Below are 144,179 nucleotides of genomic sequence, written 5' to 3' on the forward strand. Positions count from 1 at the left end.
AAAGGAGCAATGTAGGTACAGGCTCTGGAATCCTGGTGTTTTGACTCTGGCCCAGCCCTGTGCTGGCTGTATGATTTGGGAAAGTTATTTAACCTCTATATGCTGTGGTCTCCCCACCTGTAGAATGCGGATAATTGTAACATCTACCTTCCAGGATAGATATTTCATATACTGTGATATTTCAGTGAGATCATGCATATGAAATGGAGCACATAGCACAATGCCCACCACATAGGAAACCCTCAATAAATTGTCTGTTGTTTTTATTAGCAGCACAGGTTTCCAAAGAGGTCAATTTGTTGCAAGAGAACAATCACAGATCAGATCATTAGGCCAAACAGATAATGGTGTTTGGCTCATTTGCTGCTTTGGATTTCCCATGTTGAAGTGCTCCTTTATTTACATGTCTAATTGTGTTTGATTATTTATTATCAGTTGTTTACCTTTTCTGATTTTTCGCTCTCCATTCCTGGGATTGACCCTATGCTGATAGGTGGCTAATGAGCTCCTTCATCACTGCTAATTAATTAATAAGAATTCATTACACAAAAATTCTTATGCCCTCCAGAAAATCTTTTGGGCTAATTCTACCCATCACCTGGCTTAGTGAATGCTCCTACAGTACTGTCTCCTTAGACCCCCCTGCAAAAGGAAGATGTGACTTGAAAACCATGGGGGTAAGGGGTGAGGGTCCTTCCTGAAGCTTCAGAGAGGCAGGATGTCTGTAACTGGGGCTGATGGAGGACAGCATGAGGACTGAACAGCAGTGTCCTGATCCTGCAGTTCATAGAGATTGCTCATGAATGACATCAAGCCCTCCCACTTTATACCTACATTGCATCAGGTAGGGGTGAACAGCCCACTCTTAGATATGGTCTTTTTTTTGCCCTGGTAGTACAGGTCTATGCCCCAGCACCTCCCTATTACACCAGCAACTGGTTGGGCCACCTGAGCCTCATTCTGGAGATAGCTGCTTGATTAGGATGTTTTGTCAATTTGAGGTGGTCCAACTCCCAAGCTGGGGGTGGGGGTGGGATGGATAAGCTCAATTAAATGGAGTAGGAAGTTCAGGATGCGTGGATCTGATCTGTAACTGGGTATCTTTGAGACCTGCTCTTGCTTCTATGTATGTTTCTCTATCTCTTGTCCTCATAGCTCAAGATGGTCATCTCTCTGATGATCCAAGAGTGAAAGATGAGCACCTCGATGAGAGGGGTCACAAGGAAGAAAGTATACAACTCAGTGGAAGAATGATTGAATACTAACTCAAATAAAGGTGATCTAACAATATTGACACTGCCTGAACTTTGTAAGGCATGGTGGTAGGAAGATACAAAAGTGATTAAGATATAGTGCCTAACCTCATGGAACTTGATATTCTAAGAGGGGAATAAGAGAACCGAAGTTATTCTAGGTACAATGCCAGAGAAATATATACGAATTGATATGGCAATTCAATTGAGAAGAGAAAGATGGGTGTGGGTGTGAGTGTGGAATAGGGAATGATGGGGGTGGGGTATCTGGAAAATTTCATCCAAGATGGTTCTGATTACGAGATGACATTAAAGAATAAGAAGTAGCTTGGAAGATGCTTTTGAGGAGGGGTCAAAAGAGGTGTATTTGGTAAAGAGTACAGTTTGGTCAGAATGTGAGGTATGTGCAGGAGGTATGAAAAAAAGAAAAAGTTAAAAGACAGATTGGAGGCAGAGCACAGAAGGACTTCAATGCCAGCCTAAGGAGTTTAGACTGAATTTGGCAGGTTGCAAAACAAGCCTGAATTGTAAGAGAGGAATGAGGGATATAAGGAAAAGAGACAAAGACCAAAGGAGAGGTTGCTTGGCTGCCACTGACAGTTCCTTGGAGAGACAGGCCCAACCTGTCCCCATTCAACCCCATTTGTATGAAGAGTCCCATCGCTGTCTCACCTTCCTACTGCCTGGGGTGGAATGTGAATTGAGAAATCTGAGGTAAGTGGGGAACAGTCCGCATTTCCCCCTCCCAGGCCTCGGGGGTGGGCGACAGGATCGGGGGTGAGTCAGTGGGGTGGGGACCCTGTTTTTGCTCACATCCGTCTCCCTGGAGATATATAGGGCAAGTGGTAAGGCCGGGCCTCAGAGCACTTGACACCATGCAGATCCCAGTTCTTCCAGCTGTGGTTCTCCTCTCTCTTCTGGCGCTCCACTCTGCCCAGGGGGCTTCCCTGGGTAGTCCTGAGGTGAGCACATCACCTGGGTTCCCTTTTTCTTCTCTTCTCCACCCTACCCCCCAATTTCTTTATAATCTCTCTGTTATTGGATAAGTGGCTCTTAGTTTTGGATATTGTCAGGGGCTGACTGAGAAGTTGTGGCTCTGAGAAAGGGAGGAAAAGAACAAAGCATTCCTGGGAATACAATTAAGATGCTTATATTCCTGGAAGGGATGATCAGATGTTGAGTGGAAACTGGATTTCTGAATCCAAGGAAGGTATGGGGGGTTGAAGGCTGATTGATCCCTGTCAATCAGCCTAACCTCTGCTTCACATGTACTCCTTTGAATGGCTCCAAGGTATCTGGAAGTTCCCTACTATCTCTAGAATCTGGTCCACGGCAGGAATCCTTATGATCCAGTCCTTAAGCAAAGAGGAAATCTAACCACCTCCCTCCCCATCTTACCCCACAGTGGGGGAAGAATGTCCATCTGGATGTAATAGTCTAAGATAGGGTTCACAAACTCAACTGCCTAGGATCCATGCAGGTGGTAGCAATGAGCCGGAGGACTGGTGGGGCCTTGGGTAGAGTGGAAAGCACTTGCCCAATCTAAAAGGAGGCAGTATCTATCCTATTTTGATTGCTTTGAAGTGGGAAAATGGGGCAAGCATAGCCAGAGGTCGAAAATTTCAGAAGAGAATCTTGATTTATTCATGAATTCTTCCTAATAAAAATGACTAATTCAAATTTAAAAAAAAACACCAAATCAAATCACTATATGGTCTAAGCAATTGGATATGCTTTGCATGGTCCACCTATTTGGGATCTCTTTTGTCAGGAGGAAGGAATAACGAGGTTGGACAACTAAGCTTAGGGGAGTGACAAGATGGGATGCCTTGAGGTCTGGGTGAAGTAATCAAATGGAGGAAGGAAATGAAGATTCTGACTTTGGTGGCAATAAATGGCAGGCAGGTCACCTCAGTACTTGGCTCTTTTGTGCAAGCTAATCTTCTCCACCCAGTGGTATGGGCTAAGTGTAGGCATCTCAGAACCATCCCAAGTCAGCTGCTCTTAGAATTAAGTCAACCGCAGAACAACACTAGCTAGTTTTTCTTGGGAGGAGTCCTCTTTTCTCCACCCTTTCCACTGTTGTGTATAATGGATGCAGGCCTGGGCTTTCAACTTCTTTGCCACTCTCCAATCCCTCAACTTCACCTTGCACATTTGCCGACCATCTGCGTTAATGGAACCAAGTGGGCTATTTGAGGCCCCATGGTGGAGAATTGGCTATATTCTCAGGGACTGACCTATGGATGAAGGCAGAAGCTAGTGACAGGGATCTGGGAGGGGACTTGGCATCATGTGATCGCCTGACTCTGTTTTCGCCTCACTTTTCAGGAAGAAACCACCATTGATAACTATGCAGCAGGACCTGAGGTAAAGAATACACTTTGCCACAGCCAGCCATGAGTTTGTCCCCTATCTCTTTTTGCCTTCTAGCAACTTTGCTGACACTCTGCTTTTTTTTGCCTAGGGCTCTAACACTGAGTTCCTGAACATTGACAAGTTGAAATCAGTAAGTACAATTCTCTAGGGCTGACCACATGAATATCCACATTATAGAAGAGAGAAACACCTTGGTAGAGAGCTTGAAAAGCTGCCACAGTTCCTTTAGCTTTTCCAAAGGGCTAGGGCCGAGCTTTATTCTCCCCTGGAATGATCCACTTACAGTTTCTCTCTCTCCAAAGGTTTTTAATGCTGACACTTTCCTGAACCGGCATGCCCTCATAGAGGTAAGTGTTGGCAACCCCTTACTCTCCTTGATTGTTTATAGCCTTTCCAGGGTAGTGGCAACATTCTGGTTCTGGGCCTTTTGGTTCTTTCCTGAGTTCTAACAGGGTGTAATTGCCCCGCCTGGATCCTTCCCAATGTGTTGATGATAGAAGAAAGTATCCCCAAGAGGCCGTTATGGTTATACCTCATGTTTCTAACATGGCAGTGGGGAGCAAGACCACAAAGACAACTGATTCCAGAAGAGGAAGAATTTATTTGAATCCCTTCATTCTCCACGAAGAAACTGAGGTCCCAGGTTGGGTGGCACACCTAAATTTAGAAGGCTAAATCAGTGAGAAAGCTAAAACCAGATCTTGCATCTCATGACTATACTTACTTACTATGTGACCTCATGCAAGTGCCTTCCAGGTCTATGAGCCTCAGTTTCTTAATTTGTGATGTGGGAATGATGGCAGTACTTACCTCAAAAATGTGCTGCGAAGACCACATGAAATTGTGCCTGTAAAGCAGTTAGTTCAAGGTGGACACAGAATAAGGCCTCAGGAATATTAGGTCTTACTGTAATAATAAAACAATAACACAATCATCACTACGGGACACCCCTTGCATGAATGTTTACTGACCAAGTTCACTCTACCTGCAATACAACATTCTTACTCTCGTTCTCTCTTTTAGTCTATCAAAAGGAAACTTCCGTTCCTCAACTGGGATGCCTTCCCTAAGGTAAGAGGTGTGGATATTAGGATGGCAAGGAGTTTGGGGGTAAAGGACAAGCAGAGTAGCTGGGAGGAAGAGAGAGGTAGATGAAAGGAGGATAAATCTCCTTCTCACAAAAGCTAAGGGAAAACTCAGTAACTGTATTTTAGAGTAGAATGGGAACTTAGACTTGGGCTGAAATTCCTTTCCAACAGTGTCACTAACCTGTTCTGGGCTTCCTTGTGGAAGACTCCAGCTCTCCTCATCCAGGGAAGGTTGTCTGACCATAACCTCTTTACTACCAGGTAAAAGAATGGAGTGCAGCTCCTGATGCTCAGTGACCACTCCTTTCAAGACCAGCATTTTACTCATTGGCAGAGGGGGATAGTGTGGGACCTGATCAGCATCCTACAACCACCCTTTTCTGGTTCAGCAACTCCAATAAAATGTTTTCCATCTAAATAGCTCCTGTGTCTGTGTCCTCATCCAACTGGGTATTAGAAAGGAATTAAGATAGAGTATGTTCCAAGAAAGAGTCCAAGGCTGGTAGGCAGAAATCTTGAACTCTGAGAGGGGAGTAAGAAGGAAGATGGAAAGCAGTGGGAAGGGTATACCAAGATAGCAAGAGACCATGTGTGTCTTAGCTCCTTAATGATGCTCTTCAAAGATGAAAAATCCTTAGCTCCTCATCTTAAAGACCATGAAGCTACGGGTTACTTGGTGAGTGCTCAAGCAGTCGATTCTGCTCTTTGATCTTCTGGCACCATCCCTGACCTGCTTTCTGAGAATTTGATTTCTTTTGTGGTGACAATTTGGTATGATAGATATATGTGGAATCCAAGATTCAAGACCAGCTTAAATCATGTGAGCTCAATTGAAATTCTGGAATTAGGCAAGTTATAGATAAACAAAACTAATGATATGACCCTGAACTTTTCTAAGCCTCCGTTTCTTAATATGAGTGTGGAACTAAATGAAAATAATAGTAACCACCTGTAATGTTGTTATGAAGGTCAAATGAGATAAGGCATGTAGAGCCCACATATAGTAGATCCTCAACAATTTCTTTCTCCTTCCATTCTCCCTCAGTTTTAACTAGAAAGCTGCCACAATGACCCAGATTCATTACTCACCCATCCATCTGTCCGTCCATCCATCTTGAAACATGGTCTTGAAACAAAAGTTCTTAAAATATGGACTGGATTCAGTTCCTTCATGGCTTTTCTGTATGGCTCACTCAGTATACTTAAAGCACTGAATGAGAATGATCTTTGGTTCCTTTTGGAAAACGGGAAAAGCAGAGAACAAAGGACCTGTGATTGGCTTAAAACAAAGTAGCAATAGTCTCACTGATAGGAACTGACATTAGTGAATAAACTTGGAGAATGTCATTGGTAACAGAGACCATCAGGAGATAGAAATAGGTAAGATATGGGTAATTGGAGATGAAGGGATACAGATTGTGCAACAGGACTGATTGTAAAACCTCAGAAATGGATAGTACAATACTACCTAACTGTAATACAATCATGTTAAAACACTGAATGAAGCTGAATGTGAGAATGATAGAAGGAGGAGGGCTGGGAGCACAATGAAATCAGAAAGAAAGATGAGAAAGACTGAGATGGTATAATCTAGGAATGCCTAGAGTGAATAATGATAGTGACTAAATGTACAAATTAAAAAAATGCTTTTGCATGAGGAAGAACAAAGGAATGTCATTACTGCAGGGTGTTGAAAACAGATGGTAATTAATATTTTAAAACTTTAACTTACGTGTGAGACAAAAGCAAAAAATGTTTATTTAGTACAAAATTTATATTTTGACTAGTGCATTTCCTAATATAACTTATGTAGACAGCTTAATTGAACACCATAAATATGTGGAATCTTGAGCAGGGCATGAGATTTTGTTGGTTTGTCCAGAGTGATGCCCTGATAAATCCCAGAGTGATTTAAACAGTGAATAAAAAAGTACTTGCAAAGTCTGTTTGCAAATGGTGAGAAAGGGGGAAAATTCAAATTCCCCAAGTTGAATTCTTGATATTCTCACAAGCAGAGCGGACAACCAAAGCGATAGGCTGAGCCCCCAGTCTTAGAGTTTGTTCATATGAAACTTAACCTCACAAAGGATAGGTCAAGCCTACTTAAAATTAGGCCTAAGAGTCACCCCCAAGAGAACCTCTTTTGTTGCTCAGATGTGACCTCTCTCTCCAGCCAACACAACAAGCAAACTTACTGCCCTTCCCTTTTCTACATGGGACATGACTCCCAGGGGTGTGGACCTTCCTGGTAATGTGGGATAGAAATCCTAGAATGAGCTGAGACTCAGTATCAAGGGATTGAGAAAACCTTCTCGACCAAAAGGGGGAAGAGAGAAATGAGACAAAATAAAGTGTCAATGGCTGAGAGATTCCAAACAGAGTTGAGAGGTTATCCTGGAAGTTATTCTTACGCATTAAATAGTTATCACCTTGTTAGTCAAGATGTAATGGAGAGGCTGGAGAGAACTGACTGAAAATGTAGAGCTGTGTTCTAGTAGCCACGTTTCTTGAAGATGATTGTATAATGATATAGCTTTCACAATGTGACTGTGTGATTATGAAAACCTGTGTCTGATGCTTCTTTTATCTACCTTATCAGCAGGTGAGTAAAACATATGGAATAAAAATAAATAATAGTGGCAACAAATGAAATGCTAATGATCAATGAAAGGGAGGGGTAAGGGATATGGTATGTATGAATTTTTTTCTGTTGTTTTTTTATTTTTTTTCTGAATTGATGCAAATGTTCTAAGAAATGATCATGATGATGAATATGCAATTATGTGATGATATTGTGAATTACTGATTATGTATGTAGAACAGAATGATCAAAAGTTAAGAATATTTGCGTTCGTTATATTTTTTTAAAAAATAAAAACAAAAAACAAAGTAGCAGCTGCTCTTTTTACAAAGACATGGCCTCCAGATCAGTAAAGTTTCCACCTGGCAAGTACTCTTATTTATATTGCCTTTTGGCCTCTATAAGTAACTAAATTTGCAAACCATGACCCATAGCTTGCTTAAAAAAGTAAACTATAACAGGAAATTAAACTTGGTTTCTGCTCTTAAGGAGCTTACACCCAGAATAAGACATGTAAATTTGCTTACACCCTGCCATCTGGTTAAGGAACAATAATACACACACACACACACACACACACACACACACACGCATGCATTTACACACACACACAAAGGAGAAGAAACTTCTAAATGGAATGATAACAGAGGAGAAAAACATGGACAGGGGTCAAATGCCAAAATCAATTAAAACATTTAAAAAAGTCTGAGCACTCACAATTTGGGTGATAGGAAACAGAATAGAGGAAGAAGAGTGGCTCCTTAAGATACATTTATTGAGTGATTAGATTTTAGGGAAGGACAAGAGTCATCATATAAATGTCAAGAGTATATCTGAGATAAAGTAGTAATTCTCAAAGTGTGGATTAGCATGCTGAGCACCAACTGCAAACTTAAAAGAAATGCAAATTCTTGGGTCCCACTTCAAATCTATAAATCAGAAACTGAGGGTGGGGCCCAACAGTTTGTGTTTTAACTAGCTCTCTATGTGATTCTGGTGCACCAAAGCTTAAGAACCACTGAGAAAAGGGAAGCCAAAGAATTATTAACACAAAATTCAGGATAGTAGTTACTTCTTAGGAGGAGAGACCATGATGTGATAGGGGATGAGTGCCAGGGGGAAGAGGAAAAGGATTCTATGATATAATGTTTTATTTATTCCTCAAATAGAAACATTTTATGCAATAATATACTCATAATAATATATTATTAAAACAAAAGAATGTTTTTGAGCAACTTTTAAGTGTTGAGGGTATACAGAGTAAAGAAATATTTTGAGTCTAGGGAGGCAGGAATTTGAAGAAAAAAATATAGACCTGTTCATGTAAACGAGGGATATACTCTAGATCAAATGAAATTGACAAAAATGTACCAACCTGAGGCCAGAAAATTCGGAGGATTCAGAGAGTAGAAGACAGGACATCTGTTCTCTTTGGGGGATAGCCTGTGTAGGCTGAGGAAGAAGCCAAGTAATTGTCACATAGCTCTGTATACTTAATAAAACCAACAACATTTTATGTGGACACTGTGCCACTTGTTAAACAGGATGAGGCAGCTTTATATGTAGAGATATGGAACAATATCTAAAATACAGGAACTGAGAAAAGAAATTGGCAGAGTTAGTGTGTATACTATGTTGCCATGTTGATACTGATCAGATGCGGAATTCCGTGCATGATGTGCATAGCAGCCAATCTATGACACCCGGGTTTCGGAAAGGTGAATGAGTTTATTGCCATGTGAAGCAAGGAGAACAGATGGCTTACTGACCTAAAATCTGTCTCCCCGAACTGCAGTAACTGATATCAAAAGGGGGACAAGTTTTACGGTAATGAGTATAATGGCTCAATATGATCTAATTATTGAACTTTTGCAGATTGATTATATGCTTAATCACAGAATGTATGTAAGAAATACATAGTGCCTTTAATATGATGGGCATGATTTTTAGCATTACAATGAAGTATAGGCCACTTATAAAGTTTAAGCTATTGTGCATGTCAGGCCAATTTTGGTTGGATATAGCTTTGTCTAGTAGGACAGTCTAGAAACTGGGGTGGGTTAGTTTTGGGCTGACTCAAGTTCCCTCACTAATAATTATTTGGGGCTGTCTTTGTGATCATAAGATTCCAAAACAGGATAAGGCGGTGCAAGTGGGGTTAATCACCAGGTTTTTATGATTGCAAGATGGAAGTTATATCGTTATACAATCATTATTAAAGATCAAGACATATGGGTTGCAGTTCAGTAAGTTTCAGTAATTTCAGGTATTTCTTTTTGACTTATTCTACAGTATACTAAAAAGTAAGGAAAAAGGCATCTATATAATGATTCAGAAATCATAATTATTTAATAACTTAATTTCTTAGTTATAATGTGGTTAAAACAAAAGATATGGTGCAAATGTGTGTTCTTATATGCAGAAGTGACACTGATCACCCCTGGGGAGAAAAGCTGGGCCAGGAGAGAGTGATGTACTTTTACTGAGTATCCTTTGGATTTTTTGAAAATTTTTTTTCTACTCATATTCGAAAGTATAAATTAAATGCTAAAACCCCAAAATATAACAAACTAGTGAAAAACAAAAACCCTTTACATTTTAAGGAGGCAGGGCTTAGCCGGTGGATTGCCCCTGGAACAAGAAGTAGGCACTTCTTATTGAATGAATTAAATAGATTTCTCTTACATTTACCACACACCCTTTTGTTTTTGAAAGTGTGGTCTTTGGACAAGGGGTGTCAGCATCACCTAGTTCTTGTTAGATATGCAGACTCTCAGCCCGCCCCAGAGCCACTGAATCAGGAATAATGTGTATTTTAATAAGACTCCTTGATAATTTCTAAGCATGATGATGTTTGAGAAGTGTTCTAAGTTTTATGCAGACTGCCTACAGGGAGCTTTTGATCCAGGTGAAGACAAAAGAAGAGAAGAGGTATTTATAATTCGAGGTAGAAAGCAATGGATAACACTAGAAAGATGTGTGTAAATCCAACAGAACAGAGAGGTAACTTTTTTTTTTTGCTGCATGGGCAGGCACTGGGAACCCGGGTCTCCGAGTTCATGGCAGGCGAGAACTCTGCCTGCTGAGCCACTGTGGCCCACCTGAGAGGTTACTTTTGAATCAGGGTAAGACTAGGGGAAGTAACTTTTGAGCTGAGCACTGAAGAATTCATAATGAGGCTAAAAAAACAAAGACAAATTCATTGGTGACCTCTGGAGGTCACTGGGAACCAATTCATTATTCTGAAAACTGGCGACTAAAAGGAAAAAAGTCAACATTTATCTTATCCCTGTATGAGTTGTACCTCAGGGTAACAAATCATTTTTCTTCATACAAGAATTTGTAGCTAAGAAATGCAGAAGCAATAACAGAATTATTATAATACCATTTTACAACCCTTAATAAAATAATGAGTCTAGGCTATCATCAATGACTGTTAAAATCATGTGAAATGCTGATGGGATCAAGGCTGACAACCCTGATCCAATGGATCCATCCAACATTCAAAGCAAGATACAGACACATCATGCCACCGCAGATCTGATGCAATGGAAAGCACAAAGAACTACCTAGGAAGTAATCTTGCCAAAAGTCAAGCCCAAATCTGAAAAGGCCCCCAGAAACTAAATCAATTTACTGGTTTGCAGGGAAAAAGTATAGTGGAACATGGTACAGGACAGCGTGGGGAAGAAATTAGAAAACCCCCTCAGCATTTCCCATGGGAAATTCTACTAACAACCTAGTGGCTACAATAAAAATGTTGCAGGGAAAAATGGGAAGGGGAGAAAGGAACTTCAACATAAAAACAGATTTAAGGGGCATATCAATTAAATGCAGCATATAGAGCTTGCATCCTCATTTGAACAAATCAACTGTAAAAAAAAAAGCTTTGGAGATGATGAAGGAAATTTGATAGGTAAATTGATCTAAAAAATTATTGTTGAGTTTTGTTCTGGATGTGAAAATAGTATTGTAATTATGTTTCTTTAAAATAAAATATTCCTTAGCTTAGAGATACATGATGAAGAATTTATAGATGAAGTAAAATGCTGTTTGGTATTTGTTTCACAATAATCCAGTGGGCTGAGTAATGAGTAGGTTGGAGAAATAGAAAATAAGGTTGTTGGTAATTATTAAAAGGGGTGACAGATACATGAGTACTCAGTATACCGGTCTTTTGACATTTTATATTTTGAAAATTTTCATAATATAAGTATAAAAATATTTTTTAAAATTAAAAAGCATACTTTTTGGAACAAGAGAGAAAAGGGAGGGAGGAGGGCTACCCATTTGGCAGAGTATAAACACAGAGTGGTGGTGCAGGATACTGAATTGGGATGTTGTAATTCAACTTGGTTACAGTGTAGGCATTAAAGGCTGGAAATGCAGGTTAGGTCAGATGGTGAAGGACCATGAATATAAGGCTGGGAAATTTCCATCTTGTGGTCAATAAGATTCCTGCAGGTGGTAACAACCACAGCCACGCCTGCAACAACAGCCCTTCTTATTTTGTTCTTATCACGGACAAGGCTTTATGCTAAGTGCATTGCATATATCATCTCAGCTGATTCACATAATCTTATTAGGTTGGCATCATTATCTTCATTTTACAAACGAAGAAACTGAATCTCAGAGAGATGAAGTTAATATGTCCAAGCTCACACAGCCAGAACCTGGCAGAGCCCCCGGATTAAACCTGAGCCTATGACATTACTTCTGCTTTAACCAGAGTAATTCTGCCTTCATTTGCTTGATAAACTGGTATTCCATATAAGATTTTGCTTGACATAATGCCTCCATTTCTTGAAATAAAGTTTGGAAATCACTGCTGAGGATGTTGGGAAGATGTTGAAGAACATGAGTTTTAAAATCAGTGAGACCGGGTTTCAAACCCTGAGCCAACCACTCACTAGCCATGTGACTTCTGCTGGCCATTTCTGTGGACGCCTCAGTTTTATCTTTTTAAAAATGGGAATAATATTGATACTCTACAGGAGTTAAGAAACACTAAATGTTAACCTAATTTTACTCATGGTAAGAAACAATAGCTATTATTATTATGCTATATACTTGCAGTCAGCCCGTGACCCAGATAGACTGATATTCAGAGAACATTCGCACTTGTACTCATTTGCTGTTTTTTAATAGATGAGAAAACTGAAGCTGAAGTAACTTTCCCAAGGGCTCCCAGTGAGGAAGTAGCAGCCAGGCTTTGAACCCTGGTGCCCTTGTACTTCCAAACCCCAGAACTTTTAACCACTTCAATTTCCTGTCCCCTACAGACATAAAAACCTACAGTTTTGAGAACCTATCTTGTGTAAGGTGTTGTGTTAAGTACTTTACATTTATTATGTCACTTAATTCTTAAAAATTTGTGAAGTAGGGACTATTATCACGTCTGTCTTAAAGAAAAGAAAATAAGACCCAAAGGGATAAAGCATAGCTGGGTTTAACTTTCTGTCACTTAAGATTTTCATTCGAATCCTGAATGATAAAACCAAGATTGAAGTACAAAGTCAAGAATGTGTACACTCCAGAAACTACCACCCTGGAGATCTACTCCAGTGAAATTCTTGCATATATATGCAAAGAGGTAGGTACAGGAATTTTTTTTCACCACAGAAACGTTTGCAATAGTTCAAAGTTGGAAGCTACCTAAAAGTTATTCAATAAGAAAATGGATAAATAAAATGTGATAAATCCATACAATGGAATGGCAGGTATCCAGCCGTGAAAATGAGACAGTTATGTGTATCGACATGGCTAAGTCTCAAAATAATAATTTTAAGTGAAAAAAAAGTTGCAAAATGATACCTACAGTGTGATATCATTTATGCAAAGCTTAAGAACATGAAAAGCAACACTATATGTTTAGGGATACATTCATTTGCAGAAGTCTAAGAACATGGATGGAAAAGATATCCACTAATTTGAGGGTTGTGTCACCTCTGGGAAGGGAAGAAAGAAATGGGATCAAGAAAAGCCCAACCAGAACTTCACTCTACAATGTTTTTGTTCTTAAAACAAATCTGAAGCAAACAGTCCAGAATATTAAGATGGGTTAAAGCTAAGGGATTTAAACCTAAAACCAGGTTTTGTTAGAATGATTTCTCATATTTTTCTGCATGTTTGAAGTGCTTCATAATAAAACATTTTAAAACAACAACAAAGAAGCGTTAAGTTCAACCGCTAAAGCCATGAGTGGCTCTTCATGCTTCCTCTTAAACAGAGTCCCCTCTCCATAGCTTGGTTTACTGAATTGTAAAGCCCTACAACACAGGCACTCAGGGTGAAATGTCTTCAGACATTCCTGAGATGGGAACACAATACACTGCTCTTGATAACTATCTTTCTATTGAGAGACCTTCTGCTGCACTTCCTTACATCCAACAGATGAACTGAAATAATGTTCTTGGATGCTCCTCCCCCAAACGAAAGACAATTCTATTCCTCTCACTTTCCTGGCATGAACCTGACCCTCCCATCCAACGTACCTCAGTGCTCTCTATCACAAATGATCTCCCTCACACCTACCCTCCCTGCAGAACCCGCCATCATCCCTGGGAGACTCAGTCACTTCCCAGTACCTAATATGCTACACTCCTGTTTGGATATGTGGCCACAGGAACTTGTAACGCTCTCGATCAGAGACTCTCCCCCACTATGACAAACTCCACTCCTCCATCACAGCACCCTTCAGAGCTCATTTCCAGAGCATCATGAGGGATCCACTGGATGTCCCACCAGCACTGGGGACCTGCCACCAGCATTCCTCAGGACCTCCAATGATCACAGATTCCCCTTACAGCCCATTCTCAGGACAGCTCTCCTCATGAATTTCTAAGGGAACATCTGAACTCTTCCCCCTTAGGGGGGCAAGAGCCAAGGAGCCTTTACCTTTTGACTCCTTAAGTTATCTCCAAATGAGATTATTCAGAGTCCCAGAGTGGCCTGAGAGAGGGGGTCTTACCATACAGCCAAAGAACTGTATCCCATCCCATTCCCAGACCGGCTCATTATTTCTTAAAAGTCAAATTGTCTGCATAACCACATTGCCTTGATGTATTTTTTTCTTTTTCTTTTTTTTAAACTGTATGATATAACATAAATACAAAGCAAAAAAAGAAAAATGCAGGAGTTTTCAAAGCACCCTTCAACAAGTAGTTGCAGGACAGATCCCAGAGTCTGTCATGGGCTACGATACCATCATCTCATATTTTTCCTTCTAGCTGCTCCAGAACATTAGAAGTTAGAAGGAATATATATACTTTTATCATCCCTTTTTTCCCCCTTGTTTTGTGAAAAATAACATATACAAAAAACAACACATAGCACAACAGTTAGCTCTAGAACAGATTTCAGAGTTTGGTATGGGTTACAATTCCACAATTTTAGGTTATCACTTCAAGCTGCTCTAAGACACTGGAGACTAAAAGAAATATCAGTATAATGATTCAGGACTCATACAGTTTAAAAAAAAGAAAAAGAAAAAAATACATCAAGGCAATGTGGTTATGCAGACAATTTGACTTTTAAGAAATAATGAGCCGGTCTGGGAATGGGATGGGATACAGTTCTTTGGCTGTATGGTAAGACCCCCTCTCTCAGGCCACTCTGGGACTCTGAATAATCTCATTTGGAGATAACTTAAGGAGTCAAAAGGTAAAGGCTCCTTGGCTCTTGCCCCCCTAAGGGGGAAGAGTTCAGATGTTCCCTTAGAAATTCATGAGGAGAGCTGTCCTACCTCTGTACCTACCTCTTTGCATATATATGCAAGAATTTCAGTGGAGTAGATCTCCAGGATGGTAGTTTCTGGAGTGTACACATTCTTGACTTTGTACTTCAATCTTGGTTTTATCATTCAGGATTCGAATGAAACCCTACCTTCTCTGTATAACTCTACCATCACTTTTGATCTTTCTCCCACTTTTCAGGTGTATTTGGGCTATGCCCATTCTAGCTTTTTCATGGTAGAAGGGCTGTCAATAATAAGGGGTAGGTAGCTGATGTTCTGGAGAGGCTGGCCCCTCTAGGTTTCTGGACTTATCTTGTCCAGGGACCCATTTGGAGGTTGTAAGTTTCTGGACAGTTACTCTAGTGCATGGAATCTTTGTAGAATCTTATATATTGCCCTAGATGTTCTTTAGGATAGGCTGGAACGGTGTTGGTTGGGGGTTGGCAGGTTATGATAGGTAGCAATGTCTAATTGAAGTTTTCATGAGTTACCTCCAGAGTGGCCTCTAGACTCTACTTGAATTCTCTCAGCCACTTATACCTTATTTGTTACACTTATTTCCCCCTTTTTGCTCAGGATGACATTGTTGATTCTATGGTACCAGGGCCAGACATCCCTGGGAGTCATCTCCCACACCACCAGACTTTCACTCCTGGATGTCATGTCCCATGACATGTGGGACATGATACATGTGGGGAGGGCAATGATTTCACTTGCAGAATTAGGTTTAGAGAGAGTAAGGCTGCATTTAAGCAACAAAAGAGGTTCTCTGGAGGTGACTCTTAGGCACACCTATAGGTAGGATAAGCTTTTCCACCACCTGCATAATCTTCATGAGTAAGCCTCAAGATCAAGGGCTTGGCCTATTGATTTGGATGTCCCTAATGTTTGACACAGTATCAAGGGTTTCATAGTTTATCATAGTTCATATTTTTTTTCCTCAAGGAACTCTGCCAATACTTTTTGATTATCTGCTTAATATATTCTGGGATGTGTCCATTCATTATACTAAGCTATACAGGATTAAAGACCCTCATTCTTATTCTAGGCTCCCTGTGTTTCAATTGTTCAAATGAGCTACCTAGACAGGTTGAATTAGACTATGTGCTACAGAAAATTTAGGTTCTGTTAAAAATAAACCTTTCCTCCTTTGGTCTCAAAGAGTAGATAAGGTTCTAAAATATAGACAACCTTAATCCCGACCTGACTGCCTTTGTTCTTATCTCTGAATACCAGGGTACATATAAAACAACCTCTCAAAATCCAGAAATAATAATTACCACTCCTGACAAAATGTGACTGCTCTAAGAGCGTACAAACTAGGCCCCTGTTTCCTTATAAGCATTTTGTAAATGAGACTACACAATAATTACTCTTTTGTTTCTGGCTTATTTTGCCTCACGAAATGTCCCACAAGTTTATTCACAATGTTGCATCCCTCACAACTTCGTTCCTTTTTGTAACAGCACAATATTTGCTCATATGTACACACCATCATTTGCCAATCTACTTCTCAGTGCATCCTTCAGCCATCTGCATTCATTAGGCATCATGTTTAATGTACGAAGTCCATAGTCTATCAACACTCAATTTTAGATAATTTCACTGATTCCAAGAGAAAGATAACCAATAAACACACCCTTATCAAATAGGAAATCTAAACCTCCCCTTAATTCTTGCCCCTCCCCCCATTATTTACTCCTGGTGTTGCTGTGGTATTACTGATGTTAAACATATCCCATGGTATGCAATAGCAGTTTCCCCCATACCCTGAACTTAAACAGTCTTTGTACAAGAATCGTACCTTTGAAGTAGTTCATGCAAGAACTTATTTATATTTGTAGTGTTTATCACTGGGACCCATAAGTCTATACAACCCCTTGCAATTATGCTCACCTTCAATATGGTAATATTACTTATAGACCTGGTGAACCGTCTTCACTTCTATGCTTCGGATGTATTTTTGTATAATTTATTCCATGTAAACCTGTAAACCCTGCCACAGTTTTCAGCACAATTTTTGCATTGGTATTTATTTCTCCATGCATCTGAAAGAAACTTCCCCAAAACCTCTCCCCATCTCAGGGAAGCGCTATTCAGCACCCTCCCCGCCCCAGACCTTGCCCCAACCCTCTCCCTGAGGCCTGAACTTGCCATTTCTCACTATCCTCAAGAAAGATGTCAATTTTCAGTTCCAAATCAGCTTCCAATTGCAACGCTAACTTTTCCTCTGGCTCTCTGGGCTTGCTGGAGAGGGCGGACCTGCCAGCTTTGCGCTCTGGGTTCCTTGGTTCCTTCTCAGGCTGCACACCTCAGCCCCCAATTCTTACACTGGGCCCTGCCCTTTTCTCCTCCAGACTCTTCCCGACACAGCAGGTTTGCGCATGCTCCCTGACTCTGGGGGCGGGGGGGCGCTGCTTTTCCCGCTCTTTTGACTCACTTCCGGTTCCGGCCATCTGTGCTCGGTTGTGGGCGGTGCCTCTGGTTTCTGGTAGGTTTTATTTGAGAACCGCATCCCTTCCCTTCTATTTTGACCCAGAAGGGTGTATGCATGCTGGGCAGGATGCAAAAAAGCCAGGAAAGCCGAGGCTTAGTGAGGGGGACGTTGAGGTTGGGTCCAGAAGTCTGAGCCCCGGGTCTTTGAACTTTGAGGTTGCCACTGAGCTGATTCCTCAGGACCCCGAAGGCTGAGAGAAAATGAAAAAGAAACCTTGGCTGGAGCTGGTGGGACTTCACTCTGTCTCAAGGCTTGGGCAGGGGTGTGGCCTAATCTGGAGGGTGAATTTGGAGAGGACCCTTTGCCGGAGGACACAGGGCTTCAGGAGTCTCATCTGTGGGTGGAGGTGGTGTCATCACACCCTAAGGGTTTGCATTTCTGTTTCCAAATTCAATGCATCTTTCTGGCTGGAGGGTTTTGAAGAGGGCAGGTAAAAATGAATTCCATCCTTGGTTCTTATACTTTTTCACTTTGTTACTCTGGGCAAGTGACTGTCCCCTCTTTGAGCCTCAGTTTCCCCATCTGCAACTTGCAGTCAGTGTCAGGTTGCTGTGAAGCAGGACCATCGTGATGCATGTAGAGGCCTGGCCCTTCCTCAGTACCCACATATTACGATGATGATTTGTCGGCGAAGCCAGGTGTGAGACTCAGTTCTGTCACTTGGGGGCTGTGTGATCTATGGCAAGGTAGACCTTTTCTGAACTTTTAAGTTCTTCCTCTAGAGTTGCACTGTCCAATGTGGTTACCAGCCACATGTGGCTGTTGAATTCTTGAAATATGATGGGTGTGAATTGAGATGTGCTGTAAGTGTAAAAATGAATGTAAGGTCTGTCTCATACTCTCTTATCAGTTACATATGGATATGTTAATAATTTGAACATGGGAATTAAATAAAATACATTATTAATACTAATTTCACCTGTTTCTGTTTTACTTCTTATAATCTGGCTATCAGAAAATTTAAATTACATATGTGGCATATTTCTACTGAACAGCTCTTGGGTTGATAGAAGGATACATTGCAAAGCTCTCTTATATGGCTGGCACGTAATGGGTGATAAATTCTCTGAATACATTTTTACAGATTGCTTCCCTGTGAAAAGCTTTCATCTGGGTATTGAGCATTCAGCCATGAATAAACAGAACTGCCATGGAGCTCAGCTCTAACTATGGAGACACACAATAGGTAAGTGATCCCAGAAAGAAGACATGCTCAGATCTGGATAAATACGTGCTGTAAAAGAAATAAAACAGGGGCAATGGGACAGCAGGAATTGGCAGCGTCTCTTTAGTTAAGGTGTTGGAGCGGTCCTCTCTGAGCAGGTAGCATTTGAGCTGAGTCCTGATTGAATGCCTGATAGAAGGAGCTGTTCCAGCAAGGAACAGCCCTGCAAAAGCCCTGAGGCAGAAACGAGGCTCTTAAACGGTGGTGGAAGGTGTTCCTGTGCTCCAGTAAAAGGTGATAGGAAATAAGCCTGCAGAAGTGGTGGTGTGGTGGACAGCGGGGAAGAGATCTGAAAAGATCATTCTGGCTGTGGTATAGAAAGTGGATGGGAGTTGAGGATGAGGGTGGGGGCAGAAATGGAAGCAGGAAGATCAGTAAGGAATACTTCATTGTGGTGCAGATGAGAGATGGTGGTAATGTCCACTGGGGTGAAGTGAGCCTGTATTTGGGAAGCTGAAACAACCGGTCTCTCAATGGATTAGATTTGGAGAGAAAAAAGGAAAGAGAGAGGAGTCAAAGATGACTACTGAGTTTTTAATCTGAGCAACTGGGTGGATGCCAGTGCTGACTATGGTGATTGAATTCCATTGGAGTTCTGCTCAATATCCCTGGGCAAATAAGTCAGCTATGTTTGGGGTCTTCCTCTCTCTAAACTTTAGTTTCCTCCTCTGTAAAATGGAGATTACCATTTATACATGGAAATTTAATGAGAGCATGCATGAAAAAACCATTAGCACCGGTCTGGCCCATGGTAAGCCCTTAAATTGCTATCATCGTCATCGTTATCCTCCTCCCTTTCCTCCTCCTCCTCATCTGCCTCCCTAGCATGTTGAAGTAGATAAAAGCACAGGCTCTGAAACCAGTCAGACTTGAGTTGAGTTCTGTGTTATTTGACTTTGGGGAAGTCATTTCACATCCCTGAGCCTCAGGTTCCTGCTCTGAAAAGGAGGTTAATGATAATACCCTCCCTCAAAACATAGCTGTGAGAATTCAATGAGGTCTTAAAGGTAAAGTGCTTAGCAGTTGGCCTAGTACAGAGCAGCTGCTCGGTAAACAGGGCCCAAATGCTACAGTGATGTGTGTTTTCATTCTGTACATGCATGTGTAGCAGAATAATTTAAAATGTCCATTTCATTGTGAAATAATATATGCTCACACTGGAAAAATGTCTATAATACAGAATTATGTGGAGAATCAAAATTGACTCCTCATCCACCTCCCCCTAAACCCTGAGTAGCATTGTTGATTGTTGCACAGCCTTTCAGAATTTTACACACACATATGTGCGTGCTCTCCTTGGAGACAAAATACAGGATAATGCCTGAGAGGTCACAGCGACCCAGGTTCTAGTCTCATCTCTGCTCCTAATTTGCTGTGCAACATTGGGCAAGTTACTTAACAATCATACTAAATCTTAATTTCCCTTTGTGTAAAAAAGGAAAGATTGTACCTCCTTCACCATGCTTTGGGAAGGTATCACTGAAATAGTGCATGTAAAAGGATTAATTAGCAGTATGTTTGCATAGGAAAGTCTCAAAAATCACTTGGCTTCTATTATTATATATTATGTAATTAAGATTATGGACAATGCCATTTTCTTTATGTTCTTCTGCAATTTTCTTTTGTAGTTTAATAAGATATCTTGAATCTGTTTCCATACAAAGACTCAACTTGATTTGATTCAGAGTTAAGGAGGTGGACCCCTTGCCAACTCATCCTACATTTTTGCTTCTGAGAGAGTCCTTGCTGGATGTGACTAGCAGAGGCCACAGTCTTCATAGTGCCTGGGCCTCCTGGGCTTTTGAGTCAGGTAATAACTTTATATGCCCAGGAGGTGGCAGGCAGAATCCAAGGAAGGACAGCAAGTAGCTTAAAGAAAGTGCCCTTTACAGCCTTTTTTCTCTGTGATCTGTGCCGGTCCGTTGGACCTGGGTGTGACTTCTGAGATCTTATATACATATATTTTTTAATATTTATATTGACATATCTTCACACACATACATTCCATATATGGTGTATAATCAGTGGCTCACAATATCATCACATAGTTGTATATTCATCGCCATAATCATTTTTTAGAACATTTGCATCACTCCAGAGAAAGAAATAACAAGGAAAAAGAAAAAAATTCATACATGCCATACCTTACCCCTCCCTCTCATTGACACTAGTATTTCCTTCTACCCAATTTATTTTACCCTTTGTTCCCCCTATTATTTATTTATTTTTACCGATATTTTTTTACTATCTGTCTATATCCTGGATAAATCAGCAACCGACACAAGGTTTTCACAATCACACAGTCACATTGTGAAAGCTTTATCATCATTCAAGCATCCTCAAGAAACATGGCTACAGGAACACAGCTCTGCATTTTCTGGGGGTGACTTTTAGGCATTATTTTAAGTAGTCTTATCCTGTTCTTTACAGGAATAAGTTTCATAAGGGTGAACACCAAGATCGAGGGCTTGGCCAATTGATTTAGTTGATCCCACTGCTTGTGAGAATATCAGAAATTCTTCAAATGGGGAAGTTGAATATTTTCTTCTTTCTCCCCAGTCTCCCAGGGGGATTTTGCAAATACTTTTTTGTTCACTGCCCAAATTACTCTGGGATATATCTGGACAAAACAAAATGTCACGCCCTATTCAAGATTTTCTGTACTTATGGTGTTCACCTAAACTGACCGTAAAAGTTAAATTAAGAAATGCGCTACCCAAAATATAACTTCTGCACCAAATAAACATCTCTCCCTTTGTTCTCGCACAGAAGTTGAAGTTTTAAAATATGGACGATATCATCCTTTACCCTATATTCTAATTTGAATTTATATTTTATATTATAGTTAGTCCATATGATTGAGGCATGATAATATTTGTCTTTTTGTTTTTGACATTTCATTCAACATAGACTTAGTTTGCATGCCTCACAACTTCATTCTTTTGTGGCAGATCAATAGTAGTCTATTGTACATAAATACAGTAGTTCCCCCTTCCATTCCTCAGTTGTTATACCCTTAGGCCACCTCCATCTATTATGAATTGTAAACACTGCCCCCATAAACACCTATGTGCAAATGTCCATTTTCTCCACGTTCAGTTTCTCCAGGTATATTCTGAGCAATATGGTTTCAGGATCATATGGCAACCCACCTCTAGCCTCCTGTGGCACCACCACACTACCCTCCAAGAAGTTTCATCTCGCAGCTTCTCTACCCATGTGAATAGGTACATCTCTTTCTCCAGATTTTTTTAGACTTTGTTTCTTTCTGTTCATTTTTGAACAGTTTAATCACATATCATATAATTCAACCTAAGTGTATAGACATGACTTTGCTACCATAATCTATATGAAGACATTTCCTTTTTGTCCACAAGGAATCCATACTCCTCCCCCATGCCCCCCACCTGTTGACATTTAGTTTTGGCATAATGCCTCTGTTACATTCAGTGGAAGCATATTATAATGTTACTGTTTTCTATAGACCTGAGCTTGCATTAACTGTACTTTTTCCTGTATACCATCTATTTTCAACACCCTGCAGTGTTGTTGACAGTCATTTGTTCTCCCTCATGCAAAATTTTTTTTTTAATTTGCACATTTAATCACCATCATTGTCCACTCTAGGCATTCCAAAATTATACTGTCTCAGTCTTTATCCTCTGTCTCTCCTTTTGGTTTCAATCAAGCCCCCAGCCCTTCTCCCTCAATCATATTCGCATTCAGCTTCATTCAGTGCACTTATATTATTGTGCTACAATTAGATAGTATTGTGCTATCCATTTTTGAATTTTTACAATCAGTGCTGTTGCACAATCTGAATTTCTTCAGCACCAATTGCCCAATCTCTACCCTATTTCTCTCTTCTGATAACCGGTGTTCTTAAGTTCAACTTTCAAAGTTCGCTCATTAATGTTAGTTCTTATTAGTGAGACCACACAGTATTTGTCCTTTTGTTTCTGGCTAATTTTACTCAACACAATGTCCTCAAGGTTCATCCATGCTGTTACATGCTTCATGACTTTATTCTATCTTACAGCTGCATAATATTCCATTGTATGTATATACCACAGCTTGTTTAGCCACTCATCCATTGATGGATATTTGGGCTGTTTTCATGTTTTGACAACCATAAATAATGCTGCTATAAACATTGATGTACAAATGTCCGTTTGGGTCCTTGCTCTCAGGGTCTCTGAATATATACTTAGCAATGGTATTGCCGGATCATATGGCAGTTCTATACTTAGCTTCCTGAGGAACTGCCAAACTGCCTTCTACAGCGGTTGTACCATTTTACATTCCCACCAACAGTGGATAAGTGCCCCTCTTTCTTCATATGCTCTCCAGCACTTGTTGTATTCTGTTTCTTTTAAAAATTATTTATTTATTTTTAATTCATATTTTTTACTCATTTGTCCATATCATAGATAAAAGGAACATCAGAACAAGGTTTTCACAATCACACAGTCACTTGTGATCACTTATACAATCATCTTAAAGAAACATGGCTACTGGAACACAGCTATACAGTTTGAGGCACTTCCCTCTAGCCTCTCTAATACACCTTAAACTAAAAAGGTATTATCTATATCATGTTTAAAAATAACCTCCAGGATAACCTCTCAATTCTATTGGAAACTCTCAGCCACTGACACTTTTTTTGGTCTCATTTCTCTCTTCCTCCTTTCAGTTGAGAAGGTTTTCTCAATCCCTTGATGCTGAGTCCCAGTTTCTTCTAGGATTTCTGTTCCACGCTGCCAGGGAGGTTTTCACCTCTGGGAGTCATGTCCCATGTAGAAAGGGGAAAGGCAGTGAGTTTGCTTGCCTTGTTGGCTGAGAGATAGGCTACATCTGAGCAACAAAAGAGGTTCTCTGGGGTCACTTTTAGGCCTAATTTTAAGTAGGCTTATCCTATCCTTTGTGGAGATATGTTTCATATGAACAAACCCCAAGATTGGGGGCTCAGCCTGTTGGTTTTGTTGTCTTCACTGCCTGCAAGAATACAGGCTTTCTCCATATGGGGAAGTTGAATTTTCCCTCTTCTCATCATTTCCCCAAGGGGACTTTGCAAATGCTTTTTTATTCACTGTTCAAATCACTCTGGAATTTATCAGGGCATCACTCTGGGCAAACCTACAAAATCTCATGTCCCACTCAAGGTTCCACATACTTATGATATTCAATTAAACTGTCCATATAAGTTATATTAGGAGATATACTATTCAAAATATAAATTTTGCACCAAATAAACTTTTTTGCTTTAATCTCACACATAAGTTAAAGTTTTAAAACAAGAATTACCATCTATTTCATCACCCTGCAATATTGACATTCCTTTGCTCTTCCTCATATGAAAACATTTTTTAATTTCTACATTTAGTCAGTGTCCTTGTACACTCTAGGCATTCCTAGATTATGCCATCTCAGTCTTTATTGTCTATCTTTCCTTCTGATTTCATTTGTGCCCCCAGCCCTCCTCCCTCTATTATTCTCACATTCAGCTTCATTTAGTGTACTAACATTATTGTATTACAGTTAGATAATATTGTGCTATCCATTTCTGAATTTTTACAGTCAGTCCTGCTGCACAATCAGTATCCCTTCAACTCCAATTACCCACCATCTACCCTATTTCTATCTCCTGATGGTGTCTGTTCTTAACTGAAATTCTCCAAGTTCATTCACTAATGTTAGTTCATATCAGTGAGATCATACAGCATTTGTCTTTTTGTTTCTGGCTAATCTCACTGAGCATAATGTCCTCAAGGCCCACCCATGTTGTTACATACTTCATGACTTTATTCTGTCTTACAGCTACATAATATTCCATCGTATATATATATATATATATATATACCACAGCTTATTTAGCCACTTATCTGTTGATGGACATTTTGGCTGTTTCCATCTCTTTGCAATTGTAAATAATGCTGCTATAAATATTGGCGTGCAAATGTCCGTTTGTGTCCTTGCCCTCATGTCCTCTGAGTAGATACCTAGCAATGGTATTGCTGGATCATATAGCAATTCTATAGTTAGCTTCCTGAGGAACTGTCAAATTGCCTTCCACAGCGGTTGTACCATTTGACATTCCCACCAACAGTGGATAAGTGTACCTCTTTCTCCACATCCTCTCCAGCACTTTTTTTTTTTTGATAATGGCCATTCTAGTGAGTGTCAGATGATGTATCATTATGATTTTGATATGCATTTCCCTAATAGCCAGTGAAGTTGAGCTTCTTTTCATGAGCCTTTTAACCATTTGTATTTTTTTTTCTGCGAAGTGCCTGTTCATGTCTTTTGCCCGTTTTTAAAATGAGTTGAATAATTTCTTTATATATTCTGGATACTAAACTGTTATTTGATATGTGGTTGCCAAGTATCATCTCCCACTCATAGGCTGCCTGTTTACTTTCTTCATGAAGTTCTTTGATGCACAAAAGTGTTTAATTTTGAGGCATTCCCATTTGTCTATTTCTTTTTTCAATGCTCAGACTTTAGGTATAAGGTATAGGAAACCACCTCCTATTACAAGATTTGTAAGATATTTCCCTACATTTTCTTCTAAAAGCCTTATGGCATTAGCTCTGATGTTTAAGTCTTTGATCCATTTTGAGTTAATTTTTGTATAAGGTGTGAGATATGGATCTTCTTTCATTCTTTTGCTATGGATATCCAGTTCTCCAAGCACCATTTATCGAAGAGGCTGCTGTGTTCCAGGTGAATTGGCTTGACCGCCTTATCAAAGGTGCTGTCCATAGATGAGAGGGCCTATTTCTGAACATTCAATTTGATTGCATTGGTCAGTGTATGTCAGTATCATGCTGTTTTGGTCACTGTAGCTTTGTAATATGCTTTAGAGTCAGGTAGTATGAGACCTTCCACTTCATTTTTCTTTTTCAACAATTTTTTTTTTTAGCTATCCAGGGCATCCTTCCCTTCCAAATAAATTTGGTTATTGGTTTTTCTATTTCTGCAAAGTAGGTTTTTGGGATTTTAATTGGTATTGCATTGAATTTATAAATCAGTTTGGGTAGAATAGACATCTTAAATATATTTACCCTTCCAGTCCATGAACATGATATGCCCTTCTATTTATTTAGGTCTTCCATGATTTATTTTAGCAATTTTTGTAGTTTTCCGTGTATAGATCTTTTGTATCCTTAGTTAAATTTATTGCTAAATATTTGATTCTTTTCGTTGCTATTGTAAATGGAATTTTTTCTTGATTTCTTCCTTAGATTGCTCATTACTAGTGTATAGAAACATTACTGATTTTTGGGTGTTGATCTTATACCCTGCCATTTTGCTGCACTCATTTATTAGCTCTAGTAGCTTTGCTGTAGATTTTTCAGGATTTTTGACATATAGTATGTCATCTGCAAACAGTGTGTTTTACTTCTTCCTTTCCAATTTGGATGCCTTTTCATTCTTTTTCTTGTCTAATTGCTCTGGCTAGAACTTCCAGCACAATGTTGAAGAACAATGGTAATAGTAGGCTTCCTTGTCTTGTTCCGGATCTTAGAGGAAAAGCTTTCAGTCTTTCACCATTGAGGATGATGTTTACTGTGGATTTTCATATATTCCCTTTATCATATTGAGGAAGTTCCCTTCTATTCCTATCCTTTGAAGTGTTTTTGTCAAGAAAGGATGTTAATTTTTGTCAAATGCCTTTTTCTGCATCAATCGAGATGATCATGTGTTTTTTCTGCTTTGATTTGTTGATATGGTGTATTATATTAACTGATTTTCTGATGTTGAACCAGCCTTACATGACTGGAATAACTCCCACTTGGTTATGGTGGATGATTCTTTTAATGTGCTACTGGATTCAATTTGCAAGTATTTTGCTGAGGATTTTTGCATCTATATTCATTAGAGAGGTTGGTCTGTAATTTTAATTTCTTGCAGTATCTTTGTTTGGCTTTGGTATTAGGGTGATGTTGGCTTCATAGAATGAATTAGGTAGCTTTCTCTCTCATTCAATTTTTTTGAAGAGTTTAAACAGATTTGATACTAATTCTTTCTTGCCTGCTTGGTAGACTTCACCTGTGAAGCCATCTGGTCCTGGACTTTTCTTTTTTGGGAGCTTCTTGATGACTGATTCAATCTGTTTACTTTTGATTGGTTTGTTGGGGTCATCTATTTCTTCTTGAGTCAATATTGGTTGTTCATGCCTTCCTAGGAAGTTTTCCATTTCATCTACATTGTCTAGTTTATTAACATATAGTTGCTCACAGTATCCTCTCATTACCTCGTTTATTTCTGCAAGGTCGGTGGTTATGTCTCCTCTCCCATATTTACCTTCTCTCCCCACCTCCCCCCTCCTTTTTTTGTCAGCTTAGTAAGGGTCCTTCAATTTTATTGATTTTCTCAAAGAACCAACTTCTGCTTATCTTTATTTTCTCTCTTGTTTTCATGTTCTCAGTTTCATTTATTTCTGCTCTAATCTTCATTATTTGTTTCCTTTTGTTTGCTTTAGGGTTAGTTTGCTATTCTTTCTCTAGTTCTTTGAAGTGAACAGTTAATTCCTCAATTTTTGCTCTTTCTTCTTTTTTAAAACTTTTTTTTAATTGTATAATATAACATATATGCAAAGCAAAGACTGATAAAAGCAATAGTTTTCAAAGCACACTTCAGTAGTTTTAGGACAGATCCTAGAGTTTGTCATGGGCTACTATACCATTCTCTCAGATGTTTCCTTTTAGCTGCTCCAGAATATAGGAGGCTAAAAGGAATAAATATTTTAAAAAATTTTTTATTGTTATTTTATTTATTGTTCACAATTGACTTTTTTTCTTTTTTGTGCAAAATAACATATATACAAAAAAGTAATAAATTTCAAAGCACAGCACAACAATTAGTTGTAGAACAGATTTCAGAGTTTGATATGGGTTACAATCCCACAATTTTAGGTTTTTACTTCTGGGTGCTTTAAGATACTGCAACAGTCTGGCTTGGTGCATAAGTTCTTCAAAGTCAATAGTTAATCTGTAAATTTTTGCTCTTTCTTTGTTTTTAATGTAGACATTTAAGGCAATAGATTTCCCTGTTAACACTGCCTTTGCTGCATCCCATGAATTTTTAAAAAAAATTTTAAGCTTTTTTTATTGTTTAATATAACATATATACAAAACAAAGAAATAACAAGAAGTTTTCAAAGCACTCTTCAACAAGTGGTTACAGGACAGATCCTAGAGTTTGTCATGGGCTCTCTGTCATGGTTTGTCATAGGATCCTCTCGTATTTTTCTTTCTTGCTGCTCCAGAATATAGGAGGCTAGAGGGCTTAAATATATTTTTGCATAACAATCGACTTTTTTTCCTTCTTTTTTTTGTGAAAAATAACATATATACAAAAAAGCTACAAATTTCAATGCTTAGCACCACAATTAGTTGTAGAACATATTTCAGAGTTTGACATGGGTTACAATTCCACAATTTTCAATTTACTTCTAGCTGCCCTAAAATACTGGAGATTAAAAGAGATATCAATTTAGTGATTCAGCATTCACATTCATTTGTTAAATCCTATCTTCTCCATATAACTATACCATCACCTTTGATCTTTTCATCCCTCTCTTTAGGGGTGTATGGGCTATGGCAATTCTAAATTTTTCGTATTGGAAGGGTCTGTCACTAATATGGGGTACGGAGATGGAGCTATCTGATGTTCTGGAGAGGCTAAGCTAGGTTTCAGGATTTATCGGGACCAGGGATCCATCTGGAAGTTGTAGGTTTCTGGAAAGTTACTCTAGTGCCTGGAACCCTTGTGGAATTTTAGATATTGGCCTAGGTGTTTTTTAGGATTGGCTGGAATGGTCGTGGTTAGGAGTTGGCAGATTATGATAGCAAGCAAGGTCTAACTGAAGCTTGTGTAAGAGCAACCTACAGAGTAGCCTCTCGACTCCTACTACCTGCCACTCTCTCTCTGCCACTGATACTTTATTAACTATACTTCTTTTCTGCCTTTTGGTCAGGATGGAATTGTTGATCCCAAGGTGTCAGGTCTGGATTAATCCCTGGGAGTCATCCTCCACGTCAGCAAGGAGACTTTCACCCCTGGATGTTATGTCCCACGTAAAGGGGAAGGCAATGATTTAACTTGCAGAGCTGGGATTAGAGAGACTGAGGTCACATCTGAGCAACAAAAGAGGTCCTCCAGAAATACTCTTAGGCATGCCTACAGGTAGTCTAAGCTTCTCCAATACCTAAATAAGCTTCACAAGAGTAAGCCTCTTGATCTAGGGTATGGTATATTGATTTGGGTGTTCCTAAAGTTTGACACAGTATCAGGGGATTCCCTGATGGTAAGGTTTAATAGTTCCATATTTTCTTCCATCCCTCAGGGGACATTGCCAATACTTTTTGATTATCTACTTAATATACTCTAGGATGTATCCAGGCATTACAATAGTCTATTCAGGATTAAAGGACCTTTTTATTATTCTGTGCTCCCTGTGTTTCAAGTGTTCAAATGAGCTATACAGATAGGTTGAATTAGATTATGCACTACAGAAAATTTCAGTTCCAGACCAAATAAACCTTTCTTCCATTGGTCTCAAGGAGTATGTGTGGTTCTAAAATATAGACACTGTCTTCCTTACCCCTATGTTCTGAATTACTTTAACCCCAACTTGTTTGGCTTCATTCTTGTCTCTGAATATCAGGTTATATATATAAAATAGCCTCTCAAAATCCAGAAATAATAATCAACACTCTGGACTTAATGTGTCTGCTATAAAAGTTTACAATCTAGGCCCCTGTTTTCTTATAAGCATTTTCTAAAGGTGACCATACCATTCTTGTTCTTTTGTTTCTGGCTTATTTGTCTCACCAAATGTCCCACATGTTCTTTGACATCACTGCTTGCCTCACGACTTTGTTTCTTTTTATAGCAGCATAACCTTTGTTCATAAGTATACACCATCATTCGCCAATCTACTTCTCTGTCAGTGCATCCTTCAGCCACCTGCATTCATTGGGCATCATGTAGAGGGCCCAAAGTCCACAGTCCATCAACATTCTCAATTGTAGATAATTTCATTGTTCCCAAGAGACAGAAAACCAATAAACACACCCTCACCAAAAAGGAAATCTAAATCTCCTCTTAACTCTTGTCCCTCCCCCCATTATTTACCTCTGCTGTTGCTGTGGTAGAGCTGATGGTTTCCTTTTGAATATAGCTCATAGCATGCAATAACAGTTTTCCCCTGTCCTCTGGGCTTAAACAGTCTTTATACAAAAAGTTATATCTTTGAAGTAATTCTTGCAAGAGCTAATTCATATTTCTAGTGTTAATCAATGGGACACATAGGTCTATATGACCCTTTTCAATCTTGTTCATCTTCAATATGGTAATATTACTTATAGACCCACGAGAGAACCACCTTTACTACTATCTTTACCCTTACATTGGCGTTCAACCTCATTAGCTAATGGTTCACCCATCTCTAGCTTCTATGTATGTCTAAGTCCCATATATTCTGTATTATAAGCCTCTGATTATACTTTTATGCTGGTTGTAAAAGTGGAATCATACAGTGTCTGTCCCTTTGTTTCTGGCTAACTTCACTCAGCATTATGTCCTCAAAGCTCATCCATCTTGTCATGTAGTTCAGAAGGTCATTTTGTCTTAGTGCTTCATAATATTCCATCACATGTATTTACCACATTTTGTTGGTTCACTCATCTGTTGATGGACATTTGGTTTGTTCCCATCTTTTGGCGATCAGAAATGGATTGACTTTTACATTGTGGATTTATTGAATTATAAGTTATAGTATATTATATTAATACTAATAATATACTAATATATTATAGTATATTATATTGTGAAAATGTCCAAATTAAGGCACTATCAAGAGGATACTTTCTTAGAGGAAAGGCTGTTGGGTATCCAGGGTTCAGCTGTCATAGGGGAAGTCACATGGTAATGTTTGCTGGGCCTTCTCTCCAAAATGTCTCTTTGGGCATTTTCTTTCTGTCTTAGCTTTTCTCAGTTCTGAGCTGTCTCCAAAATGTCTCTCCCTTAAAGGATTCCAAGTGAATTAAGACCCACCTTGAATGGTGGGTGGGTTAACATCTCCATGAAAACAACCTAATCAAAAGGTCCCACCCAACAACAGATCTGTCCCCACAGGATTGGATTTAAAAAATAGGCTTTTCTGATTCAACCATGCACAAAAGGAATAACAAACAGTGCTTGGAAATTTAAAGTGATAGCAAAAACAAAACTTCAGTAGAAAGGCTAGAAGATAAACTTGAGGAAATCACCCAGAATATAGAGCAAAATGTTGGAGAGATGGAAGTTGGAAGAGAAGAGAAAATTCAAGGGCCAGTCAAGGAGGGCCAGTATCCCTCAAATAATAGGAGCTACAAAAGAAAGGAGGAAAATAAGGGCACAGAAATCATCGCAAAATGTTTCAAGAGAAAGTCCCCAAACCAAGGGTATTATTTTGCAGATTGAAAGAGTCCATTGAGTGCTTAGCATGGTGGACAAAATTTTAGAATACTTGGGAGAAAGGTAAGGACCCTATAAGCTTCCAGAGAGGGAAAAAGCCATGAATGAAGAATTGGGAATCAGAATGTCTTGGGAATTTTCAACAAGACTGGAATCTAGAAGGCAATATATAAATGCTTTTAAAATTCTGAAGGAAAGTGATTTCCAATTTGGATTTCCACACAAAGCAAGTATCAATTAAGTGTGAGAGTAGAATAAAAATATTTTCTGATATGCAGAGTCTCAAAACATATACTTCCTGAAGAAGTTGCTAGAGGATTAAAAGTAGGAAGAGAAAGACAAGAGCAAAGAAGGATTGGGGCTCCTGAGAGCTCCCAGGGCCAGCTGTTCACCTGGCATCAACTACCACCAGTCCGGAATGGAGCAGGTCAGAGAACTCCAGGAGAGATTTCTTCAGAAAAATGCAATCTGTGTCCACCTAACACCTCTGAAAGTCTTTAGAGGAAATTATACAAATAGCAAAGAGTTGGTGTTGAGTTAGTGATAAGTGCGTAGAAAAGTAAGCAAATGACAAAATAAGGCAATTATTAATTCCAGGTGGTGGGGGAAAAGTTGTGCAAGATAGGAAAAGTTATCGTGATTTACTGTAGAGCTGGACTGTGAATAACCTTTACATAGTCACAATAATGTAAACACTGAATATTATTCTAACATAATTATGATGTAAGTATGTCAGGAAGATACATGGTAGAAGGCTGCTGTATGCTATATGCATTGGGAAAGGAAAGAGAGCTATTTTCTCATCTGCATGGGAGATGTTAATAGATAAAATCCAATATTGAACAATGAACCGTAGTAAAATAAGCAAATTCCTTGAAGACGTGAAAGTATAAATATTTAGTTGAAAAGAGATAAAAGTATTTGTCCACTGGGGAGGGGTGACTATGGTAGGGGGATAGGATGAGGGACACTATTTTTCACAGTAAACAATTTAACTTATTAAACTATGTGCATGTGTAACTTTTATAAAAATAATAAAACAGGGCGGGCCACGGTGGCTCAGCAGGCAGAGTTCTCACCTGTCACGCCAGAGACCCAGGTTCGATTCCCAGTGCCTGCCCATGCAATAATAATAATAGTAGTAAAACAAAAAAAGATTATATCAGAGAGTAATAAATGCAATGAGATCAGTAACTCAGGATAATGCGGGTGAGAGGGTCAGACTGGGCCACTTTAGATGGAGTTGAGGGGAAAGGCCTCTGAGCAGATGAAATTAGAAAGATGAGGAAACAGTCAGCGAGAATCTGGAGGAAGAGGTTTCAGGGAAAGAGAATAGCAAGTGCAAAAGTCCTGAGCCAAGAACGAACTTAGAAAGTTGTTTGTACAAAGAGGCAGAATGAAGTGAGTAGGTGGGGTGGAGGTGGGGAGACCTGGGAGGGAAGCTGTAAGTAAAAGATGAGCTTGTGCAGATGGTTAGGTGCCAGGTCATGCAGGGCCTTGTTGGCTATAGGGAGAGCTTGAGATTTTATTCTGAGGGCCATGAGAAGCCTTCCTTTAAGTGGAAGAGTGACATAAATCTGATTATATTTTTTTAAAAATTTCAATTGAACAAATACTTATTTAGTATCTTTAGGATATACACTTTGCTTTGAGTGCCTCATATGTATTAATTCTCATAATAACCAGATGATGTAGATACCATTATCCACATTTTTCAGTGAGAAAACTAAAGCACCAAAAGCTTGAGTTATACTGAACTGAGCCAGGACGCTATGCTCCCTCCCTGAAGGCCTCTTGGGCTGGTCCTGTGGAGAACCAGGACTAGATACAGTGATTCTCCATCCTCACTGTCCTTCGCAAGCACCTAGAGAACTTGTAAAAAATAAAATGCCCAAGCACTGGCATTTTTAGAAGCTCCCCAGGTGAGTCAGAAGTGCAGCCAGGGAGAATCATTGGGTGGAGGCTTTCTAAAGATTCCCCCTACTCCACAAATTGTCCTTACAAAACCTCCGTTTCTGTTCCAGGCTAGGGAACCTTGGGGCAGCATGGGACGGCTCTTGGCTCCCTCCTTGGCCTTCATTTCTTAGGACCTAGGTATCCTGCCTCTCCCCAGCCATGACTCCTCCCCAGAATCCAAGGCTCCTTGATGGTTTCCACTCTTCTCTCAGGACTCAGGTGCCTCGTCCTGCATTCTTTCTTTTCTCAGAACCTTAGTGTTCACTCTCCAACCTCTGTACTGAACAGTCACACATCACATGAATCACATTTCCTGTCCTCTTTTCTGTTCCTCAATGTGGAGAGAGAGAGAGAGAGAGAGAGAGAGAGAGAGAGAGAGAGAGAGAGGATGAGAAGGAAAAAGTGAAAGAGGGAAAAAAGGAGAGAGGGAGATGGTCAGGAGACCATCTTGATCTGGGCTGTGTGCATCACTTCACATCTCTGAGCCTCAGTTTTCTTGCTGTTAAATAGGGAGAGGATATCTCTTGTGCTTTTTGCATATTTGAGCCTTATTATGATTTGCCACTTGCCTACTCCAGCTGTCACTGAGCCCCAGCCATCTTGGCCTTCTTTCTGTTCCTTGTACAAACTCAGTTTGTTCGAGCCTTGCACTTAGCTTGAAATCTTTTCCTGAAACATTCTTCCCCAGTTCTTGGCGTGCATGATTTCTTGTCATTCTGTTGCAGCTCAAATGTCACTTGAGAGAGGCCTTCCCAAGCCACTCTTTTAAATCCACCCTCCTTCCCACATTCATAAGCTCTCCCTTGATTCAGTTTTTTTTTTTTTTTTGTCTTCATAGTACTTAGCACTGTCCCACAAAGTCTCGTTCATTGGTCTCCCTGTCTGCCTCTCCCACTGGTATGTGAGCTGCTGGAAAACAGGGGTCTAGTCCTTTTGTTCGCTCCTGGATCTTCAGTAGCTAGAATACTGCCTGACACAGAAGACTTCAGTAAACGTGTGTGGATGAACAAATGCCTACACCTGTGGAAAGTCTCATGCCATAGTGTTTGCTAGGGCACTTTAGACAACTCTGGATTGCTATCCACATGTGTGGGTTTTTTTATTGAAATCGTCTAGATTTTGGAGCAGTCTATTTACCTTCCTGTTTCCTTCAGGCTGATTATAGCTTGGACTGACAGATGGCAGGGAACAATGTCTGGGAAGAAGGAATCTGAGATTATCAGAAGCTGCGACTCACCCCTCCCTGGGTCAGCTGCAGGTATCCAGGTGATGGTGACCTGCATTTACAGAAGTGGCTCCCCACCCCCACCACTTATTCACACATCTTCCAGCTTACCAGACCGTCAAATCTTTTGCCAAGTGGGTTACTGGACTATTGCTTCTGAGGACTTAGAGATATTTGGCCCAATTTCCTGGTCAAATGTGCAATTTGCTGATGAGAAATGTCCTCATTTCCTGTGACTAGGGAAAATAATGAAAAGAAAAAAATGGTGTGAAAGTATGTAACCACAGGAGGTAGAGAAAGAAAGATGAGAGAATGGAAGTAGAGGCCTGGAAATAAGATGCAGGTAAGTTTTCAGGAGTGGAATTGGACTCCTAGCTATGGTTTTCCTCTCCACTTCCAACCCTACCTTGTTGGACCACAGTGGTCACCACAAAGCCACATGATATGTGAACCCATATGAGCTCTGGTTGTGTGGTCAGATGAGAATTTTGAGGAAGGGGTGTAAGAGCATCTTTTCCAGAAAGGGGAAGTGAAATAGTCAATCCAGGTTCCCCTTTCCTGCTTGTTGGGACCCCAGGTCAGGCAGACTCAGCTCCCCTCACTCCCATTTCCTGGTAGCAGCTCTAGGCTGTGGTCTATGTTATTCATTAACCAGGCACTATTATTTCTGTTTACCCATCTGTCACAAGGGGGTCAGAGGAGCCCAGCAATTTAACCAGCCACCCAGATCCTCTTGGGTTGGGTCCAGCCAATCACATGTAGGTAGTGTTCACTGGGTGAAAAGCTCTATGCATGAGCTCTGTACCATTGAAGCCAGGGAAAGATCAAGTTCCATTAAGTAGTATATGACCTGTCTACCACTTGAGCAAATGTGCTGTTTTGTGCTTGAGCTGCATCCTACTGCCTTGATTGGTAGTATCTTACCATCCCCCTGCTCTGTGTCTTCATATTGGCAGAAATTGGACAAGGTGGCAGTATATATACCACATAAATTGGCACATGCTACAACTCAAGATCTCCCCTTTATCCCCCACCACCAAAAGCTGGTTATGAAACCTTGTCCAGCACATCACTGGGGACATTCATTTGCCAAGCAGATGCATGATGACTTGTAAGGCCCCCTCCTGGCTCTTTGGTCCTTGGACCTGTGATTCTAATGAAAGAGGAAATGGTTCCCACTTTTAGAAATCTACTAGCCACAGGAGAACCCTGCATCATTTGCCCAGTCCTCTGTCATTCACATTGCTCCTTGATCCTAACAACTGACTCCCTTCTGGTAGGCACAGCTGCCAGAAAGAGCTTTTAAAAATGAAAGTCAGATCATGCCACTCCCTCACTTAGAACTCTCTAATGGTTTCCGCAGCTCTTAGAATAAAATCCAAACTCCTTTCTGTGGCCTAAGAGGCTTTGCATGATCTGCTCCCTGCTGACTTCCTTGACCTCATTGTCTATCACTTTCTTCTCAGTTCACAGTTTTCCTGCCCAGCAGGTCTGTCTCTGGATCAGCAGCAGCAGCATCACCTCAGAACTCTATAGAAATGCAAACTCTTGGGTCCCACCCTAGACCTTCTGTTTCTGAAGCAATCTATGGTTTAACAAACCTCTCAGTAATTCTCATACATACTTAAGTTTGCAGACCACTCTTTTAGCCCTTTTCAGTTCTTTTCTCTAGCCTGGCAGTGGTTAGGTTTTCTCCTTCCTCATGGCCATTGCATTAGCAGTTCTTGTTTCCAGAGTGCTCTTCCCATGGACCTTTGTTCGAGAACTCCTTCACATTGTTGAATGGGGATTTAACAAGAGAGAAAGAAGCAAGTGATTAGAAGATTGGGGAGTATGGGGTTGTGGTGAGAGGAGAAGTATAAGCAGAAAAGGTTTCTCTGAAGAATAATTTCTTGGATAGATGGGCCCCTGGACTAGGGAGGATTCCTGACTCTGAAATCACCTGGGGAGCCTTAAAAAAATTTTTTTTTAATTTGAAATACTTTAAAACTTACAGGCAGTTACAAAAGTAATGCAAACCCCATACAGAGAACTCCAACATACCCCTACCCCGCAGATATCCAGAGCCACCAGTATTAACATTTTGCCACATCATTTCACCTATCAAATGTCTATCAAAACATTTTCTGAATACTTGAGTATAAGTTGTAAACATCATGCTCCTTGAACACGTAATACTGCTTTGGCAGATCGAATTGCATACCCCAGTTTGGACATGTTCTTGGACTTGGTCTGTGTTCTGGTGGTATGGACCATTGTAACTAAGATCTCTTGAAGATGTTACTTCAGGTAAGGAGTGGCCCAGTTGAATCATGGTGGGCTTTAATACAGATTGACGTCTTTTATAAGCAAAGTGAAAGCCAGGTGGAGAGCGAAGCCATGGGAAACAGCCAGAAGCCAGAAGTCAATGGAACCCTGAAGAGAAAAGAGAAAATGCTGCCATGTGCATTGTCATGCAATAGAGAAGCCAAGGAACCCCAAAGATTGCCAGCCAGCGAGAAGATACTGACCCAGAGAGAAAGCAATCCTCCTAGCCTCTGAAATGGTGAGCCAATAAATTCCTGTTGCTAAGCCGACGGATTGTATGGTATTTGTTTGCAACAGTTAGGAAACTAAAACAACTGCCATGTACATTTCTTAAGAACAAGGTTATTCACTTATGTAACACCCTTAAGTGTAGTTACCAAGTTTAAGAAGTTTAACATTGATATAAAGCTTGTCTCTTTTCCACTTTTTTTGTATGTCCCAATAATGTTCTTTTGAGCCTTTGGTCCTCCTTTATTAGATCCTTTGCAGGATCATGTGTTGCATTTAATTATCATTGTCTCTTTAGTTGCTTGGGGAGCCTTTTAAAGTTCACCTGTTGAGGCCCCACCCCCAGAGATTCTGAGTCAGTAAGTTTGAGGCGGTGTTCTATTTTAATGCAATTTTGACACTACCTGGAGTTAGGTCAGACTTCACAGGTTAAGGACACATTCCCCACAAGATGGCCATGACTTCAGACATAGTCACAAATCCAGAGGTTCCCAGGGTCATCCTCGTTTCTGACTAACTGGCTACAAATTCCGGACTTCCCACCATCCCTCAGGTTTGAGAATTCTCTATAATGACTCAGAATCAGGTTAAAAATGATACAGATGATAATTTTATTGTAGGTGAAAGGATATAAACCAGAAGGAGCAAAAAGAATAGATGTCATTGCAAAGTTTCTGTGTCCTCTCCTAGGAGAGTGTGCATCACCCTCCTGGCACACTGATGTGTGTTACCAGTCAGGAAAACCAGAGTTTTATTGGGGTTTCAGTATGTGGACATGACTGAACAGTGTCCAGTTGGTTGAACTCAATCTCCAGCCCCTCTCCCTGGAGGTTGGGCTGATATTAGTGGTTCAAAGCTCCACCCCTCTAATCACATGGTTAGTCCCCTTCCCTAAGACTGCCCAGTGGATGGCCCCACCTTGTCATCTATTTAGCATAAATATCAGGTGTGGTCAAGGCACAGCTTGAACAACAAAGACTATGCTATCACTTGGGAAGTTCTGAGGATATAAAGAATATAGGGGTAACCTCTTAGGAGCAGGGACGAAGGCCAGAACTTTTTGGAGGCCAAGTTCTTTAGACCTTTAAGTATCCTGATGTAGAACCTGGGTTGTACATCTTAGACTTGGGGCTGGAGGGTCAGTTAACTCAATTAGAGAGGAGTCCTTATTGTGGAGAAATCAGTTAGGCAGGTGGAATTGGGAAGGGAGAGAAAACACAAAGCAGGTAATGAAATGATATGACAGGAATTTCTGGGAGGAAGAATTTTGACTTAGTATGACAGATGAGAGGGGAACTTGACAGGTTTTTGAGCAGGAGGGTAATATGATTTTAGCCCATGTAATAGATTGATAAGTTTGAGTTGGGACTCACCCCCACATTCTCTTTCTAAATCTCACTTCTCTATTCATTACTCTAAACAGGATTCCTTTGGTACCTTCATTTATTTCACTCTTATTACACCTTCATCTTAGCATTTTTCTGTAGTTTCAAATGTACAACCTTCTCCCTTTGCTTCTTGGTCTTGGCTCTCTATCCTATTTTTGCCCTGTGTTTACAGAAATGTTACAAAAATTGTGGACACTACTTCAGCATTTTATAATCTTTCTTTTCAATTTGCTATACCCCCCTTCATTGTCTTTTCCCTTGCTAGTCAATGTTGACTGACAACCAAGCTGGGATCTGGCCAGTCGGGATGCTGAGGAGGAAGAAAACATGACCTAGACCTCCTGGCTTTGTCAGGGAGACAGGATCCACAAGTGAAAATGACTGCAGCATGCTTGCAAAGCACAGGTCATAACAATACAATGCAAACCCAGTCCATTAGAGGTTGAAGACACCATCTGCCTTTAGAGCTCGGAACCTTCCTTGCCTCAAAACCTTTCTGAATCTTCTTTGACCACATTTAGTATTTCTCTTTCATCTCCTTCTCATTGACTTCTTGCCAGCACCAGCAGCTGGACCAGTGTCTGGTGTTGTTTCTAAGCTTGTTGCAAGATTACCTTAGGACTACCAACTGCCTGGCAAGGACTGAATTCAAACTAGCTAACCTGCCTCCGAAGCCTGTCTGATAGTGCTTTTAAACCTAACTATTTCTTCTTTGGCCATTGAACTGTGCCCCTTTGGGGAGGGAAGTTCCGTCAGGAATGGATACCAAGCTGGCGAGAGATTTTTACAAATCTGGATGTATCTTACAACAAAGTCCCAGTCATGGATTGGGTCTGAGAATTCCCAGACCCTCATGCTTCTTTCTTCTCACCTGTAAACTGAAACTCAGCATGCCTCCAAAGGCCCAGGAGAATCACTAGTCTGTGGTGAAATCTGAACTTGGCACTCCCTCCCCTTGGCTCACACCCCTGTCCCCACTCGTCACCTCTGCAGGGTCTCTGCCTCTGCGTCCCAGTAGGGAGGAGCCCCGATTCCGAAGCACCTGCAGCCCTTTTCCAAAGGCTCTGCGCACAGCTGAAGAAGAGAAATAGAAAAGCAGCGGGTCCAGACTGGCATTGAGTGAACTGAATACCACAGCTTCTGCCCGCCACTCGGGGCTTTCCTTGTAGTGAAACCCCACTAGGTGAGAGACGTTGTAAGGCCCAAAGCACACAAAGAAATTGAGAAGTGTCACAACAGCCAGCCCTACAGCTCGACGCCGCCTCTGGGCCCCCACGTGGGGCTGGGTGAGCATGATCCACACGAAGCGCCAGTAGCAGAAGATGGTGACCACCATGGGGACCACGAAGAGGAAAAGGCACAGCTCCAGCCGCACAGGAAGCACCACATCCTGCTGCTCTTTGGTGAAGTTCTTGTAGCAGGTCATTTTGTTCGTATTTTGGGCACTCTCAGTTGAGTTCAAGTACTGAACAATGATTACGATGGTGCAGTGTCCAAAGGACATGATCCAGGCGATGACAGCAGCAATCACTCCATACACAGGCCGGCGGGAGAGCTTGTACTGCACAGGGAAAGCCACTCCCAGGTAGCGCTCAATGCTGATGCCCGCCAGAAGCCACGTGCTGCAGTAGATGCTGCTGTAGAAGCCGAAGCCAGTGAGGGCACAGAGGAGATCAGGCAGATACCAGTGGAAGTCCCATGCGGCCTCGATGATTTTGAAGGGCAGCAGCAGCAGCAGCAGGAGGTCTGCCAGCGTCAGGCTGAGCAGGAGGATGTGGATGGGTGCAGGTTGGGGCTGGCGGACACGCTGCAAGAAGGCCCGTAGTGCCAGGAGGTTGGCAGGGAGACCAGTGAGAAAGATGATGATGTAGGCCGTGAGGATTAAGGAGCTGCGCCAACCCAGCATATTGATCCTAGAGGGTGGGAAAGGGCAGGGTGAGGAGACCCCACTCACAGCACAGTTCAGGGTGTGAACATCCGCCCTGGCACTCTCCCCTTCCCAAGTCAAGGCTTGCTACTCCCACCGCTGCTTGCTCACACCACCTGCCGGAGCTGCCCAGAGCAATTATTGACTTTGCCTTGGGCGGGATATTAGGCAGTAGTTATTATCTTAGCCATCACGCTCTCTGGGGGAGACCAACCCCTGGCTTCCCAAGGGAATTCCCCCTCTGGTTTCCCCAGCCTTTCTCCTCCTACCCTCACAGATACAGGAAGTTTCTGTGTTCACAGTGTTCAACTTTACTTAAGTCCCTTTCTCAGTCAAGACCTCCTAGAGATAAAAGGCAAGCGTCTTTGTGTCGAAGAGAGAGCTGCAGGATGCCTCTCTCAGGATAACCAGGGTTGTGAGGACCCAGACACCGTGCACCCACTGCCGCCTCATCACGGGACCTGCATCACTCCCAGGAATCAGGTGCCCAGCCCCCCAACCCATCTCCCTACCTCGTTCTTCTTCTCCTGTTGTAGAAAACAGACTCTCCTCCACTTCTGTCACCCCAGTGCAACACTGGACTCTGGGTCTGGGTTGAAAAAGGGGAAGCTAATGAAGCTTAAGGAAGGGATGGGAGGGGAGGAAGGGTGAGCCAGCACTATCACTTTGAGCTTGTCCCCAAAGCACTTTAGAGAAATATTCAGAAAAGCCCCTGGGTAGTAACTACCACCTGAGCTGGTGCTTTGACTATAAACTGAAGAACTCCTCTTCTTAAGGGGGTGACTTAGTTTTCACTTGGTTTTTTAATCCTTGCTACCCACACAGTCTTGCCCCTCCACCCTCTCTCCAGGGTGATCTCCCTGTCCTTGTTTCTTTGGCCCCACAGTAGCTCCCATAGCCTGGCATTTCAGTTCCTGATAGACTTCCCTCAAACCCCGACACCCTCCCCTTGAATTCTAAGCCCGGTATTGCCCAGTGCACACACACTAAGCTAACTGTCTTGCCTTGTCTTGGCTCCTGATAGGTGGCTTCTTGGGATTGGTCCTGGAGGAAAGTCCGTAAACCTCTGTGAAAGAGGAGCAGAGTTTTAGCCACTGCTACCACACATTTCACACAGGAATAAAAATGTAGAGAACCTGGCTGGTTGAAAGCTTTTATACCAGCACTGGTCACATGACCAGAGAGGGGAGGTCAGTAACTAAGGGCTCTCTTTTCTTAAACCCAAAGAAAGGGGTTCTGCCCTCTTTATCCTCCCTCCTGTAGCTCTTTTCCCTGACTTCCAACCCCCAAATTTCTTTCCCTAGTTCCTGAATCTGGATTAAACCCAGGTGTTTTTTTTTTTCACTTGCCAAGTCACAACATCTTGTCATCTTTTTTCCAGGTGATGTCTTCTATAATTCTACTCATTCTCAGAGAAGAGCCTTCCTACCACTTTTTATTCTTCAATTTTCTACCCTCTATATGGTCTCCTGCCCTCTGCCCCCCACAAGTTTCAGCCCCTCAGTGGAAACAGGTTCTTGTCTCCAAGCCTGCATCTGGTTACAGTGGCAATAGTGAGGAATTTGGAGTCAGGCAGATGTGGGTTCAGATCTTAGTCCATGCAGTGATATGCAGACCAATTTCCTCAAGTTTCCTTTTCAGTAGAGTGAGGACAGCAATACTCACCCCCAGGATTGCTATGAGGAGTAAATGATATTGCATATATAAACCGTACAGGCCAAGGCTTGGCACTTTTGGAGGGGCTTACAGGTGGTCCTGCCTCTCAAGCCTGTAGGCCACCTTAACAGAGAGTGAGCCACTTGGGAAGATATCCAGAGGTTCAGGGCACAGACGTGTCACTTTACTAGGGAAAGTGTCGGGAGTTCAGGAGGCCTGATGTGCTCATGTTGCCCTTTATGGGGAAGTGGGTTCTTAAGCTCCATTCCTTTCCGCCATATCTTTTCTCTCCCTGTGGCCTAGGAACCCACCTCTGAACCACTCTTGTTTTCTGTCACTGTTTTCCTTCTCTGACCTGTGTAGCTGCGGATTGGGCACAGTAGTGCTAGAAGCTCCACAAAGTCCTTTGGAAACTTGAAGAAACAAGGACGGTTAGAATACATTTTCATCCTAACCTAGGGAATCGGTCTTAGTTTTATTATCTATGGCCTGATCCCTGCTCACAGAATCTCTTTCCTTTCCCAGGATATATCTTTTCCTTCTTGTTTGTTTGCTTGCTCATTCAGGCATTAATTCATTCATTACTTGTGTGGCCTAGAATCCCAGGTCCAGGTATCTTGATATTTAGCTTTTCTTTTTCTTCATCTTTACTTTCCCTTAGAACCAAGTTCTGTCTTTTTGTTCACCTGCTTCCCCTAGCCTGTGTAAGCACTTTGCAGATAAACAGGGAAATGAAAGAAGAGACCATTTTCCGTTGCATACTACCAAATTTATTTGTGTCATTTTTCTTTTATAATTTTCTGTAAATATTATGAGGATCTGGAAAACAGGGGCTGCAGGATAGAATTGCTTCTTTATTCTTATCTGTCCTTCTTCCCCCACTGCATACCTTTTTCTTGCCACTGTAGTGTGTCATCTATTTTAAAGATACCCCAACTAAATCCCCTCCCCCATGGTCACAGCTTTCCTTGGAAATGAAGTTACTGCAATAAAGAAGACTTTTGAACTCATGATTCATGATGTTCCCTTATGTCACAGGAAAAGGAAATGCAACCTTTCAGGCTGATTCAAATGGGTAAAAGCTTTCACAAAAGTGTTATCTTTCACAACCTCCTCCAAATTCAGTTTCATCATCATTATAACCCAACTAGTTATAAAAGGAAATTGGATCCATGATCTAAAGTTACATATAATCACTTTCGCCACTTCTTTATTTCTGTCCCTCCTCCGTCCACTCCAATCTGGATTTTTCCTCTTCCTAAAGTTGGCAGTGACCTCTAAGTTGCTAAATCCAGTGGAATTTTTAAATTGTATTTTATTAGCAGTTCAACACAGTTTTTCACACACTTTTTCTTGAAACATTCTTTTTTTTGTGAGCTTGATAAGTCAGGTTCTTCTGATTTTCCCCTTTCCCTTGGTCACGTCTCAGTTTCCTTTGCTGACTTACCTTTCCTTCTCACCCTGTAAATGTTGGAGAGCCTTCTTCCTTATTTCCAGGATACAGTCTAACATTCTTCCCCAATACCTGTTGAACCCACTCATCTTTCTCCGTCTTCACCATCCCATCTCAGGGCAAGTCACCCTCATCTCTCACCAAGTTCTCAGCAGAAGCCCTGATCAACTTCCTCACAGACATTCACACACTCAACACTCAGTGCTCCATGCTGTAGTTAATGTGATCTTCTTAAAAATGCCAGTCTAGTATGTCACCCTCTTGTTTAAAGCCCTTTCAGAAATTTCTCATTTCTCTTAGGAAAAATAATAAACCCATAAAAGGCCCATAAGTCCCTGCCTAACATGGCCCTTGCCAACTCCCAGCTTTAGCTCATATCACTCTTCTTCCTACTTGCTCTCCAAGTAAGACCATCTTTTGGTCTGTGTATGAGCCATGTTTCCTTCTGGCCTTAGGGTCAGCCTCTGCCTGAAATTTTCTTTATTTCTAACCACCCACTCCAGCCTCCCAGTTAATTTCTGGTATTCTTTCAGGTATTCACTTCCTTCCTTAAGAGAGCCTTCCCTGGCTCCTAGACTTAGTTGTAAGTTTTCAAAGCATCTTTTCTATTGCTGAACAGTAAGTAATCCAATCCACGTATATTTCATATTGTCCTTATCTATTCACCCATTGATGGATTTGGTTTGGTTTAATTTTTTTCTTCAGGTTTTGATGAAAAAGATGAACTTTCTTGTTTTGGTCTTTGTGTGAATATATGCTTTCAGTTCTCTTGGGCAACTACCTAGGAGTCTATTGATATAGTTGTATGGTAAATTTTGGTGAACTTTAAGAAACTGCTGGTTTTCCAAAAGTGATTGTACCATTTTGCATTCTTACCAGCAGTGGATGAAATTTCTAGTTGTTCCACATTCTCATCAGTACTTGGTATTTGCTACTGTGAAGTTTGAGCCATTCTAATGAGTGTGTGGTGGTACCTCCACTGTGGTTTTAATCTACATTTCCCTGATGACTCTTGATATTGAACATCTTTTCATATGCTTATTGGCCATTTGTATATTTTCTTCTGTGAAGTGTGTGTTAAAATTTTTGCCCTTTAAAAAAAATTGATCTATTTTCATATTACTGAGTTCTTGATTATATTTAGATACAAATCCTTTGTCAGATTTATGCATTATAAACATTTTCTCCCAGCTATGACTTGTCTTCTCATTTTCTTAATTGTCTTTTGAGGAATTGAAAGTTTTAAATTTTGATAAATGTCCAGTTTATCAATTTTGTATTTTATGGTTTGTGCTTTTATGTTCTAAGAAATCTTACAGAATGTAAGAGGCACAGTTATTCTTCTGTGTTTTCTTCTAAGAATAGTATAGATTTATTTTTACATTTAAGCCTATAAACTATTTCGGGTTAATTTTTGTGCATGATGTGACATAAGGGTTGATAGTCACTTAAATTAATGTGATGTTCTAGCACCATTTGTTCCTTTTCCAGTTGAATTGCCTTGGCACCTCCACCAAAATCAGTTGATTGTATATGCGTGAGTCTGTTCCTTGACTGGCTATTTCATTCTAGTGATCTCTCTGTCTTTCCTTTCACCATTTCCACGTAGTCTTGATCATTTTATAATATTTTGAAATCAGGTGGTTGAAATTCCCATTTTTGTTCTTCTTTTCTAAAATAGCTTTGGTTATTCTAGGTTATTTGCATTTCCTTAAAAATGTTAGAATCAATTTCTACAAAAAATCCTCCTGGCATTTTGTTTGAGACCACGCTGAATCCATAGATAAATAAATTTGAGACCACGTTGAAACTGTATCAATGTTGAGTCTTCTAATCTATGAACATGTGTCTCTCCATTTACTTAGGTCTTTAATTGCCCTCAGCAGTGCTGGTAGTTCACAACACAGTGGTTTTGCATGTCTTTTCTTGAATTGATTCCTAAGTATTTCTATTGCTATTGTAAATCTAATTTTTGAAATATTTCATTTTCTCATTGTTTTTTGCTCTCATAACACCTTTTCCTTTCACTTTAAAGCATGTATCTGAGTTTATTATAATACACTTATTTGTGTGACTATCTGCTTAATGCCCTTCCCCCTCACCATGAGACCAGGCCCCATGAAGGCAGGGAATGGTGGAGTTTCTCTCCAGGGCCTGGCATAGATCTCAGCACATATTAGACACTTGGTAACTATTTCTTAGATGATGAATGGATGGATAAATGGAAGAATTAGGAGGGAGAGAAGTCAGGTTTCAAAAGCTTAGAGTTAATTGTCCTTAGATGCTTCATTTTATCTTCTTCTGGGACCTGATAAGAAATCCCAGCCAGCAATCACTTGAGAACTCTCTTATGGATCAAGGTACTCCCAACACCTTTGCTGGGATCCACAAGACACTTTATGGTTAGGATTGATAATTGAGGCGAATATCTCTTTATTATATAGATCCTGCAGAGCAAATGTGGGGAAGATATAGATATAAAATATTTTTAAATGAAGATGAAGGCAGGATTTCACCACTAGTGGCACCAGCTATAAAGAAAGATATATTACTTTCCATCATTCATTCATTCAGCAATACATATCAAGTCCCTAGGATGTGCCAACATCTGTGCTAGGCACTGGGGATATTACTGTAAAAAAAGCAGATGTGGCCCCACATTCAGAGAGGGAGGTTATATTCTAGTGAAGGGAGATAAGAAGCAAGTAAATATGAATGTAGCAGTGATAAACATTACAAAGGAAATGAAGCAAGGTGATAGGGGAGGGAGATTGATCAGGGTGTGATTTGGGCTTCTTTACAGGGGTCAGGGAAGCCATCTGAAGTTACAGCTGAGCTGACACCTGAACCTTGAGAAGGAACCAGATGAAGTCTGGGTAAAAGAATGCTCGAGGCAGAGGAAATTGCAAGTGCAAGGCAGAAAGCACCTTTGTGTGTGTGTGGGGGGGGGCAGGGAATGGAAAAGCCTGTGTGGTTGAAACGTGGGAGCAGGGTGATTTGAGTGAGAGATGAGATCTCAGTAAGGAGCTGGATTACATTCTTTAGCAGTGGGAAGCCATTTATGGGCCATAAGATTTGAGTGACATGATGTGATTCATGATTTTAGATCATGCTGGCTGCTGTATGAAGAATGGTCTCTAGAGGGACAAAGTTGGAAGCAGAGAGTCTAGCTGGAAGTACACTGCAGTTATTTAGGAAGGATTGATGATGGCATGGATAGGGTGGAGGGTGACAGTAGCCATGGAGGTGGAGGGGATCACCTGGGACTTGGGGTACATAACTTTAAATAAATAACAATAAATAAAGAACTGCAGGACTCCAGAGAGAAATGGAACACTTCTGAGGCATGAGAGAGAAGATCATTTTGGATCAGTACATCCAAACTGGATTTGAGATATACGTTGCTCTCCTTTTCACTCTTCTTCCATTTATGTACCCTTCTTTTTAAACCTCTGCCAGGGTCTGGTGAGAGAAATTCGGTTTTCTGTGAAGATGACGTCTCCTCCCCCAGGGCATCTCCTCTGAGTTGCCATGTCTCTGTTTTTTCCTCCATTATTCCAATAGTGGTGTTCTCCAATTCTGTAGCCTTTGTATAACCCATCCTTAAGACTGGTGCACTTTTATTTTATTTTTTACGTTTTTTAGTGTAAAATATAACGTATATACAAAGACTTAAAAAAAGCAGTAAGTTTCAAAGCACACTTCAACAAGTAGTTATAGAACAAACAGATCCCAGAGTTTGTCACTGGCTACTATTCCACCACCTCAGCTTTTTCCTTCTAGCTGCTCCTAAACGCTGGAGGCTAGATGGAATATTAACATAGTGATTTATCAGTCATACTTGTTTGTTAAATCCTATTCTTTCTGTTATATCTCCTCTTTCTCCCCTGATCCTTCTCCAAATCTATAGGGATTCCTGGGTAACGCCCATTCTGACTTTTTCATGTTGAGAAGGGGTGTTGAGAAGGGGTGTTGACACTAAAGGATAGGGAGATGTAATTAACTGATAATCTTGGAGAGGCCGGTCCCCCTCGGCTTCAGGATTTATCTGACCTAGGAACCCTCAGGGGATTATAGGTTTCAGGAAAGCAAACTTAGTGCGTGAAACCTTTCTCAGGGATTCTCAGTTTGATCCTTAGGTGTTCTCAAGAGTCAACAGGTGTGATGCTGGTTGGGGTTTAGCAAACCATGGTAACCAGCACTGTCTAGTTGAAGCTTGCATAAGAGTTGCCTTCAGAGTAGCCCTTGACTCCATTTGATCACTCTTGACCACTGAGGCCTTATTTTATTAGTCATCTTTTAATGCCTCTTTTCCTCCCCTTGGTCCTGAAGGTTTAGTCAATCCCATGGTGCCAGGACCAGACTCATTCCCAGAAGCCACACCCCACACCACTAGAGAGACTTTCACCCCTGACAGTCATATCCCATGCAGGGAAGGAGTGCAATGACTTTCCTTGCAGAGTTCGGCCTAGAGAGAGAGAGGCCACATATGGGCAGCAAAAAAACCACTATTAAGAACTCGCATGGACAGTCTTAGCTTCTCCTCCACAGAAACAATTTTCATAAAGACAAGCTTCAAAATCAAGGACCTGGAACATTTTCCTGAGAGTTCCCAATGGTTGAGAGGGTACCCGGGTCTTCCCAGATGGGGAAAGTTCAATAGTTCCATATATATATGGAATATATATATATATTTTGGAATAAATAAATGAATAAATATACATATTTTGCTGGTACACTTTTGAAGAAGAGAAATAGAAAGGAGCAGCTCAAGGCTAAAACCTCAAGTGTTCTCCAGGCCTCCTCTCTGCTGACTTCAGTGGTTGCCTTCCATGGGTTTTGCCACCCACATCATCTGCTACTGACTATACCTCAATCTCTCACTATGGAGATCTTCCTTCTTTTACTCTCTGTCCATCTATTAAGCAGATTCCATTCCTGGTTGGTAATATCAGGTGCAGTAGGCTGAATATTGGTCCCCAAAAGATAATCTGTGTCCTAATCCCTGGAATCTGTGACTGTTACTTATATGGCAAAAAATAAAGGACTTTGCAGATGTGATTAAATAAAGAGTCTTGAGATGAGGATTATCTGGGTTGGCCCTTAATGTAAATGCCAGTGTTTTTGTAAGAGGGAGGCATAGTAAGAGCTCAGAGAGACAGTAGAGGAGGAGGCAGTGTGACCATGGAAGCAGAGATTGGCATCACGTGGCCATAAACCAAGGAATGTCTGCAGCGACTAGAAGCTGAAAGAGGCAAGAAATGGATTCTCCTTGAGGGCCTCCATGTGGTAGGGGACAGTCCTGGTGTGGTTGGCCGCCTTTCTCTGGGATCTCCAAATACATCTTGTGCTCTAGAACAGGTATGTCAGCCTAGTGGGATCAACAGCATCTCTTAACAGATAAGAGGCCTACCAATACATTCCTTCCTCTGTTGCCCCAAGTATGTGTAAGCAGCCTAGCTCTGGTGGGCACGTTTTATAATAACATCAAGCTCACACCCCAGTGGTATATCTTTCCCTGGTAGGGAGGGAGTGAGGTTCCTCTGCTACAGCACACAAACACAAGAGAGGGATGCCCTGGTCGGCCACAGATTGAGACTCGCTTGCTGTGGGGGACTGACAGTAACTAATAAAGTTGGATTTGCTCTATCTCTTCTGTGTATGAATGAAAAAAAAACATCTTTCTATCAGAACCTGTGTGAGTCATGCTTTTGCTGACAACCCTGACCATTGTGTTGGAGTGGGCTGACATCTCTGTAGGTATCATTCCTTCTGACTGAACCTGCTGACACCTTGATTTTGGCCTCTAGAACTGTGTCAGAATAAATTTCTGATGTTTTAAGTCTCCACGTTTGTGGTGACTTATTACAGCAGCCATGGGAAACTAGTAACACCAGACAACATTTATTGCCTGTTTGATGACACTGTGCCAGGTGCTATGCTAAGAGTTTACAGAGATGAACTCATTTAATTCTTAAAACAATTTCTTTGGTTGGCACATTCATCATCTCCATTTTACAGATGAGGAAATTGAGGTGTTACTGTGTGGAGTGGAAGAGCTGCACTCTGAACTTGGACTAGGCAGTCTGGCTCTAGAGTCCATGGTCTTCACCACTAAATTTTGTTCCTTAGTGTATTGGGAAGGTTGGAGTTAATGTCAACTGCCTTAGCAGACCCTGAAGGTCCTATACATCCAGCAGAGGAGGATACTAATGAGTGGATAGGTCATTCATCTGCTTCTCGAGGCAAGTGTCTGCAGGGGTTACTAGACTTCCTGCCGGAGCCTCCACTCTTTCCCCAGGACTAAGGGGTGACCTTCAACCTGTCTTCCAGGATCCACACATCTCTCGGCCTTTTTATTGTTGTAGTTCCTGCTCAGCCCCACATCCCAGATGTGATCTTTCTCAATGCTCCCTCCCTCTTCATCTCTAAACGTTTTGGATAAACATGGAATAGAGGAAAGATACCGTTGGCCATTCCTCTTTTACCAAATTTACTCGTGGGTTTTTTTTTTTTTTTTGGTTTGGTTGTTTGTGTTTTTTTTAGCTTTTATGGTTTCTATAGATGTTTATGAGGATCTGGATTTGATTGCAAAACAGAAATAAGAACTTGGGAGGAGAATGGTTCCTTTATTACTGGAATTCTAAAGAGAGTTTCTGACCATTTCCTTCCTCTCTGAACCCCCTTTCTCCATCTGCTGTCCATGCAGAGCAGATTTTCAGACCAGAAACAGGGCTAAGAAACTTCCCTACCCTCCTTGGCCCCCAGACGTAGTTTCTAGGTCATATCACGGGTTAGCTCTGCCTAACTCTTGCCACTCTTGGAAAGGGCAGTTTATCCCCTTGGGCTGCCTCTCAGTGTGGAACCTTAGCCACAAGTGAGAGGCAGTAGAGTTTCTGGAAGTTGAAGTAGTACAAATTCCCTGAGTAAATTGAATGTGCCTACAGTCATGTGCTGGCTGATCCTGTGAAAGGTGAGCTGAATTGGAGCAAGCCTGCATGTTCCATGTTCCTTTTCCCAGCCCAACCTTCTCCCTGCTTCCATCCCATCACCTACTTCTGTCACATATATGGCTTGTTGTTTTATCACTGAAGTTACCAGGGTTTCTGACCTGTTTGCGAAATCTTAGGAAATTTAGTTTAGACCACCGATTCTCAAAAAGGATGGGAAGGGTGTTTCAAAACTTTCCTGGTGGGGGTAGTACACATGTTTTGAAGATGCTTGGAAATTTTCCAGGAGGGTGGAAAGCCCGGGTTTTCTTAATACAAACTGCACAGTATTTGTCAAAAGCAGGAGTTGGTTAAAAATAGATTGAGAAACAGTGATGCAGTTGATGTAATACTTAAAGACTAGCTCGCAGAACAGTTTTTATGAACCAAGATCCTCTTCACATTGAATCTTCCTCCACCAGCCCTTTCCATTGCTAGAAGATTCAGATCCCGTAGTGAGCAGTAAAGACTTATCAAGAGAAAATGGAATGGGAACATTCAGATGGAGTCTTAGTTTTGGAGGTGTCGTTGAGCTCCCCTTTTTTCTCTTGGGCCCTTGCTCTGCTGTGATATAAAGCCACAGTGAATTATCACCAGGAAGCCCCCTTTAACTCTAGAAGTCTTTGTCATGTGTAAAACTAACTGGCTTGAAAACTTACATAACAGAAGCTTAACCACATGGGAGGTTTATTTTTCTCATGTAACAGTAGGAACTAGGCAGTCCAAGGCAGTCCTCACAACCCAGTCTCCTTTTAGCTTCCTGCTCCACCAACCTTAGATTTTGGCTTTTGCTTCATGATCATAAGAAACATTGACGTTCTGGGTAGAAAAATGGGAGTGGGAGTGGGGTGGGCAGGGAAGAAAGAGGGCCAAAGACACTTGTGAGCTGGATTTACCCCTTTTATTTTATTATTATTTTTTTATCTACCCCCTTTTAAATCAAAGAAATAAGCTTTTCTAGAAGCCCTACCTAGGAGACTTTTTCATATTTCTCATTGGCCAGCGCTGTTATCTCACGACCATTCCTAGGTGCAAGAGGGTCTGGGCAAGTGAATATTAATTAGGGACTTTGCCAATCTGACCAAACTGGGGTTCTGTTGGTAAGGAAATAGGGGAAAGTACAAAACTTATGCAAATCTTGAATGGCAAATAGGGACAACAAAAATACCTCTAGGATTAAATATTTATTGTGGCCATAAAAAAGGGTTGGATTTTAGAGTCCTTTTTTTTTTAATACCTGTTTTACAGAAGAAGGATTGAGTCTCAGGGAGGTTAAATAATTGCCTTCCTGAGCAGTTATTATAATAATATAATATATGTAATGTATATTGACACATTGCATTATAATATATATTGTATTATAATACATATGATAATATATAATATAATATAAATATCATTTAATCATTAGATCCTCTAGGTTCATCTAGGAAACAGCAGAGTTTGGATTTGAACCCAGGGCTAGCTGGAATTTGACTGTTTTCCTAACAATACTAAGAGGTTTACTTTTTTCACTCTAACCAGTGTACAGTGATTACAAATGTCATGACTCTGATGGCTTATGGAATGAGAGCTCATGACTTAGACTTTAAATTTTTCTCAGTTTTAGTTTCTAATCTGATAAATTTTGATAGATATAATCCACATAAACAAAGGCTCTTTGGGGGTTCTCAGTAATTTTTAAGAGCCCAAAGGAGTCCTGAGACCAAAATGTTTGAGAATCACTGAATTAAACATTTACTGAACACCTCCTATGTGCCAGCCCTGGTGAAGGGCCAGGTGTTGGTGATGCATGAGTGAAATTGGGGTCCTTGCCACCAGGACCTCATGGTCTCAAGAGTCAGATGGCCATATGTGCTTCAGTGAGGCGGAAACAAAATGCTGATGAAACGCGGGTCCAGGACCCCAGGAGGTGGGGAAGACTCCACTGAGGAAGCGCCTTGAAGTGAGGAGGATTTTGACAGCCAGAAAAGAGGGAGGATAGGACCGGCTGACAAGGGGAACAGCATGTACAAAGGCACTGAGGTGGAGGAGGACGCGTGGGCCTGCAGGCGTTGGGAGTGAAAGTGAGCTGGGATGCAGAGTCTTCCTGGGCCTGGGGATGGCAGGTCTCATTCTGAAATTAATCTCACAGGTTGGTTGTTTTTGGCCTTGAGGAAAATATCCAATTTTTTTTTCTCTTTTATAGTATCTTTATTATAAACGTCAATGTTAAAAATGTAAAATATATGGAAGCTGTTGCTTGTGAAGTCATTTGCTTACGCTAACTGCGGAGAGGCCACATCTAGTTTGTTGCTATATATGAGTACAGATTTTCTTCCTGGGCCCTATGATTTGAGTTTTCTCCTTTACCAGAATCATAATAGTGAAATCGTACCATATCTATCCTTTCGTGTCTGGCTTATTTCACTCATCATTATATTCTCTAGTTTCATCCATGTTGTCTTACACTTCAGGACCTCATTTCCTCTTACTGCTGCATAATATTCCCTCGTATGTATTATTACAAAATGTATATTCCACAGTTTGCTTATCCACTCATCGGTTGATGAGAACTTGGCATGTTCCCATCATTTGGCAATTATGAATAGTGCCCCTATGAACATCAGTGTACAAATGTCTGTGTGTCACTGCTTTCCGTTCTTCTGGGTATATACCTAATATTGGTATTGTCAGGTCATAGGGCAACTTGATGTTTGTTTTTTTTAAGTTATATAATTTTTTTATGTGCACAGGTTATGCAACCTTTATCTGATATGTGGTTATCAAATAGTGTGTGTTAGGATCAGGTGTCAACTTGGCCAGGTGATGATGTTCTGTTGTTTTGTTTCTGTGGACTTAAATCATCAGTATGTGAAATTCATCTATGGTTGATTACATTTGCGCTCAGCTAAGGGATGTGCCTTCCACAGTGAGTGAAGTTTAATTTAATTAGCTGGAAGCTTAAAAGAGAGATCAGAAGAGAGTTTGGTAGGTCAGTATACCTCATCTCAGCACTTGCAGCTCAGCCCAAACATTTGGAGATGCAGAAAGGAATTGCCTGGGGGAAGGTCACTGGAAGCTAGAAGTTAGGAGAGGAGGCCAGCAGATGTCCATGTAACAGAGAGCCTCAGGTGAAAGCTAGCTGCCTTTTCTTTGAAGAATTATAAATTTTTAACTAAATAAATCTCCTTATTAAAAGCCAATCTATCTCTGGTGTGTTGCATTCTGACAGCTTTAGCAAACTAAATACATTTTAATTATTTCTACTGACATATACTTATAATAAAGCATAGGAGTATAGCATAAATTTGTGTAACCACCACCTAGACCATGATGAATACCATCTCCACATCCTAGAAGGCCCCTCTCAGTTAGAGATAATCACTAGTCTAACTCCTACCACCTAAAGAGGGATATTAATCATCATAAATGTTGGAGGAAAAACAAGTGATGGATGGAGGGTAACAAAAGGGAAGAAGAGTAAGACCAAAGTAATGCTTTGCTTTTACAATATTGCTTCCCTCTTTTGCCCCTTAAGTTGGTCTACTTCCATTTGGAGTACCCTCCTTTAAAATGTCATAAAAAAAAAACACTGAAGATACAAATTTTAATTTGCTATTAAGTTGATATTTGCTGAACCCTCCAACCAGTTAGGACTTGATTCAGCTGCACATAATAGAACAATGCCAGGCAATAGCGGCACACATTAGATAGAAATACATTTCTCTGTTACAAAAAGGCAGTCTGGAGGTATGTAATCCAGGGCCCCTTAGGACTGTATTTGGAGCTTCAGGAAGTCCTGAGACCTTTCCTCCTTCCAGCTCTATGCTCTACAGGCCTAGATGGCCCTTGTCCTCATAATGCAAAATCCATCCATGTTCCTGGCAGGAGACTAGAGGAAGGAAAGAAGAAGCATTCACTCCTTCTCATTTTAAGAGGCTTCTCAGAAGTTCCTTACAACACTTCTGCTTATAATTCATTGCCAAGAAATTAGTCAAATGGCTGTACCTAGCTGCAGAGAAGGCTGGGAAATAGTCTTTTAGTTGGGTTGCAATGTACTGTTAAAGTCAGGCTTTTGTTTTACTAAGAAGGAAAGAAGATTGGTAGTCTCTACCGTATTATACTTTTGCAACTTTCACAGATACTGTCCACCACCCCCACCCCAGCTCCAATTCTGCAACCTTTATATTGCATCACCAAAGGCCTAGTGTACACCTGAGGAAGAGCATGTCCCAGCTTCCACCATCCAGTCTTGCCTTCTCAGGAAAAATTTCAACAGGTGGGAAAGAATGTGGCACACATGTAGTGCAGCCAGCCACACCATTGTCTGGTTTTGTTGAGTCCCTCCACATAAATCAAATTCAGTTCCAACAGCAGCAATCAGTTTTGCTTAGGGACCCAAAATAAGATGTGAGCATTCTGTTAGGCAGCACCCTGGCCAGCTGTCATTGGACAAAATTTAGTTAGTCTTATTTGGATTTTCTTTGATACTGTGCCGTGCATTTCCCAGTGTAGGAATGCAACCACAGCACTGGGGATGGGAGCCAGAAGCCAGGCACATGGAAAAGTGAGGGAGAGCTCACATTGTCCAGGAAAGGTATCTGCTCAGTACCACTTCTAGCCAGGAGCTCTGGGCTGTGGTTGAGGTTGTGGTGGAAGAAGGAGCAAGACTAGGCAAAGGCACAGCTTCTCTCTGCCTGGAGGTCCCCATAGTGGGCCGTGACCCCACCTGCCTTGAAAGGATAGACGCATCAGGTCTCGCAGCGATCAGCTGAGAATGGGGGTGAAACTGGTAGGTTTGTCAGAGAGGAAAAGCATTGTGGAATCAAGTAAGTGTTGTTAAGAATGTTTTTGCTTGAGTTGAGGAAAACTAGGTGAGGTATCTTTCTGATTTTATGCTCCTTTTCTTCAGGCTGAGCTTTTATCATTTGCTTCTTTGAAACAGTGCCTCTTTCCCCACTCCCTAATTGAATGATCATTGAAGTATCTTCACCTGGGTAAAGAGTCTAGTTGTCAGGTTTCCATGCCTTGTATTTCCTTACTTCTTTCATATTCCTCTTTTGACCACCTCAGACTTCCTACTTTTATCCTTTCTTGAGGAGAAGTATTCTTACAAGCACTTTGAAGCTTCACCAGTGCCTTCCAGCCACAGGAAGCAGAGGAGATCATAAATACCACTGCCTCCACAGTCTTGAGTTGCACCTGTGCAAATTGTCTCCTACTCTCAGAATGGCTTCTCAGGCCCTCCTGAGAAAACCAAACTTGGTTTGACCAAAGAGAGGTACTTGGGGTTAAATTGTGTTTTCCAAAAAGACATGTTGAAGTTCTAATCTGTATAACCATTGAATGTGACCTTATGTGGAAATAAGGTCTTTGTAGATGTAATTAAGATGGCCATACTGAATTAGGGTGAGCCCTAATCCAATCTGACTGGTATCCTTATTAAAGGAGGGGAATACCAAATGAGGATGGAGACACACAGGGAAGAGAAGACAGGGGAAGAAATCTGAGTGATGCATCTACAAGCCAAGGAAAACCAAGGATTGCTGAGAACCACCAGAAGCTGAAAGAAGCGAGAAAGACTCCTTTCCTATAGCCTTTAGAGGGAGTGAGGCCCTGAATTGTGAGAGAAGACGTTTCTATGTTTTAAGCCACCCAGTTTGTGGTAGTTTTTTTTTTACAGCAGTCATAGGAAACAAATCCAGGAGAAGTTTGGTGACTTCTTTCTCAGTAAGACTCTTCCATGTTTGGCAGTTTCAGGATTTATACCCCTGCAGAGAATGTCTCCTTCCCTGTGGCCCTGCTGAGATTTTTAGGCTGGCACTTCTGGCTGTGGATGACTTGGTCGACCACGTACCTGCAGTGTAGCTGAAGGCTGAGATCAGCCACCTTTGACCCACGGAAACCAAATGGGGAAGGGTTAGTTCCCCAAGTACAGAGGAGAGAGAGTTCAGTGTCAGCACCTGCTGCACACATGTTCTATGCAGCTCCCAGTGTCTGTGCTGTGAAGTTAGCTCTTTCTGACCCTTCTAGAGAGCATAATAGAGCACTCATAACTGAGAGTGACATTATTACACGTTTACCTCATACCCACTTATGTCTTTGTTTACCTAAACTCACAAACTCTGGTCCTTTCATTGTTACTAGGAACCAGTGACTTGCATTTGTTGCCTCTGGTTGCCACACATTAGTGTGTCTCAACACATCTTTGAGAACTGCTGAGTGAGAGGACCAGATGGGCAGAGAGATGTGTCTAGCCTAGCACTTGTATAAGTCTCTGCCCCCAGTGATCTTTTCAGACCCCATTTCCCTTTTCACACCTTTTTCCTTGGCTGCTGCTGACTGTCAGATGGTCCCCAACATTAGTTCCTTCCACTTAATCCGGTCCTGGCACTTTTCTGGCATGTATTCCAGCATCTTTTTTTCCTAAACACAGACAGTTGTTAGGGTCCCTGATTAGTGAAGGGCTTTTCTCTTTCTCCACCAGGTAAAGGTCTTCAGGCTTCTGAAAACAAGGACTGACCTTAAGCACCTTGACCACTCTTCTCTCCTTAGGGCAGAGGGTTTTCTTATCTATAGGAGTCATTTATCAGAGAAAGAAAGAACAGCCCTTTAGCAGACACCCTCAATTCTTTCTTAAATCTCTGCCCCTGTGAACTGATTCATCTCTCTTAGAATCAAAGTCTCAGCCCTTCTTCCAGGCCTCTGTTTACATGTGTAATCCACGTAACCCAAACTCTCTTCTTTGGAGGTATCTTTCAGTAATTTTTATTTACACCCCAGCTGTTTCTTCCCCCTTCCTCTGCTCTTTCTTCACCTCCCTTCCTCCCCCCTCCCCCCCACCCCTTTCATCAAGTTCCTGTTCCCCTCCCAGCATGATCCAGTCAAAACAAATTAATCTCTCCAGTTTTACTTCACCTGGCATTTTTTGGCCACCAGAGTTTATGTCATAAAAATTGGGGTCACTGGTTTTCAAGTCCAGGGACTCGAGCCCAGAAAAATGTCCTGACCCAGGTGGTACCACTTAGCCCACTGCTCTCTGAGGAGTCAGGCTCAGTTATTGCTCTCACATGTCCTGTGTGCCCAGTGTCCTTACCTGAGTTTCGTGGACCCAGTACCGCTCCGACCTCCTCTGATGTTCCTGAAAGTCTCTTTTTTTGTTTGTTTGTTTATCTTTTTTGTATGCTGTTTGGCAGGGTCACATTTCATAATTTTTCCACATGAGTTTCCCATTATTGCATTCCCATTATTGTTGAATTTTTTTATTTTGCTTTTTTTTTTTAATGGGTCCTTTCTCAGTAAGACTCTTCCATGTGGTGGCCTTTGGCAGCTTCAGGATTTATACCCCTGCAGAGAGTGTCTCCTTCCCAGTGGTCCCTGCTGAGATTTTAAGGCTGGCACTTCTGGCTCTGGATGACTTAGCCAGCCACCAGGAATCAAACCCTGGTCTCCTGCATGGCAGGTGAGAATTTTACCACTGAACTATGCTTGTACTCCCTGGAAGTCTCTTTGATTGGGCAGACAAAAGTCAATGAGACAACCTATCATGTGTTTTCATTCCTCCTGAATAAACGGGGATAGAGCACTGAACAAAACAGATAAGATTCTTGCCTTCATGGAATTAACATTCTAATAGGTGGGTGGAGATAGAATACAGGCCAGTTATCTAAATAAATATAGAGATAATTTATTACCTTCCATTTTTAATTCTGTGGAGGAAATAAGATGGGCCGATGTAATAAAGTACCCTGAAATAATGAATGGGGTGCTGTAAATAGTGACAGGGAAGTGTTCCCTGAAGGGGTGACATTTAAGCTGGGGAAGGAGTATTCTGGGAACACAGGACAGTTTCTGCAAAGACTCTGAGGCAATACAGAGCTTGTTGTGATGGAGGAACTGAAAGGAGGCCAGTGTGGCTGAGGTGGAATGAGCTTGAGGGAGAGTGATGGGAAATGAGGTCAAAGACGTGACAGCAGGGAGGGAGGGAGAGAGAGAGAGGGAGGAAAGGTACATCTTGGAGGGCTTGGTAGGCCAAGGTGAGGATTTGGATTTGATTCTCAAAGTAATAGGAAATTTTTGAAGGGTTTTAGGCAGAGAAGTGAAATGATCCAATGAATGTTTTTTTTCAGTTTTATTGAGATATAGTCAAACACCACACAGACCATCTAAAATATGCAATCACTGGCTCATATTATCATCATATAGCTGTGCGTACATCCCCATGATCAATTTTAGAACATTTTCATTACTCCAGAACAGAAATACGAATAAAAATAAAACCTAAATCCTCTTATACCCTTTATAACCCCCTGTTATTGAACCATAGTATTGGTGTAGTAAATTTGTTACTGTTGATAAAAGAATATTAAAATATCATTGTTAACTATAGTACATAGTTTGCAATAGCTGTGGTTTTTCCCATATACCCCTCTATTTCTATTATTATTATTATTTTACATCTGTGGTAGCTCATGCAAGAGCTTGTTTACATAGATGACTTTAAACAACCACTTTCAATCAAATTCACCTACAATACATCACTATCACTTATAATATCAACGATGATCTGCCATCATCTCTATCCATTCCCAAACATTTGAGTTCAACCTCACCAGCAATTCTCTGTGTATTAGATAACTGCTCTCCCTTCTCTAGCTTCTATCTCTAGGTACCCTATATTCTACATTTTAAGACTCTTGAGTTTACATGATCAAGTTAGTTCATATTAGTGAAATCATACGGTATCTGTCATTTTGTGTCTGTTTATTTCACTCAGCATTATGTCTTCAAGGGTTCATCTATGTTTTCACGTACTTCAGGACCTTATTCCTTCTTATTACTGCCTAATATTCCATCGTGTGTATATACCATATTTTGTTTATTCACTTGTCAGTTGACAGGTGTTAGAAAACACCTGTCAAAGATGTTTCCATCTTTTGTCAATTGTGAATAATTCCATTATGAATATTAGTGTGCAAATGTCTCAGTGTCCCTGCTTTCAGATCTTCTGGGTATACACTGAGTAAGCTGAATTGCTCGGTCATAGGGAGACTCAAAATATACTTTTCTAAAGGAACAGCCAAACTGTCTTCCTCAGTGGCTGTACCATTTTACCTTCCCACCAGCAGTGAGTAAGTGTACCTATTCCTCCACATCCTCTCCAACATTTGTAGTTTCCTGTTTGTTTAATAGCAGCCATTCATATACGTATGAGCTATCTCAATGTGGTTTTGATTTGCATTTCCCTAATAGTTGATGAAGATGAATATCTTCATGTGCTTCTTAGCCGTTTTTATTTCCTCTTTGGAAAAATTTCTATTCATTTCTTTGGCCCATTTTATAATTTGGTTGTTTGTCCTTCTATTGTTGAGTTGTAGGATTTCTTTATATATACTGGATATCAAACCCCTATCATATGTATGATTACCAAATATTCTCTTCTATTGTGTTGGCTGCTGCTTCACCTTTTTGATAAAGTTAGTGGATGATTTTTAAAGACCAGTCAGGTTACTTGTTTGAGTGCAAGAGTTTCTTGTCCACTGTCAGCACTTTCATTCTCCCCTAGTCACGGGGGGCAGGACCTGAGGATTCAGGAATCCCTGCTAGGACTAGCATGGCTGATCATCTATTCTTCCTTTCTTTCTTTTTTCTCTCCAGGCTTCACTTTCAAGATTGTTAGCAGCAGAAGGAAAGACACAGTTCTTTGTGTCTCTTGATTAACTTCACTTACATCCTTTTTCTTTTGTTATTTTCTATAGGTCTCCATGGTTTTCTGGAGCTGAGTGAACAACACAATCTTACTGGCAAGGGAATTCTGGAAAGGAAAAGTGCTTCTTTTCTCCCTGGGTACTGTTTTCTTTGGTTTCCTGCCCAGTCTTGCCTATGCAGAAGAAACCCCAGGTGTCTTAGTTTGCCAGGGCTGCTGTGACAAATACCACACAGTGGGTTGACTTAAGCAACATAAGTTGATAATCTCACAGTTATGAAGGCTAGAAGGCCAATATCATGGTATCTCCAGGCCATGTTTTCTCCCAGAGTCTGTAGTGTTCTGGTGCCGGCTTGATCTCTGCCTCTATTACTTGGCAATAGCCATTTCCTTCCCTAGCTTCTTATTTCTGGCTTCTACCTCTGTGTCCAATTTCCTTTGCTTATAAGGACTTCAGTCATATCAGATTAAGGCCAACCCTGATTCAATTTGTTCTTATCTAAATAGGATCTTTTAAGATCCTATTCACAAATGAGTCCATCACCACAGAACTGATGGTTAGAAATTGAATATGTCTTTTGTGGGGGATATGATTCAATCCCCAACACCAAGCAAAGAATATTACTGAGGAATCATGATTCTAGAGCAGAACTCAAACTATAGGCAGTTCCCATGTTCCTTAGACCTCTGCCGCTACCTCCTTTCCACTTCTGGAGGTGAGTGGAAAGCTGCCCATGGCTACCTAGGCAGCTCTGTCCTGCTCCTCACCAGGTGTTGAGCCTGGATAAGTAAGAAGAGGAGGGTTTCTGGCCTAAGAGTATCAATCTGGGGGCAAATCTGAGTTTTTCCTGCTTTTCCCCAGCTGACTGTGCCTCCTTCCTCCTTTTACAACCCTGCTATCTGACATGGTACGAGAAGCATCATATTTCCATAACATACCCCCTCCCCTTTCTAGTACCCATGTCTTTCCTGGGGTTATTGGGGAATCATACTGAAGATAGACTTTATTCTGGTCTGCGGTGTATTGAGAAACTTTTATATAGTCTCATGTTTTCCAGCCCTGGCTGGCCTACACCCTTTAGTATCTCTAAAGAGCAGAAGATAGAAGGGATGGAGGGGAGAGCGCTTGAGATGATATGGAGCAAATATTTTGAAAAAGCATACTCAGTAAAATTTTGCATTTGGAAAGCAAAACAGAAAGCAGTTGTTTTCATAATATGAATTAGTAAAAGTCAGCTTTGCTTTTGTTTTTACTGAAGATTGAGAACCACTGAGAAGGAAAGATGGCATCTCCAGCCCAGTTCAAAGAAGGGAGCTATCTCCAGAATTCATTTAGGCTGTTTCAAGCTCTGCCCCACATTGCAGTTTTTTCATAGTTCCATTGCAGTTTAGCACCCCCTTCAGGCTCTGTAACCATCCATATCCCTTAGGGGAATATATGTAGAAAACAGTTAACTCACAAAACCCCCTAATTTTAGGGGCTAAGAGCATAGACTGTGGAGTTAGCTGTGTGGGTTGGAATTCTGAGTCTCACGCTTGTAAGCAGTTGTAGCCTTGGGCACTTGGATTACTTATCTTTTCTGGGCCTCAGTTTCCTTATCCGTAGAATGGGGTTAATAATAATATGTCTACCTCATAGAGTTACTGTGAGGATTGAAATGAATATGGATGTGGTTATGTACTTACATCAGCAATTGTGTGTGTGTATGTGTGTGTGTATAAATGCCACTATGTGTTTGGTGCACTATTTATAACTACTAGTAGTTACTATTTATAACTACTAGTAGTTACTGTTACTATTTTACGTTGATTTAGGATAAGGCTAAGTTATATGATGATAAAATAAGTCAGTTTGCAACAAAACAAATAGACATAAGTAAATCATAACATCAGTGGTACATGGCTGTGACAAAGACTGTAATGATATTTGATGACCAAATGGAAACGTTCAACTTGACTACAGACATTCTGTCCTCTGCTTCACATTTTACTCCTTCCCCTGGAATTGTTTTGATGTTTCCTTAAGCTTGGTACTTCTGTTTACTGAATTTGCTATCATGCACTTCATGGTAAAAACAGCTCCTTAGTTTCCTGTTGAATTTATCTTCTAACTTCTCGTCCTTTTTACTTCTTCACATGAAGAATTATACTAAGAATTCCAAAGCTTGATAACCACTCCCTGTTCCAGGAGGGGGAAGAGAACTGTTCTATCATAGATTAGTGGTTCTCAAAGCCTGGTGCCCTGGACCAGCAGCATTAGCATCACCTAGGAATTTAATAGAAATGCAAATTCTTGACCTTCTCCTTCCCCAACCTACTAAATCAGAAACTCTGTGGGAGGGGCCCAGCAATCTGTGTTTTAACAACCCCTTCAAGAGATTTTGGAGTATGCTAAAGATTAAGAACCACTCTTGTAGAGGAAGGTGGCTATTTTTGGGGTTGTTAAAGTTCACAGTCCTGTTCCAGGTGCCTAACTCAGTTGCAGACATGGGAGTCAGAGACAGGAAAGGGGTCAGCTGACTGAATGCTTTTTGGCCTGGGCTCCATCCTGAACCTTCCAAATGCAGAGCTAGGAATGTCAGGCTATATGCCTTGGGAAGGAACCTGGATTCTTGTGTGGGTTCTGTGCTGATCGGCCATGAGATCCCGGGGAGTCTTTAACCTCTTTGTTTTGGGAAATAAATGAGGTAATGTGTGGAAACACTTCTTAAAACTGAAAAATATTCCCCAGACCACTAGTTAGTTGTAACCAGACAACTAAACTCCGTACAGCTTCTTTCCAGTAGCCATATGTGGATGGGATCTTGAACACGTGTCCCAATGTGTTGGAAGTCTCCCAAGTGTGCCAAGCTGAAACTTCACCCACTCCTCTTCCACTCAAGGAAGGAGGTGTTGACAAGCTGAGCTGGAAGGTCCAGTGAGCAGAAGAGGTGTTTCTGTGCTTATGGGCATGACCATAATTATCCATGTCACTCCCCACTCTGACCTATTTTATCACCATATGATCTCTCCACTAATATTTCTCCACTTCTGTTCTCTTGTCTGTGACCTTTCCCCTCCCTACATTTGTCTTTCCCCTAGGAGTGGACCCCTTGCTTTGTGTCCCCAACAGTGCTGCTCTCTGTTGATTCCTTCTGTTCCATACCACTAACATTTTCCCCAGAGCACAAGCAGCCAATTTTGGAAACTTTGCTTTATCCTGATTTTTTATTGGGGAGTGAGGTAGCTCCTGAAAGGAAGTCTTCAGGTCTTTAAGCTCCTTTGTGAAGTAGCAGAGTTGGAGCTGCCTCTCCTCTTTTGGCTCTGCCCTAGGAACAAGCTGTCACACCAGGAAGTCAGTAGTTGATTACTTCTCTGATAGAACCTGAAAAAATCTCAGGTTTGAGATTCTGAGAGAACTGGTCCCACAAATCTAATCTGTTGATTCCCTGATTCAGTCCTTGGATCCTTCCCCTACATACCTAGACACAGAAGTCTTCTTTTGTCTTCTGTGTCTAGGTATGTGGAAAGGCAGTTGTAGCAAGGAACCATAGAGAATGGTGGTTGAGGGCATGGATGGAAACTGGACTGCCTGGGTTCCAGCCTAGCTGGGACTTTTCCAGCTATATGAGTGGACAAATCATTTAGTCTCCTGTGCTGCAGTTTCACTTCAGTTTCCTTACCTGTAAAATGCAGTAATGGTAGTCTCTGCTTCATAGGACTTTGTGAAGATTGAATGGTTAATACTTAGGATTACATTGTGTCTCCCAAGAAGCGTTGTTCAAGTTCTAATCCTCAATAGCTCAGAATATGACCTTATTTGGAGCTAGAGTCATCAGAGATGGAATTAAACAAATTAAAATGAAGTTTTACTAGAGCAGCATGGACCCTTAAATGGATATGTCTGGTGTCTTTATAAGAAGAAGAGAATTGGGCACAGATAGACTGAAAGGAGAAGGCCAGGTGACAGCTGAGATAGAGAACTCCGTAGATTGCTAGTAGGCCACTGCCAGAAGCCGGGAGAGAGGCAGGAACAGATTCCTCCCTTCAGACTTAGAGGAAGCATGGCCTTGCCGATATCTTGATTTCAGACTTCTAACTTCCAGAACTGGGACAATAATTTATGTTGTCTTAAGCCATTCAGTGTGTGTATTTTGTTCCGGTAGTCCTAGGAAACTAAGAGAACATCTAAAAGCATTTACAACAGGATCTGGGACAGAGTCGTCACTCTGTGTTCTGCATTTGTTCTTACTTAGTATCCTGGACAATTTGATGTCCTAGCATGATTCAGTTCACTTATCACACCCCAGATCCTCCCTTCTGTTCTTTTTTTGCTTTGATTGTTTGCTTTTCTTTCTTTATTAACCTGGTCCCTTACTCAGTTACCCTTTGCCGTGGCCCCAAGTCTTAGCCAGCTTTTATTCTTGTTCCAGGGTTCAGTTGCAGGCCCATCAGGGATGTGTAGGAGTGGTAGGATCATTTGGTTCAGACCCCAGGTCTTCTGTCAAGTTTAGAAAAATTTTACTGGTCCAGGTGGCCCACCCCATCCCGTTGTGGATCCAGGGGCACTGAGGGGCATGCCTATCTCCCCACCTTCTCTTTGCCAGGGCACCTTACTTTGTCTCTGGGTTACTTCTCTCCTGAAAATTTGTGAGAGATTACTATAAGTCTTGTGTACTTATTTCCAGCCCCACTGGCTGTCTTTTGATTTCTCAGGAACACTGATCTTGTTCCCATGTGGAGATCTTTGCCCCTCTGTTCCCTTTGCTTCTTACTCCAGATCTTTCCATGGCTACTTCTTTGTCATCAATCACAAGGCTTTTATCAGTGAACCCTTCTTTGGCAAATTTGTTTGAAGGAATCTTCCTCCCCTCTTTAGTATAGTACTCTGTTTTGCTTTCTTCATCATGCTTTGCCAAAATCTGAAATTGTTTTGTTTACCTACTTTTATTTTCTTTTTGTCTGCCAACAGTTTCTGGTGCCTGAGGAGTGCTATTCAGGTCACAGACATGGTTTTATTTTGCTCCAGAAATGTATATATAGACATACTTTCAGGTTGAACAAATAAGTATATTTTTATTTGCTGCCTCTCCCTACCTCCTGGCCTGGAAACAATGGGGAGGAAGCCATACTTACATTATCAAAACAACATCAGTAATTATCTTGGGTCTTTTTTTAGTTTGACAAGTAGTAATCATCTAAAGGGCATCTCGTTCCTAGGTGGCCCAAATGCCCAATGTGAAGGGATAGAACCAGTATTCCTCCAACTCCAGTGTCCTTCCAGAACATAAACTAAGAGCTGATAGCCTATCCATCTTGTTCACCATGATATTCCCAGCATCTTGACTAAAGCCTGGCATGAAGTAGGTAATCTATAAATACAGTTGAAGAAAGGAATGGATGAATGACAGACAAATCAGGGCCCCTCAGTGCCCCTGGATATGCTAGACAAGAGAGTATGTCTTCGCCTGAACCACTACAATGAGAGACTTTTGATCTCATCTGATGGGAGAACTAGCAGGTGGGCTAGAACATGTAAGACATTTAGAATAGTCTGTCATATTTGCTGTTCCCTTAGAACAGACAAAAGTACTAGAGGACTCACTTCCCCTCCCAGAATCCTGGCAGGATTTAGCCATTTATTGTTCCTTGTACCATATCCATTTACTATTGGACAAAATTCTCACAGGTAAGTGGAGGCTGTCAGACTAATTTCTTGTAAACCTAGGGCCACAGTGTTTCTGCTTGTACCTTGAAGAGGCACAAAATCATAAGGACAAAATGCAGATGAGCAGAACAGCTTGTCTTCCATGGGGAGAACCATTCTCCTGTGTCAGGTTCCAGCTGGTAACCACATGCTATAGGAGAAACCAGAACTGACAGAGGCAGAGACAATGAACCATGGTGGAAACTGGCTACAACCTGACCATACTGGAAGGGTAGCATTTACTACAGCAGGAAGTCAAGGAGGCAGAGCACAATAGGGCTGCATTCTTACCAGGAGACACATGGCCAGGAGGTTGGTAGGGGGACCAGTGTCATAGACAAGATGTGGATATAGAGAACATGAAGTTCATTGATGCTTTCCTGATTGTGTCACTCAGTCTTCTTGGTACAAACAACAGATGCCCCTCTAATTAGTTTAAGCAGAAAAGGATTTTTTAAAAGTATCTTAGGAGCTCATGGAATCTCCAGGATAGTCAGAGAACCAGATATGGAGGTTATGCATAGGTTATATCACAGGATTGCTCCCTTGGAAATCCCAGTACCTCCACCACTGGCACAGACTCCCTGGGCCCTGGTGCCAGGCCTCCAGAACTTCTGATCCCACTGCTTCCACTGCTCCTACCACACTGAAACCTGCTGGATGTGCCACCACCCTCCCCAGGTGGCTTCCATGCCATACCACACCTGCATCTGAACATCACAACTTTGTAGCACTGCTTCCATGTGGGCATGTCAGTTGGCTGTACCTAGATCACGTCTGTGCCCTAGGCATGAGGGGGGCCTCTGCCAAAGCAAGTTTCTGCTTCTACTTTGAAGAGGTACAGACTCATATAAGGATATTCAGAGCTTCTGGGAAGCCAAAAATAATAAGTCCCCTGATAGATATGAGTTAGGTAGGAGCCTTCCTAGGGCCAAGTATCTCAGCCTTAGCCAAACCATTTTCATGTGATTCTCTGTTCCCTTGAGGCCTTTGTGAGTGCCTCACCCAGGGGAATGGACATTTCCACACACTGGCTGCTGTTTCTACTTTCTAGATTTACCATTGCATGCCTCGGGAAGACCAGTGCCCCATTTAGTCAGGAGTCCTCAAGATCATCCCTAGCTCGATGATTCCCTGGAGGACTCATAGAACTCAGTATATAGTCATACTCACAACTATTATTTATTACAGTGAAAGGGCCACAAATCACAATCAGCAAAAGATGTACAGTCTGGAGGAAACCAGGTACAAGCTTCCAAGGGTCCTCTCCCAGTGGAGTCACATAGGATGTGCTTAATTCCCCTGGCAACAGGTTGTGATGTGTGAAATATTGCCAACTAGGAAAACCTATCAGAAACTGAATACCCAGTATTTTGTGGGGAGAATCTGGTCACATGGACACATCCTGTCTGGCATGCACTAAAATTCCAGACTCCCAGAAGGAAAGCAGATGTTCAGCATAAACTTTGTTTTTGTACAAATAGTTTGAGTGTAGTAAGCCATTCTTATCAGTGAGAGTTGTGGGAATCTTCCCGAAATCCAAGTTCCCTGTTGCCAGCCAAGAGCCAGCCTCATAATCTGGCCTTTCTAAAAATGGCTTGTTATGTTAACTCTTTGGTTCGTGTCCATTCCCCACCAAATTATACCCTACCCCCCTTATCCTCCCCATTCCTGTCCGACCTGCACAAAAAATCGTACTCGTACAAGACCCATTGTCCCAGATGACTTCTCCAGGAAGTGAGGGGAGAAGGCACCTGGCCATCAGAAGACTGACTTAGAGTTGCTTGAGTAGAGTTCTTTTCCTTGCTTTAGATCTCTCTACATGTGTTCTCTTCTGTCCTGTCTCCCAAGTTTTCTGCCTGAATAGAGGATCCTCAGGCTCAACTCCAGAAATGACTTTTGGTTTTGTCTAAGGGAGACAGATTAATTGCCAGGGAGACAGATTAATTGCCAGGCTAGTCCCACCTTTTTGTTGGACGCTTATGGTCTGAAAAGGGGCTGCATGACTTTTGAGGAAGGTGTTTGAATAAAAGGAATAGTGGGCCTCTAGGACCAACATAGAGTCTGGCCTAGATGTGACACTGCTTGGCTGTGTATGCTTGAGGAAGATACTTAGTTTTTCTAGACCTCAGAGCCCTGTTTTATGAAGACAGCATAAAAAGCCCTCTTGTTTTTTATTCGAGTGTGAAAATATGTGTGAAAACACTTTTTTTTGGCATGGGCAGGCTCTGGGAATCAAACCTGAGTCTCCAGCTCGGCAGGTGAGAATTCCTGCCACTGAACCACTCTTGCACTACCCTGAAAACACTTTTATAATTTCAGAACACACTTCTTCTGATTGAAGTCGTTGTTAACCAGGGATCTGATTTATTAGAACAGTGAAGGCATTCACTAGCATGTCCAGTACTTTGGTAATTGCATTCCAAAATGCACGTGAATCAATGAGATAATCATATAGGGAGCCTTGAATTGGCTCTAATATATATTAAGAAGTCATAAAAAATATAATCTAGAAACACCCATTCTTTAAATCTGCAAAACTATTTGTATTAATCTTCTGATTCCAGGTGACAGAAACCTTGCTCCAGCTGATTAAACAAAAACAGAAATTTATTGACTATGTAATTGAAGACTCAGAGCATAAAGTGTCTTCAGGAATGGCCAGATGCAGGTGCTCAGATGAAACTGTCAGTCATCAGTCTCCATGTATCAGCTTTACTTGCCTATGCCAGCTTTGTTCTTGGGTAGGTACTCCCCAAGTGTTGGCAAAGATGGATCCTAGAAGCTCCAGGATTACATTTTACCAGTGTAAGGAAAGAATATGCTTCTTTCCAAATCATTCTGTGAGAGCCTTAAAAATCTGGCTCTGGATGGACTGACCTGAATCCAAGTCTGGGTCACATCTCCTCCATTGCAGCTGGGTTGGAGTCAGCCCCATCCATATCACGTGAACTAAGAGAGTTGGAGGAGTGATTGACTAAAGGAAGATGGGGATATTGTTACCAGGAGAAGGAGGAATGGATGCTAGGCAGGCAAGAGAAACAAGTATTGGTTACAGTAGATCATCACACAGGAAAGGTCTCAGAACAGGGGTTGGGTACTGTTATATAAGCAGGTTAAATACAAAGCATTTCTCGTCTCTGATCAAGTCAACCAGTTCTGCTTCATGCCTCTCCACTTTACCAATTTATCCTTTAACTGCCCGTTCAATTTTCTTGATCTTTTGCTATTCTGGCTTCACTTCTCCAGTGGAAATGAACTCTTCATCTGTTCCCCATTTGGGTCTGGGTGAGAATTTAAGGGTACCTTCTCCCAGGACTTGCTTGGTATTTTGGGTATCCAGTCTCATCCTGTTGCCAAGCAGATGGCTTTTGGAGATCAGCCTGTGGTGGACGTTTACAAACTTGGGAAACAAGGTTCAAAGGTACCCATACCTCTGCCATTTCAGGGTCTCCAGGAACCAAGAGACTTTACACTTGAGCTTATAATGTGTCAGAGAGGAAGGTCAAAAGTTGAGCTCTTTCTCAGACAGTTCAGCTTCCCCTTGAACCCTGTCCCCACAAATGTGATTGGTTTTTGCTATATCCCAAACCCTGTTTATTCTTTCAGGCTTTGTCCTGCTTTCACAATTCAGGTATCTTGTTAGTATCTTTCCCTTGGCTGGTTGTTCCAAGTGAACTTGTGTACTGTTAGCTTTCTTGTGTACTGCCGTTCCTACCACTGGCCACTCTCCTTGTTTGGTCAGCTTTTCCTATTCAAGATTCTTTTGGAGTTGACTATTCTTCAGCCGTGCCTCACAAAACCTCCCTAGAATCCCTAGACACATGAACACCTAAGAAGAATGTTGGGCCACCTGTTAAAATGTCTGCAGAAGCTAGAGGTCCTCATGCAACCATTGCTATCTGCAGGCAGATTCTGATCCTGTCTCCCACACTAGTGTCATTTGCTGTTGTCCTCTCCCTTGCCTCTCCACTACTTCTGCCATCTTCTCACCTTGCTCTTAAACTCAGACCATAGAAATGCACAGTGGCCCCAGTTTCCTTAGAAACCATTTGACACAGCCACATGGCCACATGTGTAGGGGGTTGAATTGTGTCCCTCCAAAGGATATGTTCATTCCTAATCCCCAGTACCTGTGATGTGACATTTTTTGGAGATAAGATCTTTGCAGATGTAATTGAGTTAAGAAATGAAGACATACTGGGTTAGGGTGGGCTTTCAATCCAGTGATGACATCCTTCTAAGGAGAGGGAGATTTGGAGTCAGACAGATACACACAGAGGGGAAATAGCCATGTGAAGATGGAGGCAGAGATTGGAGTGATGCAGTTACAAGCCAAGGAATGCCAAGGATAGCCAGCAGCTAGGAAGAGGCAAGGAGGAATTATTCCCTGCAACTTTCGGAGGAATCATGGTCCTGCTGACACACTGATTTCAGACTTCTAGTCTCCAGAACTGTGAGAGAATGAATTTCTGTTGTTCAAAGCCCCCCAGTTTGTGGCAATTTGTTACAATAGCCAGAAGAAGCTAATACAACATGATACTCAGATTATACTTCACCTCTTGCCTTGTAAATCCTTGTTACATAACCCAGAGCCAACAGTCTTTGTTCTCATCTCCACTGATGGGGGAAGCTTAAGCACCACCCCAGTTCCTCTTTCAGGATTCCAGTATCTTGTTTATCCTTTCATTTCATCTTCAGTCCACGCTTTTCTCCAGGACCAAGATTTTCTAGCCTTCCATTCACCACTTCTCTCCAGCATACACATAATTTCTATATAAACAGTGGAAATGTGGGGAGAGGCCCATCTTTGCTGAGTTTTTTGGTATCATTTTGCCTTTATGTTTTCTTGAATGTTCACAACAATCTGGATTCAGTTAAGAAAGACAAGGAATGAGGAGATGGGCCACTCCTTTATCTAGTCCTAGAGAGGTTGTCTACCCTACTCTTCCACGTCACAGTCCATGTAGGACTGTCCCCAGGGCTGGTGCAAATGTCAGGTCACTGGGTTACTTGGAGGGACATGGGCCTTGCTTTAGCTCCTTTTCCTGTTGGCAGGTAGGGCATACCCAGCCTGCTCCCTACCATTTATTACCTAGTTTTGGCTGCAGGGCTGGGGTTGGGATGAGAGCTGCTAGTAGGGCTTAGAGCTTCTGAATGTGTGTATTGGTGAACATTTCTTCAGAAAAACCGGATGTATGCCATCACTTTGGGGAGCAGCTTGCCAGCTTCTACTGGAACTGAAAATGCACCTACCATGCCACCCAGCACTTCATGTCAGGGTCCCTCCCTAGAAGAACAGTCCCACACGTGTACAAGGAAACATGTCTGGGATGTGCAAAGTAGCATTGTTATACTGGTGAAAAGTGGGAAATTATCCAAATATCTATCAATAGTACATGTGAAAATAAAACTTGGGCTATTAATATGTTGAAATATTATACATCGAATAAATGATGAATGAGATCTCTAAGCTTCAGTGATGGGGGCTATCTATCACACCCATGATGTTGTGTGGAAATTAGCTAGTTGCAGAATGATTTGTACAGTATCATATTTATGGAAGTTAAAAAAACACAAATACTAATAGTGCACTTGTTGGGCACAAGTACAGAGTCAATGTTAAAAACATGGACAGGAAGGATACACTTAAATTCCAAAATAATTGTGCCTATAACGAAGAAAAGAGGAGATTGATTCAATGAGGAAAAGGTGTAATGAGAACGCAAACTTAAAAAATCCAGAACTATGACTGAATGTTAGTAACTATTCTTCTGCCTGAAGGGTATATGTGCTTTGTTATATTTTTAAGTTTCTATACTTAAAATTTTTTAATCCAAATGATTAAAAAGGCCAGATATACCTGTAATAGCTTGTATATTTGACTTTTGGCTGCAAAGTATCTCAAAACCCAAACCAAACCACCTTCAGCAAAAAAAAAGGGAAATATTTGGCTTCCAGATCAGAAAAACCCCACAGTATATCTGTTTTAGACCATCAAATGCCCAGACTTGCTCTCTCCTCTGTTCTGCCTTCCTTTGAGTTGTCTTCAGGCTTAGGCAACCTCTTTCCTCAGAGTGGTGGTCAGCATTCTCACAAGTTCAAGTTCAGCAGAATAGAGAGTTTTTCTGCTAATGGCTCAAAGGGAAGGACTGGGCTCAGCTTCCCTCAGCCTGGATTGATTGACATGCCCACCTGTGAACTAGCCCAGTGGTCCTGGTCCTGGGTCACACAACTACCCCTGGAGCATGGGGTGCTAGGGGAACTTGGCTCCTGCAAGCCCCATTGTGGGAAGAGAGAAGGATCTCTTGCTGTTACCAAGAAGAGGGCATGATGCCAAGAAGGTCAAACCAATAATTGTCCAACTGTGATTACTATCTCATCTTTGAAAAGGAATTGTAAAGCTAGTTGGGGGTAAAATTGTAATCCTTATGTATACCAGTCAGTATGGCTCTTCCTTCCTCACCTCTTCTCACTCTGCACCCAACCCTGTTTCTTTATGATGACCTTTTCCAGATACCCCTGGTAGTGTGGCTTCCTTAGGGTCATGGGTATGACATTGGAAATACCAGAGTTTATGCTTTTGTTAGACTTCCTAAAGGCCATGAATTCTCCACCCAGGTAATGTTGGAACACAGCCCCTGCCAGTATTGCTGGTTAGGATGGAGCATATGGCTTGAAAATGCATGTTTAATATAATTTTATTTTAATATTTTAATTTTAATTTTAATAAAATTTTAATTTTATTTTTGCCAAGTGAGATTTCTTTATTGTGACACAAACTATTGATAGTAAGCAGTTCTTTGTTGTTGTCAAAGTTGCAGTGTTGTGAAACACTAGAAAGCATTATGTTGAGTAAAATAAGCTAGACACAAAAGGACAAATATTGTGTGATTTCACTTACATAAAATATCCTGAACAAACTGAAAGTAGACTAATAGAGACTGAAAGTAGATTAGAGGTTACCAGGGAATGTGGTGAGAAGGGAATAAGAAGTTAGTGCTTAATAGGTGCAGAGTTTCTGTTTGGGGTCTTGAAAAAGACGTGGTAATGGATAGTGGGGATGGTAGCACAACACTGCAAATGTAGTTAACACTACTAAATTGTACACTTAAAAATGGTTATGATGGGAAATTTTGTGTTTGATAAATGCTACCACAATAATTTTTTTTTAAGGTTGTGAAACACTGATGGGGATGTGGTTTCTTGAAGAGAAAGCTCTCACATAAGTTTACAAAATGCAAGTGCCTTCACATCAAATTTCCTTTGCATTGGAAGCTCACCTCACCAAACCTGAAAACTGGCCTGGGGTCAGCGGGCTCTGTCTGCTAAGGGTACCTTCTGACTTCCTTTTTTTCTCTTAATACAGTGCTTCAAGGGGCTCAGCAGAAGCAGTTGCATTCACCTAAGTAATATGAACTAGATGTTATCAGAGTCTGACAGCAAAATCGGGGTTTTGTGAACCTACCTTCCCAAATAACACACTGAGACTGGTTATAACTTTTGCCCTGACAGCTGTATTTAATCTTGACTGACAAGAATCAAATGTACAGATTTTTTAGGATAAGACAAATATAATTAGTATTGGGATATCCCCCTTATTCCACTTCCTACAAACTCTAAGACCAGAAATTCTACCTATATTTTGGATGAACATACCATGACCCAAAGGTGTAAGGACCTTTCATGGACCCTGTTCCATGAAAGAAGAGAAACTCCAACTCAAAGAATGCTTAGACTAAGATCCTTGATTACTATAAAGTAGTGACCATACAGGCCTGTGTAGGGCAATTTATTCTATTCATCAAAACCAGTTTTGTAACTTTTTATCTCATGATAGAATAGTTATTATTTTTATATGTTTATAAATATATTTAAAAATCTATTTATATATAATTATAACATATAAATTTATATTTTATATAATATATATTTTAGTATTATATATTTTAATATGTCTTATGTTTAATACATCAAAAACTTTGCATTTGACCAGGCAGACCTTAAGTTTAAATCTCTGAATGATTGTGGCATTAAATTTTAGCTCTGAAATTTCAAATCCTTAAACACTTACACACCAGGTAGCATCAAATTTGACATATGCACAGTTGCATTTAGCAGAGCAAGCATAGTCCATCATTTCATTTGATCAACAGTTTTGAGACTAGGTGATCTTAGGACCCCTTTGCATTCTTAGAAATTACTGAGGATCCCAAAGAGTGCTTGTTTATGTGGATTTTATCTGTTGATATTTATCATATTAGAAGCTAAAAACTGAGAAAATTTTTTATATGTACTAGTTTATTTTAAGATAATAACCATAAACCCATTACATGCTAACTATAAACAACATATTTTATGAAATATAATCATATTTTTAAAAAATTTAGCAAGAATAGTGGCATTGACTTACATTTTTGCACATCTCATTGATGTCTGACTTACAGAAGATATGCATGTGGCCTCTGAAAAACTCCATCTACATTTCTGAGAGAGTGAGAGTGAAAAATGCAGTTAACATCCTAATATCATTATGAAAATAGTTTTGACTTCACAGATCCCTCAAAGGATTTATGCCCTGTCCCTGTCCCCCCAGGAATCTCTGGACTACACTTTGAGAAGTGATGCAGTAGATTCATGGAGTTGAATGCCACGTGGATTGGCTAATTCCTTGATGGATGGTAGTTAAAGGAAAAAGGAAGGAAGAAAGGGAGAGACCAACTGAAGAACTATAACCTTATAATAAAACTTCTAAGATAACCACTAAGATAATATGAGTAAATGATATAATTTTGAGTCTGTGGAAAATAAATGAAATGAGAAAAAAATACTTCATCCTGAAGGAAGGCAAGGAGGGGAGTAAAAAGAAATGTTGAAAGGTGGGGGAGATAGAAAGCACAAAATAATTTGGCAGATGTTTCATTTTTTTATTTAAATCAGTTCACTTCATAATAATTCATCTGCCTATTCACTTACATGGCCATATGTGTGTGTATGCACGTATATTTCTGTATCTGTATAGGTGCGTGTATTAGTTAGGGTTCTCTAGAGAAACAAAATCAACGGGAAACACTTGCAAATATAAAATGTATAAAACTGTCTCACGTGCCCGCGGGAACGCAGAGTCCAAAATCTGCAGGGCAGGCTGTAAAGCCAACGATTCCAATGGAGGGTCTAGACGAACTCCACAGGAGAGGCTCGCCAGCCAAAGCAAGAAGGAAGAAAGCCTGTCTCTTCTGAATCCTCCTTAAAAGACTTCCAGTGATTAGATTGCGCATCACTGATTGCAGAAGACACTCTCCTTGGCTGATTACAAATGGAATCAGCTGTGGATGCAGCTGACATGATCATGTTTTAATTCTGTGATGTGTCCTCATTGCAACAGACAGGCCAGCACTTGCCCAACCAGACAAACAGGTACCACCACTTGGCCAAGTTGACACATGAACCTGACTTTTGACATTACGTATAGTTCAGTAAAAGTATTCATAAATAATATGGTAGAAAAAATGAAAATCTATTGGAAAATTATATTATAAATAAAAATGAACAAAATGATACAATTAAAAGACAAGTATTGTCAAGTTGTCACACTGGATATAAAATCCAACTACTCTATATGCTGTTTGAAAAAGACATATCTAAAAAACATAAGGATACAGAAAGCTTAAAAGTAAAAGGATGGACCAAGATGTAGCAGGTAAATAAAAACAAAAAAGGGTGTGTGTGTGGATATTTTAACAGACAATAAATTTTAAGGCAGAAGGCATGGTGAAAGGTTCAGTTCATCAAGAAGACAGGACTACAAGGAGAAATAGACAAATTCACCAAGATAGAAGGAGCATTTAACACACCTCTGCAACTGATAAACAAAAAAGACAAAAATGTTAATAAAAGTTAGGAAAATTTGAACATCACAGTGAATAAGTTTGATCTAAGGGATATACAGAGAACACTGCACTTAACAGTTGCAGATTCTCTTCTTTTCACAGAACATTTAAGCAAACTTGGAACATTTGAGAAGATTGACTATTACTTGACCAAAAGTAATCTCAACAGATTTTAAAAGATTGGAAACTATTTAAGCAATATTCTCTAGCTACAGTGCAACTTAGCTAGAAATGAATAACAAAAGGATAACTAAAAAAAAAGCTGTATGCTTGGAAATTAAGAAAATCTTCTAAATTCAAGAGTCAAAGCAAAAAAATCATATGAAAGAACCCATTTGGAACTCAAAGTAATCAAAATTCAGCAAATCAAAACTTGCAAGATCCCACTAAACCAGTTCTTTGAGAGAAATATATAGCCTTAAATGCTTTTATTAGCAAAGAAGGAAGGCTAAAAATTATTAAGCAAATCAGTATCCAGCTTAAAAAGTTAGAAAAAGAACAACTGAAAAACTCAACAATAGAATGAAGGAAACAATGAAAATAAGAGCAGAAATTAATGAAACAGAAAAAAAAGATGAATACTAGAGAGGACAAAATATGGCAGAGCTACTTTATAAAGTATCCTGACCCAAGCATCTTCACTTTTCCCTCAATAACTATTTCGGGTCCTATCTTGCTCTCCATACCTTGTCCTGAGTTATGATGTGTAGACCCAGCGTGTGGAACCCCCTTCTTAATCAGAATCAAGGATAGCGCTAAGAACCCTGTAGGATATGGTCGAACACAACTAACTATCTTATAAATACTGTGTGGGGAAGATAAAAATTTCCAGAATCAAAGTGCTTGCAGCTTACTCTGAGGCAGTTCCAACCTTAAATAAGAAAATGCATAACTGCAGGGAACAAAATGGAAATATGCTCACCCAATGGATGGGCTGAGTTTGTGATATCTTTGCTCTTCTTTGTCTCTTAAACTGGACACAGAAGAACTCATCCTAGTTTTCTTTCATTGTTCTATTTCATTGTCCTGATAACTCCCCCACCCCCCGACAAAGGATGAGTCTAGTCTCCTCTGAAGCTGACTTTGGTCATACTAAGCTCCCATCTCCTCTCTCTGTAGTCCACTCTCCACCTCTTTTCCTGAGAGTGAGGCCCCCAGTTCTGCAGTCTCCGTAGCCCTTCCTCAAAGGCTTTACACACAGCTGAGGAGGAGAAATAGAAAATTAAGCAGTCAGCACAAAACAAACATTGAGAGCACTAAACAACACTGCACACACCCACCAACTTTAACTTCTCTGGAAGAATCCTATGATATGTGATACATTATAGGGCCCAAAAAAAGAGCAGAAAATTGAACAGAGTAATCATGGCCAACCCTATGGCTTGCTAGTGCTTCTAGGTTCCTGCTTGGAGTCGGGAGAGTATTGCCATGGGAATGAAGAATAGGATGGGGCACAGCTCCAGCTGCACAGAAAGTACCACATCCAACTTCTCTTTGGTGAAGTTCTCAAAGCACTCAGGAAGGCCGGCAGTATCACTCATTGCATCATTAGTTGGTAAGTATTGGACAATGATCATGATGCTACAGTGTCTGAAGGACATGATTCAGGCAACCAGAACCGCAATCACTTCATACACAGACCAGTGGGACAGCTTGTATTGTATGGGGAAGCCATGCTGCATCAGTGCTTGATGCTGATGCCCACCAGTAACCACATGCTGCAGTACATGTGGCTATGGAAGCCAAAGCCAGTGAGGGCACAGCATATATCACCAAGGGGCCAGAAGAAATCTTTTACCACCTCAGCCATCTTGAAGGGCAGCAACAGTAGCAACAGGATGTCTACCAGTGTTGAGCTGAGCAGGAAGATGTGGATGGGTGCAGGGTGAGGCTGGCACACCCATCGAAGAAGGCTCTCAGTGCCAGGAGGTTGGCAGGGAGACCAGTGAGAAAGGTTATGCTGTAGACGAAGAAAAGTCCCAGGTTTTGGGGGCTTGGAGCCACCTTCCCTGAGGAGACAAATGATGGGTGTCATGGTTACGGACAGGTGTCAACTTGGCCAAGTTGTGGTACCTGTTCATCTGATTGGGCAAGCGCTGGCCTGTCTGTTGCAATGAGGACATTTCATAGGATTAGGTCATGATCACGTCAGCTACATCCACAGCTGATTCCATTTGAAATCAGCCAAAGGGGAGTGTCTTATGCAATTAGTGATGCTAAGTCCAATCATGGGAAGCCTTTTAAGGAGGACTCAGAGGAGACAGGTTCCATTCCTGCTTTGGCTGGTGAGCCTCTCCTGTGGAGTTCGTCCAGGCCATCCATTGGAGTCATCGGCTTCACAGCCTGCCCTGTGGATTTTGGACTCTGCGTTCCTACGGTCACGTGAGACACTTTCATAAATTTTATATTTGCAAGTGTTCCCTGTTGGTTCTGTTTCTCTAGAGAACCCTAACTAATACAATGGGTCAGAATCTTTTCTGATCATGGGTTTCCCAGCTTTCCACACCATGGTGAATCCATTTTCAGCTTCATTGCAACTCTTTCTTCTGCTTCACTGGGTGATTAAATTGCTAAACATTCAAAGTGGGCACTGTTGTGCTTCCTGTGTCTACCATTGTGTGTTATGGAGAAGAAAGGCCTCCTTCCCCTCCAAATTGTTTCTCTAGGACCTGCCTTTTTTCTATTTCTACCATATCTGAGAAAAAGTTGCACCCATAAGAATTTTGGATGTTTCAGAAGCTCCCACATAGGAAAAGTGCTGAGGTTTCCAGGTTCCCAGTAGAAAGGGCACGTCAAAAGGGCCGTGACATATTTTATTCGCCATTGTACATCTAGTACCTAGAGCTATGCCTGGCACAAAGTAGGTACTCAACAAATCTCTGTTAATAATCGAATGGGCATATGAACTGAGGGGAAGGAAACAGCCGTATCAACACAAAGTGGCAGTACACCAAGACTGACTGTTTCCTCAAGTGCACATTCTACCTTGTTATGGCTTTTCTCTCTCTGTCTCAGTCTTTTTTTTTTCTTTTTCTTTTTTCTCCCAAACCATTGAGCTCAAACACAAGGTTTTCAGCTTCATCTCTGGAAATGAGAATTTCCCTAACCTTGAGGGAAAAAGCAGGTTAAACTTAAAATTAGTCCTGGATGCCCTTGATTCCATGCTGAGACTTTCAAAGAAAACCTGTAAGTTTGGGTGTAGTAACAGAGAGGGCTTGTCCTGGGAAGGATGACCAGGACTGAAGTCCCAGACAAGCCCCTCAGATCAATCACATGATTCTGGGAAACTCACTCTTAACCCCTCTAAGCATTACTACCCTCTTCTCTCATTTCTGTCTGAATCACATAAAACCAGTGATTTTGCCAGGGCTAACATAATTTCCAGTGTGCTGCCTGCAAATTAACCCTTTCTCTTCCCTTGAAGAAGGAATTGGCTTTATGTAAATCAGGAATAATCTTAAATCTCCTCATTAAAAGGTAGGCATTTAAAGTAAAACTCGAGTCCTTAACCTTGCACTGGTGACTTATTACTAGTGGCCCATCTGCTTATCCCATCCCTCCTTTGAGAATCTGAGAAGTAGAGCATCAGATTATAGGGAGAGATTTCCTGCCTTGTTGGGACTGTGCCCATCTTTTGTTCTTCTCTCGCTCTTACCTCCTTCAAGGCCCATGCCAACACTATCTCTCCATAGACTTGTCCTGGCTCCTTTCCCATGTCTGTGACCTCCCTTCTCCCTTTCCCTCTCTGGGAAGTAAACCCTGGCTGGGATCAAAGAAAGGGGAAACCTCTATTCCTTTGATCCCATCCCTTCCTAGGGTTGTCATCTCAGAAGGCTCTTCCCTGAACACAAGCCAATTGGGTGCCTTGGCCTTTCCTGGAGGCAGTTGATGGACTCTCAGCTATATCAGGAGTCAGGAGCAGGCGAAATCCTCCCTAATTGGACCACTTTTTCTTCCAAAACAATAACAGACCTTTTATACTTGGAAGCATCACATGGTCAAAAAGAGGAAAGTCAGTAATTGAGCTCTTTCTGAGGCAGCCTGACTCTTTTCACCCTCAAAGTTCTGTCCCCAGCAAATTCTCTCTCTCCCAGAATCCAAATCACACAGTTCCTTTCAGTCTTCTTCCCATTTCTAGTAATCTATTTTGTTTTTTTTTCCATGAACAGTTATTCCAAATAAATCTGCACATGTCAGCTTCTTCTTCCCTCTGTTCTTCACTTGCTTTGCCTCCGTCTTTCCTCGTAAGCCTCCTGACCTTGTCAGTTTCTTGTTCTCTTTCCAGGAAGTTCAGCTGAAGTTGGTTCATAACTCAATCATTGCCTGACTTCCTGTGGTCCTTCAGGTCAATTCTCACAAATTATGAACACGGTGCAAACAATCCAGCAAAATACCTGTGTCCAAGTGGCTGCCAGGGAGGCACTTTTTTTTTTCAACTTTGGAATGTCTTTATCATAGGATTGTGCAAACGTATCTCAAATAGGAGATTGTGTGTATGTAGCGTATTAGCCATTTGTATCACAGACTGGGGCAAATGTAGTTCAACATTTCTGCTTTCAAACCTCAGAGTGCTACTGTGTTGACAGAAAAACCTCTACCAAGCTGATTTGCTGTAATGCATTAAAAGAGTCTTAGCAGAAATATACATTCAATCAAGTCGGTGAAATGACGAATTCAGCTTCTCCCAGAGACCATGCAGAATGCAATATACCAGAAATGGAACATCTTTTAAAAAGGCCATGTTCTGGGTCTTTCTTCCCATTCATTCCCTCTCCAAGGACAAGGGCCTTGCCTGGGGCCATCTTCTCTTCTCACTATTGTTTTCGCCCCAACCTGTACAGGGTCTGTGTTGCTCTCTCATCCCTGGTGGTGCTTTTGAGATAGATGAGCAAAGCTATGGAGATGCTAGGGATGCCTTTGTCTCTCCTCAGGGCATGTGTATCTTGCCATGGGTTATCTGATCTCTTTCTTTCAACTTGACTTAAGAGGAGTGCCCCTCAGTCACAATTTTTCTCCAGAAAGTATCTCTTATTAGTTAGCTCTTCTCTCCTGGACCTCTCTCTTCAAACCAGTATCTCTTTCTATTCCTGCTGGCTGACCCTCCCCAGCTCACATGGTGCCCATACTAAAATGGGCACCTAGAAAGTAGTTTGGGATGTTTTATACACATGCTTGATACACCTTTGGTCTCTACCAAGTTAATTTGTGCCATTTTACTATTGACATTTGATTGAGCAACAGAAAGGTGAAGATTGCGAGACGGGGATGCTCCCATAATCCTAAAATGCTGGGGAGGGGCCTCTTTTTCCAATCCCCATGCCCAGCTCCATAGAACTGATTCCTAGGCCAGAAACAGAATTGCAGAATTCTCTCTTCCAGTAGGACCCTGAGCAGTTCCCAAGACCTTAGTGTCTCTCAATAGTGCCTCCCTTCCCTTCACCCTTAGAAAAGGGCATTGCCTCCTTGGGTAATCCCGTCCCTTCTCACCTGTTAGTGTTGAGTTTGGGTAAGATTAGTTCTTCTAGAGGTGACCATTTTGAAATTTGCCCTTGGAAAGAACCTAACCCATATAGCAGTTTTTAGTTTGCAAAAGCTACCAGAATGCAATATACCAGAAATGGAATGTCTTTTAGAAAGGGGAATTTATTAAGTTATAAGTTTACAGTTTGAAGGCCGTGAAAATGTCCAAACTAAGGCATCCAGGGAAAAATACCTTGATTCAAGAAAGGTGATGATTCAGAGGGTCCAGAACACCTCTATAAGCTGAAAAGGTACGTGGCAACGTCTGCTGGCTTTCTCTCCTGGCTTCTTATTTGATAAGGATTCCCCAAGGGTGTTCTCGTCCTGCATCTCCAAAGATCTCTGGCTGTGTGGACTCTGCTGGTTCTAAAGCTTTTTTCAAAATAGTTCCCTCTTAAAGGACACCAGTAATCAACTTCACCTTGAATAGGTGGAGACACATCTCCATGGAAAGAATAAAAAAATCTCATCCAATAATATTGAATGAGGATTAGAGAACTTGGCTTTTCTGATGTACACAACAGATTCAGACCAGCACAAGCAGGCACCCAAATGCTTGTGGAGTGAAAGGGTGATGGTTAAATGTGCCCTGAAGAGCTTGTTAGTGGATAATACAAGAAGGAGATTGCTTGACCTGCCTTTGAGGTCAGAATCTAGGTTTTTTTGTTCTGTTTTGTTTTGCTTTCCTCCTTTTATTGCCATTCTGTCATCCACATAATGAGTATTGAGACAACCTTGGTCCTGGATCCCTCAAGTCACTGGAGCTGAAGGGGGAATTCAGACTAAGTTGGTTTGTAGAATCATAAGGCTTTATGGAGCTCATACACTGCTGTATCATGGGAATGGACAGTGTAGCGAATCAAGTCTCACATGATTAAGTGATCATTCAGATAGACTGACAAGATATTATTCATGGGAGGTTTCTCCCCATAGCACTTCACTTTTCACAGCCATACCCCCTCCCATTCTTCAACTATCCCAGGTCTCACTCTGTGCCAGGGACAGCTCAAGGCCTGGGTACATGTGTGAACAAGAAAGATAGTGAAGAAGTCAACAAATGAACAGGTAATTTCTAGTGATAGGTCCTGGGAAGGAAGTAAAATAGGGAAATCCAGAGAGAGACTGTCATGGGGCACTTTTTAGATAGAGCTGTTGGGAAAGACCTGGGCTGAAAAGGGATTTTTGAGCGGAGGAGTCAGTCTTGTGAGGAGCATCCCAGGGAGGACAGTGAATACTAAGGTTCTGTGGTGGGAACAAGCTTACTGTGTGGAAGAACCAGAAGGAGGCCGGTGTGGCTGGGCTCTGAGGATGAGGTCAGGTTACTCGGCTTTGTGGGCCATGCAAGAGGGCATGGCTGTGGGCTTGAAAGTGCTGATTTGAGATTGAACTCATTTGACCTTGCATGTCTCATCCTTTGATCTTATCTCTGGTGTTTAATGTGGTCCCGATAAGCTGCTGCAGCCAATCAGAACTGGACAACCTGCCCACCCCGACCCCGCCCTCTGGGTCATGGTCCTCCTGATGTCTTGACAATAGAAACCCACACAGAACAGAGCCTCACTGCTCTCTTCACATCCAGCCACAGCAGATAAGTTGAAAGTCAAATATGGGGACCCTGAAGATGGAATGACTACGAGGCATTTTAAAATGAAAGGGAACCTAGAGCTCTCCAGGTAGCACCAGCCATAAGTAAAGCTATAAAGGCAGCAGCATGAACTAACAGGGGAAGCAAAGAGAAAGTAGAAACACAGACCCAATCAGGGAACTGGGGCCAAGTTAGTCCCTGTTCTCATTTCCCTTTAAACTGGGCTTCCTGTAGAGTACAGCCCCCTGTAGTTCAACTGTGCCCCTTTGAAATCACCCCAACAGTCTCAGATAGAGAAACCTCATCTGCTGCCACCAGCTGCTGCCTCTCCAGTCCCTCACTTCACCATCTCAGAAGTGAGACCCCAGGTTACACCTGCTTTGCCATCCCATCCTTCCAGTTGCTCAGGCCAAACACCTGAGAGACAGCTTTAACTCTTCTTTTTCTCTGACATTTACTCCATCAGCAAATCCTTTCCACTTTGTTCTCAAAATATGTTCCAAATTCAACCACTTCTGCCCACATCCACTGCTCCTACCCTGGTTCAGGCCACCACCATCATCTCTCTCCTATGAGCCTTAGTAATCCCTTGTCCAGCCCTTTGCATCTATTGTTGCATCGTTCAGTCTGTTCTCATACAGCAGCCAGAATGATTCCTTAAGGGGCTGCAGGGATAGTTCAGTGGTAGAATTCTTGCCTGCCATGCAGGAAACTCAGGTTCAACATCTTGTCCATCTACTTCCCAAGAAACAAACCAGCAAGCGAAACAAACAAACAAAAGTTCAACAAATGGTGCTGCAATAACGAGATACTCACATGGAAAAATAATGAAATGTGACTCTGCCATTCAGCATACAAAAAACAAAAAACAAAACTTAAGTAGGTCACATCCCTCCTCTACTCAGAATCATACAGTGGCTCCCCATCTGTCTGATTAAAGCCAAAGACCTTATGATGACCTACAGGTTCTGCTGTGTCAGCTTCCTGCCTCTGAAACTTTTTATCCTCATCTCCTATTAATCTCGCTCCCTCTTTTACTTGAGATACTTCTGTGGAGGTGGATGCAATGTGATATAGTAGGGTCTCTCAGAGGTCAGGACAGCCCAGGCCACTTCCATTTTTTTTTAGGTTCCCAGTATATGAAAAAAAGAATGACAAAATGCTAAAATGGGATTATCACAATTGTAATGCCTCTTTATTTTTTTGCATGGGCAGGCACCAGGAATTGACCCCAGGTCTCCAGCATGGCAGGCGAGAACTCTGCCTGCTGAGCCACTGTGGCCCACCCTGTTGTGCCTTTTAAATATTTATAATAACAGAGAAGCATTCTTAAAATGAAATTTTAAAATGTAAATGTACTGCTCACAAAATAATTATAGGATTTTTTTTTCCCACAGAATTCTTTACAGTGTAGAGCTCAAAATGGGCCACGGGTTTCTAGTTGGGTGCTGTCAAGATATCTCATTTGAGAATAATGTCAGAAGTGTAATTCTGAGGCCTGGCCCAGATGCCCTCCAGACCAATGCTGCAGTGGGGTCTGGTGTGGGCAGATGTTCCCAGTCTGTGATGCAGCATCTGCAGCATTGCTCCTGAGGACAGGATCCAGCCTTGGTCAACAGCTCCTCCCTTCCCATTCTGGTCTTGTGGGGAACCAGGCTCAGTGGTCATTCAGACAGCAGTCAAGAGCTGCATTAGATGTTGTGCAGACACTAAATGCCAAGAGGCAAACCACTGCATCCTGAGACCATTGAAAATAAAATGTTACTTCTTTATTGAACTAGCTGGACTAGCAAAAGCCAACGTTATTCTTCCCTCATACCCCTTCTTCCTTGAGCTTGCATGGCTTCTTTAGGCCCTCCTAGATGGTAAAAAGTCCAGGCCAGTCTAATAATCACATAGCTCCTGGCCAGTGTAATATCAAAATTCCAAACTTTTATATAAGCTGTGTTTCTCCCTCCTCCAGCTCTGCAATACCTCAGACTCACAGCCTACTTAGAAGGGGGAGGGGCATGGTTGGATTTCTTTTTCTTTGTTCCACTTCATTTCATTTCCTTTCCCACTCCTCAGTTGCTACTTTGGACCCATCTAAAGGCCCATCCTATGGGTAGCAAGAAGTTGCTAGGGACAGCAAATATAAAGCTGGATTGGTAGGGCTGTGACCTGTTGGTGATGCCCTCTGGGTTGGGCAGACTTCTAGAGTTGACTTTCTCCCCTGGGGACCTATTACAGTTTCTTCGTCCTCCCCAGGAGGGACCTTCCTCTGCATTTCTCTTGGATGTTGGCAGTTTTCTTCTGCTTGACTACATTTGACTCATTCTCAGCCCCTGACATCCTCTCTGTGGGATTACATTGCTCCTATAGGCTGACCCTTGCATGGAATTATTTATAAAATAACTCCAGGCTGGCTCCTCAGTAAGGGGCCCTTACCTGGTTCAGGGGAACCACACTCTTTTGTCCCACTGCTAAGCTCACTCTTAATGTAACCCTCTGTCCTGTTTGCTCACAAGCTCAAGTGAGTCTCTTATGTTTTGATTTCTCCCAGCAGGCATCTGACACCAGTCCTGTGTCCTTCAAACTTCAGGAACATGCTACATCCCCTCAGTGGTTTCTTTGAGGTTCCTCGATTGTGCATCTGATGGGTGAGTGGAAAACATTCCTTCTTTTTCCTGCTGGTGTTAGAACACAGTGCACTTACAACTCTCTCCCAAAGCAGACCTCACTATCTGCTTCTTCCACTTCAAGCATCTTAATTTGGCTTGAACTAATGCTGACACAATCAGTTTCCAGAGTCTTAGCATTTTCTGCATAAATGGTCTAACAACTCCCATTAATTCAGGATATGGAGATACTTGGTATCTATCAGTTGTTCTTGGCTAAAACTAACATAGCTATGGTTCTTTTTTATACCCTGAATTCACCACAAACATGATCGTCAGGGCTGTCACCTGTAAAAAAAGAATACTGTCTACATCTCAGGATTACTTTACAAGTTAAAGAGATAATCCACCAGAAAAATCTTTGCAAATTTGCAAAGCATTCCACTAACTCTGCTTATTTGTTGTACAAATTACCTGCCAGATAACTTAAAAGCCTAGTGCAACAGTCTCTCTCTTTTTCACTACACCTACAAGAAGAATAACATTCACATATGTAATATAGGCCTCAGGAAGATCAGAGTTTTGAACAATTCCTGGTGTGCTAGTTATAACTTTGTCTCTTCTCCTCCATGGAAGGAGACTTGTAAGTCAACTCCTGGTTACTATAGGGACAACCTTGGTACTACTCTATTTTTTTTTTTTTTCTCTTTTTTTTTTCTCTTTTTTTTTTTTTTTTTAAGTTATTTTAAAAATCTGCTCTCTGGCTGTTGTGATAAGAACTCCTCCTCAGAGGATGTCAAGCTGTTAGTGCTTCAAATGCTGCTGCTATTCCATTCAGTAATTCCTAGACCTCTAACTTGGAGAAAATCCTGTGCCTGTTTTTGAGGGGGTGCCCAGAGACGAGTATAGTGAGACTGTGTTTTGAGCTTATTGTGAATAATTATATGTGACATGTTCACAGGACACAGGTCAGACAGGACTCTGTCTGGGTGCGGTTATCCTGATCTTCACCCTTTGACGTACTTTTTCTATGTTATATGAGTGGGAGAAATGGCAGTGTCCAAAGGCATATGCTGGCCCACGTGGTGGGTAATGAGTCCCTCCCGTATACCTCTCAGTGTTTGCCTACCTTAGGGTCCCTTCTTGATATCCTGCCCTGCTCTTTTTCATCCATCTTCTGGTGACACCTTCCTCAGTTTTTCGTAGGGAAAACACTCCTCCTGCTTTCAATTCATGAGCTTTGAGGACTGGGTGGCTTAAGCATCTCGGGCTCTCAGGGTGGGCACTCAGAGGCCTGAATGTGTTAAATGGTTTACCCACATTATCCCAGCTAACCTCACAGCAACCTGGTGAGTTTTCAGGCAAACTGAATCTCTGTGCCATTTAGTTGTTTTAGCTTGGCCAGAACTCAGGTGGTGAATGTTCTTCCATTATGATTTCTTTATCTAAAAAATACATAATAATATATGAATATCTTCTTATTGTAAAGGAGCCCAACAATACAGAAGTAAAATGTGAAATGCCACTTCACTTCTTGTCATTTCTCCCTTCTTAGAGGTATCCACTATTTTGTTTATACACATGTATGTGCATATACAAATGTATATTTATTAAAAGTGCATAAATGGATTCTTGCTTCCAGTCAACCAAGCATAAGATGCTTCAGGGTGTTCTTCCCCCACAGAATCTTTGAACAACTAACAAAAACTGGCACAGCCATCTTCTTCAAAATTCTGAAAAACACTTACAGGGGCATTGCAGTAACTGGATGAGGGCTAAATCAAGAAAACACAGCTTTAAAAACAGTAAGAGAAGCTTGTGGTTTCTTTGCTGGCCTCTCCCTCAGCCCCTCCTCAGTGTGGTATGGAGCTATCTCTGGGTCCGTGGCTGTGTTCCAGGGTACACAGTAACTCCTGTGTGCATACTGGGGTAGTTGTACGTCAGTGCCAATCTCTGAGTGGCAGTCTGAATGACTGAACCAGGAAGCATATCTGGAACTCACCTTCCCAGAACTTGACCAGCAGTCACAAGCTGTTTGCAGATGGCTAAAATAGTGTTAAAAACAATTAAGTCAAAGAGTCCTGGGGAAAGGATTATCTGCTTTAAGTCAGACAACGGAGAATCCAAGAAGGGGAAAATGTTTAATACATAGGGAGTAGAGGGGGGCATTTGAATTCTTATAGATGGGGAATTCCTAAGACCATGATCCACCAGATATCCAGACTTAAAAACGAGAGAGGACTCTGAGGAAGAACACCCAGTGTAGAGCCAATTTGCAAAAACTGTGAAGAATGTTTTCAGAATAGGTTTGTTTTCATTAACTCTGGCACACAAGGACATCTTTGTCATAGCACTAGCTATATACAAATTTAAGCAATTAAATTAAACTGTACAATATACAACAACAAATTACAAGACAAAAAAACAGGGAAATTATGGTCCATATGTGCACCTAACAGCAGATCCCCATGAAACAGATATTGACAGATTTGAAGGGAAAAATAGACAGTTCTACATTAATAGTAGGAGACTTTAATATACAATGTTCAATAATGGGTAGAACACCTAGAAAGAAGCTCAATAAGGAAATAGAAGACTTTAATAATACTCTAAACCAACTAGCTCTAACAGATATATGTAGAACACTTCACCCAACAGAAGCAGAATGCACATTCTTCTCTAGTGCACATGCATCATTCTCCAGGTAGACCATATGTTAGATCACAAAACAAATCTCAATAAATTAAAAAACATTGGAATCATGCAATATATCTTCCCTGACTACAGCAAAATGAAGCTAGAAATCAATAGCAGAGAGAGAACTGGAAAATTCAGATATGTGGAAATTAAACAGTGCACTCTTCAACAACTAGTGGGTTAAATAAAAAAATCACAAAGGAATTTAGATCTTGAGGCAAATGAAAATGAAAATACAACTTACCCAAACTTATAGGATGCAGCAAAGGCAGTGCTGAGAGGGAAATTTATAGCTCTAAATGCTTACATTAAAAGAGAAGAAAGATCTCAAAGATCTAACCACACAACTGTAGAACATAGAAACAGAAGGACAAACTAAACCCAAAGAAGGCAAATGAAAGGAAATAACCAAGGTTGGAGTGGAGAAAAATGAAATGAAAAATAAAAAAATAGAGAAAATCAATAAAACCAAAAGTTGGTTCTTTGAAAAGATCAATAACATTGACAAACCTTTAGCTAAACTAACAAAGAAACAAAAGGGAGGATGCAAGTAACTATAATCAGTAATGAAATGGAGTAAATTACTAACATCTGCACACAAATAAAAAGGATTATAAGAGGATACTATTAGCAACTGTACACCAACAAATTAGATAACCTAGATTAAATGGATAAATTCCTAGAAACAAACTACCAACATTGGCTCAAGAAGAAATAGAAGATCTCAACAGACCAATAACTAGTAAAGAAATTGAATGAGTTATCAAAAACATTCCAACAAAGAAAAGCCCAAGGTCAGATGGCTTCAATGGTGAATTTTACCAAACATTCTAAGAAGAATTGACTGCTATCCTGATTGAACTCTTACAAAAATTAAAGACGTGAGAAGACTCCCCTGATTCATTCGATGATGCCAACATTACCCTATTACCAAGACCAGATAAAGATACCACATGAGAAGAAAACTATCAATCAATATATCTTAGAAATATAGCTTCAGAAATCCTCCACATAATATTAGCAAACTGAATCCAAAAGCACCTTAAAAGAGATCAAGTGGAATTTAAACCAGTTATGCCAGGGCTGTTCGACATAAGAAAATCAATTAATGTAATATACCATATTAATAAAAAGAAGGTAAAAAAAACCCATATAATCATCTCAATTGACACAGAAAAGACATTTGATAAAAACACTTTAAAAACTCTGAATAGAAGGAAACTTCCTGAACGTGATAAAGGTATATATGAAAAATAACATCATGCTCAGTATTAAAAGATGGAAAATGTTCCTTCTAAGATCAGGATGCCCACTGTCACCAACGTTATTCAGCATTTTAGTGGAGGTTCTAGCCGGAGTGACTAAACAAGAAAAAGAAATAAAAGGCATCCAAATATGAAAGGAAGAAGTTAAACTTTTCCTATTTTCATATAACACGATTATATATAGAAAATCTTGAAAATCCACAACAAAGCTATTAGAACTAATAAACAAATTCAACAAAGTGGCAGGATACAAGATCAACATGCAAAAATCAGCAGTGTTTCTATACATGAAATAAACAATATGAAGAAGAAATCAAGAAAAAAAATCATTTATATACAAACTAGAAAAAATAAAGTATCTAGGAATAAATTTAACCAAGGATACAGACGACTCATGGAAAACTACAACACTCTTAAAAGCACTCCTAAAAGCAGTCAAAGAAGACCTAAATGAATGAAGGATATGCTTGTTCATGGATTGGAAGACTAAATATTATTAAGATGTGAATTCTATCCAAAGTGATTTACAGATTCAGTGCAATCCCATTCAAGATTCCTTCTTTGCAGAAATGAAAAGGCCCATCATCAGATTTATGTGGAAAGTAAGAGGTCCCAAATAGTGAAAATCATTTTAAAAAGAAAAACAAAGTTGGAGGACTTACACTTCCTTATTCTAAAATTTATTACAAAATGACAGTAATCAAAATGGTGTGGTAATGGCACACACACAGATATAGAGACTAATGGAATCAAATTGAGAGTTCAGAAATAAACCCTCATATCTATAGCCAAATGATTTTTGACAAGGGTGCCATGTCATGGGAAAAATAGTCTCTTCAATAAATGGTTCTGGGAAAACTGAATATCCACATGGAAGAGAAGGAAAGTAGATCTTACCTCATATCATATACAAAAATTAACTCAATGTGGATCAAAGATCTAAATGTAAGAACCAAACATATAAAACTCCTAGAAGTAAACATAGACAAGCATGTTCAGGAATTTGTTTTGGGCAATAATTTCTTAGACTTCACACCTATAGCATGAGCAACAAACATAAAATAGATAAATGGGACCTCATCAAAATAAGATATACAAATAGCCAAAAAGCCAAAAGCACCTGAAAAGATGTTCAACATTATCAGCCATTAGGCAAATGCAAATCATAGCCACTATGAAATACCATTGCATGCTTAATAGAATAGCTACTAAATAAAAGAAAATAAGTTTTAGAGAGGACATGGAAAAAGAGGAACCCTTGTTCATTGTTCGTGGGCATGTAAAATGGTGCAGCTGCTGTGGCAAAGTGTGGCAGTTCCTCAGAAAGTGAAGTATAGAACCCTGCTTCTAGATATATACCCAAAATAAATGAAAGCAGGAACTTGAACAGTTATTTGCACATCAGTGTTCACGGTGGCATTGTTCACAGTTACCCAGATGTGGAAGCAACCCAAGTGTCCATCAGCCAATAAATGGAGAAACAAAATGTGGTATGCACATACAATGGAATATTATTATTCAGCAATAAAAGGAAATGAAATTTTGATAAATGCAATAACATGTTGACTGAAATAAGCTAGATGCAAAAGGATAAATATTATATGATTCCAATGCTATGAAATTATTGGAATAAGCAAATTTGTAAGAGTCAGAAAGTAGAATAATAATACAGGTCACCAGGGGCCGTGACTTGGTAGGAAAATGGGAAGTTAATGCTTAATTGGTACAGAATTTCTGTTTGCAGTGGTGGAAAAGCTTTAGTAGTGGATGGTGTTGATGATAGCACAACACTGTAACTGAAATGGCATTATGAATTGTATGTTTGAATATGGTTAAAGGGTTAAATTTTAGGTTGTGTATATATTACTAGAATATGATTTTTTTAATGTGTGCATAAATGGAATATATATATATATATATATTTCTGAAACTCTATTTTCACTTCATATTATGCCTTGATGATCTTTTGGTGTCAGTACATACAGATCTACTGCATTCTTTCTAATGGTTACTTGGTGTTTTGCTTTATGTCTGTCCTAAAATTTTTGCAGCCATTTAAGGTCCATTTTCATAGTTTCATGGCTATATTTATGGGATATATTTAAACAGATATCTATTATTTAGATGGATTTCTAATTATGTAATTGCTGAGGCAGAGATATGCTTTTACAGTTTTGACAGATATTTCCATATTACCTTTCTGGAAATGTTCAGCAGTTTATATTTCCACCAACTATATATAAAAATGCTCGTTTCTATGCACTTTTTCCAGTACTGGATACTTTGAATCCTTTATTAATTTTCTAAAATTATTGATTAATAATGACAATCTTGTTATTTTAATCTATGTTTTGAGATTTCTTTCTACTTAGGTGATCCAAGTCCATTGTAAATTAGTGTGGGAAATGATGGCCTATTCAGTAAATAATGTTGGAACCATTAACTATCCATTTGGAAGATTTATAATTAGATGATAAAACTAGAATCCAGGTATTTTAGATCCAATGTATTTTTAAAAAATATAAAAGTTATATAAGTATGATATAAGAAAATTTGTTTAAATCTTGAAAATGAGAAAGCCTATCTTAGCATGACATAAAACCTGAAAGTCATCAAAGAAATAACAAATTTAAGCACATAAAAAATAGAGCTATGGAAAACTGCCATTAGCAAAGTAAAACAGCACTAATTTCTACATATATGAACAATAAAGGTTTGTGTCCTAATATTCAAACTACCCCTGCAAATAAAATAAGAAAAAAGACAATATAATAGGAGTATGAGAAGAAATGCAAATACCTATAAACAATATGCAAAGATTTTCTGCCTCACCTTTTATTCTTGGAATTAAAATATTTTTGAGACACTAAATTTTAAATATAAAATTTTCAAAAATTAAAATACTGATATTTTCCCTCAGTGGCAGGGTTGTGATATTAGGGCACTCTTACAGACTGTGAGAGAGTAAGGGTTGATTCAGCTGGGGAAGGTAATTTGTCTTTATTTATTAAAATTTGAAATGTGCATACCCTTTGTTTTAGTTTCCTAGCTGCTAAAACAAATACTATACTAGGTATTGACTTAAACAACATCAATTTCTTGACTTATGGTTTTGAGGCTAGAAGAAGTCCAAAATTGAGGCATAAGCAAGGTGATGCTTTTTCCTTGAAGTCTGTAGCATTCTGGGACTGACTACTGGTGATCTTTGATCCATGGCTTTTCTGTCACATGGCAACACGTATTGCGGCATCTTCTTCTCTTTTCTGGGTTCCACTGACCTCAATCATCTAGCTGTTCCCAGTGGCTGCTATTTCTGTAGCCAATTTCCTTTTCTTATAAGGACTTAAACCATATTGGATTAAGGCCCAACCTCATTCACTGTGGCCATACCTTGACAATAACGTCTTCACAGTTCTGATTTACCTATGGGCTCAAACCCCAGGACCAGGGCTAGGACCTGAACATGGCTTTTGTGGGAGACATTATTCAATCCCCAATACCCTTTAATACTGCAGTCCCACTTTTAGGAAGTATAAAGTACACAGTCATTTATGTAAAAGGATGTTCCTTGTAGCATTAATTGTAATAGTGAAAAATTTGAGATACTTAATATTCATTCATCTGTTTATTCCATACCTAATGACTACTGTTTGCTAGGTGCTGTTTTCGGCACTTTGGTATGTGATAATGAATAAAGTAGGCATGATGACTGCATTCATGGGCTTCCCAATCTAGTAGGAGGAGTTATATATTAAACAAATGAAAACAGAGATATGTAAGTGAGATTGTCATAAATACAATGTGAGATGACATCAATGAGGACTTGAGATTGAGTGATCAGGGAAAGCCTCTCTAAAAAGTGACATTGGAGAGAAACCTGAAAGAACGAATTAAACTGGTCAGATACAGCATTGTGGTGACTGTGCAGAGATGGGGAAATTGGCCTGCTTGAGAAACAGAGAGAGTCAGGCTACTGGAGGGATGAGAATGAGGAGAGAGAAAAGAGGCAGGGTCTGATGGGCAGGGCCTCGTAGACCACGATGGGGATTGGGAGGGGAAAGCCATTGAAGGTTTTTAGTCAGGACAGTGACATGATCCAATTTATGTTCCTCAAAGTTCCTCTGACCGTGGTATGAACGAATGGTGATTGGGACAAGTAGAAAGACCAGGTTAGAAACTTTCATAGTAATCCATGTGATAAATAATGGTTGTGGAGTTGGAGAGAAGCAGATTTATACAAGCTATCTTCTGAAGGTAGAAGCAGCAGGACTTGATGCTGAATTGAATATGGGCAGTTAAGGAGAGGACATCAAGAATGGCTCCCAGACCAGTATACACTAATCAGAATGGCTAAAATAAAAATTTTCAAGTGCTGACAAGGATGCAGAACAAGTGGGTCTCTCATATGTTTCTAGAAGGAATGCCAAATGGTACAGGCACTCTAGCAAACAGATCTGTGGTGACTTAAAAGGTTAAACAGAAATTTAATCATATTATACAGCAGTCCCTCTCCTAAATATTTACCCTAGAGAAAGGAACACTTATGTTCACCAAAAAACCTGTGCACAAATGTTCACAGCAGGTCTGTACATACTTGGCTCCAAACTGGAAATAGCCCAAATGTTCTTTAATGGGAGAATGAATAAACAAATGGGCTAGTCCATACTAGGAAATACTACTCAACAATTAGAGGTAACGGACTATTGATATTCAAAGTGATTTGGATGAATCTTGAAGACATTAAATCTGTACTGATTTATTTTAAAATTGTAATAACCATCAGTCCACTATATGTTGTTTTTTGTTGGCATCTAGACAATTGATTTCCTTAATTAGTTTATTCTGGAGATCGTTACTACTCTTTTACCTAAGATTGTCAAGCTGGATGACTTTGTTCTCTATTTGTTCTTTGACATTCAGTTCAGCTTATTCTAGACCTTTAGCATAAGTTTTATTTAACTGATCAGAATTTTTCAGTTCTTGTTTTTCTGTTTCCTGCCCGGCCTATATGGAGCCTTTTTTTTAGGAGGGTCTACTCAGATATTATAGACCCCAGTCAGATTTCCCCAGACCAGACTGGCTTCTACTCAGGAGGAACAAGTCACCTGCATCAGTTTTCTCTGAAGATGAGACCCAGCAGGTTGATAGACTTTCCTATAAAGTCTCTAGATTCTGTGTTTTTCCCATCCTGCACAGTATGTGGGGCTTGTCTGCCTGTGGCTTCCCACCAGCATAAAGTGATGCAGTGCCTTTAACTTTAGCAGACTGTCTCTGCTGGGGGCGTGGTTGAGACTGAGGTGAGGTTGTAGGTTGATATTAATTGCTTCTGTTTTCCAGTCCCTGGGGCCTCAATTTCTTAAGGGAGGGATTTCACCTTAGCTGGACCCTACCCCTCTCCTACAGAAGGCACAGCCTCCGGGTAAGTAACTCCTTTCACCTGACCAGTCACTTTGTCCCTCAGGCAAGCTTAATTCAGCCCTTGCCTGGGCAGTTGGAACCTGAGAAGCCTTGCAGTTCTAGCTAATGAGCTGTTATGTAGTAGAAATAAAGAAAAAAAGATTTTTTTTCAGAGAAGGACTCCTGTTCCTTGGGTTTGTTAATCAAGAGCTTAAGTTTGTATGTTGCTCATGTATCTCCAGGCTCTATGAGCCCCTCCACCCTTGTTTTTAGGGTCCAGCCCTTTTCAAGTATTTTGTGCTGTCCAATCCAAAAAGCCTCTTCCTTTTTTTTTTTTTTTTTTTTTTTTGCCATCAGCCCTGCCCTTCTTTGCCGGGGCAGATCCCCCTAGTAACTTTAGCTCTTATTCCTGATTTATCTGAGCTGGGGGCCTATTTTCAGTAATCAGAATTTGTTAATTAATTCTGCAATTGGAGCTTGGGTGCGCTAAGCCCCTGCTGCTAGTAAAGTCTGTTTTCTTTCCCCAGGGGGAACCAGGCTGCTGTGCCTGTTGGGGACAGCTGCAGACTTCTATGGCTTGGGGAACTTACAGTTCTGTGTGGGGTTACAGCCAATCCAGCTTGTCCAGACTAGTGTACGCTGTGTGTCTGGTCAATGATGTGGCCCCAGCTGACCTGATGTTCCTCGCTATTTACTAGCTAGCTGCTCTAGAGGATGAACTAAATTATACCCCTCACCAAGCCGCCATCTTGCCTTAATCTATCCATTACATGTTAATATAAAATAACGTTTTTATGAAATAATCATACTTTCAAAAAATTTAGCAAGCATAGTGGCATTGATTTATGTTTTTGTACATCTTGTTGATGCCTGGTCTAACAGAAGGCAGACATATGGACTTTGAAAAATTCTCTTGTGTATTTGTGGGAGAGTGAGTTAAAAATGCAATTTTCATTTTAATATCATTAAGAAAATAGTTTTGGAGGGGAGTTCCAGAAAGATGGCAGAATACAGTTAGAGAAGGGACGGGATGGAAACTGAGACGGCAATTCCAGGATGTAAGTGACCTGGGAGGGTCTTCTGCAATTACATAGGGAGGCCCTGGTTGCAAAAACTGAGGAACTGAGAAGTGGAGAACTGGAGACCATCTGGAGGTGGAAACAGCCTAACGTGGAATCCCGGAGTCCTCAGGAGTGCACGGACAGGGAGACAGAGATTAGGAAGTAAGCCAAGCTGGCTTCCTTGAACCCACTACCCTCACTGGTGCAGCCCCATCACCTGCCATTCACCCCACAATCCACGTACCTGAACCTCATCAACTGCCCCCCCCACTCCAAGTGCCCCTGCCCTGCCAACCTTCAATGCCAATACCCGCCTGCACACCAACCCAAGCACATGCACAACTGCCCCAGCCTAACCCATTTCTCCAGCAAAAGTGCAGTCCTGCTCCACCCTTCTGGAGCCTTTTTTGCCCCTTCCTGCCCCCTGCAGGCAGTTGCCAGCATGTAAAGACTGTGGACACATACCTCCATACCCAGCCTACACCTGCCACCAGTCCATACAGTTGTGCAACTCCACCCCACCCAACCCCCGAGCTCTGTGCCCATGTACATCAGTTTACAGTCCTCCCAGAGCTGCACATGCACACAGTCCCCAGTCACGCCCCCAGCTCTGGGCAAGAGCTGACCTGAGTAGCTGGGCCACATCTGACCCCAGCCCACACAGGTGCAATGCTGACCCACTGTCCTGAACTCTGTGCATGTGCACAAAGGTCCCTGAGACCTAGACCAGCACACACCAGTGCCCCGCCTCCCAGACCCCTGCACCTACACAACCACGTCCTCCCGGCGCTGGATGCCCATGCTCACAAGCACCAGTGCAGCATCCCAAACCTGCCCCTAAACCTGCTCTGCAACATGTCACTGCACTGTTGTGCCCCGCTTCCTGCTCCACATCCATCCCGCAAATACAAAGCTTTAGAATACTGAAGGAAGTAAACTTCCAAAGTAAAAAACCAATGAAGATATTTATATGCCATGAAGAATGCAGAAGATCACTAAGGATATCATGATGCAGAAAGATATAGCCCAGCCTAAGGACAAAATTAAAACCCCAGAGGGGACACAGATGTTGAACAACTAGTCAAAGATATTTATATAACTCTATTAAATAAAATAAATGGGATGGCTCATGGCATAAAGGAGATCAAGAAGACCGTAGAAGACCATAAAAAGGAATTTGAAAGAATAAATAGAAAAATAGCAGATATTATGGAAATTAAATATTTGGAAGACCAAATAAAAACCATACTAGAAACACACAACAGCAAATTTGAAGAGGCAGAAGAAAAAATAAGTGAAGTAGAGGGTAGGATAACTGAGTTAGAACACTCAAAACAGCAAATGACCAAAAAGATGGAAAATTTGAATTGAATCTCAGGGAACTGATGAGCAAAACAAAGCGCACAAATATAAGAATCATTGGTGTCCCAGCAGGAGAATAGAGAAGTACAGGGCTAGGAAGAGTAGTAGAGGATGTAATGGGGGAAAACTTCCCAATCCTTATAAAGGATATAAATATACAAGTTAAAGAAGCTCAATGAACTCCAAATAGAATAAGTCCAAATCAGCCTTCCTCAAGACACGTACTAATCAGTCTGTCAAATGTTGAAGGGAAGCAGAAAATTCTGAAAGTGGCAAGAGAAAAACAATTTACTACATACACTCATGTTAGACTGAGTTCAGACTACTCAACTGGCACCACAGAAGTGCAAAAGCAGTGGTATGATATATTTAAGAACCTGAAAGAGAAAGACTTCCAGCCAAGAATTCTGTACCAAGCCAAATTGTCCTTCAAAATTGAGGGAGAGATTAAAATTTTCACAAATGAATCTTGAAAGAATTTGTCAACAAGAGACCAGCCCTACAAGAAATACTAGAGGCAGCTCTGCTAGTTGAGAAAAAAAAAGGCAGAAGAGGGAGGTCTGGAGACGGGCACAGAATTGAAGAGTACCAGTACAGGTAACAAAGGATAAAAAGAGAAAGAGGGAAAAGAATACATAGATCTAACAAATAAAATCCAAAAGATAATATGGTATATTCAAGAAACTCCTTTTCATTAATACTTTGAATGTTGTCATGGTCAGGTTCATGTGTCAACTTGGCCAGGTGGTAGTACCTGTTTGTCTGGTTGGGCAAGTGCTGGCCTGTCTGTTGCTATGAGGACATTTCATAGGATTAAATCATGATCATGTTGGCTGCATCCACAGCTGATTCCATTTGTAATCAGCCAGTCTTATGCAATGAGTGACACTTAATCTAATCAATGGAAGGCTTTTAAGGAGATTCAGAAGAGACAGTCTCTCTTCTCTTCCTGCTTCAGCTGGCGAGCTTCTCCTGTGGAGTTTGTCCAGACCCTCCATTGGAATCATCAGCTTCACAGCCTGCCTTATGGATTTTTGACTCTATGTTCCTATGGTTACGTGAGACACTGTTTTAAATTTTATATTTGCATCTATTTTCTGTTGATTCTGTTTCTCTAGAAAACCCTAACTAATACAAATATTAATGGACTAAAATTACCAATTAAAAGATTCAGGTTGGCAGAATGGATTAAGAAATATAATCCAGCTATATGCTGCTTACAAGAGACTCATCTTAGACACAAGGATACAAATACACTGAGAGTGAAATGATAGAAAAAGATGTTCCACACAGTTGTAATGAATAAAAAAGAAGTAGCCATAATAATATAGGACAAAATAGACTTTAAATGTAAAGACATCATAAGAGACAAAGAAGGACACCATAAATTAATTAAAGGGACAATTCACCAAGAAGAAATAGTGATCATAAATGTTTATGCTCCCAATTAAGGAGCTCCAAAGTACATGGGACAGAAATTGGCAAACCTGAAGGGAGTGATAGATGTATCAACTATAATAGTAGGAAACTTCAATACACCATTTTCCTCTATAGAAAGAACAACCAGACAGAAAATCAACAAGGAAATAGAGAAGTTAAAAAACTTGATAAATGAATTAGACCTAACAGACATATATAAGTCATTACACCACAAAACACCAGGATATACATTCTTCTATTGTGTTCATGGAACACTCTCCAGGATAGATCATATGTTTTGGAGCACAAAACAGGTATTTATACATTTAAAAACACTGAAATTATTCAAAGCACTTTCTCTGATCTCAATGGGATGAAGCTGGATCTCCATAACCACCAAAGAACTAGAACTTTCACAAATATATGGAGATTAAATAACACACTCTTAAACAATCAGTGGGTCAAAAAAGAAATTGCTAGAGAAATCGGTAGCTATCTGGAGACTAATGAAAATGAGAATACAACGTATTAGAACTTATGGAATGCTGTGCTGAGAGGGAAATTTTTAAAACTTTTTTTTAATTAATTAAAAAAATTAACAAACAAAACATTAAGATATTATTCCATTCTACATATACAATCAGTAATTCTTAATATCATCACATAGTTGCATATTCATAATTTCTTAGAATATTTGCATCGATTTAGAAAAAGAAATAAAAAGACAACAGAAAAAGAAATAAAACGATAATAGAGAAAAAAAAAAAGATTATACATACCATACCCCTTACCCCTCGCTTTCATTTACTACTAGCATTTCAAACTAAATTTATTTTAACATTTGTTCCCCCTATTATTTATTTTTATTCCATATGTTCTACTCTTCTGTTGATATTGTAGCTAAAAGGAGCATCAGACACAAGGTTTTCACATTCACAGAGTCTCATTGTGAAATCTATATCATTGTTCAATCATCATCAAGAAACATGGCTACTGGAACACAGCTCTACATTTTCAGGCAGTCCCCTCCAGTCTCTCTGCTACATCTTGAACAACAAGGTGATATCTACTTAATGCATAAGAATAACCTCCAGGATAACCTCTTTACTCTGTTTGGAATCTCTCAGCCATTGACAGTCTCATTTCACTCTTCCCCCTTTGGTCGAGAAGGTTCTCTCAATCCCTTGATGTTCATTCCCAGCTCATTCTAGGGTTTTTCTCAGTCCCTTGATGCTGAGTCTCAGCTCATTCCAGGATCTCTGTCCCATGTTGCCAGGAAGGTCCACACCCCTGGGAGTCATGTCCCATGCAGAGAGGGGTAGGGTGGTGAGACTGCTCGTCATGTTGGCTGGAGAGAGAGGCCACATCTGAGCAACAAAAGAGGCTCTCTTGGGGGTGACTCTTAGGCCTAAATTTTAAGTAGACTTGACCTATCCTTTTTGGGGTTAAGTTTCATATGAACAAACCCCAAGACTGGGGGTGCTGAGAGGGAAATTTATTGCCCTAAATGCCTATATTAAAAAACAAGAAAGAGCAAAAATCAAGAACTTAACTGCTCACCTAGGAGGAAATTGGAAAGAACAGCAACCTAACCCCAAAGCAAATAGAAGAAGGGAAATAACAAAGATTAAAGCAGAGTTAAATGAATAGGAGAACAAAAGAACAATAGAAAGAATCAATAAAACCAAAAGTTGGTTTTTTGAGAAAATCCGTAAAATTGGTGGGCCACTAGCAAGACTGACAAAGAAAAAAAGAGAGAAGATGCAAATAAAGAAAATCAGGAATGAGAAGGGGTGTGTTACCACAGACCCTGAAGAAATAAAAGAAATCCATGAGACAATAATATGAACAACAATAAGCCAACAAACTAGACAACTTATATGAAATGGATAGATTCCTGGAAACACACAAATGCTATACTGATTCAGGAAGAAACAGAAGATCTCAACAAACCAATTACAAGAAAAAAGATTCAATCAGTCATCAAAAATCTTCCTACAAAGAAAAGCCCAGGGCCAGAGGCTTCACAGGGGAATTTAATCAAGCATTCCAAAAGGAACTAACACCACTCCTTCTCAAACTTTTCCAAAAATTTGAGGAAAGTGGAACTCTACCTAACTCATTTTATGAAGCTAATACCATTTTAATACCAAAACTGGGTAAAGATGCTATAAGAAAGAAAACTAGGCCAATCTCCCTAATGAACATAAATGCAAAAATTCTCAACAAAATACTAACAAATTGAATCCAACAGCACATTAAAAGAATTATACACCATGAACAAATGGGATTAATACCAGGAATGCAAAGATGGCTCAACCCAAGAAAATCAATGTAATACAGCACATTAGAAAATCAAAAGGGAAAAAATCACATGATTGTCTCAACTGATGCTGAAAAAGCATTCAACAAAACTCAACATCTTTTTCTGATGAAAACACTTCAAAAGATGGGAAAACATCAGCATACCACAGTGACACCAGGGGTAAATAATGGGGGAAGGGACAAGAGTTAGGGAGAGGTTTAGATTTCCTATTTGGTTAGGGTGTGTTTCTTGACTGTCTTTCTCTTGGGAACAGTGAAATTATCTAAAATTGAGAGCATTGAAGGACTGTGGACTTTGGGCATTATACACGATGCCTAATGAATGCAGGTGATTGAAGGATGCAATGACTGAGTAGATTGGTGAACAATGGTGTATACATATGATCGAATATTGTGCTGCTAGAAAAAGAAATGAAGTTGTGAGGCATGCAATGATATGAATGAACCTGTGGGACATTTGTTGAGGCAAAATAAGCCAGAAATGAAAAAACAATTATTGTATGGTCTCCTTTAGAAAATACTTATAAGAAAACAGGGGCTTGGATTGTAAGCTCTTACAGCAGACACATTTAGTGTAGAGTGGTAGTTGTTATTTCTGGATTATGAGAGGCTGTTTTATGTATGTATAACCTGATATTTAGAGAAAAGAATGAAGCCAATCAGGTGGGGATTAAGGTAATTCAGAATACAGGGGTAGGGAAGACATTGTCTATATGTTAGAGCCATACCTACTCTTTGAGACCAAAGGAAGAAAGGCTTATTCTGTCTGGAACCTAAATTTTCTGTAGCACATAATCTAATTCAACCTATCTAACTGGATAACTCACAAGGAGCCCAGAATGAGAATGGGGACCTTTAATCCTGTATAGCTTAATGTAATGCCTAAAACATCCTAGAATATATTAAGCAGATAATCAAAAGTATTGGCAAAATCCCTTGAGGTATGGGAGAAAAAATATGAAGCTATTAAACTTTACCACCAGGGAGCCCCCTGATTCTGTGTCAAACATTAGGGACACCAAAATCAATAGGCCAGGTCCTTGATCTTGAGGTTGCTCTTGTGAAGCTTATGTATAAAGTGGAGAATCTTAGCCTACCTATAGGTATGCCTAAGAGTTACTTCTGGAGGACCTTTTTTGTTGCTCAGATGTGACATCTCTCTCTAATCTGAACTCTGCAAGTGAAATCATTGCCCTCCCCGCTACGTGGGACATGACATCCAGTGGTGAAAGTCTCCCCGACAGTGTGGGAGATGACTCCCAGTGATGAATCTGGCCCTGGCACCATGGGATCAACAATTCCATCTTGACCAAAAGGGGGGAAAAAAGTATAACTAATAAAGTATCAGTGGCTGACAGTTTCAAATAGTTGAGAGGTTACTCTGGAGCCTCTTACACAAGCTTCAGTAGACATTGCTACTTATCATAACTTTCCAAACCACAACCAAAACCATTCTAGCCAACCCTAAGGAACACCTAGGGCAATATATAAGATTCAACAAAGGTTCCATGTACTAGGATAACTTTCCAGAAACCTACAACCTCCAGATGGGTCCCTGGACCAGATAAGACCTTAAACCTAGAGGGTCCAGGCTCTCCTAGAACATCAGCTAGTTCCATCTCCCTACCCCATATTATTGACAGCCCCTTCCAACATGAAAAAGTTAGAATTGCCATAGCCCAAATACCCTTAAAGAATGGGATGGAAAGATCAAAGGTGATGGTGGAGTTATACAGAGAAGGTAGTGTTTAACAAACCGGTATGATTGCTGAATCAATCATTAAGTTGATATTTCTTTTAGTCTCCATTATCTTAGAGTAGCTATAAGTAAAAACCTAAAATTGTGGAATTGTAACCCATACCGAACTCTGAAATCTTTTCTGCAGCTAATTGTTGTGCTGTGTGTTGAAATTTATTGCCTTTTTTATATATGTTATTTTTCACAAAAAAAGAAAAAAGTTGATAGTGATGATAAAAAATATTTATTCCTTCTAGCCTCTTATGTTCTGGAACAGCTAGAAAGAAAAATCTGAGATGATGGTATGGTATCCCATGACAAACTCTGGTATCTGTCCTGTAACTACTTGTTGAAGAGTGCTTTGAAAACTATTGCTTTTCTCTTTTTGTTTTGCTTTGTGTGTATGTTATATTACAGTTTAAAAAGGTAAAAACAAAAAAAAAGAAAATAGTTTTGACTTCATGGACCCTTGAAAGGTCATGTCCCTCTACCCAGGAATCCCCAGACCATGCTTTAAGAACTGATGTTTTGGATTCACAAAGTTGAATGCCATGTGGATTGGCTTTTTCCTTGATGGATGATATTTAAAGAAAGAAGGAAGGAAGAAAGGGAGGGAGAAATTGAGGAACTGCAGGGTCAGAAGGTTAGATTCTTAAAGATTCCACTGATGTGACACTCTTAGAAAGATAAAACTATAGTGATGAACAGCAGATCTGTGGAAGTCAGCGCTTAGGAGTGAGGGGGAGGATATGAAGTTAACTGCTCCTTTATCTTGATTCTGGTGGTGGTTTAACAGTTCTATTTGTGTGTTGAAATTCATTAAACTGAGCACCTGTTCCTGAAAACATTCATTTTATTGTATGTTACTCTTAAAAATAAAAAATAAATTAAAAATTTCTTAAAAAACTGATGCCTGGATTCTGGCATGAGTGAGTAGGTAGATGGTGTTTCTATCTGAAGAGTGAAATAAGCTGGGGGTGGGGCAGGTTTGGGGGAAGGAATGAAGAATTAAGTTTGGACTTCTGAAATGTTGCTGTGCACAGTTGGATACATAAGCATCTAGGTCTGCAGATAGAAATTTGGGAGTCACTAGCATTTAAAACAAGGGTAGTGGTACCTGGGAAGAGGGTGTAGAACAGAAGGAAAAGAAGGGCCAGCAGTGAGGCTGAGGAACACTAGTCTTTGAGAGCACAGGTGCAGGAGGAGGCACCAGGATTGAGGTAGAGGGCTCAGGAGAACATGGGGGCCTAGGAACTGCCCTCCATCTCCTTGCTTGGTCCTTCCAGGAACCATCCTTGTGGGAGACACAGCTCTCAGAGAAGGGCTGCTAGGGTGGACAGGGACAGACAGTGAAATGAAAGCAAGGAACTGGCTAAAGTGTTCTTAGAAAATCAGCAGGTCTTTGCAATTGTTTGCTGATAGAGCTGGGCAAAGCCATTTCTGAGCCCGTTTTATGGCAGAATCTCACTTCCTTATGCTTTTTGCCCAGCCATTCCCAACATCTGTACCCTCTTCCGCATCCACTACTGCAGATGTCTAAAAGCTAGACCCAACAGGCATTTTGTTTATACATACACGATTTTAACATTTTTAATTGGTCCTCAACTTGAAAAAGTATAAGATTTCAAAAGCAACGATAACAACCAGCTTTGGTGACTAAAAAATCGGAAGGCCTGGTGCCACGGAGCCTGCCGTCTAGCTTGGGAACAAGGCAGGAGTTAAGTTCAGATGGGTTTTGGGTGCTCTAGTTTGCCCTAGTCCCCACCACTCCCTATGGTTTCCAGCACCAAGACTGAGAGCTCCTTGTCATTCACCACCTGTGTGCACCATTGATTCTGTCCCTATGTGTAACCTGGGATATTCCACGGCAATCATGACTGCTGCCAAGTGGCCCTGCAATGGCAGAGACCTCAGGCTTGCAGGAAGATTTATTGATATTAGGAACATTAACTGTGGGCATGAAGGCTAGGTGACACCTTTTGTTTTCTAATTAACCTTATTGGGGTTTAATTAATGCCATAAAATGATCCATTTTAAGCGGTGAGTTTTGACAAATGTACACATCTATGTAACGCTCATCATAATCAAAATATAGAACATTCCATCTGGCATCCCCAGTCAATGTCTGGCTTCCCGGCCATGCAGCCTACGGGCCACCTGCTTTCTCTAAGAAGCTGTAATGTGTACATAAGTAGTTTGTTCTTTTTTAATGCTGGGTTGAATTTACCATTGTGTGAATGTACCAGAGTTTTTCTTTTTTAACTTAAAAGTTTTATTTTGAAATAATTTCAGACTTACAGGATAGTTGCAAAAATCTGTTTTCTGAACAATGGATCGTACTTTGCTCCTTGAACAGATAATATTTGCATGTTCGTTTCCTAAGAACAAGAATATTCACCAATATAAACCACCTAAGTACAGCTATCAAGTTCACAAAATTTAAAGCTGATATAAAGCTACAGTCTGTGTTCTAATAATTTCATGTGTCACAATAGTGTTCTTTTGAGCCTTTTCTCTTCCATATTAGATCCCATCCAGGATCATGTATTGCGTTTAATTGTCATTGTCTCTTTACTTGTCCCTTTTTTTAAAATTGTAGAAACATATACAGCATAAATGTTTCCTTCTCAGCCACTCCCAAACACACCATTTGGTGAGATTAATCACATTCACAATGTTACATTGCTCTGCGCATTCACAGAACTTTCACTCACTCCAAACAAAAACTCTACACCTATCATACATTACCCCCCCCTGCCTTCTGTCTCTGTAACATGTACTCTGCATTGTCACTGTGGTTTGCATATGCTAGCTATTTCATGTAAGTGGAACCATACACTGTCTGTCCAATTGTTTCTGACATACATATTTCACTCCACGTGATGTTTTCAAGGTTCATCCATGTAGTAGCATGTATCAGACCTTCTTTCCTCTTTAAGGCTTATATAATGCTGTAAGTATTATGTATCACAAGCAATATCATAGCTCTTAAATGAAGTACTCTCCTGCAAGTGAATATTGGATCAAAAAAACCTGTTTCAGTCATTTGCTTAAACTGTAACCTTATATCAGTGTTAAATTTTGTGAACTTGATAACTATATTCTATTATATGCGTATGCCACGTTGTGTTTATCCATTCATCTGATGGACATTTGGGTTACTTCCACTTTTGTCCATTGTGAAGAATGTTGCTATGTACACTGGCACTTAAATATCTGTCAGAATCCCTCCTTTCAATTCTAGAATACCAAATAGTGGGATTGTCAGATCATATGATAGTTCCATATTTAACATTTTGAGGAACTGCAAAGCTGTTTTCTGTAGGGGTTGAACTAGTTTACATTTCCTGGAAACATTTAAGAAGGTTCCTGTTTCTCTACATCCTTTCCAAAACTTATTTTCCATTTTTCAAATGGGAGCTGTTAGAATGGGTGTGAAATGGTATCTCATTTTTTTTTCTTTTTTGGTTCTTAAGGTGGAAAATGTATTTATTAACATTCAAACTCCCTCCATACAAAGCTGTATAAAAATTCTTAGCTTTTTGATTGTATATAGTCTATATTATCTTAATAGTTACAATGATGTAAAATATAATTAACTTTTCATAATACATTGTTAAAATACATCATCGGTTCTATTACACATAAGCTCTTATTTTCAAATCCAATACTTGAAATAAACAATTTTCTTCTATAATAGTTTAGCAGAGCTAATAAGCATAAGATGCTCTTTATTAAGAGGTATATGATTTGAATGTCAACAACTGCTGAATTTCTTATTTTTATGTAGTATTTTCTATTTGCTTTGATCACAACCACGTAAAACCCTAAGGATACTGAAATTCAGTAAGTTCAGAGATGTCGTAGTTTAGCTGCTGAATCAAATTCATACAAAACTCTATCGTTAAAAACCTTAAAAAAACTTTTGTAATCTGCCCTAGGATAGACCATTCTATCAGGATGAGACTACTTGGGAATAGAAAGGAAAGACAGCTTTAAGTACATATGTTCTCCTTTGTGGTGATGATAGGAGGAAAAAGGCATTATAATAGCACCTTGCTGTATCTCACTAATGGTGGCAATTTGGGGCTATATCAGGAAAACAGATATTCAACTCGACAATTCTGTAATGTTAGGGAGGTGGCAGTTAGCTTAACTCATGCTGTGTAGCAGCAGGATAGACCTTGTGTGGTAAAACAAAACATTGGCATATTGTGATCTAGATATTCAAGCTTTACTAAGGATTTTTAAAAATGTTTTGGCTATGTATTTCATTCTAGAAGGAGAGTTGTTTTGATGCTTGAGCTACAGCACCTTTTTGTTATTATTAAATGAAGTACACTCTTGCAGGTAACTATTGAATTAAAAAATGTGTTTCAATCATTGACTTAAACTGTAGAATACCAAATAAATTATTTTTACAGAAATCTCCAGAGAGCACAAAATATTAAATTATATGCCTAAATAAACACTTTAAGGGGAAATAAGCCAATTGCCCTCTAAAGTTCAAAATGTATTTGCTATGTTGTAATCCCGTTAACCATTAGGCTGCAGTTGGACAACAACAATATGCTCATCAATTTCATTTTCTGCCTCACTACTGTCAGTGTCTTCATTGTCATCTTCCTCCTAGTCTGAAGACTCTGTCATATTCTGATGTGAGTGGGATTCCGACAGAGCTCCAAATGATTGGATGCTAACAGAAGCAAGATATGGTGACAGTATGCCCCTAAGCACTTGCTGCACGTTGTTCCAGGTATCACCAAGACTGAGCTGATTCCTCACTGGGCTGGTAGGCATTAATTCTTGCAGGACTGTCCTTCCTTTATGCACATTTGCTTAAGTGTTCAGCTTATTTGGAAGCCATCGATATGCTTACATCTTTTCTGGCTGAACTAGCAAATAACTTGTTTTCCAAAGGATAAGCAGCAAGGAGTTAATTTATTGGTAGAGGCCTCTAAGGAGTGGAAAAGATTAAAGTAGAGAGAATCATTAGGAAATAATCATAAATGGGGAAGGGGTGGGGCGGGTCATGGTAACTCAGCAGGCAGAGTTCTCGCCTGCCATGCTGGAGACCCAGGTTCGATTCCCCATGCCTGCCCATTCAAAAAAAAGGGGGTGGGGGGATGGGGGAGCAAAAGACAAGGACAGCAGCCAGCAGCAAAGCCCTACTTGTGTGCATTGACAAATTGGGTCAATTTGTCAGTTTTACTCATTGACAAAATGAGTAAATTAGACAACTAGAAACACGTCTCCTCATCTTCATAGGGGCTTGCGTGCATTCTGATGACTCCACAGGCCAAAGGATGGGGTGGCCCTACTGTTTCTAAGAAGTGAAGCAGGCCAATCACTTTCCTCAGGACTACATCACTCATGATGCCACCCCATTTGTTGACCCTTTTCCATGCTTCCTGACACCCACAGTGAACATTGGAATCTTTATCAGTAAATGGGGGAGCGCTTGCAATACTGTTGGACAGATGATATTTGATCTTAGAAAGGTTCCCATCCAGCATGTTTGCTTATCTGTGCCATAATACTATTTCCATGCAGCACCAGCCAGTCAGCTCTCACAAGGGCCCTTCTGAATTTAGGGAGGCCTAACATCTTGGTACCAGAGATACTGTTCAGAACCATAAGAAATCTTGTCTGGGTCTAGCTAAAATAGAGGCAAATGAAAGATTAACGCAAGCAATATTATAGCCCTTGAAAAGCAAATGTGGGGGAGGCTAGAAATTCTAAGATCATGAGCTATTTCAAAATTGGAGACGATGTCACTGGGTAGCCTGTAAATCTAGGCTAACCCATTACAGTGACTAGGAATTGTCTAGTCTACAAATCAGAAAATAACTGTCTGATTTATCCATAGGCCCCAAATTGCTGTGGTTACAAGTAAACTTCCATATATAGAAGCTTCTAAACCAAGAAGTGAAAGCACAGGAACAGGAAGACTAGTTACACATTTTTTTTTAACATTTTTTATTGTGAAGTATATATACAAAACAATAAATTTCAAAGTACATTGTAACAAGTAATTATAGAACATATTTCAGGGTTTCATATGGGTTATACTTTCACAGTTTTAAGTTTTTCCTTCTAGCTGCTCCAAGACACTGGAGACTGAAAGAAATACCAATATAATGACTGAGTAGTCATACTCATTTGTTAAATCCTGTCTTCTCTGTTATACCTCCTTCTTTTCCTTTTGTCCTTCTCCCAATCTTTGGTGGTATTTGGGTTATACCCATTTTACCTTTCCATGTTGAAAAGGGATGTTGATAATTTAGAATGGGGGATGGAACTGGTTGTTGTTCTTGGAAAGGCTGGCCCCTCTGGATTTCAGGACTTATCTGGCTTGGGAACCCATCTGGAAGTTTTAGGTTTCTGGAAAGCAATAATAGTTTGTGAAACTTTGGTAGAATCTCAGATAAAGCCCTAGGTAAGCTTTAGGGTTGACATGAGTGGTTTTGGTTGGGGTTTGGCAAACCCTAGTAATTAGCAATATTTAGCTAAAGCTAGCATAAGAGTAGCTTCCAGAATAGCTTCTTGACTCTACTTGAACTCTCTTAGCCACTAATACCTTATTTTGTTGCATTCCCCCCCCCCCCCCCCCCCCCCCCCGCTTTTGGTCAGGAAGGTGTTGTTGATCCCACAGTGCAAGAGCCAGGTTCGTTCTTGGAAATCAGGTCCCATGTTGCCAAGGAGACTTTTACCACGAATGTCATGTCCCACCTAGTAGGGAGGGTAATTTTATTTGTAGGGTTGGGCTTAGAGAAACCTCATCTGAGCAACAAAATGGTGTTTTTTGGAAGAAACCTTTGGGCATAACTTTAGGCAGACTGAGCTTCTCTGCTACAGAAATAAGCTTCACAAGAGCAAGCCTCAAGATCAAGGGCTTGGCGTATTGACTTGGGAGTCCCTAATGTTTGAAGCAGTATCAGGAGTTTCCTCAGTGGTAAAGCTTAATAGTTCTATATTTTTTCTCCATCTCTCAAGGTACTTTGCCAATGCTTTTTAATTATCTCATAAACATCTCTGGGATGTATCTGGTATTACATAAACTATACAGAAAATAAGCCTTCATTCCCATTCTGGGCTCCATGTGTTTGGGTTGTTTAAATGAGCTATCCAGACAGGTTAAGTTAGATTATGTGCTACAGAAGATTTAGGTTTTGGACAATGTAAGCCTCTCTTCCTTTGGTCTCATACAGCATGTGAAGTTCTAAAATACATACAATGTCATCTTTACCCCTGTATTCTGATTCACCTTAGTCCTGCCCTCATCTGCTTCATTCTTACCTCTAATTGAAGGCTTATCTCTTTTTCAGTTTCTTTGATAGCTGTTGTATGCAGCAATGCTGACTTTCAGACCTGCAGAACTCCAACCCGAGTCTTAGGTGTCAAACAGGTACCCAGAGTTCCAGAGAAATACCAGGTTATACATAGATAGTACAGCATCTCAAAATCTAGAAATAACATTTAGAACTCCAGACTAAATGTGACTGCTATAGAACCTACAATCTATGCCCCAATTTTCAATTAATTATTTCCTAAAAGAAACCATACAGTATTTGTTCTTTTGTTTCTGGCTTATTTGGTACCACATAATGTCTCCAAGGTTCATGCATCTCGTTGCATGCCTCATAATGTTGTTTCTTTCTGTAGCCCCACAGTATTCTATCATGTATACCCCACGGTTCACCATTCTACTTCTCAGTCAATGTGTCCTTCAGCCACCTCCATTCATTGGGCATCGTGTATAATTTCCACAGTCAAAAATCTGTGTCTTACATTGTGGTCACTTAATTGTACAGTCATCAACATCTCAATTTAGGAAAATTTTCATTGTGCCAATGAGAAAAATAACTGATAAATATACCCTCACCAAATAGAAAATCCAAACCTCCCTTAACTCTTGTTCGCCCCCTCCCCACCCAGTTATTTACCCCTGGGATTGCTGTGGTACTGTTGCTGTCCTCCTGTTAAATATAGACCACAGTAGTAGTTTTCCCCTAGACCCTCTATTATTTACTCCCTGTACAAGATTCATACCTTTGAAGTAGTTCATGCAAGAAATTATTTGTATTTGTAGTGTTAATCACTGGGATGCATGGCTCTATACAACCCCTTTCAGTCATGTTCACCTTCAATATAGTAATATTACTTATAGACCCACTAATGAACCACCTTCACTTCTGTCCATTACCTTACATTGAAGTTCACCCTCATTAGCTAACCGTTCACCCATTTCTAGCTCTGTGTATCTTAAGGTCCCATATATTCCATACTATAAGCCTCTGGGTTTATGTTTCCCAAGGTCATAATAGCAGAATCATACAGTATCCTTTTATGTCTGGCTGATTTCACTCAGCAGTATGTCCTCAAGGTTCATCCATGTTGTCATATGCTTCAGTACTTCATTTCATCTTACTATTCCATTGTATGTTGTGTTAGTTAGATTCAGTTGTCAACTTGGCCAGGTGAGCATACCTAGTTTTGTTGCTGCGGATATAAGCCAATGGTACATGAACCTCATCTGTTGCTAATTACATCTGCAGTCGGCTAGAAGGCGTGTCTGCTGCAATGAGTGATGTTTGACTTAATTGGCTGGTGCTTAAATGAGAGAGCGCAAGGTAGCACAGCCTAAGCAGCTCGACAATCCTCATCTCAGCACTTGCAGCTCAGCCCAGGTCTTTGGAGATGCAGAAAGAAGTTACCCTGGGGAAAGTTGTTGGAACCCAGGGGCCTGGAGAGAAGACCAGCAGAGACCATCCTGTGCCTTCCCACTAAGAAAGAACCTCAGTGGAAAGTTAGCTGCCTTTCCTCTGAAGAATTAACAAAATAAATCCCCTTTTATTAAAAGCCACTCCGTCTCTGGTGTGTTGCATTCCGGCAGCTAGCAAACTAGAACATATGTATATACCACATTTTGTTTATCCACTTCTGTTTGTGAGCACTTGGATTCTTTCCATTCCAATTGTGAATAATGCTGCTATGAACATCGGTGTGAAAACATCTGTTTGCTCACACATCTCTTATATGTAAGAAAAGCTTTCCCAGAATCTAATTATCTTAATTTGGCCAGATTGGGTAACATGTTCATCCTGAGACCAGTAACCAGTAAAGGGGTTCAAAATTGTCGTAATGGTGCCAGTTATGAATCAACTCCTAGGGCAGGAGTTCTGCCACAGAGAATGATGAGCATTTGTTGGGAATTCACACATTGGTTTGCAACCTATTGTAACGTTCTAGTCTAAACCCCATAAATTCACACACATACCAGCCCTCCTTCCAAAATATTTCTGTGCCCTGTTCTCTTTTGCAATATTTCCTCTCCCCTGGTTGCACGCCTCCATGAGGGGTGAACTCTGTGTCCAGTCCCCACTTCTTCTGGTGTTTCTCAGTGTCCATCCCTCTCCTCTGGCTCTTCCCTTTGATGTGATCCTACATCCTTGTCCCAAATACAGGTTGCCACTTTGATACCTTGAGCTGCCTCCATTGAATGGCTTTCGGAACTGGACTCAAAGGGAAGCCAGCAGGCTCTCCACAGATATTACAATGTTTTAGGGTCCTCAACTACCTGTATCTTTGGGCTTTTGTAATAATTATTATTAATGCCAGAAGAGAAAGGTCAAAAGTGGAGCACTTTCTCACACAATTTCATTCTCTTCGGTACCCCCCACACTGCCTCTCCCAAGGCTCATCACACCTCCAGTTCCCTTCTTACAGGATCTAAGTTCTGACTTGTCTTCCATGCACCTGTCTACTGTTATCAATATTTGACTTCCTCCGTTAGGATGATTATTGCCACTATTTTGCAGACTTCTAGGCTTTTTATGATTCTCATCTGTGCTCCACCTCCCTTGCATCCTTCCCTGGCCTTTGGCCTAACCTAGTTTTTGTTTCTGTGCCTGGATCCAGTTGAAACAGATGAGTCTCTCCTGATTTGCATCACAGCTTCCTTTGACTAAAAAGCTACACAGACTAAGAGGTTGCTTCCTGAGCTGTTAAAGTCTACAACCACAGATAAGTTCAACTCACTAAAATACCTCCGCTCAGCCTGTCACCTCCAATAGATGGTTCCTGCTGCTTTTCCTACCTCACACCTCTGACCCCCTCTGGTTTACTGGACAGTGTGAAATTTGGGGGACACCAGCATGCAGGGATTTTTGACTCATTGACTTCTGTCATGTCATATTGCCTTGGCCAATACATTAATGGCTTCTTGGGTAGCATCCCTTGATTTCTAGTCACACTGGCCATTAAAATATTCTAGTCTCTTCCCCATACTCATCTAACCTTAAGCCTCACATGTGTCCCAGGGAATCTGAGGCAGGAAGGGTCAGGTCTACTTTTTCTCCTATCCTGTCCTTCTTAATTACACTGCCCTGGGTTTTGGTGAAGAAAGAACCTTCCTTCTAGGATGGAAATGTTCCTTTTCAGGGGCATTGGGTTCTCTTATAAATCTTTAAAACTGTTTTAGAGGTTTCAAACAGAGTCAAAAGGTTATCTTGCAGGTTATTCTTAAGCATAAAAAGATATCTCTTTTTAGTTTATGGTGTATTGGAGTGGCTAGAGGGAAGTACCTGAAGCTGTTGAACTGTGTTCCAGTAGTCTTGATTCTTGAAGACGATTGTATAAAGATTTAATTTTTATGGTGTGACTGTGAAAACTTTGTATCGGATGCTCCTTTTATCCAGGGTATGGGGGGACAGATGAGTAAAAAAAAATGGATAAAAATAAATAATAGAGGGTATGAAGGTTAAATAAATTGTATTGATGGAAATACTAGTGGTCAATGAGAGGGATAAGTAAGTGTTATGGTATGTATGAGTTTTTTTTCTTTTTTAACATTTTATTTAATTGTGAAAAATAACATATATGCAAAAAAGCAATATATTTCCAGGTACGTCTTAACAAGTAATTATAGAACAGATTTTAAAGTTTGTTATGGGTCACAGTTCCACTGTTATTCCTTTTTCCTTCTAGCTGCTCCAAGACATGGAGACCTAAAGAAATATCAGTATAATAATTCGGCAGTCATACTCATTTGTTAAATCCCATCCTCTTTACTATGCTTCTTCTCTCTCTCTCTCTCTCTCTTTTTTTTTGTGAAAAGTAACTTATATACAGAAAAGCAATAAATTTCAAAGTACATTGCAACAATTAGTTGTGGAACAGATTTCAGGATTTGGTATCAGTTACAATTCCATAATTTTAGGTTTTTATTTCTAGCTACTCTAAGGTACTGGAGACTAAAAGATATATCAATATAAGGATTCAGCAGTCATACTCATTTGTTAAACCCTACCTTCTCTGTATAACTCCACCATCACTTTTGATCTTTCTCCTAGTCTGTAGGTGTATTTGGATTATGCCCATTCTAACTTTTTCATGTTGGAAGGGGCTGTTGATAATATGGGATAGGGGGGTGGAACTAATTGATGTTCTGGAGAGGCTGGCCCCTCTGCATTTAGGATTTATCTGGTCCAGGGACCCATCTGGAGATTGTAGGTTTCTGAAAAGTTACCTTAGTGCCTGGAATCTTTGTAGAATCTTATATAATGCTCTAGATATTCTTTAGGATTGGCAAGAATGGTTTTGTTTGGGTCTTTTTTCGTTTTTATTTCTTTTTCTGGAGTGATGCAAATGTTCCAAAAAATGATCATGCTGATGAATACACAACTATGTGATGACATTGTGAGCCATTGATTGTACACCATGTATGGACTATATATGTGCGAAGATGTGTCAATAAAAAATTAAAAAAATAAATAAATAAGAATTTGAGGACAGCACCCCCGCCAAATCTTTTAGTTTATTTAGTGAAATTGCCTTCTCTGAGAAACCTGGTTCTCTAAAATCACAATCTGTCAGAAACTTTGCTGTGTGACATCATGTCACTAAAAAAGGAACATCCCACTCCTGCTTGGAGAATCTCAGTCTCATTGACAGAGAGAAGCAGCCTCAATTTCGAGCCCACCAGAGCTTCACATAAGGAGTATTCAGATACAACTTCTTTTATCTCTACTTTGTAATTCCCAAAGATATAGGAGCCTGAGTCTACTTCTCAGTCCACCCTGATAATCATCTCTTATATACAGTCCTGCTTTGCATGGAGCCTCTCAAACACTGCTTCATTGACATTCCCCTAAACTCCACCCTTACTCTAAAGCATGTAATTACCTCATCTCTTCCTTTGTGGAATAGCTTAGAGGGTTTTCCTTGCTGCAGCAAGATAATAAATCGAACTCTGTTGGAATACAGGATGTGATAGAGTCTGCATGGCTCTATTCACTCAGCCTGTTATTCTAGCTCATGCATTCTCAGCAGGAGCAATATTGTATCTGAAGGGGTGAAAACTAATTCTTGGCGGCTAGAAAATCTTATTTAGATGCTATAATAGTTTCTTGCTTTCCAAAGGCCACAACACAGAAACAAATATACAGTATATATGTGCTTTTGAAAGTTCCTGGGCTGGGAGGGGAGGGTGGTGAATGGAAAAAAACTGCTCTCTATGGGAGCAGTCCTGAAGAAAAGGTGGAGAAATAGTGTTCAGCTGATAATGAGTGTCTTTTGGGGTCCTCTGTGGGTCAAATGCCCAAAGCCTGACTCTCTTCCAAAGCTACCCTCTGTGTCCTTTGGTTTCTTTTTTTGGAGCACCAACCCTGGGTTCATGTCCTCCACTACCCCAAGATGTCCACTTTTACAGTGGTCTCCTCATGCATAGGAAACTCACACTCACATGTGCTCCATGATTCATATAACACTCATGCCCCTGTCTCTCTGCCTTCGCCTCTCCCTGCTCAGAAAGGCATAGGTCAGCAAGTCACAGAAATGCATCTTTTTGTCTTTGTGAGCTCTGCCTGTCTCTGAGAGCTCCTTTCTCTTGGCCTCAAGGATATATATAGGGAAGAGCTGTGTTACTCCCCTCATCATCTCCAGACATTTGTCCCAACTTCTGATGACTTTTCCTCCTCTCCACTTCCCTCCTCTTTCGCTAACCCAGAACGGGGTAGATGTAGTGCTGAGTGATGGTTGGGGCTACAAAGCCAGTTAACTTGCCTCTGATTCCAGTGAATAAACCTGGGTGGAGGAGTAAGACTCCTGATCTGTTTTCAATTCCTCTTTGTCCTCTGATTTGGGTCCTTATTACCAATTTTGGAATCACAGGAAACGTTCTTTGTGACACCCCATTACATCACCCTTCTTCCTTTTCTGAAAAGGCTCATGTTAACATCGACTTCTTATTAACCACCAGAACTCAGTGCCATGGGATACAGTGATGAGCTGTAGGACAGTTCATGCCTCATCTCTCCACAACAGATGGGGTCTCTGTCTTTCATCTGGAACCAATTTCCCACCAACAGCCCTCATTCACCCAGTCACCTGAATCTCTGGAAGAAAGCAGACGTTAAAGACATTAGTAGAATTTTGAAATGGCTGAAGTTCTCAGTTCAGCCATTTGCCATAGTAGGTGCTCAATAAATGTTTATGAAAGAATGCTGACTGAGTGCAAATGAATGCCAGTATTTCTCTAATTTCCTTGTTTGGCATAGTGGGTCCTGCCAACTGTTTTTTCTATACCAGTGGTAAATGAAAACATCCTGAATGACCACATTTGGTTAAAAATAGCTCCTAAGAATAAGCATCTTGTTCGTAGAACCCTACAGTCAACCATGGTGACTAATTGTCCTCATTTATTTTTTCATAAGGGTATCTTTACTGGGTAATGGACACAACCCAGAATCTCAATCTCCTAGTTTTTTCTCATTCTGAACTACTGAAATGTATGCTGGTCAGATGGCCTCATTGTCTTCAGATGTTTAATGGGGCCAGGTCATGGTGGATGACACACAGCTGAAGGCAGAACAACAGTGTGGTCTGGGAAAGTGGGCTTCAGAGCCAAATAACTCCGCCTGAAGTCCCGCTTCAATCACTTCCCCCAGGTTGGACACTTCAGCTCTCTGTACCTAACATACAGCTATTGAGAGGTTGGAAGAAGGTCATGCTTAAGGCCAGCCCCTTTAGTTGGGTTAGCTGTTATATTTATCCATCCCACCCAGATCCTCTCCACTGGTCTTGGCATCTTGCCATTTAACTCTTTTCCTGTAGATCTAACTCTTACCCTACTATTCACTAATTCCACTTACTCGCCTACACCATAGGAAAAAGCAGGAAAATGAAGAAATTCTACCACCTTCTGCCAAATTTATTTGGGTAGATTTCTTCTGCCATTTTACATAAATGTCCATGAATATATAAATAGATTGAGCAGCAGCCACTTCCTGGAAAAGGTCCCATGAGGGCAAGATGCCCCTTCATCCCTGCGTCCTAAAATAACTGCCAGCACTGAGTGCCCAATCCTGCCAGATAGAGATGCTCAGAGGAATGGATTCTTCCCATTCACAGTCAGAAGCCACTGGGTTGCTCCCTTTGACCTTGGTTACTGCCCTTAACGTCTACATTAACCTCAGAAGTCCTTAGAAGGCAGACTATGGCCCTTTGGCGCTCATTCCAACCAGTTCCACAGCCTCCTAGAGTCCACTACTTTCTTCCACATTAAGCATGTCTGCAGGTGCCCTTCTCCTTCATTCTCCACCTTCAGTTCCATGCTGCCCTCCAGCTTCCAAGGCCCACAGGCTTCAGCCACCCTCCTCAGCAGCCCATGAAGATATGCTTGGAATTCACATAATGAGAAGTAGTAGAGAGAAGGTCGATGCAGGAGTTTGGGGTGCTGAGGAGCAGCATGTAACTTCTCCAGGATGGACTTTTGCCCTGGATGAAGCCCATGATATAAGACATACTGAAGGGCTTAAAGCAGACAAGGAAGTTGAGCAGTGGTGCTGCTACCAGCCCTGCAACCCTCTTCAGCTGGCTATATGTGGCTCCACTGCTGAGGATTCCCATGAGGTGGCTGTAGCAGTAGCAGTAGCAGGTGATGAGCAGGGCCACTCCCCAAAAGACCACAACCATCTCTAGCTGGACAGGCAGCAGAATGACTAGCTGGTCTTCCCAGAACTCCAGGTAGCAGATTCCACTGACCCTCTGACTGTGATGATGCAGACCACAGTGCAGTGGGCAGGGGCCAGGAGCCAGCAGGCCACACCAACCAGAAAAACAGCCCTGGTACAGAAAACCAGCCCTGTCTTGGTTTTGGCTGGGCCATGTACCACACTGGGTAGGACGCACTCAGGAAGTGGTCAATGCTCACAGCTGCCAGGAAGAAGGAGGTGAGATAGATGGTGGTGAAGGAGAGGGATCCGGACAAAGGCATAGAGGAAGAAGGACATGGTCCAGCTCATTGCACTGGCTGCCTCCACCATATAGAATGAGGAGAAGATCAGCAGGAGCAGGTCCGGGAGGGTCAGATTGAGCAGGAGCATGTCCATGGCCACTGGGTGATGATGCAGCTTGCCAACGAAGACCATCAAGGCCTGCAGGGTGAGGGGCAGCCCCATAAAGAAGATGAAGAGGTATAGGGAAGAGTAGAGCCAATGATGGCCGAGAGAGGACTGGTCTATGTCTGTACCCATGGTGGTGGCCACTGGTAGGAGACAGAAACAGAGTCAGCATTTGCAAGCAGGCCTTCCTCCTCCTTACCAGCAGCTTCTCAACTATAAGCAAGGGCATTGCCTCAAGCTCCAGCTTCCCCTGATGCTTTCAGTCTGCCTGCCCACCTTCCAGTCCATTCCCTGTCTGTAGTGCCTTCCCTCAGCATAGAAAGCACTGAGGTGCCAGTCCTGACTACTCGCCTACTCCTCACTCCTTCGTGCAGGGCCCCATGCTCACCTACTTATTTGAGAGCCAAAGTGCTCTGTTGTACAGCACCTTGCCATCTCTTCCAGAGCAAGAATGGTTAATTATTTATCTAGCAGAACTGATAAAGACTGACAGCTTCCATAATGGCACTCACTGGTTTTCCACAGCACAAAAAATGTCTTTAGCTCTGTTGTCAGAACTGGATCAGAATGCAAAAACAAAGACAAATTCCACAACTGTGTCCTGCTGTTTGTGCCTAGATGGGATGCTTGAACGAGGCATGAACAGACCTCATCTTGCCACCCCATTCCTGCACTTGAATTGCATGTGCTTCTCTTGAATGGCACTCATCCAGATTGACTTGTAAGGGCAGGGAGTGCAGTGTCATTATGGGATGTGTGGGCTCTGCAGCTAGAAAGCCTGGTTCTGGCTGCACACACTCACTTACTGTGTGCTTTGGATTAGTGAGTTAAGTCTTAGTTTTCTGAGAGGATAAGCGCAGTCTTAATCTCAAAATATTGTTGTGTAGATTAAAGTATTAATCCATATCTAGTGGAAAGAATGGAGCTTGGCATATGGTGAGCACTGAACTAATGGTAGCTGCCAATGTCCCAGACACTGATGTGGGCTTGTCTCTTGAATGATGGTATTACTACTGCTACAGAACTACTAGTACTATAATTACCATTGTTGCTACTGCTACAATTAAGACTACAACTATTACTGCTACTGCTGCTATAATTACTAATACAACTACATCATCTACTAATGCAGCTATGGCTACTGCTACTATAACTATTGTTACAACTGCTGTTATTGCAACTGCTATTAGTACTATACTACAACTCCTTTCCATGGCACTTGTATTCCAAGTGCTACTACAACTACTATTACTGCTAAACTACTAGTATACCTATTAGTACTGCTACTGAAATAATTACTTTTATTATGACTACTACTACCACAGCTACTACTAATAGAACAACAGCAATTACTAGTCTTTCTCCTACTAATAATAATGGTGGCAGTGATGCTGACAACTACATTTTTCTGAGCACATCATGCATACCACTTTCTTGTACAGAATATCACTATTATGTGGAGCTGTCCATGATCCTCACAGAAGGAAAGTGACTTGGTCCAGATAGTACACCTGTTAAGCATCACCATCAGAATTCAACCCAAATTCTCTCCAGTTTCAGAGGTAATTTATTTATTCATTTCTGTACTTATGGATCCCAAATAGATACCATTTAATTTCTGTTAGAATGGCCGTCAGCAGAGGTCAGAGTATAACAAGTGTTGGAAAGAATCTGGAGAAATTAGAACATTCATAAACTGCTGGCAGGGGTATAAAATGGTGCAGCCACTTTGGAAATCTGCTTGGGAGTCTCTTAAAGGCTAAACATAAGTCTACCATGGGACCCAACAATTCAACTGTAAGTGTCTCCCCAAGATATGCTTGCTTATCTTCATAGCAGAATTATTCAGAGCTTTCAAAAGGTAGCAATCCTAAGTGGCGGTCCATCAACCAGAGAATGGATAAACAAAATGTGTAGTAGCTATTTAATGGAAATTTATTCAGAGATACAAAGGAAAGAAACACTGATAAGTGCTCTGAGGAGGCTAACCCTGGAAAACATTATGCTAAGTGAATGCAGCCAGACATAAGACTACATATTGCATTATTACATTTATATAAAATGTTCAGAAAGGGCAAATCTATAGATTTGTGTAGATTAGTGGTTGCCTGGGCCTGGGGATGAAAAGGGGGGATTAACTGTGTACAAGCATGAGGGATCTTATTCGGCTGATGAAAATGACCTAAAACTGATTACTGTGATGGTTATGTAACTCAGTAAATTTTAGTAAAAATTGTTAAACTGCATGCTTAAAATGGGTGGGTTTTATGGTATGGAAATTTTACCTCAGTTAAGTTGTTAAAATATAACAGTGAACCACACAAAGTTTCTGTCATTGTGGTGCTTACCTTTGGGGTGCTGGATGTAGGAGGAGAAGTGCTGGGAGGATGATAAAGGCACCAATAATTAGAGGCAAAAAGCCAGTGGAGAAAACATCACAGGAAAAGGAAAGCCATTGCCAGGCATTCCATGCTGGGCACCTGATGGAAGGTACAGGACTCAGGGGGGTCATGAGAGCAGGCTGTAGGCCGGCATGTTCAGTGTAAGAGGAGGCAGGAGTGGCTGGGAGAAGTAGGTGAGCACCTGGAAGTGGGTGATCCAGAGCAGTGGGTATAATGAGTAGTCCCTGGCATGATGCGAGGGGCAGTGAGGCTACCTGGGACTGGAATTTTTCTTCCACTGAAATGCCCTGCAACAATGCACAGAGGCACCGCAAGCTTCTGATCTACGAGCATCAGGTTCCTTCCTTGACCTGTCTGTTTCTATATTTGCCAAGCAGGAGTAATACAATTTCCTTTGTTTATAAGGCTGCATTTCACCTCTCATAATGCTTAAAATTCAAATGTATTAAATAAAGACATGTTTTAAATTTTTTATTTGTTATTTATTATTTGTTTTGGGTGTACAAAGTACAAGGATACAATTTGTTTAAAGAACAACATTATGGGGAGTAAAGGTGGATATAGGCAGAGTGTGGGGGGCTATACTGAAGTAAAGTTGGAATCAACACAAACTAAATTGTAATAAACTTAGGGTATGTGATGTTTGAAACTGTCATGTATCCCCCCAGAGAAGCCATGTTCTTCTAATCCAATCTTGTGGGGGCGGACTTATTGCTGGGTGGATTGTTTCCATGGAAATGTGACCCCACACATTTGAAGTAGGTCTTAATACACTTTTACAGGAGTTCTTTAACAGGGAGACATTTTGGAGAAAGATGGAATTTGGAGATACAAGAGGAAAATGCCCTAGGAGATGCCAGAGGCTGAGAGAGACATTTGAAATCAACCCAGGAGAGAAGGTCCAGTGGACATCACCATGTGCCTTCCCATCTGACAGAGAAATCCTGGCACTATGGGCCTTTCTTCAGTGAAGGTATCCTCTTATTAATGCCTTAATTTGGGCATTTTCATGGACTTAGAACTGCAACTTTGTAACCTAGTAAATCACCTTTGTAAAAGCCAATCCATTTCTGGTATATTGCTTTGTGGCAGCATTAGCAAACTGAAACAGCAAACTGAAATATGAACCTCAAAAATCCATTTGATAACTATCAAAAATATCTTTTAAAAAATCTACTAAAAACTAAAGAGTAAGTGTTTTACAATGGCTTATTATAAACATCACCAAAATAAAAAGGACAGCTGTGATTGAAAAAAGGAGAAATGGAAGAAGTAAATCTTGCCTTATCAATTATTACCTGTGATGGTTAGGTTCTATTGTCAACTTGGCCAAATTATTATGCTCAATTGTCTGATCAGGCAAGCACTGGCCTGACCATTGCTGCAAGGATATTTCCTGACTGGTTGGTAAATTGGAAGGCTGGTATATTAATTCATCAGTCAGTTGATTGCATCTGTGGCTGATTACATCCGCAATCAACTACGGTGTACCTCCCACAGTGAGATAATCCTATCAGTCAACGGCTTTTAAGGGAGAAGAGAGATTCTTTCACTGCTTCTTCAGCCAGTGAGCCTCTCCTGTGGTGTCTGTCCAGACACTTCATTGGAGCCACCAGCTTCACTGCTTGTCCTAAGGATTTTGGATTCATCCATTTCCGTGGTTGTGTGGGACACCTTTATAAATCTCATATTTACAGTTATCTCCTCTTGGTTCTGTTTCTCTAGAGAACCCTGCTAACACAGCTTGGTACTAGGAGTGGTTCTTGAGAAATAGAATCTTAAAAATGGGTGTTTACAGTTGGTTTTCTACTCTGACTTGACTCAGAGGGGCTAATGACTCTGTTTCCAGTAATCAAGATGGCACTGACAGTTCATGGGGTGAGTTGGCAAAGAGATGCTCAAAATATCACCATTAGATTCTGGTTATTATACACTTATATGAGGCAAGGTTCTGGGTGATAATGTTTTTGACACCTTTACAGAGTTTTGTGGAATTAAGAAGTATAATGATGTTGGTTGGTTGTTGTTAGATACACTGGATACAGTGATGAGGGAAAAGGATGAGCTGAAGTCTTCAAATTTGAAACTGCAGCACTGTATGAATGATGTAAAAGTTTCCATGTGTGCCCTAAAAGAAAATCTTATTTCCTATGGTCATAGACTTCAGACCCGTGAAAACCACCTGCAAAACTTCATTGTGCAAGTAACAGATTTACAACTTCACCTAAAATCTCAACCTTGCAGAGTGTCTGTTGTTAAAGTAAGGGCTTTGATTGGAAAAGAATGGGATTCTGAAACGTGGGATGGTGACATGTGGCTTGATAACGATGGCAATAGGGAGACTGGATCTCTGGAATCTGCTGAGCCTTTGCTAGATAGATCTGTAATGGACTTCCCTGAAGAAAGAGCTTCCTGACCTCCAGCATGCCTCAAGGAAACAGTTTTCCAGCCTCTAGTCTCCTCAGAGTAGTCTGCTATCCAACCATCACCTAACAAGATTGAACGTTTACTGCCTGCTAACCCTGTAACTATCTCCCCTGGGGAAACAGCCCTCACTCCTTTGTCTGGAGCAACTAATCCTTTTTCACTACATGAAACTGCAACACAATGCTCTGAGGTAATGGCTTGAAAGACACTTCTCTTTCTTTTTATGACCCACACCCACCATCCGTCTTTTCTTTAATACCTATAACTAGACTAAAAATTCCCAATAGACCCCAAAAGGTCAGGTACAAAGTGTGATCCATAAGAAGGTATGCTATACTCCACAAGAAATGCGTGAATTTTCCAATCCATATAGAAAGAAATCAGGGGAATATGTGTGGGAATGGATATTAAGAGTGTGAGATAATGGTGGAAGGAATATAAAGTTGGATCAAGCTGAACTTATAGGCCCACTAAACAGAGATTCTGCATTCAGTGTTGTAGCTTGAAGGGTTAGAAAGGGCATTAACAGTTTGTTTGGATGGTTGGCTGAAACATGGATCAAAAGTTGGCTGACATTACCTGAGGGTGAAGTGCCAGTACTGCCTGGGTATAATGTAGATGAGGGGATCTAGAGGCTTAGAGAGATGGGAATGTTAGAGCGGATTTATCATGGAAGACCTGCTCACACACCCAGGAATGTCCAGAGGGCACGTCTTTCACCAGAGCCGTGATAAATAAATTCATGAGACTAGATCCATCATCCCTGAAGAGCTCTGTAGGTCCCCTTCTCTGTAGATAAGATATTACTGTGGAACTGTTGTCACTGAGCTGGAATCCTTAAACACAGTGGGGATGATCAGAGCCCGGGTAGGCAGAAGCCAAGTGGTGACAGTTATAACCATAGGCAAGGTGAGCATGGCCACCATAATGTACAGCAGACTCAAAGCAGCATTCAAAATAATTTGACTCTCAGAGAATTGTGGCATTGGCTAGTAGATCATGGGGTACCCAGAAGTAAAATAGATGGGCAGTCTACTAAATTCTTGTTTGAACTGTATAAGCAGAAGAATTCTAGGTCAACTGAACAGAAGTCTAACTTGAATCACAAAAACAGAGAATCATGGCCCCTTCATCAGTTCTCAGGCTTGAGACAGTTTATAGACCCAAAGTCCCTCAAATGATGGGAGGGCCGGTTATCATTGGGAAGGAACCTTTTAAATTGCCCAAAATGTATGCTAGTAACCATCTTCTCAGACTTCCCCGAGGAGACCTATAGCCTTTTACCAGGGTGACTGTGCACTGGGGAAAAGAAAATGATCAGATATTTTGGGATTACTAGACACTGGCTCAGTAACACTAATTCCAAGAGAGCCAAAAGGTCACTCTGGCTCACCAGTCAAAGTAGGGACTTTGGAGGTGAGGTGATAGATGAGTTTTAGCTCAGGTCCATCTCACAGTGGGTCCAGTGAATCCCCAAACCCATTCTGCAGTCATTTCTCCAGTTCCAGAATGCGTAATTGGAATTGACATACTCAGCAACTGGCAGAATTCCCACATTGGTTCACTGACGCATGGAGTGAGGGCTATTATGGAAGGAAAGACCAAGAATTAGAACTGCCCCCACCTAGCAAAATAGTGAATCAGAAGGAATACTGTATTCCTAGAGGGGTTGCAGAGATTAGTGCCACTCTTAAGGACTTCAAAGATGCAGGAATGGTGAGTCCCACCACATCCTCATTCAACTCTCCTATTTGACCTGTGCAGAAAACAGATGGGTCTTGGAGGATGACAGTGGATTATCGCAAACTTAACCAGGTGGTGACTCCAATTGCTGCTGCTGTCCCAGATGTGATATAATTGTTTGAGCAAATCACCACATTGCCTGGTACCTGGTATGCAGCTGTTGATCTGGCAAATGCTTTTTTCTCAGTAGCTGTCAGTAAGGACCACCAGAAACAGTTTGCATTCAGCTGGCAGGGCCAGCAGTATACCTTCACTGTTCTGCCTCAGGGGACTATCAACTCTCCATCCCTATGTCACAATCTTGTCTGCAGAGACCTTGATCATTTCTCCCTCCCACGAGACATCACACTGGTCCATTATATTGGGAATATCATGCTGATTGGACTGAGTGAGCAAGAAGTAGCCACTACTCTAGACTTACTGGTAAGGCATCTGTGGGTCAGGGGATGGGAGGTAAATCCAACAAATCCTTTCACCTCAGTGAAATTTCTAGGTGTCCAGTAGTATGGGACATGTCAAGAAATCCCTTCTAAGGTGAAGAATAAGCTGGTGCATCTGGCCCCTCCTGTGATCAAAAAGGAGGCACAACACCTAGTTGACCTCTTTGGGTTTTGGAGCATCATATTTCGCCTTTGGCCCATTTATTGAGTGACAGAAAAGCGGCTGGTTTTGAGTGGGGACTGGAACAAGAGGAGACTCTGCAATATGTCCAGGCTGCTGTGCAAGCTGCTCTGCCATGTGGGCTGATCCATCAGATCCAATGATACTGGAAGTGTCAATGGCAAATAGGGATGCTGTCTGGAGCTTTTTGCAGGCCCATATAGAAGAATCAAAACCCTTAGGATTTTGGAGTAAAGCCTTACCATTTGCTGCAGATAACTACTCTCCTTTTGAGTAACAGCTTTTAGCCTTCTACTGGGCCTTGGTAGAGACTGAATGCTTTAACATGGACCACCAAGTTACCATGAGACCTGAGTTGCCTATCATGAGCTGGGTATTGTCTGACCTACCAAGCCATAAAGTTGGGCATGCACAGCAGCACTCCATCATAAAATGGAAATGGTATATTAAAGATAGGGCTCAAGCAGGTCCTGAAGGCACCGATAGATTACATGAGGAAGTGGCCCAAATGCCCAAAGCCTGCACTCCTATCACATTACCTTTTCTTTCCCAGCCCAGAGCTCTGGCTTCTCAGGGAGTTCCTTACAGTTAGTTGAGTGAGGAAGAGAAAACTCAAGCCTGGTTGACAGAAGGTTCTGCCCGATATGCAGAGACCACCCAGAAGCAGACAGCTGCAGCACTACAACCCCACTCTGGGATGTCCTTAAAGGAGAGTGGAGAGGGTAAATCCTCCCAGTGGGTGGAATTGCGAGCAGTGCACCTGGTTGTTCATTTTGCTTGGAAGAAAAACTAGCCAGAGGTGTGTTTGTATACTGACTGTTGTAATGATTTGGCTATTACAAATGGACAATCAGGGACTTGGAAGGAGCATAATTGGAAAATTGGTGACAAAGAGGTCTGGGAAAGAGGTATGTAGATAGGCTTTTCTGAGTGGGCAAAGAATTTGAAGATATCTGTGTTCCATGTGAATGCTCACCAGAGGGTATCTTTAGCAGAGGAAGGTTTTAATAATCAAGTGGATAAGATGACCATCATGTGGATACAAGTCATCCTCATTCCTCAGCCACTCCTACCATTGCCCAATGGGCTCATGAACAAAGTAGGCATAGTGGTAGAGATGGAGGTTATGCATGGGCTCAGCAACGTGGACTTCTACTGATCAAGACTGACCTGGCTACAGCCACTGCTGGGTGCCAAATCTGCCAGCAGTAGAGATCCACACTCAGTCCATGGTATGGTACCATTCCCTGAGGTGATCAGCCTACTATCTGGTGATAGTTGATTACATTGGACCACTTCCATCATAGAAAGGGCAGCATTTTGTTCTAACTTGAATAGACACATACTCTGAATATGAGTTTGCATTCCCTGAACACACTGCTTCTGCAAAAACTACCATTTGTGGACTTACAGAATGCTTTATCCATTGTCATGGTATTACACACAGCCTTGCTTCTGATCAATGAACTCATTTCACAGCAAATGACGTGCAGGAATGGGCACACGGTCGTGGAATTCCCTGATCTTACCATGTTCCCCTATCATCCAGAGGCAGCTGGGTTGATAGAATGATGAAATGGCCTTTTTTAAAAAAATATTTTTATTGAGAAATCTTTACACACATACATTCCATACATGGTGTACAATCAATGGCTCATAATATTATCCCATATTTGTGCTTTCATCACCATGATTATTTTTAAAACATTTGCATCTTTCCAGAAAAATTACTCTGGGATATATTGGGGCATCACACTAACCTGGACAAACCAGCAAAATCTCACGCCCTATTCAAGATTCCATGTACTTATGGTGTTCAACTAAACTAATCATACAAGTTAAATTAGGAAATATACTACCCAAAATAAAAGTTTTGCATCCAACAGACATCTCTCCCTTCAGTCTTACAGAGAAGTTGAAGTTTAAAATATGGATGATAACATCCTTTACTGTGTATTCTAATACATCTGAGTCCTTTCCAGGTCAGCTTCATTCATATCTCTACTTGAAGTCTGATCACTTTTCCACCTTTTTAAACAGTTCCTGTATGGGGTACTGCTGACTTTCATAGCTTCAGAGATCAAACTCTGAGTCTCATGTGTCACATAAATACCCAGAGTTTCTGGGAATGACCATGTTATATACAAACAACTCAGTATCTCAGAATTTAGAATTAACCTTTACACGTCCTGAATACATATGACTGCTGTAAGACTTACAATCTAGGACCCTTTAATAGTCCCCATGCTCTTGACTTCAGGTCACGGAGTTTTGTTATTATAGTTAGTCCATATGAATGAGGTATGATAATATTTGTCTTTTTGTTCCCGACATTTCATTCAACATACAGTCCTTAAGGTTTATTCACCTAATTGCATGCCTCACAACCTCATTCCTTCTTGTGGCCGCTCAGTAGTCCATTGTATATATACACCATAGTTCCCCCTTCCATTCCTCTAGTTATACCCTTTGGCCATCTCCATTCATTGTGATTTGGGAACACTGCTGCCATAAACACCAGTATGCAAATATCCATTTGTGTCTCCACACTCAGTTCCTCCAGTATAAACTGAGCAACGGGGTCTCAGGGTCATAGGCAAACCTACCTCTAGCCTCCTGTGGAACCACCACACTACCCTCCAAGGGGCTGCATCTCTCAGTTTCCTTACCGACAGTGAATAGGTACATCTCCTTCTCCACATTTTCTCTCGCACTTGTTTATCTCTGTTCACTTTTAAACAGTTTTATTCACACAGCATGCAATCTAACCTAAGTATATAGGCGTGCGTTTGCCACCATACTCTATTTGAAGGCATTTCTCTTTCTTCCACAAAAAATCCATACCCCTTTCTTACGCCGCTTGCCTGTTGACATTTAGTTTTGGCATAATGTCTTTGTAACATTCAGTGGAAGCACATTACAATGTTACCGTTGACTATAGACCTAGCTTGCATTGATTGTATTTTTTCCTATATACCATCTATTTTCACCCCACTGCAATATTGATATTCATTTGTTCTCCCTCATGCAAAAACAGTTTTTAAAATTTTTATTGATGAAACAATGCACAAGGACATACATTCTTAAGATACAAACATTCCATACATGGTATATAACCAATGGCTCACAATATCATCACATAGTTGTATATTCATCACCATGGTCATTTTATAGAACATTTGCATCACTCCAGCAAAAGAAATAAAAAGAAAAAAGAAAAAACTCATGCATACCATACTGCTTACCCCTCCCTCTCATTGACCACCAGTGTTGGCATCTACCCAATATATACATATGTATTTTAATTTTAACATGTGTTCCCCCATTGTCTATTTATTTTATTTTGTTTCTTTATTTTAACATTTGTTCCCCCCATTATTTATTTTTACTCCATATGTTCTACTCTTCTGTTGATATAGTAGCTAAAAGGAGCATCAGACACAAGGTTTTCACATTCACAGAGTCTCATTGTGAAAGCTATATCATTGTTCAATCATCATCAAGAAACATGGCTACTGGAACACAGCTCTACATTTTCAGGCAGTTCCCTCCAGCCTCTCCACTACATCTTGAACAACAAGATGATATCTATTAATGCATAAGAATAACCTCCAGGATAACCTCTTGACTCTGTTTGGAATCTCTCAGCCATTGACACTTAGTCTCATTTCACTCTTCCCCTTTTGGTTGAGAAGGTTCTCTCAATCCCTTGATGTTCATTCCCAGCTCATTCTAGGGTTTTTCTCAGTCCCTTGATGCTGAGTCTCAGCTCATTCCAGGATTTCTGTCCCAAGTTGCCAGGAAGGTCCACAGCCCTGGGAGTCATGTCCCACGCAGAGAGGGGGAGGGTGGTGAGACTGCTCGTCATGTTGGCTGGAGAGAGAGGCCACATCTGAGCAACAAAAGAGGCTCTCTTGGGGGTGACTCTTAGGCCTAAATTTTAAGTAGACTTGACTTATCCTTTGTGGGGTTAAATTTCATATGAACAAACCCCAAGACTAGGGGTTCAGCCTATAGCTTTGGTTGTCCACACTGCTTGTGAGAATATCAAGAATTCAACTTGGGGAAGTTGAATTACTCCCCGCTCTCACCATTCCCCGAAGGGGGCTTACAAATACTTTTCCAGTCACTGATGAAATCACTCTGGGATTCATCGGGGCATCACTCTGGACAAAGCAACAAAATCTCATGTCTTACCTGAGATTCCAAGTACTTATGACATTCAATCAAACTATCTACATGAGTTATATTAGGAAATGCTCTAGTCAAAATATAAATTTTGTAACAAATAAACATTTTTTGCTTTAGTCTCACACATAAGGTGACATTTTAAAGTATTAATTATCATCTATTTTCAGCACCCTGCAATAATGACATTCCTTTGTTCTTCCTCGTGCAAAAACATTTTTAAAATTTGTACATTGTACATTTCACTATTATTATACACTCTAGGCATTCCTAGATTATACCATCTCGATCTTTAACATCTATCTTTCTTTCTGATTTCATTTATGTCGCCAACCCTCCTCCCTCTATCATTCCTACATGCAGTTTCATTCAGTGTTTTAACATAATGACATTACAGTTAGGTAGTATTGTGCTGTCCATTTCTGAGTTTTTGTATCCAGTCCTGTTGCACAGTCTATATCCCTTCAGCTCCAATTACTCAATGTCTTACCCTATTTCTATCTCCTGATGGTCTCTGTTACCAACAACATATTCCAAGTTTATTCACTAATGTCAGTTCATATCAGTGAGCCCATACAGTATTTGTCCTTTAGTTTTTGGCTAGTCTCACTCAGCATAATGTTCTCAAGGTCCATCCATGTTGTTACATACTTCAAAAGTTTATTCTGTCTTAAAGCTGCATAATATTCCATTGTATGTATATACCACAGTTTGTTTAGCCACTCGTCTGTTGATGGACATTTTGGCTGTTTCCATCTCTTTGCAATTGTAAATAATGCTGCTATAGATATTGGTGTGCAAGTGTCCATTTGTGTCTTTGCCTTTAAGTCCTCTGAGTAGATACCTAGCAATGGTATTGCTGGGTCATATGGCAATTCTATATTCAGCTTTTTGAGGAACCGCCAAACTGCCTTCCACAGTGGTTGCACCATTTGACATTCCCACCAACAGTGAATAAGTGTGCCTCTTTCTCCACATCCTCTCCAGCACTTGTCATTTTCTATTTTGTTCATAATGGCCTTTCTGGTGGGTGTGAGATGATATCTCATTGTGGTTTTGATTTGCATTTCTGTAATGGCCAGGGATGTTGAGCATCTCTTCATGTGCCTTTTGGCCATTTGTATTTCCTCTTCTGAGAAGTGTCTGTTCAAGTCTGTTTCCCACTTTGTAATTGGATTGGCTGTCTTTCGGTTGTTGAGTTGAACAATCTCTTTATAAATTCTGGATACTAGACCTTGATCTGATATGTCGTTTCCAAATATTGTCTCCCATTGTGTAGGCTGTCTTTCTACTTTCTTGATGAAGTTCTTTGATGCACAAAAGTGTTTAATTTTGAGGAGCTCCCATTTATTTATTTCTTTCTTCAGTGCTCTTGCTTTAGGTGTAAGGTCCATAAAACCACCTCCAATTATAATATTTATAAGATATCTCCCTACATTTTCCTCTAACTGTTTTGTGGTCTTAGACCTAATGTTTAGATCTTTGATCCATTTTGAGTTAGCTTTTGTATAGGGTGTGAGATACGGGTCCTCTTTCATTCTTTGGCATATGAATATCCAGTTCTCTAGGCACCATTTATTGAAGAGACTGTTCTGTCCCAAATGAGTTGGCTTGACTGCCTTATCAAAGATCAAATGTCCATAGATGAGAGGGTCTATATCTGAACACTCTATTCTATTCCATTTGTCAATATATCTATCTTTATGCCAGTACCATGCTGTTTTGACCACTGTGGCTTCATAATATGCCTTAAAGTCAGGCAGCGTGAGACCTCCAGCTTCGTTTTTTCCCCTCAAGATATTTTTAGCAATTCGGGGCACCCTGCCCTTCCAGATAAATTTGCTTATTGGTTTTTCTGTTTCTGAAAAGTAAGTTTTTGGGATTTTTATTGGTATTGCATTGAATCTGTAAATCAATTTAGGCAGAATTGACATCTTAACTGTATTTAGTCTTCCAATCCATGAACACTGTATGCCCTTCCATCTATTTAGGTCTTCTGTGATTTCTTTTAACAGTTTCTTGTAGTTTTCTTTGTATAGGTCTTTTGTCTCTTTAGTTAAATTTACTCCTAAGTATTTTATTGTTTTAGTTGCAATTGTAAATGGAATTCGTTTCTTGATTTCCCCCTCAGATTGTTCATTACTAGTGTATAGAAATACTACAGATTTTTGAATGTTGATCTTGTAACCTGCCACTTTGCTGTACTCGTTTATTCGCTCTAGTAGTTTTGCTGTGAATTTTTCATGGTTTTTGACGTATAGTATCATATGATCTGCAAACAGTGATAGTTTTACTCCTTCCTTTCCAATTTTGATGCCTTGTATTTCTTTTTCTTGTCTAATTGCTCTGGCTAGAACCTCCAACATGATGTTGAATAACAGTGGTGAGAGTGGACATCCTTGTCTTGTTCCTGATCTTAGGGGGAAAGCTTTCAGTTTTTCCCCATTGAGGATGATATTAGCTGTGAGTTTTTCATATATTTCCTCTAACATTTTAAGGAAGTTCCCTTGTAGTCCTATCCTTTGAAGTGTTTTCAACAGGAAAGGATGTTGAATCTTGTCAAATGCCTTCTCTGCATCAATTGAGATGATCATGTGATTTTTCTGCTTTGGTTTGTTGATATGGTGTATTACATTAATTGATTTTCTTATGCTGAACCATCCTTTCATACCTGGGATGAATCCTACTTGGTCATGATGTATAATTCTTTTAATGTGTTGCTGGATTCGATTTGCTAGAATTTTGTTGAGGATTTTTGCATCTATATTCATTAGAGAGATTGGTCTGTAGTTTTCTTTTTTTGTAATATCTTTGCCTGGTTTTGGTATGAGGGTGATGTTGGTTTCATAGAATGAATTAGGTAGCTTTCCCTCCACTTCAATTTTTTTGAAGAGTTTGAGCAGGGTTGGTACTAATTCTTTCTGGAATGTTTGGTAGAATTCACATGTGAAGCCATCTGGCCCTGGACTTTTCTTTTTGGGAAGCTTTTTAATGACTGATTCAATTTCTTTGCTTGTGATTGGTTTGTTGAGGTCATCTATTTCTTCTTGGTTGTTCATGCCTTTCTAGGAAGTTGTCCATTTCATCTACATTGTTGTATTTATTAGCATAAAGTTGTTCATAGTATCCTGTTATTACCTCCTTTATTTCTGTGAGGTCAGTGGTTATGTCTCCTCTTCCATTTCTGATCTTATTTATTTGTGTCCTCTCTCTTCTTCTTTTTGTCAATCTTGCTAAGGGCCCATCAATCTTATTGATTTTCTCAAAGAACTAACTTCTGGTTTTATTGATTTTCTCAATTGTTTTCATGTTCTCAATTTCATTTATTTCTGCTCTAATCTTTGTTATTTGTTTCCTTTTGCTTGCTTTGGGGTTAATTTGCTGTTCTTTCTCCAGTTCTTCCAAGTGGACAATTAATTCCCGAATTTTTGCCCTTTCTTCTTCTTTGATATAGGCATTTAGGGCAATAAATTTTCCTCTTAGCACTGCCTTTGCTGCATCCCATATGTTTTGATATGTTGTGTTTTCATTTTCATTTGCCTCGAGATATTTACTAATTTCTCTTGTAATTTCTTCCTTGACCCACTGGTTGTTTAAGAGTGTGTTGTTGAGCCTCCACATATTTGTGAATTTTCTGGTGCTTTGCTTATTATTGACTTCCAACTTCATTCCTTTATGATCTGAGAAACTGTTGTGTATGATTTCAATTTTTTTAAATTTGTTGAGACTTGCTTTGTGACCCAGCATGTGGTCTATCTTTGAGAATGATCCATGAGCACTTGAGAAAAAGGTATATCCTGTTGTTGTGGGGTGTAATGTTCTATAAATGTCTGTTAAGTCCATCTCATTTATTGTAATATTCAACTTCTCTGTTTCTTTATTGATCCTCTGTCTAGATATTCTCTCCATTGATGAGAGTGGGGAATTGAAGTCTCCAACTATTATGGTAGATGTGTCTATTTCCCTTTTCAGTGTTTGCCTCACGTATTTTGGGGCATTCTGGTTTGGTGCATAAATATTTATGATTGTTATGTCTTCTTGTTGAATTGTTCCTTTTATTAGTACATAGTGTCCTTCTTTGTCTCTTTTAACTGTTTTACATTTGAAGTCTAATTTGTTGGATATTAGTATAGCTACTCTTGCTCTTTTCTGGTTGTTATTTGCATGAAATATCTTTTTCCAACCTTTCACTTTCAACCTATGTTTATCTTTGGGTCTAAGATGTGTTTCCTGTAGACAGCATATAGAAGGATCCTGTTTCTTAATCTATTCTGCCAATCTATGTCTTTTGATTGGGGAATTCAATCCATTAACATTTAATGTTATTACTGTTTGGGTAGTACTTTCCTCTACCATTTTGCCTTTTGTATTTTATATCTCATATCTAATTTTCCTTCTTTCTACACTCTTCTCCACACCTCTCTTTTCTGTCTTTTCATATCTGTCTCTAGTGCTCCCTTTAGTATTTCTTGCAGAGCTGGTCTCTTGGTCACAAATTCTCCCAGTGACTTTTTGTCTGAAAATGTTTTAATTTCTCCCTCATTTTTGAAGGACAATTTTTCTGGGTATAGAATTCTTGGTTGGCAGTTTTTCTCTCTTAGTAATTTAAATATATCATCCCACTGTCTTCTCGCCTCCATAGTTTCCACTGAGAAATCTACACATAGTCTTATTGGATTTCCCTTGTATGTGATGGATTGCTTTTCTTTTGCTGCTTTCAAGATCCTCTCTTTTTCTTTGACCTCTGACATTCTGACTAGTAAGTGTCTTGGAGAATGTCTATTTGAATCTATTCTCTTTGGGGTGCGCTGCACTTCTTGGATCTGTAATTTTAGGTCTTTCATAAGAGTTGGGAAATTTTCAGTGATAATTTCTTCCATTAGTTTTTCTCCTCCTTCCCCTTCTCTTCTCCTTCCAGGACACCCACCACATGTATATTTGTGTGCTTCATATTATCATTCAATTCCCTGAGTCCCTGCTCATATTTTTCCATTCTTTTCCCTATAGTTTCTGTTTCTTTTTGGATTTCAGATGTTCCATCCTCCAGTTCACTAATCCTAACCTCTGTCTCTTGAAATCTACCATTGTAGGTTTCCATTGTTTTTTTTTTCATCTCTTCTACTGTATCTTTCATTCCCATAAGTTCTGTGATTTGTTTTTTCAGACTTTCCATTTCTTCTTTTTGTTCATTCCTTGCCTTCTTCATGTCCTCCCTCAATTCATTGATTTGGTATTTGATGAGGTTTTCCATTTCTGTTCGTATATTCTGAATTAATTGTTTCAGCTCCTGTATCTCATTTGAACTATTGTTTTGTTCCTTTGACTGGGCCATATCTTCAATTTTCCTGGTGTGATTTGTTAAATTTTTGTTGGCATCTAGACATTTAATTACCTTAATTAGTTTATTCTGGAGATTGCTTTCACTTATCTTACCTAGGGTTTTCTTGCTAGATGAGTTTGTTGTCTATCTGTTCTTTGACCTTCAGTTCAGCTTCTTCTGGGCCCCTAGCTTAAGTTTTGTTTAACAGAGGGTAATTTTTCAGTTCTTGTTTTCTTGTTTCTTGTCCTGCTTGTAAGGTGCCTTTTCCCTCTCCACCCTTAGGAGGGTCTACATAGGTATTACAGACTCCAGCTGGGTTTTCCCGGACTAAACTGGTTTTTTATCAAGGGGAAGGAGTCACCTGCATCAGTTTTCCCCGAGGGTGAGACCCAGCAGGTTGAAAGACTTTCCTGTGAAGTCTCTGGGCTCTGTTTTTCTTATCCTGCCCAGTATGTGGCGCTTGTCTTCCTGCAGGTCCCACCAGCCAAAGATGTTGTGGCTCCTTTAACTTTGGAAGGTTCTCCCTGCTGGGGGCATGGTAGAGACAGAAGAGAGGTTGTAGGCTGGTTTTAATGGCTTCAAATTGCCAAGCCCTGGGGTCTGAATTCCTTGAGAGAGGGATTCCACCTAAGTTGGGCTTCACCCCTCCCCTGGGGAACAGGCAGGAGACAGCCCTGAAAGCAGTCTGTTTCTGCCTGTGTCTGGGGCAGTTGCAGCCCGAGTAGTCCCACAGCTGAATCCAGAGGCAGCCAAGCCTCTGTAGAAACAGCCACAAAAACTTCTCTTTCGTCCCCTTTCCTCTTTTTCAGTTAGCCCAATAAGCGACCTCCGCCTTGACCAGTTTCGCCTGAGCTGGGGGCCTATTTTTAGGAGTCAGAATTTGTTTATTAATGCCACAATTGGTGTTTGGTTGGACTCAGTCCCTGCTACTGTTAGAGAGTCTTTTGTTTCCCTCTGGGAAACCGCCTGTGGGGGAGGGGCGCCGGGCACCGCGGCTTGGGGAACTCACAGTTCTGGAGACTCGCAGCCGGTCCAGCTGGTCCAGACTTGGGTACGCTGTGTGTCTGTTCACTATCATGGTTCTGGGAGCTCTTCTGTACTGTTTCTGGTTATTTGGTAGTTGTTCTGGAGGACGAACTAGAATGCGCACATTGCTAAGCTGCCATCTTGGCCCCTCCTCTCCCTGTCTATTTATTTTTAATTCATATGCTTTACTCATCTTTCCATACCATAGATAAAAGGAGTATCAGACACAAGATTTTTACAATCACAGAGTCACATTACGAAGGCTCTATCATTATTCACTTGTCTTTAAGAAACATGGCTACTGGAACACAGCTCTACAGTTTCAGGCACTTCCCTCTAGCCTCTCTAATGCACCTTAAACTAAAAAGGGGATATCTATATAATGCATAAGAATAGCCTCCAGGATAACCTATCGACTCTGTTTGAAATCTCTTAGCCACTGACACTATTTTGTCTCATTTCTCTCTTCCCCTTTTGGTCGAGAAGATTTTCTCAATCCCTTGATGCTGAGTCCCAGCTCATTCTAAGATTTCTGTCCCACATTACCAGGGAGGTTTACACCCCTGGGCGTCATATCCCCCATAAAACGCAGTGAGTTTGCTTGCCATGTTGGCTGAAAGAGAGGCCACATCTGAGCAGCAAAAGAGGTTCTCTGGGGGTGACTCTTAGGCCTGATTTTAAGTAGGCTTAGTCTATCTTTTACGGGGATAAGTTCCATATGAACAAACCCCGAGATTGAGGGCTCAGCCTGTTGATTTGGTTGTCTCCACTGCTTGCTAGAATATCAGGAATTCTCCAGTGGGAAAGTTGAATTTTCCACCTTTATCGCCGTTCCCCCAAGGGGACTTTGCAAATACTTTTTTATTCACTGTTCAAATCACTCTGGGATTTATCAGGGCATCATTTTGGACAAACCTATGAAATCTCATGCCCTATTTAAGGTCCTGTGTACTTATGGTGTTCAATCAAACTGTCCATGTAAGTTATATTAGGAAATGCACTAGTCAAAATATAAATTTTGTACAATATTTTCTGTTTTATCTCACACATGAATTAAAGTTTTAAAATATGAATTACCATCTATTTTCAACACCCTGCAATATTGACATTACTTTGTTCTTCTTCATGCAAAAACATTGTTTAATTTGTACATTTAGTCACTATCATTGTACACTCTAGGCATTCCTAGATTATACCATCTCAGTCTTTCTCCTCTAACTTTCCTTCTGGTTTCATACGTGCCCCCAGCCCTTCTTCCTCTGTCATACTCACATTGAGCTTCATTCAGTGTACTTATATTATTGTTCTATAATCAGGTAATATTGTGCCATCCATTTCTGAATTTTTACAACCAGACCTGTTACAATCTGTATTCCTTCAGCACCAATTGCCAATCTTTACCCTATTTCTATCACCTGATAACCTGTGTTCTTTACTTCAATTCTCCAAGTTCATTCATTAATGTTAGTTCATATTAGTGAGACCATACAGTATTTATCCTTTTGTTTCCAGCTAATTTCACTCAGCATAATGTCTTCAAGGTCCATTCACATTGTTACATGCTTCATAGCTTTATTGTGTCTTACAGCTGCATAATATTCCATTGTATGTATATACCACAGCTTGTTTAGCCACTCATCTGTTGATGGACATGTGGACTGTTTTTCATCTCTTGGCAATCATAAATAATGCTGCTATGAACATTGGTGTGCAAATGTCTGTATGCTTGCTCTCACGTCCTCTGAATACATACTTAGTGATGGGATAGCTGGATCATATGGCAAGTCTATATTTAGCTTCCTGAGGAAGCACAAACTGCCTTCCATAGTGGTTGTACCATTTTACATTTCCACCAATAGTGGATGTGTGCCTCATTCTCCACATCCTCTACAACACTTGTTGCTTTCTGTTTTGTTTTGTTTTTTAGTAATAGCCATTCTAGTGCGTGTCAGATGATACCTGATTGTGGTTTTGTTTGCATTTCTCTAATAGCCAGTGAAGTTGAGCATCTTTTCATGTGCCTTTCAGCCATTTGTGTTTCCTCTTCTAAGAAGTGTCTGTTCGTGTCTTTTGCCATTTTTAAAATTGGGTTATTAGTCTTTCTGTTGTTGAATTGAAGAATCTCTTCATATATTCTGGATACTAAACCATTATCTGATATATGGTTCCCAAATATTGTCTCCCATTGAATAGGCTGCTTTTCACCTTTTGACAAAGTTCTTTGATGAACAAAAGTGTTTAATTTTAAGAAGTTCTTGTTTATCTATTTCTTTTTTCAATGCTCAGTCTTTGGGTATAAGGTGTAGAATACTGCCTCCTATTGCAATTTTATACTTCCCTACATTTTCTTCTTAAAGTTTGATAGTCTTAGCTTTAATGTTTAAGTCTTTGATACATTTTGTATAGGGTGTGAGATATGGATTGTTTTTCATTCTTTTGCATATGGCTATGCATTTTACCAAGCACCATTTATTGAAGAGGCTGCTCTGTCCCAGCAGGGTTAACTTGACTGCCTTATCAATGATCAGTTGTCCATAGATGAGAGAGTCCATATCTGAACACGCTGTTCAATTCCATTGGTCAGTTTATCTATCTTTATGCCAGTACTCTGCTGTTTTGCCCACTGTAGCTTTGTAATATGGTTTAAAGTCAGGTAGTCTGAGGCCTCCCACCTCATTTTTCTTTCTCAAGATATTTTTAGCTATTTGGGGCACCCTTCCCTTCCAAGTAAATTTGGTTATTGGTTTTTCTATTTCTGCAATGTATGTTTTTGGGATTTTTTAATGCCAGTAGGAATAAGTAAAGTTTATTTAAAGAGAAGTTTATCAAAAATGGAGAGTACACACTAGAGAGGTTAATGCATACGTGCCCAAGGGAAGGACATGCACTGAGTGGAGTGGGCCAGCTTGTTTTATAGGAAAGTTTGGTTGGCAGTAGGTTTCCATAGTAACCTTTGAATACTAGGTGTCTTTGTTCTAGGAGGAGAGAACTAGCAGAATTTGTAATTTATTGTCATATATCTAAAATTTGTCTTTTGGCAAATGGCTAGCAATTTTTTATGAACCTGTGCTCCCTATTATTAACTAAGAGTTTGTTTTGGGCCCAGAATTTTACAAGCTTTTATAGTTTGAGGAAGTTTCTATGGTTTTGAAAGGTTTTGGGGCTTTAGAGGAATTTTTGTTCCAGGGAGTTTGCAGCTGAAGTTTGCAGCTTTGTATTAGATCCTTTGGAGCTAGATAAGAAACAAGGGACTTAGAGTTGTCAGTTAACTTTTTCAGAACTGAATAGGAAATCAAGGACTTACAGTTGTCTATTTTATCCTACTTCAATCCCCCCCTCCCCAAAAGAGTTCAGTCCCTTTAATCTTTTTTTTCTTTGACAAAACATAACAACATACAAGCATGAACATTCTTAACATGTGAACATCCATTCTTGGTATAAAGTCAGTGACTCACAATATCCCCTTTAATCTTAAAAAGAGATTGAGGGGTAAATTTTTGGTATTTTCAGAGTTGAGAGAGTACGTGCAGATATGTAGAAATGTGCATAATTGTTGACAATGTTGGAAGGGCTGGGGGATATTGGAAAATGCAAAAACATCATTATATTATAATCCACCCCATCCCACCACTCTTACAATCTTTCTGCCACCTCTTCCACGTTAAGTGTGGAACAAGAGGTTACATGTTTGTAGCTTGTAATGTTGAGAAATGAGGGGAAAAAATAGCATTTGGGAGATGGCAAACTGTGCTCCGGCTCACATTGAGCTGCTTTGCCCTCCTACTCATTTATTTTGTCACTTAATGATGTCTTAGTCCCACTTGAACATGGACAGCCATCTTATGTACTGGTGTGCAGTTAAAACAGGAGTTTTGGTGCCCAGGATGCCACCTTTAGTAATTATCCAGATTGAGCTGTTCCAAATAGATGTCACGGATGGGCAGGTCGTGTTTAGATGTACTCACATCTACAGACACTTGGGGCTCTGTAATTTCTATATTCTTCCGTGAGATTCAGGGAGTCATTGACTCTGGGTCCTGGTTGGGTGCGGCCAACAAGACTTTTGGAGAAGCCTTCCTCCCCCTTGGGAGTTTGATGCGGTCCCAGGCCCAATATTTTGCCTTCCCGCCTCATGAACAGGGCCCTGGAAGCTCTCTCTATCATTGAGGCTCCTTTGGTCTTTTGGGGCACTCCTAGTTTCAGTGCCCTGACTCTTCACATTGATGACGGGCTCCTTGTGACTTCTACCCTGAGTGGCCCAGAAGTGGCTTGTTGCCATTCATAGCCAAAGCTATGAGCCATGCTTTATTCTGGCCTCTTCTTGCTTTTTCCTCCTCTGCAGGCATTTTTTTTTCAATTTGGCCATCAGAAGATTATTCTAATTTTTTAGGGTGTAACCTAGGGGGGCTTTCATTTGGGATGCTGGAAGCATTGCCCATTATTCTGGAAGATGTTGCTCTCCTGAGATCTTTAGAAAGCCCTGTTGGCAATGATGCCAGTTGAGCCCTGATCCATGTTTAGTAGTCTCAAAACAAAGAATTTAGAGAAGAGAGGGCCAGTAGAAATAAATAGTAAAGTTTATTAAGAAGAGAAATTTATCAAAGAGAGACAGTACGCGTTAAAGAGGCTAACACAGATGTGCCCAAGGGAGGGAAATACCAGTCTTTGGGGACTTTAATTGGTATTGAATTGAATCTATAAATCAATTTGGGCAAAAGTGACATCTTAACTATATTTAGTCTTCCAATCCATGGACATCGTATGCCCTTACATTTATTTAGCTCTTCTATGATTTATTTTGGCAATTTCTTGTAGTTTCCTTTGTATAGGTCTTTTGTATCCTTAGTTAAATTTATCCGTAATTATTTGATTCTTTGGTTGTTAATGTAAGTGGATTTTTTTCTTGATTTCCTCCTCAGATTGCTTATTACTAATGTATAGGAATAATACTGATTTTTTTTTAACTTTTTTGTTGTTGTGGAATATAACATATACACAAAAAAAGCAATAAATTTCCAGGTACATTTTAACAAATAGTTATAGAAAGATTTTAAAGTTTAGAATGGGTTACAGTTCCATGATTTTTCATTTTTTCTTCTAGCTGCTCGAAGACACTGAAGTTCAAAAGAAGTATCAATACGATGATTCAGGAGTCATACTCCTTTCTTAAATCCTATCTTCTCTGTTATACTCCTCCTTTTCTTTAAATAACATGTATACATAAAAACAATAAATGTCAAAATACATTGCAACAATTAGTTGTAGAACAAATTTTGGAATTTGGTATGGGTTACAATTCCATAATTTTAGGTTTTTATTTCTAGTTGCTCTAAGGTACTAGAGGCTAAAATAGATATCAGTATGATTCAGCACTCATACTCATTTGTTAAACCTAATCTTCTCTATATAACTCCACCATAACCTTTGATCTTTCTCCCACTTTTTAGGGGTAGTTGGTCTATGTCAGTTCTAATTTTTTCATGTTGAAAGGGGCTGTTGATAATACAGGATAAGGGGATGGAATTATTGATGCTATGGAGAGGCTAGCCCCTCTGCATTTCAGGACTTATCTGGTCCAGGGACCCATCTGGAAGTTGTAGGTTTTGGAGAATTAAACTAGTAAATGGAACCTTTGTAGAATCTTATATAATACCCTAGGTATTCTTTAGGGTTGGCATGAATGGTTTTGGCTGGGATTTGGCAAATTATGATAGGTAGCAATGTCTAACTGAAGCATGCATAAGAGTGACCTCCAGTGTAGCTTCTCAACTGTATTTGAACTCTCAGCCACGGATACCCTATGTGTTAGACTTCTTTTCCCCTTTTGGTCAGGATGGCATTGTTGATCCCATGGTGCCAGGGCCAGGCTAATCCTGGTGATCATCTCCCACGCCACCAGGGAGACTTTCATCCTTGCACATCATGTCCCATGTAGACGGGAGGGCAGTGGTTTCACTTGCAGAGTTGGGCTTAGAGAGAGAACGATAGTAATTTGGGGGTGTTGATCTTGTACCCTGCTACTTTGCTCACTTATTTATTAGCTGTAGTAGCCTTGCTGTAGATTTTTTGGAATTTTCGACATATAGTATCATATCATCTGCAAACAGTGAGAGTTTTACTTCTTCCTTTCCAATTTGGATACCTTTTGTTTCTTTTTCTTGTCTGATTTCTCTGGCTAGAACTTCCACACAATGTTGAATAACAGTAGTGACAGTGGGCATCCTTGTCTTGTTCCTGATCTTAGAGGGAAAGCTTTCAGTATTTCCCTATTGAGGATGATGTTAGCTGTGGGTTTTTCATAAATGCTCTTTATCATGTTGAGGAAGTCCTTCTATTCCTATGCTTTGAAGTGTTTTCATCAAGAAAGGATGTTGGATTTTATCAAATGCTCATTTGATAAATGTGGTGATCATGTGGTTTTTCTGCTTTGAATAGTTGATACAGTGTATTACTTTAATTGATTTTCTTATGTTGAACCGTCCTTGCATACCTGGGATAAATCTCTCTTGGTCATGATGCATGCTGCTGGATTAGATTTGCAAGTATTTTGTTGATTTTTGTGTCTATATTCATTAGAGAGATTGATCTGTAATTTTCTTGTAGTATCTTAGTGTGACTTTAGAATTAGGGTGATGTTGGCTTCATAGGATGAATTAGATAGCTTTCCCTCCTCTTCTTTTTTTGAAGAGTTAGAGCAAAATTGATACTAATTCTTTCTTGAATGCTTGGTGGAATTCACCTAAGAAGCCATCTGGTCCTGGACTTTCCTTTTTTGGGAGCTACTTGATAACTGGGTCAATCTGTTTGCTTGTGATTAGTTTGTTCGGGTCATCTATTTCTTCTCAATTCAGTTTTGTTTGTTCATGACTTTCTAGGAAGTTGTCCATTTCATCTACCTTGTTTAATTAATAGTATTCTCTCATTTCCTCCTTTATTTCTGCGGGGTCACTGTCTATGTCTCCTTTTCCATTTCTGATTTTATTTATTTGCATCCTCTCTCTTTTTCTTTATGTCAACTTAGCTAAGGGTCCATCATTTTATTGATTTTCTCAAAGAACATACTTCTGGTTTTGTTGATTTTTCTCTACTGTTTTTGTGTTCTCAAATTTCATTTATGTCTGCTCTAATCTTTGTAATTTCTTTCCTTTTGTTTGCTTTGGGGTTAGTTTTCTGTTCTTTCTCTAGTTCTTCCAAGTGAACAATTAATTCCTCAATTTTTGCTTTCTTTTTTTTTAAAATATAGGCATCAAGGCAATACATTTCCCTCTTAGCACAGCCTTTGCTGCATCCCATAAATTTTGAAATGTTATGTTTTCACTTTTCATTTGCCTCAAGATATTTACTGATTTTTCTTGTAATTTCTTCCTTGACCCACTAGTTGTTTAACAGTGTGTTGTTTAGTTGCCATATATTTATGAATTTTCTGGTTCTTTACCTGTTATTGATTTCCAACTTCATTCCATTATGATCTGAGAAAGTGTTTTTTTGATTTCAGTCTTTTTAAGTTTATGAGACTTGCTTGATGACCCAGCATAATGTCTATGCTTGAGAATTATCCATGAGCACTTGAGAAAAAGTGTATCCTGCTATTGTGAGGTGTAATGTTCTGTAATTGTCTGTTAAGTCTAATCCATTTATTGTATTATTCAAATTACCTGTTTCTTTATTGATCCTCTGTCTAGATGTTCTATCCATTGATGAGAGTGGGGAATTGAAGTCTCCAGCTGTTATGGTAGAGGTGTCTATTTCTCCTTCAGTGTTGTCAGTGTTTGCCTCATGTACTTTGGAGCAATCTGGATCAGTGCATAAATATGTATGATTGTTATATGTTCTTGTTGAATTGTTCCTTTTATTAATATATGGGGTCCTTTTTTGTTTCTTTTAATTGTTTTACCTTTGAAGTCTAATTTGTTGGATATTAGTATAGTTACCCCTGCTCTCTTCTGATTGTTGTTTGCATGAGATACCTTTTTCCAACCTTTAACTTTCGACCTGTTTTTGTCCTTGGGCCTAAAATGAGTCTTCTGTAAGCAGTAGATAGATGGATTCTGTTCTTTAATCCATTCTGCCAGTCTATGTGTTTTGATTGGGGAATTCAATCCATTAAGATTTAATATTATTACTGTAAAGGCAGCACTTTCTTCTACCACTTTGTCTTTTGGATTTTATATGTGATATCTATTTTCTCTTTCTCTCTCTTTCTCTCTTTTTTTTTTTTAGCTTTACTGATAGTCATCATTTCCATACTTCTCCAGACCTCTCTTTTCCTATCTTCCTGTAGTGCTCCCTTTAGTATTTCTTGCAGAGTCAGTCTCTTAGTCACAAATTCTCTCAGTGATTGTTTGTCTGAAAATATTTTAATATCTCCCTCACTTTTGAAGGACAGTTTTTCTGGATATAGAATTCTTGGTTGACAGTTTTTCTCTTTTAGAATCTTAAATATATCATACCACTGCTTTCTCAACT

At 40.5% G+C, this 144,179-nt stretch overlaps 2 protein-coding genes, 1 long non-coding RNA gene and 2 pseudogenes across 3 annotated transcripts; 2 read left to right on the forward strand and 3 right to left on the reverse strand.

Annotated features, from left to right (window-relative positions):
* The first annotated feature begins 2,083 nt into the window (after positions 1–2,083).
* KRTDAP (keratinocyte differentiation associated protein) lies at positions 2,084–5,138 on the forward strand. Its single transcript, XM_077132121.1, has 6 exons — positions 2,084–2,215; positions 3,585–3,623; positions 3,721–3,762; positions 3,935–3,979; positions 4,656–4,703; positions 4,982–5,138. The coding sequence occupies exons 1-6, from the start codon at positions 2,129–2,131 to the stop codon at positions 5,015–5,017; spliced, it is 297 nt and encodes a 98-aa protein (XP_076988236.1). The 5' UTR covers positions 2,084–2,128; the 3' UTR covers positions 5,018–5,138.
* Positions 5,139–17,485: 12,347 nt separating this feature from the next.
* On the forward strand, positions 17,486–85,458 carry LOC143660238 (uncharacterized). Its single transcript, XR_013163889.1, has 3 exons — positions 17,486–17,527; positions 18,618–18,719; positions 85,264–85,458. It is a non-coding gene; the product is annotated as an uncharacterized LOC143660238 (long non-coding RNA).
* Positions 36,428–41,366, reverse strand: FFAR2 (free fatty acid receptor 2). Its single transcript, XM_077132122.1, has 3 exons — positions 41,259–41,366; positions 40,767–40,843; positions 36,428–40,240 (listed from the first exon to the last, which is right to left on the reverse strand). Exon 3 carries the CDS (start codon positions 40,231–40,233, stop codon positions 39,244–39,246), a length of 990 nt encoding a protein of 329 aa, XP_076988237.1. The 5' UTR covers positions 40,234–40,240; positions 40,767–40,843; positions 41,259–41,366; the 3' UTR covers positions 36,428–39,243.
* On the reverse strand, positions 76,678–79,287 carry LOC143659969 (free fatty acid receptor 2-like; annotated as a pseudogene).
* Positions 85,459–117,119: 31,661 nt separating the features above from the next.
* On the reverse strand, positions 117,120–118,118 carry LOC143658396 (free fatty acid receptor 3-like; annotated as a pseudogene).
* Positions 118,119–144,179: the final 26,061 nt, after the last annotated feature.

Source organism: Tamandua tetradactyla, chromosome 16, assembly GCF_023851605.1.
Source record: "Tamandua tetradactyla isolate mTamTet1 chromosome 16, mTamTet1.pri, whole genome shotgun sequence".
Lineage (NCBI taxonomy): Eukaryota > Metazoa > Chordata > Mammalia > Pilosa > Myrmecophagidae > Tamandua > Tamandua tetradactyla.

Excerpts from the sequence above, each read along its gene's own strand:
- KRTDAP (XM_077132121.1), top strand. The coding sequence starts at position 2,129 with ATGCAGATCCCAGTTCTTCCAGCTGTGGTTCTCCTCTCTCTTCTGGCG. Across the intron at positions 3,763-3,934 it reads ACATTGACAAGTTGAAATCA|GTTTTTAATGCTGACACTTT; the intron begins GTAAGTACAATT and ends CTCTCTCCAAAG. Across the intron at positions 3,980-4,655 it reads ACCGGCATGCCCTCATAGAG|TCTATCAAAAGGAAACTTCC; the intron begins GTAAGTGTTGGC and ends TCTCTCTTTTAG.
- FFAR2 (XM_077132122.1), bottom strand. The coding sequence starts at position 40,233 with ATGCTGGGTTGGCGCAGCTCCTTAATCCTCACGGCCTACATCATCATC.